Source organism: Zingiber officinale, chromosome 4A (assembly GCF_018446385.1).
Source record: "Zingiber officinale cultivar Zhangliang chromosome 4A, Zo_v1.1, whole genome shotgun sequence".
Taxonomy (NCBI): Eukaryota; Viridiplantae; Streptophyta; class Magnoliopsida; order Zingiberales; family Zingiberaceae; genus Zingiber; species Zingiber officinale.
In genome coordinates, this window is record NC_055992.1 from 135,088,830 (window position 1) to 135,233,008 (window position 144,179).

Consider the following 144,179-nt stretch of genomic DNA (forward strand, 5'->3'; position numbering starts at 1 on the left):
AGCATTGACCATATTAGCACTAGTCCCCATATTCTCAAATTTCTTTGTAAGAGCATCTAATTTTGCAGACAAAAGAGTGACTGCATCTACATCAAACTTCCCTGATGCTTTAATTGTTGGGTTTACAGAGGAATAGCCTCCACTTCTTTCATTTGCCCATTGATGATGATTTTGTGCTACACTTTCAATGATTTCTTCGGCTTCATCTAAGCTTTTGTTCATAAGTGCCCCTCCAGCAGCTGAATCAAGGGACACTTTGGTATGATAATTGATACCATTATAAAAAGTATGCAACACTAACCATCTTTCCAACCCATGATGTGGGCATTGTCTGAGCATACTATTATATCTATCTCATGCTTCAAAAAGAGATTCTGAGTCAGTTTGCTTGAAGCTTGCAATTAAATTCCTCATATGAGCTGTTTTGCTTGGTGGATAGAACTTATCAAGAAACTGTTGCTCACACTGCTCCCAAGTGGTGATGCTATTAGGGGCCAAAGAATTCAGCCATTGCTTTGCCCTATCTCTTAGAGAAAACCCAAATAACAATAATCTAACTGCATCTGAAGGAACTCCATTCATTTTCATGGTACCACATATTTCATAAAAGACCTCTAAGTGTTGATTAGGGTCCTCATGAGGTCCTCCACCGAATTGGTTCTGCTACACCATAGATATGATTGCGGGTTTGATCTCAAAGTTATTAGCTTCCACTGAAGGTCTTGAAATACTAGATCGAAAACCTCTCGCATAGGGTGCTGCATAATCCTTAAGTGGTCTATTCGCCATGTTCAAATGTTCCTGTTCTTCAATTTGCCTTTGCAGAATTCTTCTTTTATGGAAAGTTCTATCAATCTCAGGGTCAAAAGGAAAGAATTCCCCTGCAAAGTTAGATCTTCGCATACACAAGAACAGGATAGCAGATGGCAATTCGACACAAAAAGAAAAATAGAAGGATCAAAAATGCAGAATTGAATTTGTACAAAAAGAATTAACAAGAAGTGAAAGTTATACAAGAAAGTAAAAACAGAAATCTACTGATTAGTTACAACTATGCAATATGAAAGGAAAACAAATGTTATGTTTAGTCTAACTCAATTGATAATTCCTAATGTTATAGCCAACGGCGCCAAAAACTTGTTACGCTCCGCAAGTGTACGGAAATGTCGCAAGTAATATAAAAGATTATCGTATCCACAGGGACTGGAATAAGCACTAGAAATGTCTCAATGCGAATTAGCTAAACAACAATCCAATCGTTTCAAAAGCAAAGTAAAGGTAAACAAATCTAATCTTAAAGATCAACAAACAAGAGTCTAGTGTTTTGGGTTGTGATAAAGGGAGATTCTAGGAGTTTCGGTTTCTTTGTAAGATTTCTTGAATGTAAATGGTTCACCAATTCTTATCCCTCAATTGCCAAACATGTAGAAAGTTGCCGGTTCTCTCTTGCAATAGACAACCAGCTAAGGACTGAGAAATGTATCTAAATAGGATTAATTAGACATGAACCTACGTTGTCCTTACACAGAAGCGCACCTATTACTATGCCTTCCTCGGATATCAACATAGAAGCCCACAACCTATTAATCTATTAAGATACAAGAAACTAATCACAAGATCCATCCTACTCTCTTGAATATTCCCATTTCCTCTTCAAGATTATCTCTCAAACGTCCTTACAAGGGCTGTCACGTGGATCCCACGGATGATCGAGTGAGAGTTTATCTTTACAAAGTCCACAAGAAATCCAAACAATCAATCAAGAATGAGAATTAAGCACAAATCACCATTAATCATTCAAGATCTAATTGATACAAGCAAGACAATGTCATTGAAACAAGAAAATGGCAAATCCATAAGAGATTACATCAATCCACCATACAAATACTCCCTTAATCCTAGAATACAAGATCTACTCCATGAATCGAGGAAGAAAACCCGAAGAAATAGAGATTACAAGCATTTCTTAAATCCCCAATCCAAGAAATCAAGAAGAGGGGGAAAGAGAAAACTTATCTACGAAGAAGCCTCGTCTTCGGATCCAATCCTCGCTCCGGAGTCGAAATCGTCGAGATCTCCCTTAGAATCGCCCAGAAATCCTCCCAAGAATGGGAGGAAACCACCAAATCTTGCCTTCTCCCAAAGGGGGAGAGATCCCCTTTCAATTCATGAAGAAGGGTTTAAATAGAGGAGGAATCGGGCGCCACACGGCCCTGACACGGCCGTGTGAGATTCACACGCCATGTCCGCCCCTCTCTACCAGCACACTGCAGTGACTCCACACGCCGAACCCTCTACTCTGAATGCTACACGGCCAGTGGTGCACACTGCACCGCTTGGTCTCGAAATCTCACACTGCTGTAGATCCACACGCCATGTAAGGCTTCGCCTGGTTGGCTTCAAATCTTGACACGGTCATGCGAGGTTCACACGGCCATGTCATCTTCCTCTTCTGTTGGTGCCAAACTCCACATACCAGTGCAGGGCCGTGTGAGGTACACGACCCGGTGCTTTCTCCCTTTGTTTCCTCCAATGCATGCCCAAAGATGTAGATTCTTCACCAAATCGACTCCTGCGTACAGAAAATGCACAAAAAGCAGATCTCCGAACCAAAAGAGTAAATATGCTAAAAGGAAAGCTGGAAGTATAAAGATGCATAGATCAAGCATGCTCAAAATATGTAAATGTGCGTAAAAACATGCATAAAAGAGTATATAATCTACGCACATCAATCAAGATCAAGAGGAAGAGGACTCTGATGTTGAGAGATTCTCAACTTTCGAAGAAGAAGTCCAAGAAGCTTCATCTTCAAAGGAATGCAACGAAAAGGGCAAAGAGGGGAGCATACTCTTTGTTCCATGTACAAGATGAAGATGATGAAGCCTCCACCTCTAGGATTGAGGGGGAGCGATCTTCGTTGACACCAGATCAAGAAGAAAAAGAAGCCTCCACATCCGGGTCAAGAGGAGAAGAGGATGAAGAAGCTTCCACCTCCACAAGTCAAGTCAAATCTATTGAAGGAGCATCATTGTCGGATCAAGAGAAAGCCTCTACCTCCAGATCAAAAGGAGAATATGCCATCCCTACATGTGAAGGTATAAATATTTCAATTAAAAATAAAAATCACATTATATGTTTTGAGTGTAGGGAGAATGGGCACTACAAGAGTAAGTGCCCTAAATTGGCCAAGAAGAAGGGGCAAGTGGCATCAAAGGGCAAGGAGAAGCCTAAGAAGACCACCCCCACAACAAAGAAGAGCAAGGAGCACATTGTGTGCTTCTTGTGTCATCAAAAAGGACATTATCGGAGCCAATGTCCAAAGGGGAAGAAAGCGGTCAAAGTCAAGGGGGGAAGCACAAGTCAAGGGGGAGATTTCAAGGCAAAACCCAATGTATCATTTATTGAACATATTCCCTTGACTAATGGTAAAAAACATGTTAGTTCAAGGTTATATCATTTTAATGCTATTTACCATAAAAATAGAAGGCACGATAGACTTAATGAAAATCATGTAGCTCTTCATGCTAAAACTGCCTCATATAAGGTTAGGAAGGTAGATAACCACTTAGGCAATAATTCTAAGGACCATAGCTATAAGCCTAAAAATAAAAATGCTCAAGGACAAAATGAAAAATAAAATCTAGGGATTTATTTTGAGGTCAAAGCTTGATAATATGGAAAAGACTTTAAAGAGAATTGAGAATTTTCTTAAGTGCCAAAATGAGCAAAACCTAGGCCTAGGAGTACAAAAGTCATCCAATGGCCGTAGATGTTTGGGATATAAACCTAAGGCTAAGAAGTATGTAACTTCTTACCATAGGGTTCCATATAACTATGAGACCAACTCTAGGTCTAGGAGTCAAGTCAAGGGTACAAGGGAAGTTATCCCTAGGAGTATCTTTGCAACAATAAATGTGACTAAGACTTCTAAGGAGTTTAACAAAGTCACTAAGAAGGTCACAAGGGAAGCAATCCCTATAATTGACCTAGAAAAAGTGACCAATGCTTCTAAGAAGCCTAACAAGGTCACTAGGAAGGTATCTAGGGAAATTATCCCTAGTGAGTACGTAGAGCATCCAAGGAGCACAAATAGATTTTGGGTTCCTAGGAGCATTTTCTCTACCCCTTAGATGGGTTAGAGAGTGTCAACTCAAATTGGAAGGGTAGTTAACCCAACTTTGATAAAGTTGACACTTGGAGGACCAACTTTGATAAATTGTGTCAATTGGGAAAAGCATAAGAAATACCTAGTTGAGACTTGGGTATTTTCTTAGGACAGTAAGGGTCAATCTAGGCCTTAATTTAAATTTATTCACTATTTATAAGAGTAAAGTGTGCCCAATCTTGAGGAATTATGCTTAATTTAAATTGACACAATTTAATCATGGGACAAAGAAATGCCAAGTTGGGTTTTGGCATTTTCTAGAGAAAGTGAGGGCAATCTAGGATGTAATTTTTAATTAGCTAAGGTATAAGGATACTTAGGTAGGTAATCTAGGTATATTTTATTTATGCTAACTTGCCATGATTATTTGCTCATCATATGCCATGACATCATGTTTTGCATTCAAGCTTTATTATGAAAAATATAAAAATGTCATATCATGTCATACATACATCATGTAGTTATAGTTTTTTTTTTACAATCATTTATATTGATGTATGCCATCACACTTCATGCATTAATTTTAATCTCTTACAATTAAGGATAATGACATTTACTAGCAAGTAACATCTTAGGTGGATGCTCATAATCCCAAATTGCCTAGGTAGATATGCATGGTCCCTAGTTTAGGGCAAAAATAAACTTTATATCTCATAAAGACCTATAAGGTGGCTTGTATGTGTTTTAGTACATATTAAACACAAGTGATATGTTAGGATGACGAACAAAACTCAAGATGTTGACTTAGTGCATTCCTTTGAGTTTTAGGTTCATCAAAACACATAGTTATGTGTGTTCCAATCATTGGGAAAGCTAATGTACAAGTTATGTGCATTGATCCCAAAGAACATTGTTGGCTATTGGTTTTGAAAATCATTTTAAAATACTTTTGGAAAACCTTAATGAAGCATATCTTTTGATAGTAATCATCATTTAAAAGTTAGATACAAACTAGAAGAAAACATTGAAATTTTTATAAGTTTTCAAGTTTACGTCAATCTTTGAAAATATGAAGTATTTTCATAGAAAACTATTTTTCAATGATAGTATATACCCTAAATAATGTCTATACCAATTTTCATGATTTTTAGATTTTTGTAGAATATTTAGGGAGTTTCTGAAATTGACTGAAATAGAATTTCAGAAACTCAGTGCTCCAATCGATCAACCGATCGATTGGAGTGCCTCAATCGATCGGGTGATCGATTGAGAGGGGTTTTCTCGTGAGCAGAAGCTCGCTGGATCGAGCCTTTGATCGATTCAAACACCCTGACTCGATCCATGGATCGATTGAGCAGGGTTCAATCGATAGGGAACCAACCTCAATCGATTAGGAATGCTGATTTTGGCTAGGAAACCTTAATTTCAGCATTTTAAATCATTTTTAGTCTAAGTAGCCATTTCTCACCCCTTGAAATGCATTTGTATACACTTAGGGGGAGTTTTCATGATGAAAATTGTTAGTTAGAGCCCTAGAGCCAATCATTTGATGATTGTTGTATGGACTCATTATATCATATTCTTGTATATTAATAAAGATATTTGTTTTGGTTATTATACTTACTTGTATTGGCGCCAAATAACTAAGTATAATAGCGTCCTTGAGTAGAAGGTTCTTACCTATATAAATCGATTAGTTAAATCGATAGTGAGATGATATAGGGAACACTACTCTTAATCATTCCTAGTCGAGTATTAACATTCAGGGACAATGTTAATGCATTAAGACTAGCATGTAGGTCAACTCGATGACTTGATCTCACAAGTCATGGATATAGAGATATCAAGTTGACACATGGGTATGCATTGGAGAATGTATACTGAATGACCCGCCATGAGAAAATATCATGGATCGTTATATGAGTGTCATATACTTTCTCATGTGGCTATTAGTATGACTATTGGTCCTTGGACCTGAAGTCACCATGGTTCCCTACATAAGGAGTTATGTACTTTGGCTTCGTCAAACGTTACCCGTAACTGGGTGGACTATAAAGGCGATTACTGAGTTTGTAACAAATTATGCAGAGGGATGTGAGTGATGTAGATGGGATCTATCCCTCCTATATGACGGGAGTGACATCGATAATCTTGATATAGTGAGACCACTAAGTGCATGACCATGCCCAAATGAGTCAATATGAGATGTTGAGCTCATTTGATCGAGTGAGTCTACTTGGAGTTCAAGATTTAGATTGATTAGAGTATGACACGGTCTATGCCTCACATTGATCAATCTAGATATCTAAGATAGAAGGACAATGTCACATATTGTGAGGAGTCACAATTAGTAGTCACAAGGTGATGTTGGATCTCAACATTCTTGTAACTTGGGTAGTAATGAAGTGTTGCTAGATACCGCTCATTACTTATGCTTCTAAATGAGTTTAAGAGCATTGGCAACGTTACAAGAACCTATAGGGTCACACACAAAGGACAATTAGATGAAGATTAGGTTCATATGATGAACCAAGAGGATTAGATTCATGTGATGAATCAAATTGGATTAAGAGTAATCCAAATTGGGCTAATTAAGTTGGACTCAAGTTGATTCATGTGTTCAATGAGTCTAATTTAGATTATGACTCATTGAATCAATTTAATTAAATGAATTAGATTCATTATATTAAGTTGGCTTGAATCAAATGGTTGGATTAGATCAACCATGGGAGAGAATTGGTCAAGTTTGACTTGACTTGAGAGGAAGTTGAAGAGTCAAGTTTGACTTAACTATTTGCCACCTCATTTGTGAGTAGGCATTAGGAGGACTAATGATGATGTGCCACATCATCAAGGCTAGCACATGTGTGTGCCACCTCATGGAGGTTACAAATCTCCTCTTTAATGGCCTCCACATTAAATGTGAAGGGAGTTACAAGCCACTAATGTGGCCGGGCACTTATTGAGGTGAGGATGAAGTTTTCATTCAAGAGAATTCATTCTTTCTTCCTCCTTGCTAGATCTCATCTTCTTGCTCTCCCTCTCCTCCTCCTTGGCCGAACCATCTAAGGTGCTAGCACACCTTTGTTTGGTCTTCTCCACCTAGTTTGTTCGTGTGGATACTTCTAGAGGATCGTACACTTGACGATCTCGAGATCCGGCGAACCGTTGGAAGAGCGGGATTGCGAAGGGCATCGCATCGAGGGTAAATTCCTTCTCCTTGTAGATCTAGTTTAGAACTAGCGAAAGAAACTCATACTCGTAATGTTTTTCAAAAATTTTATCTTCGCACCGGATCCCGGTGGCTTGGGGTTCGGGGTTTCCGCGACGCGAAAAAGCGGTTTTTGCGGCTCGAAATTCCCAACAGTGGTATCAGAACCACGTGTGAAGCGAGTACAAGTTTTAATTTGTATTTTTATGAAAATTACAGATTTGTAACATTTTGTAAATTCATGATTTTTATAGTTTTAATGGGTATTTTTCTCGTAGAAGCGAAGCACAATTGTTTATACACTTGTAGGCTTCGACTATCAAGAAAATCTTTCCGAAATGGCAAGGTTTAGCCCCAAATCATTTTGGGACAGCGGCCTAAGGCGCTGTAGGATCACTTAGGAACAACTTGTGATGGTTATATCGTGAGTAGGGGTACTTCCCCTAACCTCGCAAGGGGCTTTGTTCCGCGATTGCGCCCGAAAATGCTAAACGGGACCGCTGAGAATTTTTATTCATAAAAATTATAAAAATTGTAGAAAAAATTACAGAAAATTATGGAAATTATATAATTTTGAATTATGTATTATTTTTGTGATGGTCATGGCCCAAAGACCCAATTTGATTGGGCTGATTGTGTTGTAATTCATAATATGGCCTGCATGTCATTTTCTGTGTTATGTGTGCTGTATTTGATACGCGACCTGCGTGTCGTACCTTTCTCTTTATTTATTCTTGTTGTAAATTAGTTTAGACTAGAATGTAACTCGAGTTTCACCATTGTAATGTACAAAATTGGAGCGATGGAAGGTCCAATCGAGACGGAGTTACGAGGAGGGCGCTAGCAACACAAGGTGGTCAAAGGGAGGAGCTTGAGAAGCTGTTGACCTTAGGTTGACCACCCGATCTTCTCATTAGCTTGAGAAGATCGTAGTAGGGCCATGACTAATCACAAAATATTTAATTAATTGCTTGTGTGTGTATGTGATGCATGCTAGTAATATAGTAATTAATTAGCGCCTTAACGATTAGATTAGATCTAAATCGTGTACAAGATGCACCCTATCGATTAGATTAGATCCCAATCGCGTTAACTCAAATGCCTACCATGCCGTGATACCTATCACTACCTTGATCACATGTGTTGTTGAATCTGCCAAAGCAAAGTAACACATATTATCTTGGTAGGGTACGGAGAGACAATCTTGGTCTCGTCTATCAACGCATGGGTGAGTACAACTCAATTAGATTGAGTAACTAGTTGACTCGGTTGGATCGAGTACAACTATAGGCATTCTTCCAACTGTTGGAAAGATAAGACATAAATCACATTTATATTAATTCTTGAGCGTATTAGCCAAAGCTAACTCAAGTATTAATATAATTGCGGATAATGATCCTATAAACAAGAGTTGCATAGAGATGTAATTGGTAATCATTACCTACCGATCATACTAAGTCTTGGGCGATTTAGCCAAAGCTAACTCAAGGCATAGTATGATGTGGATCTTGTCCCACTTGAATTATAGAATTTAGTGGGAGCATCATTTAGTTAAAGGCCTAATTAAATGATTAAAAAGAATATGATATTTACTTTCTGCTTTCAATTCTGTTGTAGATTACCATGACGTCGAATACGAACTCTTTCTCCCTGCGTTCTGTCCTTGAGAAGGACAAGCTCAATGGAGCAAATTTCCTGGATTGGTACAGGAATCTGAGAATAGTTCTCACTCAGGAACGTAAACTGTACATTTTGGAGTAGCCCATTCCCGAGGCTCCTCCTACCACTGCCACGCGAGCTGATCGAGATGCTTACAAGAAGCATCAAGATGACGCATTAGATGTGTCATGTCTCATGCTCGCGACCATGAACTCAAAGCTTCAGAAGTAACACGAGTTAATGGGCGTTTATGATATGGTTGAACATCTTCGTCAACTATATCAAGGACAAGCGAGGCATGAGAGATTCGAGATCTCCAAGGCATTGTTTCAGTGCAAGATGTCAGATGGGGCTCCCGTAGGCCCATATGTACTCAAGATGATTGGGTACATAGAGAACCTACAAAGGTTGGGATTCCCACTTGGCCAAGAGCTGGCCACTGACCTGATCTTGCAGTCTTTGCTAGAGAGCTATGGTCAATTTGTCATGAACTACAACATGAACGAAATTGACAAGCCACTGCCTGAGCTACTTAGCACGTTGAGAACTGCTGAGCTCAACCTTAAGAAAATTAAGCCCAACTCTGTTCTGATGGTTCAGAAACATAAGGGCAAGGGCAAGGGCAAGGGCAAGGCTAAAGGCAAGGGAAAGTCCCAAGCCAAAGGCAAAGGCAAGGCACTGAAGCCTAAAGGAGGGCTTGCCAAGGATGCTACCTGCTTCCACTACGGTCAGACCGGGTATTGGAAGAGGAACTGCAAGGTATACTTGGAAGATCTGAAGAAGAAGAGAAGTGAGACTTCCACTTCAGGTATATATGTTATAGAAGTCAATCTATCTATTTCTTCATCATGGGTATTAGATACCGGATGTGCTTCTTACATTTGTACTAATGTGTAGGCACTGAGAAATAGCAGGGCATTGACAAAGGGCGAGGTGGACCTACGCGTAGGCAATGGAGCACGGGTTGATGCTGTTGCTGTAGGGACTTATTTTCTATCTCTGCCCTCTGGGCTTGTACTAGAGTTGGATGATCGTTGTTATGTGTTGGTTCCTTTGGAGGCCGGCAAGAGGGGAGGGGTGAATTGCCCTACAAAATAAAACTCGAACCTTTCTCGGATTTCAACTATATCATTAACACTTGTAATAAATAAATAAATGAGACTAAGTAAAGAAAAGCAGACACCAGAGTTTTACTTGGTTTGCAATCAGGGGATTGCTAATCCTATGAATGTAAGCGCACTATCTGATTCTCCTCTGGGCGGAGTAGCCTCTTTACAACGTTGACAGCACAAATGAAAAGAACAGAATTGGAAGCACAGAAAGAATTGATTACAAGTTCGTTCGTTTTCAATGTACGGATCAGTACTTTATTTATAGTACTGGTCCGGGCGCCTGGAAGTGGTTCCGGGCGCCCCCGGGGGGATAAATTTTATCCCCCAATGATCAAATTGCGAAAATCGCGATCCTGGTCAAAATCATGTTCCGGGCGCCCGGAAGCATTCCGGGCGCCCCGGACAGCTCCGGGCGCCCGGAATGGTTCCGGGTGCCCCGGAGCAAAAAGTCAACTGCGGTTGACTTTTTGTCCGGGATCACTTCTCCGTTGAGTCCCAGTCTCGGTCCGGGTCTGTTCGCTCCGGCTCCGCTAGCTTGGGTGATCTCGGCCTTCCGGAACATGTTCCGGTCTTCTCCTCGAGCAGCCTTCCTTCCCGGTTTCTCGTCCCTTGAGCACCGCGCACGCTCTTCTCGTCCACCGGTGTACTCTTCCGCAGACACCTCGTCCCTCGGACGCACCGAGCCCGTCGGCTCTCTCCCGTGTCGTCCTTCTCGCTAGCCGCGTCTTCTGCTCGACTTCCTGTTTTCCTAAGCTCCTGCACACTTAGACACAAGGGTTAAACAAACGTAGGACCTAACTTAGCTTGTTTGATCACATCAAAACACCTTGGGGTTCCAACAATCTCCCCCTTTTTGATGTGAGCAACCCAAGTTAAGTTAGGGAAAACATATGAAATAAAAACAATTTATATTCAAATAAGTCCAAGTATTTTTCAAATGAAAAATTATATTACCTCCCCCTAGACTTAACATACTTCTCCCCCTTTGATCACATAAAAATTGGGGTTATAAACAAGTCTAAGGTAAATTTAAAAAAGCTTAAAGTGTAACATATTAAAAAAAATGTCTAAGTAAAGACACTCTTCAGAATTTTTCTTTCGAGAAAAGTAAAACATTTTTCAAAAAAAAAACAGTCATAAGTGTTAAAAAAAAATTTTAAGTTTGAAACTTATTTCAACATTCCCAAAAAAATTTATAATTTAATATTCATAAGAAACAATTCTAAGTCAATTTTAAGCAAAATTATAAGGCAAAAAAAAATTTCTAAGTTAAGTTAAAAAAAATTTTCTATATTTTCTAACACAAATTGAATAACTCTTTTTAAAGCATTAAATAATTTAAATTAATGCTTTTTCAGTTTAATCAATTAAACTTTTCATTTCGATACTTGGCTTCCAGGTCGTGGCGAGGCACTAGGCCTTCTTGGTTATTGGAGCAACAACCACTTCCTTAGACAAAGCCTCATAAAGAAATTAGTTGTTTAATTTCCTTGCTGAAAATGCTAAGTCTGACTTTAATTTTAAGTTAAACAGGTTTTTGGAACCCAGTAGAGGTTCCTACCTACAAAATTAACCAAGTATTTCCTAGGTATATAGATTTTTGATATATTTCTAATTTGACTTTGATGAAATCTATAATACCAATTTAAACCTCTATAATTTCTAAAAGTAGAAATATTTGAACCATTTGATTTTTTCAATCTTTCTATTTCTTCTTTTAGTTTTTCATTTTCAATTTTCAATTTTTCAAAATCCTCTATAAGACATGATTTTGCTAAAATTCTCTTTGTTTCTAAAATTTCATTTTCTAATTTGGCATTTTTATTTTCTAATTTATACATGGATTTAGTCATAGCTTTGATACCGGAGTAAAGCTGATCAGGGGGTAAGAGGCATACCTCACTTACCATGTCGGACTTGAAGCCTGAATCTCCCCCTGCTTCACTGCTTTCATCCGAGGTCGCTCCCCCTTCATCGATGCTAGGTTCTGATATACTTTGTCTATCATAGCTTGCCATTAGTGCTATCCCGACATATTCTTGAGCTTCTGATTCGGATGAAGAAGTGTCGTCCCAAGTTGCTTTTAGGTTGTGTTTCTTGGGAGACTTCCTTTTGACCTTTTTGAGTTCTGGGCAGTCTTCTCTTAGGTGTCCCTCCTTCTGACACTGATAGCACCGCACCTTTCTTCCACCTTTTTGATTCTTTTTATTCTGCATTTTAAATTTATTAGATTTAAAAAACTTTTTAAAATTTCTTACCATGTATGCTTCTTGATCGTCTTCGGAGTCTGACTCGAGTTCATCCTTCTGGGTTGCGTTCAGCGCCATAGTCTGGGTTGTATCCTTTGTCATTCCTACACACCTGGTTTCATGCAATTCAAGAGTAGAAAACAACTCTTCTAAAATACTTACCTCCAGGTCTTTTGAGATGTAGTAGGCGTCGACGATTGATGTCCACTCCGGAGTTCTTGGAAACGCGTTGAGCGCGTAGCGTATAGTGTCCCGGTTTGTTACCGTTTCACCAAGGTTTTCGAGACCAGTAACTAGTTCTTTTACCTTCGCATGTAGACCAGCTACTTTCTCACCTTTCTCTAGACGGATGTTCATCAGTTTGTTGCGGAGGATGTCCCTTCTAGCGAGCTTCGCTTCGGACGTGCCTTCGTGGAGTTCCAAGAACTTCTCCCAAAGTTCTTTAGCAGATAAATAGTTTCCGATGCGGTTGACCTCTTGAGGCGGTAACACGCTCAGCAGGTGATGTTCCGCACGACTGTTTGCTACTGACTCATTCTGCTCCTTCTTTGTCCAATCGCTCTCTTCTTTTTCTTTTCCATCTTTATCTATTGGAGCTACAAAACCATATTTCATAATAAACCGAATTTCAAAATCTGTTTTTAGGAATACCTCCATACGACGCTTCCAGTCTGCGAAGTTCCCCTCGAATTTTGGTGGAACAATGCTTGGTCCGGCCATCTTGTTGCTTCGATCGGCGGTTAGTCCTCTACCACTTGTTGGTCCCTTTGGAGGCCGGCAAGAGGGGAGGGGTGAATTGCCCTACAAAATAAAACTCGAACCTTTCTCGGATTTCAACTATATAATTAACACTTGTAATAAATAAATAAAAGAGACTAAGTAAAGAAAAGCAGACACCAGAGTTTTACTTGGTTTGCAATCAGGGGATTGCTAATCCAAGGAATGTAAGCGCACTATCTGATTCTCCTCAGGGCGGAGTAGCCTCTTTACAATGTTGACAGCACAAATGAAAAGAACAGAATTGGAAGCACAGAAAGAATTGATTACAAGTTCGTTCGTTTTCAATGTACGGATCAGTACTTTATTTATAGTACTGGTCCGGGCGCCTGGAAGTGGTTCCGGGTGCCCCCGGGGGGATAAATTTTATCCCCCACCGATCAGATTGCAAAAATCGCGATCCTGGTCAAAATCATGTTCCGGGCGCCCCGGAGAAAAAAGTCAACTGCGATTGACTTTTTGTCCGGGATCACTTCTCCGTTAAGTCCCAGTCTCGGTCCGGGTTTGTTCGCTCCGGCTCCGCTAGCTTGGGTGATCTCGGCCTTCCAGAATAGGGCTCACCCGAACCCATGTTCCGGCCTTCTCCTCGAGCAGCCTTCCTTCCCGGTTTCTCGTCCCTCGAGCGCTGCGCACGCTCTTCTCGTCCACCGGTGTACTCTTCCGCAGACACCTCGTCCCTCGGACGCACCGAGCCCGTCGGCTCCCTCCCGTGCCGTCCTTCTCGCTAGCCGCGTCTTCCGCTCGACTTCATGTGTTCCTAAGCTCCTGCACACTTAGACACAAGGGTTAAACAAACGCATGACCTAACTTAGCTTGTTTGATCACATCAAAACACCTTGGGGTTCCAACATTATGTGCCTGTTTTGACTAAGAACATTATATTAGTTTCTTGTTTAGACAAGAAAGGCTTTTCATTTATAATAAAGAACAAATGTTGTTCAGTTTATTTAAATGATATGTTCTATTGTAGTGTACCTCTAATGAACGAACTCTATATTCTAGACCTTGAGAGCCCTATCTATAACATAAGTACCAAGAGGTTCAAGTCAAATGACATGAACCAATCCTATCTCTGGCACTGTCGCTTAGGTCATATAAATGACAAGCGATTATCCCAGCTCCATAAGGATGGTTTGCTAGACTCATTTGATTTTGAATCATATGAGACATGCGAGTCATGCCTTCTAGGCAAGATGACCAAGACTCCCTTTAGTGGACACAGAGAGAGAGCGACTGACTTGTTAGGTCTTATACATAGTGATGTATGTGGCCCTTTCAATGTCGCTGCCAGAGGCAGTTATAGGTACTTCATTACATTTACTGATGACTTCAGTAGATATGATTATGTGTACTTGATGACACATAAGTCAGAATCCTTTGAAAAGTTCAAAAAATTCAAGAATGAAGTACAAAACCAGCTTGGCAAGAGTATCAAGATACTTCGATCAGATCGAGGTGGTGAATACCTTAGCCATGAGGTTCGTGACTATCTAGCTGAGTGTGGGATTCTATCCCAACTCACTCCTCCTGGAACACCACAGTGGAATGGTATATTCGAAAGGAGGAATCGTACCTTATTAGATATGGTGCGATCTATGATGAGTCACACAGATCTTCCTACATCACTTTGGGGCTATGCTCTAAACACGGCAGCCTTTATACTCAACCGAGTTCCATCCAAGGCTGTGATAAAGACACCATATAGGATATGGACTGGGAGAGATGCCCAAGTGTCTTTTATGAGGATTTGGGGTTGTGAGGCTTACGTTCGACGCCAAGTCTCGGACAAACTGGGATCCAAATCCGATAAGTGCTATTTCATTGGATATCCCAAGGAAACTAAGGGATATTACTTCTACATTCCTAGTCAGCACAAGGTAGTTGTAGAAAAAACTGGGATCTTTCTAGAAAGGGATTTTGTTTCTAGAAAGGCTAGTGGGAGTACGTTCGATCTTGAAGAAGTTCAAGATGCGGACCATAGCATTGAAGCCTCGATGGAAGTTGAACTGGAACCACAAAGTGTTGTGGATGATGTTATTCCACAAAGAGTTGAGGAACAACAATCAGTTCAAGTAGACATACCTCTTCGCAAGTCTGATATGGTACGTCGTCAGCCTGAGAGATACTCATAGAGGATGAGCCTACCTCCTATCAGGAAGTTGTGATGAGCCCAGATTCTGAGAAATGGTTAGAGGCCATGAGTTCTGAGATGGAATCCATGTACACCAACCAAGTATGGACTTTGGTTGATCCACCTGAAGGGGTTAAACCCATTGGGTGTAAGTGGGTCTTTAAGAGAAAGACTGACATGGATGAACTTATCTATAAGGGTCGCTTGGTAGCTAAAGGTTTCAAGCAGATTCATGGTATTGACAATGATGAAACCTTTTCTCCAGTAGGGATGTTTAAGTCCATTCGGATCATACTCGCTATTGCAGCATACCATTACTATGAGATATGACAGATGGATGTCAAAACCACATTTCTGAATGGAAACCTGCTCGAGGATGTGTACATGACACAACCTGAGGGTTTTGTAGATCAATAGCATACTGGTAGAGTATGCAAGTGTTGGGTTTTTCGGGCCGCGAAAACCACTTTTTCGTGTCGCAGAAACCCCGAAACCCCAGTCACCGGATCTGTGCGAAGAATAAAATTTAGAAAAATATGAGTACGAGTTTACTAACTTAGATTTACACTAAATCTATAGAGAAGAAGAAATATACCCTCGATGCGATGCCCTTCGCAATCCCACTCGTCCAACAGTTCGCCGGATCTCAAGATCGTCAAGCGTACGATCATCTAGACGTATCCACACGGACAAATCAATGGAGAGAGAACCTTAGAGTGTTCTAGCACTCCTAGAGGGTCTCGGCAATGGGAGGAGAGGGAGAGGAGAATTGGAGCAAGGAAGAAGATGATGGAGTTACCAAATGGCTTGAATGAAAAAAATCAATTTTCATCCACACTAAAGTGGCCGGCCACACATGGAGTTGTAACCTCCATTCTCATTTAATGTGGCCGGCCACATTAAATGGAAAGGAGGCTTGTAACCTCCATGAGGTGGCACACCATGATGATGTGGAGCATCATCATTGGTCCACATCTTGCCAACTCACTAATGATATGTCAAATAGTCAAGTCAAACTTGACTCTTCTTCTTCCTTCTCAAGTCAAGTCAAACTTGACCAAATCTCTCCCATGGTTGATCTAATCCAACCATTTGATTCAAGCCAACTTAATATAATGAATCTAATTCATTTAATTAAATTGATTCAATGAGTCATAATCTAAATTAGACTCATTGAACACATGAATCAACTTGAGTCCAACTCAATTAGCCCAATTTGGATTACTATTAATCCAATTTGGTTCATCACATGAACCTAATCCTCTTGGTTCATCATATGAACCTAATCTCCATCTAATTATCCTTTGTGTGTGACCCTATAGGCTCTTGTAACGTTGGCAATGCCCCTAAACCCATTTAGGAGGATAAGTAATGAGCGGTATCTAGCAACACATCATTACTAACCAAGTTACAAGAATGTTGAGATCCAACATCACCTTGTGACTACTAATTGTGACTCCTCACAATATATGACAAGTGTCCTTCTATCCTAGACATCTAGATTGATCAATGTGAGGCATAGACCGTGTCATCCTCTAATCAATATAAATCTTGAACTCCAAGTAGACTCACTCAATCAAATGAGCTCAATATCTCATATTGACTCATTTGGGCATGGCCATGCACTTCGTGGTCCCACTCTATCAAGAATATCGATGTCACTCCCGTCATATAGGAGGGATTGATCTCATCTACATCACTCACATCCCTCTGCATAATTTGTTACATACCCAGTAATCGCCTTTATAGTCCACCCAGTTACGGGTGACGTTTTACGAAACCAAAGTACATAACTCCTTATGTAGGGAACCATGGTGACTTCAGGTCTAAGGACTAATAGTCATACTAATAGCCACATGAGAAAGTATATGACACTCATATAATGATCCATGATACTTTCTCATGGCGGGTCATTCAGTATACATTCTCCAATGCATACCCATGTATCAACTTGATATCTCTATATCCATGACTTGTGAGATCAAGTCATCGAGTTGACCTACATGCTAGTCTCGTTGCATTAACATTGTCCCTGAATGTTAATACTCGATTAGGAATGATTAAGAGTAGTGTTCCCTATATCATCTCATTATCGATTCAACCAATTGATTGATATAGGTAAGAACCTTCTACTCAAGGACGCTATTATACTTAGTTTATTTGGCACCAATACAAGTAAGTATAATAACCAAAACAAATGCCTTTATTTATATAAGAATATGATACAACAAGTCCATAATACAATCATCAAATGATTGGCTCTAGGGCTCTAACTAACAGCAAGCTGCATAGGTCTATTTATGGACTAAAGCAAGCTTCTCAGAGCTGGAAGCTTTGATTCGATGATGCAATCAAATAGTTTGGTTTCATCAAAAATGAAGATGAGCCTTGTGTCTACAAGAAGGCTGTAGGGAACTTAGTTGTTTTCCTCATATTGTATGTAGATGACATACTACTCATTGGGAATGACATCCCTTTGCTACAGTCTGTAAAGACTTGGCTAGGGACTTGTTTCTCAATGAAGGACTTAGGTGATGCCACTCACATTCTAGGCATACAGATCTATAGAGATAGATCTAAGAGATTGCTTGGCCTAAGTTAGAGTACATATATTGACAAGGTACTCCTATGGTTTGTCATGCAGAACTCCAAGAAAGGATTTCTGCCGATGTAACATGGCGTGAGTCTTCCGAAGACTCAAAGTCCCTCTTCTAGAGAGGAGAGAGACCGCATGGATCAGATCCCTTATGCCTCTACCATAAGATCTATCATGTACGTCATGCTATGTACTCGTCCTGATGTCTCGTATGCTTTGAGCATGACGAGCAGATACTAGTCAGATCCAGGTGAAAGTCATTGGATAGCGGTCAAGAATATTCTTAAGTACTTAAGAAAGACAAAAGAATATTTCTTGATATATGGAGGCAATGACAGGCTAACTGTAAAGGGTTACAGTGATACCAGCTTCCAGACCGATCAGGATGATTATCGATCGCAGTTAGGGTTCGTGTTTTGCATAAATGGTGGTGCTGTGAGCTGGAAGAGTTCAAAGCAGGACACAGTCACTGATTCTACAACAGAGGTCGAGTATATTGCTGCTTCATAAGCAGCAAAGGAGGCAGTTTGAATTCGCAAGTTCATCACTGAACTTGGGGTGGTTCCTAGCATCGCTAACCCTATTGAGGCTAACGTCGCAGGCTAAGGAACCTTGCTCACACCAGCGGACCAAACACATACTACGGCGCTTCCATCTCATTCGAGAGATTATCGATAGAGGAGATGTGAAGATTTACAGAGTACCTACAGAGGCTAACGTCGTAGATCCCTTGACCAAGGCTTTGGCACAGAGAAAGCATGATGGTCACACTAGGGCATTGGGGCTTAGAGCCTACACTGATTGACACTAGTGCTAGTGGGAGATTGTTAGTTAGAGCCCTAGAGCCAATCATTTGATGATTGTTGTATGGACTCATTGTATCATATTCTTATATGTTAATAAAGATATTTTTTTTGGTTATTATACTTACTTATATTGGTGCCAAATAACTAAGTATAATATCATCCTTGAGTAGAAGGTTCTCACCTATATCAATCGATTAGTTGAATCGATAGTGAGATGATATAGGGAACACTACTCTTAATCATTCCTAGTTGAGTATTAACATTCAGGGACAATGTTAATGCAATAAGACTAGCATGTAGGTCAACTCGATGACTTGATCTCACAAGTCATGGATATAGAGATATCAAGTTGACACATGGGTATGCATTGGAGAATGTATACTGAATGACCTTCCATGAGAAAGTATCATGGATCGTTATATGAGTGTCATATACTTTCTCATGTGACTATTAGTATGACTATTGGTCCTTGGACCTGAAGTCACCATGGTTCCCTACATAAGGAGTTATGTACTTTGGCTTCGTCAAACGTCACCCGTAACTAGGTGGACTATAAAGGCGATTACTGGGTATGTAACAAATTATGCAGAGGGATGTGAGTGATATAGATGGGATCTATCCCTCCTATATGACGGGAGTGACATCGTTATTCTTGATAGAGTGAGACCACGAAGTGCATGACGATGTGCAAATGAGTCAATATGAGATATTGAGCTCATTTGATTAAAGTGAGTCTACTTGGAGTTCAAGATTTAGATTGAATAGAGGATGACACGATCTATGCCTCAAGTTGATCAATCTATATGTCAAGGATAGAAGGATAATGTCATATATTGTGAAGAGTCACAATTAGTACTCACAAGGTGATGTTGGATCTCAACATTCTTGTAACTTGGGTAGTAATGATGTGTTGCTAGATATCGCTCATTACTTATGCTTCTAAATGGATTTAGGAGCATTGCCAACGTTACGAGAACCTATAGGGTCACACATAAAAGGCAATTAGATGGAGATTAGGTTCATATGATGAACCAAGAGGATTAGGTTCATGTGATGAACCAAATTGGATTAAAAGTAATCCAAATTAAACTAATTGAGTTGGACTCAATTTGGTTCATGTGTTAAATGAGTCTAATTTGGACTTAGACTCATTGAGTCAATTTAATTCAATGAATAAAGATTCATTACATTAAAATTGACTTGAACCAATGGTTAGATTTGATCAACCATGAGAGAGAAGTGGTCAAGTTTGACTTGACTTGAGAGGAAGATGAAGGGTCAAGTTTGACTTGACCATTTGCCATCTCATTTGTGAGTTGGTATTAAGTGGGCTAATGATGATGTGCCACATCATCAAGGCTAGCACATGTGTGTGCCACCTCATGAGGGAGATCAAGAGTTTTTGACTCTTGATATCCCATGGAGATAAAACTCTCTCTTTGAAGTGGCCGACCACATAACTCATTGTGTGAGTTTCATTTTGGTTTTGTAACTCCATCTTTTTCCTCCTCTCATCTCTTTTCTCCCTCTCCTCCACCTTGGTCGAATCCTTCAAGAGTGCTAGCACACTCTAAGATTTCTTCTCCACCTAATCGTTCGTGTGGATACACATAGAGGGGTGTTCACTTGACACCCTTGAGATCCGGTATCTTCTTGGATGAGTGGGATAAGCGAAGAGCTTTGCATCAAAGGTACAACTCTTAACATGTAGATTTAGTGTAGAACTAGGTTAGAAAACATGTACACGTAAAATTTTAGAACTTCACATGGATCGGTGGCATAGGATTTCGGGGTTTTCGCAACGCAAAAAGTGGTTTTTGCGGCTCGAAAATCCCAACAGAACATCCACTCCAAGACCCGTCCAGACTTCCACCTGCTCCACGATCACTAGGATTTTCACCTAGAGTCCCCGACTCTAGGATTTCGCCTAAAGTGCTCGACCCACCAAGAGTTCGCCTTGCCTAACCGCAGTGTTAGGACTTTCCACCACCTAGGGTTACCTCCCCTAAGACCTAGAGTTATTTGCCCCTAGGGTTTTTCACCTGCCTAGCATCCACTAGGACTTTTACCTAAGAACACTTAGGACTTTCCTACAAGCTCATTTAGCCTTGTTAGACAACAAGTAACCCTAACTTTGGACCCTTTGCCATAATCAAAACTTAGGTTCGATCATCTGGTGCTCCATACTACCAACATAAGTGAGGATACGTTCCCCGTTGAGGGAACAATAGGCGTCAGTTAGACCTAGGGTTTCTGGAAAATCTAAAAGTTAGAACTTGACAGTTCGGAGATTGTCAAATAATTTATCATTTATATTTTATTGTGCTAATTTTGTTTTGTATGATATGTTTGATATTTTGGACTAACATAATTTGCAGGGAGAGAAAAGCATATAAAAGGCTCGGATGGACAGTGTTTAAGGTGCCTCCGGGGCTGTTGGAGGGGCCTTAGGAGGCTTGGTTGAAGCCCACGCGGAGAGGCTCGAAGGCGCCCTCCAAGAGTCTGAAAGCGACTTGGAGCTGGGATGGAAGGCGCCTTAGAATAGATGAAGTTTGCAGAAAGCGAGGCTTATCGATACTGTGAATTTGAGGATAGAAATCCAAGCTAGAGGCGCCATCAATGGGGTTGGAGGTGCCTTCAACAGTCCATAAATGGAGACCACGAGCAGATGCTTCGATACAACTCATTTTCACAATCTTTCTCTTGCGTGTTGCTTTAAAGATGATCCAATGAAACACTATCTCGAGATGATACACTATCTCCATGATTATAATATTTTTTAGTGATGATGACACACTATCTTTATTATCGCTATGAGGAGGCTGACGATGAAGGATACTAGGATGAACGGAGAATCATCTTTTACTTTATAAATAATAATTATTTATTATATTTGAATAACTATCCACGCTATTCCAATTAGAGATGGTCTCGAAAATTTTAATTAAATCTTCTCGTCCAAAATCACAAATATTAGCCAATAATATTGTTTCATATTAATTAATTAATTAGATTCCATGCCTTGTATTAATTTTATTTTTTCAATTGATATGTGTTATTGCCTATTAGATTTCTTTAATTAATTGTTTTTCTTTCGTTTTTTTTTCAACGCAATTTAACTTTTAAAAATACTAATAAAAGAGCAGAGCAAGTAGATACTTAATTAATTAAGCTGATCGATGACGGAAACCAACTTAACAGTAGGTACGTACAACATAAAAACATAAAAACGAGGCGACGTACCATGCATGCATGCATATCGCTAATTATTTATGCCTCGCTACCTTTTATTCTGTTTTATTTAATTAATAGCTAGCGATCCATGCATGGTTAACTTACGACAGTGGTGAAGCCAACTAATTTTTAGTCACCATGGCGATCTTCCTGTTCGTGGGTTCATCCTCAGGGATAATAAATACAGGGGTGCTGTAGATGACGACGTGGCCGTCGCGCTGCAGGACGAGGATGGAGCCGGGGATGGTGTTGAACTCGTTATCCATGTTACCGTTTTCGTTGTAGATGCGGAAGTTGCCGTCGGTATCGAAGAAGGCGTAGCAGACTCGGCCGTTGCCTTGGAAGGACCACACTTCATTGCCGTTGTCTTTGAGGACGAGCCTGCAGTGGTCCTGCATGATGAATTCATAGGTCCCTTCGGTGAGGGATTCGCCGGGGAACAGCTTGTCGCCGCGATAGAGAACGTTGTTGTTGGCCATGGCGGAAGGCAGGAGGAGTCCGAGGAGGACAGCAGCAGCAGAGAGCGTGACAAGGGCAGCCATGGTTAAGCTAGCTACGGATATATCACTCACTAATTCACTCAAGTGATCGCTTGTTTAGAGTATCATGCCACTCCCATCTATTTATAGATATATGAGGATATATAGGAGGAGGTAAATTTAAAATACAGTTTCAAGAATCATTAATTGCTTACAAATTCATAGTATACGATAGCATTCAGTTTCCTTTACTACAATCAAATTATTCATATCGAGTGGTTGTCAAAGTAAATAATTTATCATTGATTTATAGCTAGAGTAGTATGACAAAACTAGCTAGCTAGCCAATAAATGCCCCTCCGGTTTAGGTTCTATTGGAAATGAAACTCATATATGTTTCTAACCGTTCATGTTACGTTCATATATATCGATAAGATATACAGAAAAAGTTATTAACAAAAGACCAAAAAAAATTATATATTTAAAATTGATGATTGTGATATATGTAGTAATTATAAATTGGAGACCAGCTAAAGTGCATGTTTTTTAAATGTCAGTATAATAACACATATATGAGAATATCAAATAAATCAATCGTGCTAGATATTGACACTAAAGAATATCAAATAAATGGATGCACAAAAAATAGAAGAGGACCCTCAGCTGAGATTGATGAATACTTATCTATCTTATTAAAAGCATTAAAATCTAGCCCATCGATTGATCGACATACTAAAAATCTCAATAGTCGCATGCCCCTTTAACCAATGGGACATGAACATTATAGGACCATTCCTAATGGCACCCGGTCAGAGACTATTCCAGCTTGTGACGATGGATTACTTTTTTAAATAGGTGGAGGCAGAAACTCTTTGAAAATATTTTTAAAAAACTTAGATAAGTACATGAAAGCCTAATTAAAAGAACCTTTTCAAACACTGATTTTTTTAGATTGGAATATTTAAATTTTCTATTTCAAATATTTAAAATTGTTTTTTTTCAAAAATAGTTAGGTTTTCTTTTCAAAAATAATTAAACCAAAAGAAACTAAAAAAATTAACAAAAAATACTTTAACTTGAAAGAATATTTAATTTTGAGAGTAATTATAAAACTTTAACTTTGAGAAAATATTTAACCAAACATATTTAATTGAACCTAAGTCCTTTCACTCCCCCTTGATTAATAACAAAAAAAAATATAAAAATTATTTAAGTTTTGAGGGTCCTAGAGTAGAAGCAAATAAAATAAGGTAAAAGTAATTATTTTTTTTCTAATTTTCTATCTCACCCTTTCTAAATTATCAAACATATTAAGCTTATGAGTTTATGTGAGATTGAGAATTCTGAAAGATATTTAAGTCAAAGAAGATTAATTTAATTAAAATAGATTAATTTTTTTTAAGTTTAAATTTTAATTTGAAGAATAACTAAATTTTAATTTTGAAATTTATGTATTGAATAATATTATATTAATTATATTTTTGAAATTATTAGGATTAATTACTCTTTTGAAATTGATTAAGAATTTGAAATTTATTATACTTAAGAATTTGAAATTAATTATACTTAAGAATTTACAATTATTAGGATTAATTATTCTTTTGAAATTATTAAGAGTTTGAAATTAATTATACTTAAAATTTAAAATTAATTATACTTTTAAAATTAATTAATAATTTGTAATTAATTATATTTTTGAATTAATTAATAATTTAAAATTAATTATACTTTTAAAATTAATTAATAATTTGAAAAATTTTGAAATTAATTAAGCTTTTGAAATTAATTAAGATGACTTCGTTAATTGAATTAATTTTAGTTAACTTAATTGAATTGAGTTTAATTAATTTGAGTTAACTACTTTTTTATTTTAAACCTAGGTTATCTCACCCTTTTCTAGAGTTTTAATCAGGGAAGTTTATAAGTTTTATGAGATGGTTAATTTTAATCTTTAATTAAAATTTAAATCTAAGATTTATTTATATTTGAGTTAAACTAAGGTTTAATAGTTAGTCAATTAAATATTTATTTTAATAATTGGCTTCCAGGCTTTAGCGAGCACTACAATACAACAACAATAACAACAACAACCAAGCCTTTTCCCACTAGGTGGGGTCGGCTGTATGAATCCTTTTACGCCATCGAGCTCTATATCATATTATATCATCATCTATATTTAAATAAATTTTATCTTGTTTTATTGTTGCTAACCAAGTCTTTTTTGGTCTTCCTCTTCCTCGTTTTATATGCATGTTTATCATAGTTTCACATCGCCTAACTGGAGCATTTATTGGTCGTCTAAGTACATGTCCATACCATCTTAAACGTGTCTCTCTGAGTTTTTCCTCAATAGATGCAACTCCTACTTTCTCTCTAATACTCTCATTTCTTATTTTGTCCATCCTTGTATGTCCACACATCCACCTTAACATCCTCATCTCTGCAACTCTCATCTTCTGCTCATGTGCTCGAGTCATAGCCCAACATTCAGCTCCATATAACATAGCAGGTCTAACTGCGGTTTTATAAAACTTACCTTTAAGTTTAAGAGATACTTTACGGTCACATAAAACACTCGACGCTCCCCTCCATTTCACCCATCCTGCTTGTATTCTATGTAAGACATCTCTCTCAATCCCTCCATCATTTTGTAAAAATGATCCTAAATATTTAAATCTCTCGGTTCCGGGCAACTCGTCCTCTCCTATCTTAACAATTATTTCATTACTTCTAATATTGCTAAATCTAAATTCCATATATTCTGTCTTTAATCTACTAAGCTTAAAACCTTTCCCTTCTAGTGTTTTCCTCCAAGATTCTAGCTTAGCATTTACTCCTTCACGTGTCTCATCTACCAAAATAATATCATCTGCAAACAACATGCACCACGGTACTGTGTCTTGAATGTGTGCAGTGAGTTCATCCATAATTAGTGTAAAAAGATAGGGACTTAGGGCTGATCCTTGATGTAACCCTATCTTTATTGGAAATGCTTCAGTTACTCCACCTAAAGTCTTTACTCTGGTCGTTACATCCTCATACATATCCTTAATTAGTTCAATATATGTTACGCTAATACCTCTCTTTTCTAAAATTCTCCATATAATTTCTCTTGGGACTCTATCATAAGCTTTTTCTAAGTCAATGAATACCATGTGTAGATCTTGTTTTTGCTCCCGATATTTTTCAATTAATTGTCTAAGAAGATGTATAGCTTCTATTGTCGACCTTCCAGGCATGAACCCAAATTGATTTTCTGTCACTATGGTCTCCTTCCTTAATCTTTTTTCTATTACTTTTTCCCAAAGTTTCATAGTATGACTCATTAGTTTAATACCCCTATAGTTTGTACAATTTTGTACGTCTCCCTTATTCTTATATAAGGGAACTAGAGTACTTATCCTCCATTGATCAGACATTTTTTTCGTTTTCAATATCATGTTAAATAATTTTGTAAGTCATTCAATACCTTGTTTCCCTAAGCACTTCCATACCTCTATCGGAATATCATCTGGTCCAACGGCTTTTCCATTGTGCATCTCATTTAAAGCTTGTTTTACTTCTGAAGTTTGAATTCTACGATAAAAATTAAAATTTCGATGCTCATTTGACCTAATTAAATTACCTAAGTTAAGTTGGTCTCCTAAACATTCATTAAAAAGTTGATGAAAATACCTCTTCCACCGCTCTTTTATTTCTCCATCGCTTACTAATACCCTATTACATTCATCTTTAATACATTTTATTTGGCTAAGATCTCTTGTTTTTCTTTCTCTCCCTTTAGCTATTCTATAGATGTCTTTTTCCCCTTCTTTTGTATCCAATTTTTGATATAACCGTTCAAAAGTTTCATTTTTTGCTTCACTCACTACTTTCTTAGCTTCTTTCTTGGCTATTGTATATTTTTTTAAATTTTCCTCATTCTTACAAATATATATTTCCTTATAAGCTATTCGTTTTTCCTTCACTTTCTCTTGTACTTTCTCATTCCACCACCAAGATTCTTTACTTAGTGGTGCATGCCCCTTTGACTCACCGAGGATACTCTTAGCTACTATTTTCAACTTTGATACCATCTTATCCCATGTTGTATTAGAGTCATCGTATATTTCACCTAATGCTTGTACTTCTACCTTCTCTTTAAATATATGTTGTTTCCCATCCTTTAACTTCCACCACTTAATTCTATGAATTGTATATATTTTCTTTCTATTGATACTATGTTTGAGGCGTATATCCAACACTACTACCCTATGTTGGGTAGTTAAGCTTTCTCCAGGGATGACTTTGCACTACAATAAAAATATTAAAAGACAACGGTTAAAAACTGTTGTCGTAGACCCTTTAAAATCGTTGTAATTGGCAGTGTTGTTAAAAGTAGGGGGCTACGACAACGATTTTAAACGGTTGTATTTGAATGAAAAGACAACAGTTTTACAACGGTTTGAAACCATTGTCTTTGAATGAATAGACAACGGTTTAAAACTGTTGTTATTTAGAGCATTTTTAATAACACTGCCCGTTATAATCATTTTTGGGGCTACGACAACGGTTTTTAACCGTTGTCTTTGAGGGTGATAGACAACAATAACGGTTTTAAATCGTTGTCTTTTAAATTATTATCTTTTAATACCAATATATCATATTTCAATTTAAATATATAATAAAGAATCATAATCAAGAAAGAATATTTCCCATATCAATATCATTCAAAATGTTAGTTATACAAGAATTACAATCACAAAAGAAGAAACATATCTCATGTTCAAAAAAAATTTATCCCAATAGTATGAAAAGACAACGGTTACTTCCTCGAGCTGACTTGGTCCTGTGCTTGTTGTAAACCTTGCGTTGAAGGACTCAGTCTTATAGTTGGTCAGGCTCCTATTTGCAGTTCTTCAATCATTGTTACTTCCTTGAGTTGACTTGGTCCTGTGCTTGTTGTAATAATTTTTCCTTGCTTTGGGAAGTCGAGGGTGATTCTTCTTCATAGTGTGTAATAGTAAGGTGCATGGTGGATCATAGACATCAGGAGCCCATTTCACATGTAACTTGAAGTTCAATTGTGAACCATGCTGTGCGCGACTTCCCTTCATGGCAGAAATAAGCTTTGGAAGCATCTGGAGTAGCAGTCCAATAAATACATTAAGGAGAAGTATGAAATTTGCAAACATGAACGTGCATCACATATGGCCAATCCCACTAAAGAAATTATAATCCAATGAAAGTAGAATCAATTCTTGCGAGTTGCAACTAACATGGTCCTATTTTCTATAAATAGGAGCAAATCATTTTTGTAGACATGAATCTGCTGCATTTATGCAGAGAATGCAAATATATCTTTTTTGGAGTAATACTAATTAAGGAAGTTCAATCCGTATGAAAAATTATAACAAGCTTATTTTCATACTAAAATTTTACAGCAAGTGCGTGTATAAACCTTATACAGCAAGTGCGTCTACCTTTGAGGATGATACTATTCCATGTAGTCTTGATTGCCAGTTGTCACACTATTTTGCAATTTTAGTGCTTGACAACACTAGTAACAAGGATCAACAAGCACATAAGAATTTCTGCTTCAAATAAAAGTGCCATTCATACGGGAACATAGACCACCATGTTCCATATAAGTCTATTTTAATTGTTATGTTCAACTAATGCATTTAATTAATTATGAAAAAACTAGATAAGGAAATATAAATTGTTGAGTGAATATTACTTGTAATTGTCAAATCACTACAACAAAAACCCTCATAGACATCAGTGGAACAACAACGGTTTTAAGCAAAAACCGATGTCTTTGAGTATTTTACACCGGTTTTTTCAAAACCGGTGTCTATGAGCACATATTTTAGCTCATAGACATCGGTTTTTTAGGCGATGTCTATGAGCGCCTTTTTTTTCGTTAATAGATACTGATTTTAACTGCGGTTTTTAAAATCCGGTGTTAATGAACCAAAATAAAATATTTTAATATTCCCACAGCCAAAATTTGCAACACTGTGAAGTTCCCTCCAAACCTAAATCTATATCGCGCCCCTTCCTCACGCGACCATCTCTCTCATCTAAACCTAAACCTAAACCTAAACCTCCGACCATCTCTCTCAATCTCATCTGCCTCTTCTCCTTCCTAGATCGACGCCCTTGCTTCTCCGTCTGCGTTGTGAAGCCTCGGCCACGTTGCTCGCAGTCTCGCTTGTTTTTTTTTTGTTGGTCCAGTCTGCGGAAGAAGAAAAAAAAAAGCCGCGTCGCATCAAAAAAAAGCACCGCCCGCGAGCGAGCTCCTCTCCGCGAGCCCTAGCCACCTTCCTCTCCGCGAGCGAGCTCCTCTCCGCGAGCCACCGCCCTCTCCACGAGCGAGCTCCTCTTCGCGACCAGCCACCTTCCTCGCCGCGAGCCACCGCACCTTCCTCACCGCAAGCATCCGCGAGCTGGAGCTCTCCGCAAACCCTATTCCTCTCCGTGAGCCACCTTCCTCTCCGCGAGCAGTCTCCTCACCGCAAGCCCAAGCAGCAGCGGCCAGACACCTTCATCGCCGCGAGCCACGACCCTCTCCGCGAGCCCTAGCAGAAGCGCCGCGGTCCAAATCCTGGTTGGGAAAAAATAGTACCACCATTACCATCCAGCAGCAAGCCATCCTGGTCCTGCGTTGAATCTTCATCGTCGCTCTGGCAATTTCCCCTCTTTTCTTTATTGGATTCTTGCCTAATTGTCTTCTGTTTCCTTAGGGAATCACTAATGGTTAGGTTTTGTTTGGATTCATGTGCTGGAACAAAGTTATTTGTTTGATTATTTTATTTTTATTTTTTTGGCAAGAAACAAAATGGCCAAATTAATCTGGGTAGATTTATGGTTTGGCTGGTTCTTCGTGTTTGTGCCTCATATGGAATCAAAAAAATTATTTCTTTTTAAACCCATGGATTAATTCTCTTTCATCCGTGGATAATTCTAAAAGGCGTGAACTTTCTTGCTGAATTGGTCTTGTAATCCTTCAGTTGAAGCTCGTTTAATCTATTAGCATTATGGCTTCCTATACTTAACTTTTAATTGTGATTGTGTTCTAGTACTTAACCAATTCAGTTAAGTTAAGTCAAGTGTGATTGTGTTCTTGGTTATTATCATAAACTCCTTTTAGTCTATGAAAACCATTTGTTGTCGTTGTCTCTCCACATTTGCTCATTTTCTCTCAATATTAAGTCTTAGATGTTGGAATCCTGATTTATTTATTTCATTTGGCAACATCTCACAAGTTATGATTTCATCCTCAACAACAACAACAACAACCAAACCTTATCCCACTAGGGCTATTATCATTTCATCCTCACAAATTTCAAAATCCACAATTCATTAAATTTGAAGGGAAGTAAAAGGAAGAAGATCGCCATAAACCTCAACCAATCATCAATGCAAGGTTTACAGGTTAATAGCTTGGCATGGTTTTGGACTTTTTTTTCCCTTAAGGATCTAAAGTTCTCTAGGCTTTTGACTGGAAGTCCCACATTGGGCTTTAGATATTATCAGTGAAGTAATGTGCCAAGCTACATGGTATAAATTCTGGATTTAACCTGGAAACGTGCTATGTAGAATTTTTAGTTTTAGACTTATTACAAAGTCTTGCATACCTATATCTATGTTATGAGTACTTGTGGTTCAAATGCTAAACCACTCATGGGGAAATCTGAATGAAATAGAACAAACCTTGCCCTTAATTAAAATGGAAGGTTCTCTTAGAAAAATGTGAATAACCTGTCAAACACTTAAATAGGATCTTTTAATTTGCCCACTGATGTTGAAACAAGGAAGCGTCTATTTTGGTGGAGTCAACTACTTTATATATGCAGCAAAGAGTGTTCTGCTAACAAATTCATTAAGCATGAAAAGTTGATCTCCTTTCAAAATGGTTGACATTTAATAAGCAAACTATGGTTGGAAAATAACAACACCAAGAATGACGACAGGATTAATCACTCTTCCTTTTTGCATCTTTAAATTCAAGTGTTCCAATAATATTACTTAACAGGACAACTTTAATAAGCTATCAATGAAAATAAATATTTTGAACCCTTCAAACTTGATTGTAGGGTTCTTCATGCTCAACTTCATTAATTTGTGTAAACTTTTTTGAAGGATGTATCAGAAGAGAATTCAAGTACATTAAATGATTTTGAACTTGCATGTTTGACCCAAATTATTATTATTTTTATTTTTTGTCCTTCAGTTATCTGTTCATTTTCAGCTATGTTTTGGTCATTATTCCTATTTCAGATTTTTAGATGTTCGTTTGCATTTGTGTCAAATTCAGCTTCAGTGCAAAATAAATCAGAAGAATGTTCTATCAACCAGTATGACCAAAGTTAGATTTAATTCCCCCATTTAAATGTGGTATATGGTCTTGCTTATGGTGAAGGAGGCCTTTGTCAATCATCATGGTTTATTTTAATTATTCTGAATAGATGCTAAATTAATTCGTGTTTGAATGAAATTAGTTAGCTTCCTCACATGCAAAAAATGCAACGTTTTAGGCTTCTCAATTTCTATGTTCAACCCTTAAAAGCAAGTTTTGTGGTCTCATGACCTGTTACAGCCCATAGCTCTGGTTCAAAAGGATGTTGAGACTGATATGAAATACCCAGTTTTGTGTGCCACCAGAGGTTGTCGTCGGCTGTTGAATTTTATTTGTTAGTAAAGGATTTGATTTGGTACTAAGAATCTTTATGCTGAAGCTTATTATCATTGCTAGTAAAAGATAACTTATACCATTCGATAAACAACGTTAAAACATTCTAAAATTTTCCCAGCTAACCTGCTCTAGTTATTTTGTTCCTCAAAATTTCTATTTAGGTAAGATTGAAACATTAAACTACTTATTAAGGACAATACATAGTCACTCAACCTATTTTGTTAATTGTGAGATTTTAAAATTGCAGCATGGATCCCGAACACAAAAGGGAATCAATCGAGAAATACCAGGGGCCTTCTCAGTCCTAAGATTGACATTTTTCTGGTATTGGTGAACTTACATGTGTCCATTTACATGGAATTTCGAGATTCTTGGATCATTTCTGCTCATATCATATGCTTGCTCTCAGTGCCTGGGTAGAAAGCTAATTCACTGTAAGCGAATCCTCAAACTGAGATTCATCATGTTGCCTACATCGAACCATGATTCATATTCTTGGATGATGCAGGTTGATTCGTCGTCTAGCTAAAGAATATGCAAGCTAGAATAACTGGCCACTGCTGTACAGAACTAGGTAATCCATGTGTTCTCCATTTTTTTTTTTGTCAAAACAGTTATCCAAGCAAAGCCAGACTCTATTTATTTTGTAGTAAACAGGTATGATCTACCGGGGTCGTGTTGTGAAGTCTGGTAGAAATACCTAAATATGAAATGATGAAAATATTTGTTAGGGCTTTCCATCCAGTAATATATCCATGTACTTTTCTTCTTGAAGAGAGGAACATTTAAATGTTCAGAATATTAGGGAGTTTGTAGACACAATGTTTGCACTTTTCCTAATACGTTATTTATCTTTTATCTGATTCTTATTCTCCTTGTTGCATTTCTTTACACTCTAACAGGGAGCAGAGGTAGATGTAAAAAGGCTAACTAAGAGGCCTTCTCCTCCTCGATTTGGTTGCACCTTGACTGAAGCACAAAAGGCAAGCTAATTATTTTGCCTCAGTCTCGATGTTGTCCTGTGACTGATTTCTTTAATTTTTTTTGATTGATTGACATTTCTTTGAATTGTTTCTGATGTGTTCAAATCATACGTTGTCCAAGTTATCTAGTTTAACTTTATTGCTATTACTTAAATTCAAAATTCATCCTGTCATCCTGTCATTAAACATTAAATGTATGGGAATTTACTAGAATCTACTCCTACATGAAGCAAATGAATATAAACTACAAGTAAAGTTTACCTACCCTGTTATGACTTCAGAAGAAGCTGAATTTTCCATGTATACTGACCTTTAATATAGAGGGCTACAAGAGGATTATATCTTAGGTCAAGACACTCCAAATCCATCATAAACCAAAGGGAAAATAGTTTCTACTTACTAGAGGATTGAATGGACCCAAAAGGAAGCTCTAACTTGCTGTTTTGGGTGCTGAACTAAGGAGCTAGCTGCCTTCTTGTTGCATTCCTTGCTGCTGTGGTTGGTAGCAGAAATCACAGAAAATAAGGGGCTTAGTGCAGGATATTCAGGATACCAAGATGACATCAGAGGTAGTATAATAAATAGTATATCTCTTCATCAGAGGTAGCTTTGTTCTTCTATGCTTCCTTCACTGGATTTGTTGTGTAGTCACATTTCTTTGTTCAACCATTATCATGCCTAGTAAGTTGTTGTATGATGCTGTCAGTTCTTATCAATCTGTACACTTGAATTAGAAGGAGCAAATTATCTATATTATATTCTAAGCAGCATATACTAAGTGTCATATATGAAAGTTTTAGATTCTATGTTATATTCGTTATCTTCCACAGCAGCTTTTAAAAACTCAGTATTCTATTTTATTTGATACATGTACACATTTGTTTTAGTTATTTGACATATGGTGGATTTATGTGTTTTTACAGTTTACAAATCTCAAGTACTCCAGAGTTGAAATTGACGAAGTGCGGTTCGAGTGGGCTGAATGCATGCTAGATTACATTTGAAGTGCGGTTCTACCTTGATGTGTTAAAAGAATGTTCTACCTTGATTTTGATATCTATTAGCTAGCTTTTGATGTAAAAAGAATGTTTGGGTATTTTATGGATATTGTTGTAAGAAGATTATTTATATAATTTGTGAATATTTGTGTATTTTATGGATATTATTGAATGAAGAATATTTGTATAATTTGTGAATATTTGTGTATTTTTTTTTGTTATTGTCGGTTTTTCATTGTTTCGGAAATCAAATTTGTGCTGTAAAAAATATACATATTACATCGGTTTTCCACCGCTGCAAAATCGGTGTTATTAACTAATATTACATCGGTCATTTACCGCTGCCAAAACTGGTGTTATTAACATACAATATTACATCGGTTTTACACCGTTGATGAAACGGTGTCGTTAAGTGATACTACACCGGTTAATAACCGATTCGAAGACCGGTGTCGTTAAGTGATACTACATCGGTTTTAACTCGATGTCTAAAATGGCAGACTTTTAACATCGGCTTCATAGACATCGGTCGAAAATGAAATAGACACCGGTGGAAAACCGATGTCTATGAATGTTTTTGTTGTAGTGAATCTTGGACAACATTTGATGTTACTTGGAACGTTGGTGGCATGCTAGGAAACTTTGTCAATAGAACCTGCAAAATATAAACATATATTAGAAGATAAAAATATCCAAAACAAGGTCATTATCCCCTCAACTAGTTAGGTTTTTTATTCTACTATGAAGCATTACAATACAAATATGTCTGAACTTTAAACAATGTAAACTAACCCTCATTTAAGTAATTGTATTTGATAAAAAAGAGAAAGGATAATAAATCATGTAATTAAATTTGAATATAAAGAACAAATTTTACATTAAGCTAACAGAATTTTTATATTGATTCTAGCAATCTCTTGTCTAAATGAAATATTAATACATTACATGTGATAGTAACGATACATTAAAGAAACTATACATAGACTAAGAAATGAAGATTAACAAAATTACTTACAACTACAATAGAAGGGCTAGAATCTTCCCCAGGATGAGAATGTGTTACGTCAGCACCAAATATTATAGTTGGTTGGTCACTAATAAGAGGAATGCGCCTTGACAATGCATCGACAAGAACCATGTCCCTTCCTTCAACCTATGAATCAAGCCTTAGTAACACAAAGCAGAACAAGAAAAATAGATCCACCTTCCACGTACTCACCTTTCCATTGATCTAGAGGGCAACATTGGCAAGGTACTGTTTACTCATCCTGAAAACATGCTTTGTCAAACAACATTATGAAATTAAACCAAGGCAGTCTCACATATCTACTTTTGATCACCTGTAATAACTATGACATATAATAATAAAGTGAACGAGGAAAGGGAAAAAATTAAAGCTAAAAGGTTCAGCCAATTGATATTTGTCAACAAGCAAAAATATCAAGTTGTGCGTAACACTTTGCTGTGAGACAACAAAGAAGTAATCAAAAATTATATACGTAGACAGTTTCTCTAATTTAATCCTAGACCACTAAAAGAAGTAAATAAAATTATATACGTAGTCGAATGAACAAGTCACGTTCTTGCATTAAAGAAAATGTTATCTTTCACATAATCAAATAAAACAGATGCAATGTGTTGACGATTGCTGCTCACGAAACTTAGAAGCAAGGAAAGGCCTAGTCAAAAGAGAGAGCAAGGAGTCACGATCAGAGAGCACCAAACCAGACGAAAGCTTATTGTGCGCATTCTGAAATGCATTTGATATCTTAGGTAGTTCAACCCAGCGGACTGTTCTAGCAGCATTTTCCATTCACTCGAAAGGATCCTCTATCTGTAAAGTTGAAAGATTATCAACTAGCTATAGACTGCAAGTAATCATTCCAAGAAATTTCAGTAGAAACATCAACAATCTTACAATCAGGGGCAGCGATCTACAAAAACGATGGCTTTTTTGTCATCCTTCATATGTCGAGATGCTATAATCTGATCCAGAAGTTCTAATATCTGAAAACTGCACATACAGATTAAATCTTGATCAATATCCCAACAGCCTCTTTCTATCATAGCCTACTTTATATAAATTCAAGATAAGAAAATCGAGACTTGCTCAGTCTAAAACGCTAAATGTTGTACAATTTGGTAACTAGCCATGAATCTAAAAGATCGCACCTTGTCGAAAAAGGATAGCAAAAGTTGAGCAAGAGAGCTTTGGTTTATGATTCTGCTAGATCTGAACCTCTGTATATTTGTGGAACATACATCCTCAAAAGGACTCCTAGAGAAGTTACTCCATCCTGCAGCAACAAACAATAGAAAATACACATACACTAAGGAAAGGCCTATATCATAATTATAGACACGCAGGCATGCAAAAAAGATGTAAGATATAAAGATGTTTCAAGGCTCTAGAAGATATATACCTCGATCAGAAATTCTTTCTTCATTAATTATTGCTCGCAGTGGTGGGAAAATTGGTGGTTCACAGGTCTGCTAAAGAAAAAGTAAAACAACACGAAGGATTCTAGAAAAGAATTTGATAGTTGATATTGCATCAAGAAATGAGCAGAAAAGAATCACAAACTCACAACTTTACCTAAAAATGGAAGATAACCAACAAACAAAGGGCATAGGAACTTAAACTCCCGGACTTTGGATCATTAATATCTTGTGCTTTAGCCCACTCCTTCAGCTGAGAAAAGGAATGGAATAACATCACAAAGGAATCTAATAACACTTTAAAAAATGCTTACAACAAATGCTAACCATTAAAACCATGTCACGGAAACGGTCATCTATTTCAGATAGCCATTTAAGAACGTTGGACTTCATTACACCAAGATGAATATTATTAACGGAGACATCAAAAGAAATATTAAGCTACCTGCTAATGTATTTAAGCAGAGGAACTCTTGCATTTGGAATGTACTCAACAAAACTAGCAAGACCTGAAACAGAGATAGGAAATAGAAATCACTCACATTTTTATCATCTGTTGAAGATTCCAGATAGATACTATAGATAGTATTAAAAATTTTCTATTTGTAGATTTTGTTGTGCTTTTTTAAAATTTCAAAATAGGTCGACAATTGTTTAAAGTATACCACCATATAAATAATGATTTATTACAATTGTATAAATTATTTCTTTGTGGGAATCTAACTTTGCATGCTTTTCATTTAGTATCATATACAAGAAGAATCAACAATGTCATGTTCATTACCTTACTCGACAGATTGAAGATATTGTGACTTATTTGAAAATTAGTAGAGAGGCCATGATAAATTTCAGCAGACACCTAGATTATGAATGACAGATATTTTATTTCGTTCTCTTAAGCATTTGGGCGAACAATTGGTCTACACACAACAATCATCATCAGTCAATTAAACTGCCTGAGTTGGTTCTCCAAAAAGTTAGGAAATACTAAATATTTCATTCTTCAAAAAGCATAACCATGATTCGTTTATCCAAATTCAATAGTTTTGGAGATCATAAAAATAGATAACTGCAAACAGACAAGGAAAAAAAAAACACGGACCTGAAACAGGGATGATGTTGAAGGGTTGTTAGAGGACTTTCAGCAAGTCCTCGGTGCCGCTGAAGGTAAAGGCACCTCCATCCTCCAAGTTGAGCACTTTGACAACTCCATCTTCTACCAGCAACGCATAGCACCAAGATCGGACGCCTATGCCCATGAGCTCGTTTGACAGATCCAACTCCACCCCGAGTGCCAGGGTGAACTCCCTATTTCCGTCGGAGAGTAGCAAAACCTCGTCCTTAATGTTGAGATCCTTTTTCCAGGCATGCATCACGAAAGCGTCGTTGACCGAGATGCAGGCAATGGTGTCCACGCCTTTGGCATGCAACTCCCCAGCCTTTTCCACAAATCTAGGGAGGTGCTTCTGCGAGCACGTCGGCGTAAAGGCACCGGGACGACGAATAAGATGGCTTTCTTTCCCTTGGTGAGATCAGAAATGGTGATGGTCTAGAGCTCCCCATCGGAGTCGAAGTAGGAGAGGTTGGCGTCAGGAAGATTGTCTCTGACGGAGATAGTGGTTACGACGGCAGGGGCGGAGGCGGAAGAGGCGGGGGAAGAGGGAGGACCTATGAGTGTGCAGTCAGAGGTGTAGAGTGGTAGTGGAAATGGAGCTGTGGAAGCGGGCGGCAGAAGGGAGGAGGCGGGGCAAAGAAGGGGCGATGGGTTTAGGGCTTGGATCGAGAAGGTAAAGGGGTGGAATATGGCGGCAAAAAAATTTCGGGGAGAGGGAAAGAAAAAATGTCGCGACAAAAAATGACGAAGAGGAAAAAGCAGCGAAAGAAAAAAACAACGGCATTCAACAACACTTAATAGACAATAGTTTTTAAAAACTATTGTCATAATCCCAAAAAAAAGTGCACATAGACAACCGTTTTAAAAAACTGTTGTCGTAGCCTTTAGAAACCGTTGTCGTAACCCCATAAAAACATAAATAGACAACGATTTTTAAAAACCGTTGTCATAGGCCAAAAAAATTGTTAAAAGACAACGGTTTTTATTAAAACCGTTGTTAAAAGGCAAAAAAACAACGATTTGGTATAAAACCATTGTCGTTTGAGTGTTGTTGAATGAGGTTTTTCTTGTAGTGGAGGCACTAGGTCTTCTTAGGTATTGGATCATCAACTACTTCTAGACAAAACCTTTTAAAGAAATTGAATATTTAATTTCCTTTCTGAAAATCCTAGGTTAACTAGTCAAGTATATATCAAGCCTAAGTTCTTATCTATCCTAATCTAAGCATGCATAAGAGAAAAACAGTAAACCAAGCATCAATCAGGTTTATTTATAAAGATGGTCTTTCTATTAGCTCCACCTAAATCATAGTCTCGATAAGGTCTATCAAGGTAATAGATTGGATCCTTGGGAATCCAATATTAATCAAATCTGACTTGATTAATCAAGTTAGACTTGGGGACCCATGCTTGGACTAAGTTATTAGTTGATCGATTCACTAAAGACAAGTAAGAATTGAATCGATTTCTAGCATTGTTTTCAAGTCCTGTTCAATTGTATACGACCCTTTGTTTTTCAAGAATCAGATCAAGATTTTTGGAACCCAAGGTGAACTGTTCTAACGTGTCCTTAAGTTTCTTTACTTGACTTTTCAAATTGGAATTCTCTTATCCTCAAGTTGTTGGACTTGAGTTGAGGTTCCTTCTTAAATTTGCTCAGTTAAAGAACTCGAGTTAGTCACTTCCTTAAGGACTCTTATCTCCTTTTAGAGTGACTTGACTCGGAGATTGGATTTAGCCAATTTTCTTAATAAGTATTCAAATAAATTTTGTAATTCATCTATTTGAGTACCAGCAAACAGAGAAACTACAAAGTGGTTTGGCCCTTCAGAAACGGATACGGATTCATGGATTCTTTCAAACTCGATTTTTGATTCCACATCGGTTTTAGACTCAAACTCGGTTTCAACAATATACGCTTGTGCTAGTAGAGCAACGAAGTTTGCTCGCTCGTGTTCTTCTTCGTCCGACTCTTCTGATGACTCAGACCATGTTGCCTTCAACACCTTCCTTTTCCTTGCTTCTGATTGGACAATCAGGCTTGTAGTGCCCCTTCTTGTTGCAGCCGTAGCAGGTAACTCCAGACTTGGCTTTCGTATACAATTGAGTCACCTTCTTCTTCTTAAGTGCTTTTTGAACTAGTTTGACTAGTTTCGTGGTGATTTCATTTTCTTCTGAGTCCGATTCATTTTTGAATTCAGGTTCGGTCGGGCCTTAGGCTTTGACTTCTTGTTCACAAGTTTCCTTGCAAGTAGTGCAATACCTTTCTCGACCCGAGTACTATTAATTTGTTCATGAAGTTCAAATTTGAAAAATAACTCATCTAATTTAATTTGTGAAAGATCCTTATACAATTTGTAAGCATCTACCATGGATGCCCACAAAGTGTTCCTTGGAAATGCATTGAGTGCATACCGATGACGTTGTAATTTTTCACCTTTTGTCCAATTGCGTGGAGACCGTTGAGGAGGTCTTGGATGCGTGCATGAAGTTGGCTTGCCGATTCACCTTCCTGTATTTTTATATTATAAAGTTTATTTAATATCAAATCATGTTTGCTTACCTTTGTGTTGGAAGTTTCTTGTGCAGCTCAATCAACTTTTCCCATTAGTCTTTCGCGCTAGAAAATGAGACGACTCGGTTCAGCTCTTCTTTGGTTAGTCTACATTGTAGAGTGCATGCTGCTTTGGCATCTACTTCGATCTTCTTCATTAGATTTGTGTCCCAGTTCTCACATGATACTGGTTTTCCAGTGCCGTCGAGAGGGAGGACAAGGCCTGTTTGGATATTATCCACATCTCGACTTTTGTCTTGAGGTGGTACTCCATTCAACTCTTCCAGTAGCCGAAGTCTTCGTCGAAGAAGAGGGTAGGGCGTGCAGTGTTATACCCTTCTTCATGGGCCATTTATTGAATAAATCTAGCACACAACAAAAACAAGTAGACTTGTCCCAAGACTTGGTCTTGGATTAGCAGTGATGGAGAAAATTAAAATAGTATTTCATTAATTTCGAGAAAAGATAATAAAATAATAAAAAAAATATTATTACAAATTTTGTTAAATGCGATATTTTATCAACACTGACCAATGGTTAAAAAATAAAAATAAATTTTTTTAAAAAATTGGAGGGAAAAAATGAAAGGGGTAAAAGTAAAAAATTGCTCAAACGGTAGTTGTACCGATTTAGAACGACCCAGGTCTAATACCAATTGTAGATTCGTTGCGCTAGAGGGAGAGGGTGAATAGCGCTCATGGCTTTTATGTTCGTTTGAAAACGTTCGAATAAAACGCAATAGAATAAGAATGACAAGACAGAAAGAAATCAATCACGAACATCAAGATTTACTTGGTTCGGAGTTTGTGACGACTCCTAGTCCAAGGCTCACATGTGAGAATGCTTTCGATGGACTAATCAATCGAAAGTTACAAAGAGATTTACAATTGTAGTACAAGTAAATTTTAAATAAAACAATACCGATGACTTAGAAAATAGATCTCCAATGTAGTCGTTATCGAAGCAGCTTTTAGGTGTCAAGAGGCTTTATCGAAGCAGCGCGCAAGTGCAGAAGTCATTCTGAATGTTGTTGTTTAGCCCCTGGTCGAATGCTGCTTATATAGGCTATTCTCGGTGCCTGGAACCCCTCCTGGTGCCTGGACCACGTGTCTTGGCCAATCGACGTGCTCCATGTAGGCTTATGGATGATTTTTTGGGTCCGGGGGACTGGACCGAGTTCGGGCGCTCGGACCGCCTAGGGGCCCACCGCCCACCTTGGGCGAGGCTGGTCCGAGTGTCCAGACTAACTTTTTTAGCGATCCCTTTTTTTCTATAAAACAAAGTTAGTATAGGCAATAAACAATATATATAATATAAATTTGACAGCCTTTGACTGTTCGGTTTTGACTTTGAGTTTCACTGAAACTCTAGGTCAAACCGACGCTTACTGTTCCCTTTTCGGGGGAATGCACCCTCAGTTACTCCTCTCAATAGAGTTTACCTTTTGCCAGATCGGTCCTCCATGATCATCTGGACTTTTGTTCAGCGTCCGAGACTTCAAGTCTTCATACTGAAAGTCCACTTCACGATCCGTCCAGACTTCCACTTGATCCACGACTACTAGGATTTTCACCTAGAGTCCCCGACTCTAGGATTTCGCCTAAAATGCTTGACCTGCCAAGAGTTCGCTTTGCCTAATCACAGTTAGGACTTTACACCACCTAGGGTTACCTCTCCTAAGACCTAGGGTTATCTTCCCTTAGGGTTTTCTACCTGCCTAGGATCCACTAGGACTTTTGTCTATGAACACTTAGGACTTTCCTACAAGCTCATTCAACCTTGTTAGACAACAAGTAACCTTAAGTTTGGACCCTTTGCCATAATAAAAATTTAGGTTCGATCGTCTAGTGCTCCATGCTACCAACATAGGTGAGGATGCGTTCCCCGTTGAGGGAACAATAGGCGTCGGTTAGACTTAGGTTTTTTGAAAAATCTAAAAGTTAGAACTGGACAGTTCGAAGACTGTCAAATAATTTATCATTTATATTTTATTGTGCTAACTTTGGTTTGTATGATATGTTTGATATTTTTGACTAGCGTATTTTGCAGGGAGAGAAAAGAATATAAAAGGCTCGGATGGACAGTGTTCAAGGCATCTCCGGAGCTGTTGGAGGGGCCTCAGGAGGCTTGGTTGAAAGCCCGCGTGGAGAGGCTCGAAGGCGCCCTCCAAGAGTCTGAAAGCGACTTGGAGCTGGGATGGAAGGCGCCTTCGAATAGATGAAGTTAGCAGAAAGCGGAGCTTATCGACACTACGGATTTGAGGATAGAAATCTGAGTTAAAGGCATCTTCAATGGGGTTGAAGGTGCCTTCAACAGTCCATAAATGGAGACCACAAGCAGATGCTTCGATACAACTCATCTTCACGATCTTTCTCTTGCGTGCTGCTCTAAAGACGATCCAATGAAATCGTAATGCTGCTCCGACGACCGAAAGCTTTACTTTAAGAATTCCACATTGTCAGTATAATTTTAAATTGCTGTAATTAAGTTTTGCACTTATAATTCTACAATTTGTAATTTTTTTTTAAAATTATAGTGATTTCCCAATGAAAATGATCAAGTATGACAGACCTTGGAGTAAGAGTCGTCATACGCTCCGAACCAAGTAAAACTCGATCTTGTTAGTATTGTTTCTTTTTTCTTTCTTTCCGCTGCATTATTCTCTATTTTTTAAAAAAAAAATTAAAAAAAAACTATTATCTCGAGATGATGATACACTATATCCATGACCTTAATATTTTTTAGTGATGATGACATACTATCTTCATTATCGCTACGTGCTAGGAGGCTGACGATGAAGGATACTAGGATGAACGGAATCATCTTTTACTTTATAAATAATAATAATTTATTATATTTGAATAACTATCCACGCTATTCCAATTAGAGATGGTCTCTAAAATTTTAATTAAATCTTCTCGTCCAAAATCACAAACATTAGCCAATAATATTGTTTCATATTAATTAATTAATTAGATTCTATGCCTTGTATTAATTTTATTTTTTCAATTGATATATGTTATTGCCTATTAGATTTCTTTAATTAATTGTTTTTCTTTCGTTTTTTTTCAACGCAATTTAACTTTTAAAAATACTAATAAAAGAGCAGAGCAAGTAGATACTTAATTAAGCTGATCGATGACAAGAATCATTAATTGCTTACAAATTCATAGTATACGGTAGCATTCAGTTTCCTTTATTACAATCAAATTATTCATATCGAGTGGTTGTGCTGTCGATAATCAAAGTAAATAATTTATCATTGATTTATAGCTAGAGTAGTATGACAAAACTAGCTAGCTAGCCAATAAATGCCCCTCCGGTTTAGGTTCTATTGGAAATGAAACTCATATATGCTTCTAACCGTTCATGTTCATATCCATAAGATATACAGAAAAAGTTATTAACAAAAGACCAAAAAAAAATTATATATTTAAAATTGATGATTGTGATTTATGTAGTAATTATAAATTGGAGATAAGCTAAAGTGCATGTTTTTCAAATGTCAGTATATCATTTATCAAGTATATTGATGTAGTGATATAGGAAGCTCCATCTGGCATATGTCAGGTGTCAAGATAGAGGTTAAAGTCAAGATGATCAACGTTAAGAAGTCAAAGTCAAGATGGTCAACGTCAAAATGTCAAAGGGTCGAATGGAGGAAGACTACAATAGCCGGTTGGGACAGTCAATACCCGATCGGTGCGAGATGTGTCCAAGTGGACCACATGTACAGCGATAATATGACAAGATAATCAGATGATCAATATGGAGCAACAGGACACCAAGAAGACCGGAGAGCTTTTCCGAACATGGAGGTCACGTTACTACACAATCACCATAGAGAAGAGCAACTGAGATAGAGCGGAGGGGTCTCGGCCGAGCGGCTACCCCGCTCGACCAAGCAGCAGGATTGTTGTCGTATCACTTGATATCCTTCTGGGAGATAGTATCGCTGACACGAGACAAGGTCGACAAGCGGATTGTACGACGAAAGCTTCTACTGTCTTATCAGGGATATGCATGCCCTGTTAAGGTATGGTGTTAGAGGTACTTTTCTGACATGTCTCTTTATGGGACATATTGGAGAATGTGCCCATGCCTCGAGGAGTGTGCATATCACCCACTAGGGCTCTATATAAAGGGAGGTCCATCACCAGTGGAGGTACACGTAATTCACTGTTTGCGCCTATATTGTTGTTGCTCCGCTTTCCTTCTACACTTCGGTGACTGACTTAAGCGTCGGATGCCAACGCTAGAGATCCCTTCCCTGGCTTGGCACTGACATTACCTGTTTTGTAGAGCGGAGCGAGATCTACAGTCGGTTAGTGAAGCCGCCACATCCCCAGCTTTCCACCTTCTCGCTTTCGAACAGGATCATTTTGGCGCCGTCTGTGGGAACGTAACTTGCATCCGAACGAGAAGATGGAGGATGCTGGATGATTCACCACAGTGACACTGACGCAAGAGGAGCTCGACATGCTAATATAAGCTCGAGCGGTAAAAATAGTGGAGCAACAATAACACAGGCACTGGCCGAGCGCCAAGCGCAGGAATCCGTAGCATCAGCCGCTGGCTGACCGACTAAACAAGGAGACCAAATGGATTAAATATCCACTCAAGGGAAGAACAAAAAGTCGACCTGCTCATATGGGGAAGTGGCCAATGCGCCGATCCCCTTCTATCGAGCATTGCTTAGGATCCCATCGGAGGAACGGGGCTATTCGGACAAGGATCGAGGGTCTTCCTCAGATGATGAACCCGTACGGGATGCGAGAAAGGGGAAGGCACCAAGGGATGATGATTCACCCGAGCGGATCAATCGACAACTTCTACAAGGGATTCTGAACGACCCTCTGCCTAGACATTACACTCCGCTGACGATCGGGGAATATAACGGAAGCACCGATCCAGATGATCACTTGGCTAAGTTCGATAACGCAGCCATACTTCATCAGTACATTGACAGAGTGAAGTGTAGGATTTTTCTCTCCACTCTCTTCGGATCAACACAACGTTGATTTAAGAGGCTGTCGAACGGATCAATCCACAACTTCAAGGACTTCCGAGTGGCGTTTCTAGACCATTTCACTAGCAGCAGCTGCCACCAGAAGATGAGCGTGAATTTATTCTCGTTGAAGCAAGGGCCTAGGGAAGAATTAAGGGCCTAAATACAACGCTTCAACCAGGTGGTTATGGATATTCCAACGGTCTCCTCAAATGTATTGGTGAACGCCTTCACTCAGGGGCTCACTAAGGGAGATTTCTTTCGATCGCTCGTTCAGAAGTGGTCGAGGTACTTCGACCACTTACAAAGGAAGGCAACAGAATACATAAATATGGAGGAATCCCAAGCGGCTAGAAGAAGGGAGGTGCCGAACGAGCCCACAACAACGCATGCGCAGTGTCCGTCGAGCAGCCATCAGCCTCCAAAGGGGCCTCAATTGAGGGGAGCGCATCCACACAATGAGCCTAGGATGCATGTCGTACAGCATGTGGCGGCCGGCCAGCCAAAGGCTACAAAGGCAAAGTGTGGACTCCAATGTTTTGCTCCTTCAACTAGTCGGCGATGTATAAAACACGAGACTGCTACGACCTAATGTCAATAGTTAGCAAGCCAGCTCCGCGGGGATATCATCGTCGATTACCATCTCCTGATTGGCGACACACGCACCGATCAGCCGGGCGAAGGGAGGAAGAAAGAACGACGACCGAACCACACCCTCATCAATCTTAGAGGAGGAGCCACCATAATCCTGCTCGAGCCTCTATCGAGCGGAGTAGACCTTCGGCTCAAGAGGAGGAGAACAGGAGTAACGTTGCTGGGCGATAAATAGGAATGATCGTTGGTGGGTCGACTGACAATGATTTCAACCGAGTGAGGAAGTTGCATGCTTGGCGACTCGAGATCCATGTCGTTGGCTGTTGTAGCAAGGAGAAGGCCGAAGTACCCGAGATTAGTTTCGACCCAAAAGACTTAGAAGGAGTGGAGATCCCTCATGACAACGTGTTGATTATCTGAGCGGTAATCGCTAACTACATTAGTCACTGAACCTTTGTTGATACAGGGAGCTCAGTGAATATCATATTCAAGAAGGCGTTCGATCAGCTACAAATCGACGGGAGTGATTTGATGCCCGTGACGACTCCACTCTATGGATTAACAGGAAACAAAGTGTTGTCGATCGGCCAAGTCCACCTGGACATCTCGCTAAGGGAGGAGCCGCTAAAGAGGATAAAGACCATAAATTTCATTGTGGTGAATGCACCGTTGACTTACAATGCCATATTGGGCCGACTAGCACTCAATGAGTTTTGAGCGGTGGTGTCCACCTTCTTCCAGAAGATCAAATTCTCGATGGAAGACATGGTGGGTGAAGTCAAAGGCAACCAGCTGGCCGCTCGGCGATTCTATGTCAAGATGGTCAAAGCCAAAGCAAGGGTCACTCGAAAAACCCGAGCTTAGAGGTGAATGCTATCACGAAAAAGCCTCCTATGCTGGTCTATAAAGAAAAGGAAGAGGTTCAAATCCACCCAAGCTGATTAGAGGCAACCACCTTTGTCGCCGCCAACCTGGAGACCAAGAAGAAAGCAAAATTGGTCGCATGCCTCAGACAAAACCATGATGTGTTCTCCTGGTTGACACACGAGCTCTCGAGCATCTCGCTGAAAGTGGCTCAACACGAGCTTCATGTCTGACTGGACGCTCGATCAGTGAAGCAAAAGAAGAGGGACTTCAGCATAAAACAAAACCTAATCATCCGGGCAGAGATAGAAAAATTGCTAGAGGCTAGCCACATCCGAGAAGTTCAATTCCCGAGCTGGCTCACTAATGTCATACTAGTCTCCAAGCCGGTGCGGGTCTACATCGACTTCCATGATTTGAATAAGGTGTGCCCAAAGGAATTCTATCCGCTACCCAGGATAGATCAGATGGTGAACTCTACGTGGGTTGCGAGCTGATCTGTATGCTCGACGCATACCTAGGATACCACCAAGTGCTGCTCGCTCGGGAGGATCAAGAGAATGTCAACTTCATCACGGCCGATGGAACGTATTGCTACAATGTTATGCCATTCGGAATGAAGAACACTGGCGCCACCTACTAGAGGCTGATGAATAAAGTGTTTCATTGATAGATCGGCCGTAACATGGAAGTATATGTCGATGCCATATTAATAAAATCTCTCTGAGCTGCTGATCGTTGTGCAGATATCGAAGAAACATGCCGAACCTTAAGGGCATATGAGATAAAGCTAAACCTGAGCAAATGTTTGTTCGGCACGAAGAGTGGCTACTTCCTTGGATACATCGTCACCGAACAGGGCATCGAGGTGAATCCGAGCAAGATGAAGGCGCTACAAGACATGCTCCCACCCTATAATGACCCGCCTTCTACTGGCTAGGCTGTAAGTGTTGGTTGCTACTCGGAAAACCTATAGGTTCCACTGTACAAAAATTTTGTACAAAGGTCTGAACCTTTTCCTAGCTACCATGTGTTCTTTTAAATTAAATTTTGGATCGCCTGCGGAACTTAACACGTTTGATCCAAAACTTAATCTATTTGTTCTTTTAGGTTTTGACTTGGATCTCCTGCGGAACTTTACACGTTCAACCCAAGTCTCCTTAAGTTATTAATTCCATTAAATATTAATTTCCATAATTGGTTCCCAGTACTGACGTGGCGAGGCACATGACCTTCTTGGATATGGGAGCAACCACCACCGACTAGACAAAACCTTTTATAGAAAGCTAATATTTAATTTCCTAAAATAACTTTAGGTTAACCAAAGAGAACAATCAAATCACAAGGAAAAGAAAAAATAAAAGAACACGACATCGAAAAAACATATTCGAAATTCTAGAACGTAAGCCTCTTGTATTTGGTATTATTTCCATAAATAACTAGCATGATGCGGAAATAAAAATTACTAGTTATACCTTGTAGAAAAACCTCTTGATCTTCTACCGTATTCCTCTTCTAACCTCGGACGTTGTGTGGGTAACGATCTACCGAGATGAGAAACCACCAACCACCTTCTTCTCCTCCAAGCAAGGTTCGGCCACAAAAGGAAAACTTCACCAAGGAGAAAAACCAAAATACTAACCAAGGTCCAAGAGATGCTAGCTTTCTCTCATTCTTCTTCTTCTTCAAGTAGTATCCGGCCACCACAAGAGCTCCAAGGAAGGGAGAGAGGTTCGGCCACCACAAGAGGAAGAGAGGGAGAGGATGGCCGGCCACACCAAGGAACAAAAGAGGGAGAGAAATAATAGATGTTGTATCTCATGAAGGCACCCTCACCCCTTCTTTTATATTCCTTGGCCTAGGCAAATTAGGAAATTTAATTACAATAAAATTTCCTCAATTTCCTTGACATGATTTTATTGAGAAAAATAAAATAAAATTTCCCAAATTAAAGCCAATGGCCGGCCACATCAATGAAGGAAAAAATTAGACAAGTTTTAATCAACAATTAAAACTTCCTAATTTGTTTCCGGAAATTTTAAAAAATAAAATTTCTCTTTAAAATCTCTTCATGGTTGATAAAAGGAAATTTCTATAATTTTAATTTTATCAACATGTGAATAATTTTTAAAGAGAAAATAAAACATCTCTTTAATCTACAAATAAGGAAAGAGATCTAATCTCTTTCTTTAATCTTTTGTAGATCTTTTACAAGAGAGATATTTTAATTTTAATTCTCTTTAAATTATATCTTCCACATAATAATAAAAATTAAAATTAAATTTCTTTTTTAATTTAATTTGGCCAGCCCTACTATCTTGGGTTCAAGCTAGGGCCGACCACCCAATTTTATACCTAGGTCGGCCCTAGCTTGTTCCCAAGCTAGCTTGGCCGGCCCCTATTGGGTGGGTATAGAAGGTGGGTATAGGTGGGTATAAAACTCTATAAATAAGAGGCTACGATAGGGACCGAGAGGAGGAATTGATTTTGGTCTCCCGATAAAATTAAGCATCCCGTGTTCACCCCGAACACACAACTTAATTTTATCAATGATAATTCATTCCACTAGAGAACTATCATTGAACTACCGCACCAATCCCAAATTACATTTTTGGGCTCCTTCTTATTATGAGTGTGTTAGTCTCCCTGTGTTTAAGATATCAAATGTCCACTAATTAAGTGAGTTACTGACAACTCATTTAATTAATATCTAAGTCCAAGAGTAGTACCACTCAACCTTATTATCATGTCGGACTAAGTCCACCTGCAGGGTTTAACATGACAATCTTTATGAGCTCCTCTTGAGGACATTATCAACCTAGTATCTCTAGGACACAGTTTCCTTCTATAATCAACAACACACACTATAAGTGATACTATTTCCCAACTTATCGGGTTTATTGATTCATCGAACTAAAACTCACCCATTGATAAATTAAAGAAATAAATATAAAACATATGTGCTTGTTATTATATTAGGATTAAGAGCATACACTTCCATAATAACTGAGGTCTTTGTTCCTTTATAAAGTCAGTATAAAAGAAACGACCTCTAATGGTCCTACTCAATACACTCTGAGTGTACTAGTGTAATTATATAGTCAAGATAAACTAATACCTAATTACACTACGACCTTCTAATGGTTTGTTCCTTTCCATTTTGGTCGTGAGCTTCTGTTTATAATTTATAAGGTACTGATAACATTATCTTCTGCATATGACACCACATGCTATGTTATCTACAATATAAATTAATTGAACAACTACAAATAAATGTAGATAAATTGACCAAATGTGATTCTTTATTTAACATGAATGTTTACAAAGCTTAGGCTTTCAGTATACACTCCAACAATCTCCCACTTATACTAATGACTAAGCTGCCATATCTTCTACCATACATCTGATTCCCATTCCCTCCACATGCCGATCGAAAGCTTTCGCCGGAAGGGCCTTAGTGAAAGGATCTGCCAGGTTATCTGCTGATGCAATCTTGGCGATGACAACTTCTCCTCGCTTCACGATATCTCGTATCAGGTGGTACTTGCGCTCTATATGTTTACTTGCCTTATGAGCTCGTGGTTCCTTCGAGTTTGCAACTGCACCGCTATTATCACAATAAATTGTGATGATTTTGGGCAAACCAGGAATCACATCTAAGTCCATTAGAAAGTTCCTGAGCCATACTGCTTCTTTAGCTGCCTCAGAGGCTGCTACATACTCAGCTTCCATGGTTGAGTCCGATACGCATTTCTGCTTAACACTCCTCTATGAAATGGCTCCACCTCCTAAAGTAAACACATAGCCTGATGAAGACTTACTATTATCCCTATCTGATTGGAAATCTGAATCCGTGTAACCCATAGGGAGCAGATCGTCTGCTTGGTAAACTAGCATATAATCTCTAGTCCTTCTCAGGTACTTTAATATATGCTTTACCGCAGTCCAATGTCCTTGTCCAGGGTTACTCTGATATCTGCTGACCATGCCCACGGCAAAACAGATATCAGGTCTCGTACATAGCATTGCATACATTAGGCTTCCTACAGCCGAAGCATAAGGAACTGCTTTCATGTCTTCTATCTCTTTCGACGTCTTTGGAGACATATCTTTAGACAGAGCTACTCCATGTCTAAAAGGTAAGAAACCTTTCTTGGAATCCTGCATGCTAAAACGAGCAAGGATTGTATCTATATATGAAACTTGGGACAGACACAACATTCTTTTCTTGCGATCCCTTATCACTTTGATCCCAAGAATGTGTGCACACTCTCCTAAGTCCTTCATATCAAATTGTTTGGACAACCATACCCTTACGTCTGATAATACCTTGACATTGTTGCCAATTAACAAAATATCATCTACGTATAGTACAAGAAATACCACCACGTTTCCGTTACACTTCTTGTATACACAAGACTCATCCGGACACTGAATAAATCCATACGACTGGATTACTTCATTAAACCGGATGTTCCAAGACCTTGAAGCTTGCTTCAGTCCATAAATGGACCGATTGAGCTTGCACACTAGATGCTCTTTGCCTTTTTCAATGAACCCTTCTGGTTGCTTCATATGAATGTTCTCTTCAAGACTTCCATTAAGGAAAGCCGTCTTGACATCCATTTGCCAAATCTCATAATCCATATGAGCAATGGATAAGAGTATCCGGATAGACTTAAGCATGACTACCGGTGAAAAGGTCTCCTCATAATCGATTCCCTCTTTCTGAGTGTACCCTTTCGCAACAAGCCTAGCTTTGAAGGTCTCTACCTTCCCGTCTGTCCCTCTTTTCCTTTTGTAGATCCACTTGCATCCAACGGCTTTTACACCATCAGGTGGTTCTACAAGCTCCCAGACTTTATTAGAGTACATAGACTCTATTTCAGAATTCATTGCCTTTTGCCAAGATGCTGCATCTATATCTTGGAGTGCTTCGTCGTATGTTCGTGGATCAGGTTCATGTTTACCCGGGATCAAGTCCGAAGACTCTCCCAAAAACATGAATCTTTCAGGCTGCCTTACAACCCTCCCACTACGACGAGGCACTGTCTGTGGTTGTGTATCATGTGTGACACGTGTTGCAGTCTCTTGTGGTACTTCATCTTGTACTGTTGGTACTGAAGTAGACATGTCCTCTCTAAGTTCTTCTAAAACAACTTTGCTACTGGGCTTGTGATCCATTATATAGTCTTCTTCTAAAAACTAGGCATTGGTGCTAACAATGACCTTCTGGTCTTTAGGACTATAAAATAAATCACCTTTTGTTCCTTTGGGATATCCTACAAACACACGAACTTCTGTACGAGATTCTAACTTATCAGCATCTGGTTTCAGCACATGTGCTGGACTACCCCAAATTCGAATATGTCTTAGACTGGGCTTTCGCCCATTCCACAATTCTATGGGAGTAGAAGAAACTGATTTAGAAGGTACTAAGTTTAGAACGTATACTGCTGTTTCCAGAGCATATCCCCAAAACGAATTTGGTAATTCTGAATAACTCATCATTGATCTAACCATCTCCATAAGAGTCCTATTCCTTCGTTCTGCTACACCATTCTGTTGGGGTGTTCCAGGTGCAGACAATTGGGATTGAATCCCGACCTCTGATAAGTAATTCCTAAACTCTCCTAAGAGGTATTCGCCACCACGATCTGACCGTAGTTTCTTGATACTTTTACCTAGTCGTTTCTCTACATCAGCCTTGTATTCTTTGAACTTATCAAAGCACTCGGACTTGCGGCGCATTAGGTAAATGTATCCATATCTTGAATAATCGTCTATGAAAGAGACAAAATATTTAAAACCTCCTCTTGCCTGGACAGACATAGGACCACACAAATCAGAGTGAACCAACTCTAACACTTCTTTGGCTCTATACCCCTTGGCCTTGAACGACCTCTTGGTCATTTTACCTTCCAAGCAAGATTCACAAGTTGGAAAATTTTCCAACTCAAATGAACTCAAAAGTCCATCGGCTATAAGCCTCTGAATCCTACTTAAGTTAATATGACCAAGCCTTAGATGCCAAAGATATGCTTGGTTCATTTCCAAAGGTTCTTTTCTCTTATTAGAGTTAGAAGATGAGTTATAAATTTCCATGTTTTACTTTGTGGAAGAAATTGGATTTAAAGTATACAAATTGCCAACTAATGCACCAGAACAGATAATCACTTTATTTCTTTTAATAACTACATCGTTACTGAAAGAAACTGAATATCTATCTAAAAACAGTTTAGAAACTGAAATTAAATTCTTTCTAAAATTGGGTACATAAAGACAATTTCTTAAAATCAAATTTCTATTTCTACTAAAAGATAAGTAGACGTCTCCCACTGCAACAGCTGCCACCTTAGTAGCATTGCCTATGTAGACGGTAATTTCTCCTTCAGATAGTCGTCGGGTTTCCTGGAACCCCTGCAAGGAATTGCAGACATGATCAGTGGCTCCCGTATCTACACACCAGGTGCTGGTAGATAACACCGCTAAACATGTTTCAACAACTAGAGTATGAGATATACCTTTGTTTTGGTTCCTACGAGGACAGTCCGCCTTCCAATGTCCTGCCTGCTTACAGATGAAGCACTTGCCCTTCGGCTTCTTCATTCCAGCTTTAAATCCCGTACTCTGAGATTTATTCACTTTCTTTGCTGAACCAGCTTGTTTCTTTTTCTTCTTTTCTTTCGGTTTAGAAGTAGAACCATTTTCAGCATAGTGAATTTGAGCATTGTGACGAAATAATCCTTCTGCTGCTTGAAATTCTGTCAGTAGTTCCGCTAATGAATAAACCCTCTTATTCATATTATAGTTCAGGCGAAACTGCTCAAAACTTCTAGGTAGCGTTTGGAGGATCATATCGATCTGGGTTTCCCCATCAATTTCTCCTCCAAGGATCTGTATCTCGTTCAGATAAGCCATCATCTTTAGGATATGATCCCTTACAGGAGTACCCTCTTGCATGGTGGCTGTCATTATCTTTCTCATGGCTTCTTGCCTAGAAGCCCTATCCTGATGACCAAAGAGTTCCTTGAGATTGTTCATAATATCATAGGCTGTTGGTAAATCTTGATGCTGATGTTGCAATACATTTGACATTGAAGCCAAAATGTAACACCGCGCCATCTCATCTGCTTTTACCCATTTCCTATGATATTCAATCTCCTCTTGGGTAGATTCACCAGTAGGTGCATCAGGGCACTGCTCAGTCAGTACATATTTATAGCTTTTAGCAGTAAGAACAATGTCCAGGTTTCTTTTCCAATCTATGTAGTTTGGTCCAGTAAGTCTATTCTGTTGAAGTATGATGGACAGTGGGTTGAAAGACATCCTAAGAATCACAAATAACTTTTGGTCAGAACTCTAAATTTAGAATAATATTGATTCCTCAAACAATACTATTTTAAATTAACCAACACCTCATAACACCGTGAATTTTGTATGCCACGTTAGTGTGGACGTATACAAATTCAACATTTGTAAAAGGAGGGTTTTAACCCATTAATTTTATTATCTTGTCAACCTAACTTTTGACAAATAAAATTAATAGTTGGTATTATTTGGTCACACAAATAATAGCAGTGACTCCGTTGGGGAGGATACTATTAGATGTGTCTAAGTGTATACCATTACTTGACACTAAGTCCATTAATAAGATTATGCCCCTTCCGTTGGGGAAGATCACACGCTCTTAATTAACTTCCTATAGTCATCCAAAAATGGAAGTCTGTTCTAGTGATCCGCAAACAAGCTCATCCGTTATGGAGGAAGGCACTCAGAGCCAACGCGCAAGCTTATTTGCATCACTTACAAACCAGTAATGGAGACCATGAGATTTATTTAAAAATCCCTCTCCCACTTAGTTATTTATAAATGAGGAATTTTAACTATGCTAGCCTACTTTACTTGTAAACTAACATGCACACACAGCATAATATAAAAGCAATAGAGAAACTAATTTTCAACTATTATGGATTTTATCTCTAGTTGTCCTCCGTGTGTTGTCATCCCAAGCTGCTGCCATATTTGGCCATCGCCACCGGGTCTAGCTGTCGCATCCATCTTGCTCCTTGTTCCGCTGCGCCTCTGGTCCTTAGAAGGTTCCACGCTTTGCAAGATTCGATCCGCGACATAAATAGAATTTTACATTTTGATCCTATATTCCATAAAAGGAATGTACATGTATCTAGATCAAAAATAAAATCCTAATAAAACTAAATACAACTCCTGCTGTATTTGAATACAATCATGCACACACATTTAAATGCCCTTGACATGTCCAAGGGTCCAATCACACACATAATAACTAAAAGGCATAATAGTTGAATCCTGCATCCACAAAGTTAGTACATCCTACTATTAACCTGCCTAAATTATGTATGACATGTGCATAATTAAACTAAATACCAAATACACAGAGGCAAAACCCTAGCTCTGATACCAATTGTTGGTTGCTACTCGGAAAACCTATAGGTTCCACTGTACAAAAATTTTGTACAAAGGTCTGAACCTTTTCCTAGCTACCATGTGTTCTTTTAAATTAAATTTTGGATCGCCTGCGGAACTTAACACGTTTGATCCAAAACTTAATCTATTTGTTCTTTTAGGTTTTGACTTGGATCTCCTGCGGAACTTTACACGTTCAACCCAAGTCTCCTTAAGTTATTAATTCCATTAAATATTAATTTCCATAATTGATTCCCAATACTGACGTGGCGAGGCACATGGCCTTCTTGGATATGGGAGCAACCACCACCGACTAGACAAAACCTTTTATAGAAAGCTAATATTTAATTTCCTAAAATAACTTTAGGTTAACCAAAGAGAATAATCAAATCACAAGGAAAAGAAAAAAAATAAAAGAACACAGCATCGAAAAAATATATTCGAAATTCTAGAACGTAAGCCTCTTGTATTTGGTATTATTTCCATAAATAACTAGCATGATGCGGAAATAAAAATTACTAGTTATACCTTGTAGAAAAACCTCTTGATCTTCTACCGTATTCCTCTTCTAACCTCGGACATTGTGTGGGCAACGATCTACCGAGATGAGAAACCACCAACCACCTTCTTCTCCTCCAAGCAAGGTTCGACCACAAAAGGAAAACTTCACCAAGGAGAAAAACCAAAATACTAACCAAGCTCCAAGAGATGCTAGCTTTCTCTCCTTCTTCTTCTTCTTCTTCAAGTAGTATCCGGCCACCACAAGAGCTCCAAGGAAGGGAGAGAGGTTCGGCCACCACAAGAGGAAGAGAGGGAGAGGATGGCCGGCCACACCAAGGAATAAAAGAGGGAGAGGAATAATAGATGTTGTATCTCATGAAGGCACCCTCACCCCTTCTTTTATATTCCTTGGCCTAGGCAAATTAGGAAATTTAATTACAATAAAATTTCCTCAATTTCCTTGACATGATTTTATTGAGAAAAATAAAATAAAATTTCCCAAATTAAAACCAATGGCCGGCCACATCAATGAAGGAAAAAATTAGACAAGTTTTAATCAACAATTAAAACTTCCTAATTTGTTTCCGGAAATTTTAAAAAATAAAATTTCTCTTTAAAATCTCTTCATGGTTGATAAAAGGAAATTTCTATAATTTTAATTTTATCAACATGTGAATAATTTTTAAAGAGAAAATAAAACATCTCTCCAATCTACAAATAAGGAAAGAGATCTAATCTCTTTCTTTAATCTTTTGTAGATCTTTTACAAGAGAGATATTTTAATTTTAATTCTCTTTAAATTATATCTTCCACATAATAATAAAAATAAAATTAAATTTATTTTTTAATTTAATTTGGCCGGCCCCCACTAGCTTGGGTTCAAGCTAGGGCCGGCCACCCAAAATCATACCTAGGCCGGCCCTAGCTTGTTCCCAAGCTAGCTTGGCCGGCCCCTATTGGGTGGGTATAGAAGGTGGGTATAGGTGGGTATAAAACTCTATAAATAAGAGGCTACGATAGGGATCGAGAGGAGGAATTGGTTTTGGTCTCCCGATAAAATTAAGCATCCCGTGTTCACCCTGAACACACAACTTAATTTTATCAATGATAATTCATTCCACTAGAGAACTATCATTGAACTACCGCACCAATCCCAAATTACATTTTTGGGCTCCTTCTTATTATGAGTGTGTTAGTCTCCCTGTGTTTATGATATCGAATGTCCACTAATTAAGTGAGTTACTGACAACTCATTTAATTAATATCTAAGTCCAAGAGTAGTACCACTCAACCTTATTATCATGTCGGACTAAGTCCACCTGCAGGGTTTAACATGACAATCTTTATGAGCTCCTCTTGAGGACATTATCAACCTAGTATCTCTATGACACAGTTTCCTTCTATAATCAATAACACACACTATAAGTGATACCATTTCCCAACTTATCGGGTTTATTGATTCATCGAACTAAAACTCACCCATTGATAAATTAAAGAAATAAATATCAAACATATGTGCTTGTTATTATATTAGGATTAAGAGCACACACTTCCATAATAACCGAGGTCTTTGTTCCTTTATAAAGTCAGTATAAAAGAAACGACCTCTAATGGTCCTACTCAATACACTCTGAGTGTACTAGTGTAATTATATAGTCAAGATAAACTAATACCTAATTACACTACGACCTTCTAATGGTTTGTTCCTTTCCATTTTGGTCGTGAGCTTCTGTTTATAATTTATAAGGTACTGATAACATTATCTTCTGCATATGACACCACATGCTATGTTATCTACAATATAAATTAATTGAACAACTACAAACAAATGTAGATAAATTGACCAAATGTGATTCTTTATTTAACATGAATATTTACAAAGCTTAGGCTTTCAGTATGCACTCCAACAGTAAGGCCGGACCGTCACATTATGCTGTGCTAACTATTCCATAACCATCATTAAATCTAAGTGCGGAAGCTGTACTAATTAAAATTTTGCTAAACTATTATCCTTTCTTGGTTCTATATGTACTAAGGGGTATAATCTAAACTATTCATGACATATATTACATCCCCCAATGGTCAAGGAACTTAACTAAGACTTTCTTGCTGATATCAGGCCTCCCAATCGATCCACGGATCGATTGGAATGGCCGAATCGATCCATTAATCGATCCAGGTGGCTACTCTATACGGAACTTAGGTTGGATCGATCCAGTGATCGATTCAGCACGTTACTGTGCTCCGGGCAATATTCTGGATCGATCGGCTGATCGATCCAGACTGGCCAATCGATCCAGTGATCGATCCCAGGGCTTTCTGTTCGCGACAGAAGGCATCCGGATCGATCGGCTGATTGATCCAGGAGCTTACTGTTCGCGGTGCGAACTTCTTGATCGATCGGTTGATCGATTGAGAAGCCCCAATCGATCGGCCGATCGATTGGGGTTTCTGATTTCACACCAGAAGCCTGATTTCAGCACTGTTTCGTGCCAAAATCACTCATATCAATTCCAAACTAAATGAAATAACTCCTAACATCAATTATCTAGCATTCTACACATGTCATGGTGCATAATCCACTAATTCATAACATTTAAGTAAACTGAACGACAAAAACTAAAATAACATAGTTCTAATAGTTAAATTTGCTAAAACTCCTAAGATCTTTTTTCCAAGTTCCATCCACACACATTTTCATCACATTGCCCTCCAGCCTCCGGTAGTCCATCTTTCCTTTACCTTTATCTGCAGTATAAGGAAAAAGTATCTGTAAGCTTTCGCTTAGTAAGAAACCATCTACCTCACTAAAACATGCATACGATGCAATTCATGATTTTAAAACATGCTATTTGAAATGTGTACTGATTAAACTAAAACATGGCATGCTATCATACATTACATGGAAACCAAAAGCTAGTCATGGCATACTATCATCTAAAGCATGTGCAACAAAAGCTGAACAAAGAGCTATCCTACACAATCATAAGAGTGAGCTGAACTGAAGCATGAACTGAGCTAATTCTAGCAAATGCTAAAGCTATACTGATTTCACCTAACTATTTTATGAGAGTTTAAAACTACATATATAATAGATGAAAATACTAATCATGCTGCTGTTTGGGCCCGGCAACTGTACGTGCTGTGCGCGCATCCCTAACTAGATCCGGGTTTGCAAGTCCCGAATTCAGTAGGGTTACTAGGTTATCTGAACCTAGGGACGACTGTGGGAGTCCAACCCAATGGATATCTAATCCAGTACAGTGCCACTGAGAAAGTAAAATACTGAACATAAGCTAATAAATTCTTGTCTTGCTTTTACTAGGTTGTCTAAACCCAGAACTAGGTTATCTAAACCTAGAGGCGACTGTGGGAGCCCACCCATTGGACATCCAGTCCTGTAAAAGCTGTAGCAAGACGATATGAGTTGTGAAATGCTTCTATTGCATTTAACTAAGCTATTAAAATGCCTAAGTTGCATTTTAACTGTGCTAGTAATTTAATCGAACACTTGGTATGCGCTAATTCGCATCCTTTGTGCCGAAAAGCTATATACTACTAACTAAAACATGGAATTCACACGGAAGCTACTTATACTGCAGGTGAGGGGCTTCTTACCTCGTGCGCTAGTTTTCTTACGAATCTAGTCGCTAATTTTCCGGTGGAGACGATCCTCTCGACGATCTTCTCGCGTCTACGCATTCTTCTTGCGGAGAGGAGCGTCCTCGTATCCTTTGTGTTGCCGGGAGGTGTTCCTAGAACCCTTGGTTTGGTGTGCCGAGAGAGGGAGGGAAAAAGAGAGGTGGGCGGCGGTGGGGTTAGGGTGAAGGAAAGTTACGATCAAAATAACTCTTCACTAAATTATTTCCCTATTTATATTAAGGAATTAATTCGCCCAACTCTAACATAAATATAATTGATTCCCTTTCCTTTCAGCACGACCCTGCTGGGTTCACCTGGTTACTAAGGTTCACCATAAGTCATAGAACCCAATAGGTCTCAGGTTCAATTCCCGCGTAGGCTATTTTACGACTCCCTTTATTTTTGCTACTTCCGCTACTCTAAAAATTCCATAAAAATATCCTAAAATTCCAGAAAAATACTAGGATATTTCTAATAATTATTTTGAGAATTTTTGGGCGTTTCAATCCCCCATACCTTATAAAAAGTTCATCCCCGAACTTAGAATAACTCTGGGTACTTCTGTCTCATATTGGCTTCTGTCTCCCAAGTTGCCTCTTCTGCTGAGTGATTTTGCCAAATGACTTTTACTAATGTTACCTCCTTGTTCCGCAATTTCTTAACTGCTCGGTCTATTATCTGAATAGGCCGACTATCATAGCTGAGGTCTTTGCGGACTGGTACCGACTGGGGCTCAATCACCTGGGCATAGAGACATGAAATACATTATGGATAGCTGACATCTCCTGTGGTAGCTCTAGCTCATATGCTACCTTGCCCACTCTTCTGCTGATAAGGTATGGTCCCACATATCTGGGACTTAGTTTGCCCTTCTTCCCAAAACGCATTACTCCCTTCATGGGAGCCACTCTGAGGAACACTGAATCCCCAACTGAAAACTTTAAGGGTCTGCGCCGTGTATCAGCATAGCTTTTCTATCCTCTGGCGGATCTGCTGTATAGCTGCTGTGGTATCTACCACTAGATCTGTCTGAAGTTCTAGTTCCTTCTGTTCACCACTCTCATACCAGCAGATTGGAGATCTACACCTCCGCCCATAGAGAGACTCGTAAGGTGCCATGCCGATGGTGGTCTGATAGCTATTGTTGTATGCAAATTCTGCTAAACTCAGATATTTGCACCAACTTCCCTTGAAGTCTAGGGCACATGCTCGGAGCATATCTTCGAGTACCTGATTTACTCGCTCCGTCTGTCCATCGGTCTGAGGATGGAAGGCTGTGCTGAACTTTAGCTTCGTGCCCAAAGCTGACTGTACACACTCCCAGAAGTGTGATGTGAACCTACTGTCCCTGTCTGAAATAATGGTTCGTGGGACTCCATGTAGTCTAACGATCTCCTTGAGATACAACTGTGCTAGCTGTTCCATGGAGTAGGATATCCTGATAGCTAAGAAGTGGGCTGATTTAGTCAACCTGTCGACTATTACCCAAATAGTATCAAAACCATTCGTGGTTCTGGGTAGTCCCACTATGAAATCCATAGAAATATCTTCCCACTTCCATTCTGGAATCTGAATGGGCTGTAAAACTCCTCCTGGTCTTTGATGTTCTGTCTTAACCCTCTAACAGGTTGGGCAGGTGTTGACATATCGAGCGATGTCTCTCTTCATCCCAGGCCACCAAAAACGTTTCTTCAAGTCCTGATACATTTTGGTGGAGCCAGGATGCATCGCATAGGGAGTCTTGTGAGCCTCATCTAAAATCTTTCTTCGTAGTTCCTCCTGATCTGGAACACATAGCCTGTCACCAAAACACAACACCCCGCTAGTGGACACTCTGAATTCTCCACTTTCTGATTTTGCTAATCCTTGCTTGATTTTCTGAATTTCAGGATCCTGCTCCTGAGCTGTCTGGATGTCACCAAGCAAGGTAGACTCTAATGTCATAGTAGAGAGCTGTCCAACTATGAGTTCGAGACTAAAATCTGTGATCTCTTTCTGTAGGGGTGGTGACATGGCTGCTAGAGATAATAAGGCAGCACTGGACTTTCTGCTAAGTGCGTCTGCTATCCTATTTGCTTTTCCTGGGTGGTAGAGGATGTCTATGTCATAGTCTTTGACCAGCTCTAGTCATCTGTGCTGTCGCATATTCAGATCCTTCTGAGTGAAGAAGTACTTCAGACTCTGATGATCTGTATACACTCTGCACTGAGCTCCATACAAGTAATGTCTCCAAATCTTGAGAGCGAACACCACTGCTGCAAGCTCAAGGTCATGAGTAGGGTAATTCCTCTCATAATCCTTGAGTTGTCTAGAGGCATAGGCGATCACCTTGCCATTTTGCATCAGCACTGCTCCTAGTCCCAACTTAGAGGCATCACTATATATATCAAAGTTGTCTGTATTTTCTGGTATTGTCAGAATAGGTGCACTGGTCAATCTCCTCTTCAGCTCACTGAAACTGTTCTCACAGTCCTCTATCCACTGGAATTTTTTGTTCTTTCTGGTAAGAGCTGTCAGTGGGGAGGCTATCCTGGAGAAATCTTCTACGAACTTTCTGTAATAACCTGCTAATCCCAGAAAGCTTCTGATCTCACTGGCGTTCTTGGGTCTTTTCCAACTACCACATCTTCTATCTTACTGGGGTCTACCATGATACCATCCTTTGAGATGACGTGACCCAGGAAGGACACCTGATCTAACCAAAATTCACATTTCGAGAACTTGGCGTACAGCTGGTTCTGCTGAAGGGTCTGCAATACTATTCCCAGGTGCTCGGCGTGTTCTTCCTGAGTTCCTGAATAGATAAGGATGTCATCGATGAATACGATAACAAACTTATCTAAGTATTCTCTGAATACCCTGTTCATGAGGTCCATGAAAGTAGCTGGAGCATTTGTCACGCCAAAGGGCATGACTACGAACTCGTAGTGTCCGTATCTAGTCCTGAATGCTGTCTTGGGTATATCCCCTTCTTTAACTTTCACCTGATGATAACCTGATCTGAGGTCTATTTTCGAAAACACTGCTGCTCCCTTTAGCTGATCAAACAGGTCATCAATTCTGGGACGAGGATACCTGTTCTTGATTGTGACTTGATTCAGTGCCCGGTAATCTATACACAGGTGCATGCTCCCGTCCTTCTTCTTCACGAACAATACAGGAGCTCCCCATGGTGAGTGACTAGGACGTATGAAGCCTTTGTCAAGCAGCTCCTGTAGTTGTCCATGAAGTTCCTTCAGTTCTGCTGGAGCCATGCGGTAGGGTGCCTTGGAGATAGGATTTGTACCGAGAATGAGTTCTATCTCAAATTCAATCTCCCTGTCTGGTGCTAGACCTGGTAACTCCTCAGGGAAGACTGCTGGGTAGTCACATACGACTCGGACCTCTGCTAGCTGTTGGTCCTTGTCCTGTCTGGTATTGACTACATGTGCTAGGAATCCCGTACATCCTGAATCCATTAATTTCTGTGCTCTTAGAGCTGAGAGAAACTTCTTGGCCTTTCTCTTTGATTCTCCGATGTACTCGAACTGTACTTCTACTTCCGGTTGGAATACGACTTTTTGTTTACGGCACTCTATAGAGGCACCGTATCTGATCAGGAAGTCCATTCCAAAGATGACATCATAATCAGTCATTTCTAGCACTATCAGATCACAAAAGAGTTCTCTGTCTGCTATAATGACTGGCACTGCTCTGAGCCAGTGCGTGGATGTCATAATTTCTCCTGAAGGTAGCGTCGTCAAAAATTGGCTACTGAGTACCTCTGGAGGTATCACTAACTTCTCGGCAAATGCCCTGGATATATAAGAATGGGTTGCCCCAGTATCGAATAAGACAGTTGTACTTTGCCGTAAAATACTGATCTGACCTGTAACAACTATCGAGGCATTTGCTACGTCCTCTCTGGTGAGTGCGTAGATCCTCGCATTGGTCGTAGCTGGAGGAGCTTCTAATCTGCCCTGGCTGATGTGTGGACCATCTAAAGCGGCCTGCATCTGATGTAGCTGTGCTGGCTGGCCTCCATACTATATCGGCTATGGTTGAGGAAGACTTGTCCTGTTCAGGCATTGCTTAGCCATATGCCCTTCTTGTCCACATTCAAAGCATCCTCGTGTGCCCTTGCGACAAACTCCTGGGTGAAATTTCCCACAAGTAGCACACTTGGGATAACTAGGCTGTTTGCTGGCTGGTCATCCCTTTGGGTAACTCCCTGGTTTGCGCTTGTTGCTGGAGTTCCCTTTCCAGTTAGAGCTGTGGCCCTGTTGTTTCTGAGTACTTGAGCCTCCTTGCCCTTTGGACTCTGAGAGGACTTGCTTCTGCTTCTTAATATTGTTCTGGTAGTGCTCGGTGGTCCGAGCACTGCTGACTAGTTCTTCGGTGGTTTGCGGCCTATGAACACCGTCAGCCACGTTCATTGCTATTTCCGGCCTCAGCATCTTGAGCATCAATCGGACTCTTTCTTTTTCTGCGCTGACTAGTTCAGGGCATAGACGAGCCAATCTATTGAATTTCTTCACGGCTTCCTCAACTGATAGGTTGCCCTGACGAAACTCAGTGAACTCGTCGTAGTGGCGGTTTGTAACCCGCATGTGAAAGAATTCCTCAAAGAACTCCTTCTCGAAGTCAGTCCATGTCATCTGGTTTACTGGGCGCTTCGCTCTAATCCTCTCCCACCACATGCGTGCATCTCCTGTCAGACAGAAGGAGGCGCACTTCACCTTCTCATGTTCTGGCCAGTCCAGAAGCTTCATCGTACTCTCCAGTGTTTTGAACCAGGCTTGAGCATCCCATGGTTCACTGGTGTCTGAGAAGTTCTCGGGCTTGACTCTCTGCTACTGGATCAGATAGGCTTCTCTCTTTGCCTCTGCTGCTGGGGCTACTGGTGCTGTAGGCTGGACTAGGGGAACCTCTAAGACTACTGGCGTTGCTAGGTTTGGTTCTGGGGTGACTATGGGAGTATTCTGCTGATTAGCCTTTAAGGTGGCTATCTCCTGTTGTTGTTCAGCTAGCTGCTGCTGTAACTGAGCCACTAATGCTGTAAGGTCTGGGGGAGGCACTGAACTGCCTGCCTCGTGCTGGGGCTCAGTAGCTGGTGCCCTTCTAGCTGGGCGTCTTCGTGCCATTTCTAAAGACATAGAGGACATACATAACTAATCTTAATCATGGTTACATAAATACTGATATCTTGTTAAACATTATCATATACTAACATGCTTCAGTTAACATAAGCTATAACAAGAAAGCAGGAACATAAAAAAAAAAAGAGAGGTATTCTTACTTAGAAGCTGCAGGTTCAATGCTGATGTGTGTGAAGGAAGTATGGAACTTTGCTCTGATACCACTCTGTAACGACCCGCCTTCTACTGGCTAGGCTGTAAGGCCGGACCATCACATTATGCTGTGCTAACTATTCCATGACCATCATTAAATCTAAGTGCGGAAACTGTACTAATTAAAATTTTGCTAAACTATTATCCTTTCTTGGTTCTACATGTGCTAAGGGGTGTAATCTAAACTATTCATGACATATATTACATCCCCCAATGATCAAGGAACTTAACTAAGAGTTTCTTGCTGATATCAGGCCTCCCAATCGATCCACGAATCGATTGGAATGGCCGGATCGATCCATTGATCGATCCAGGTGGCTACTGTATACGGAACTTAGGTTGGATCGATCCAGTGATCGATTCAGCACGCTACTGTGCTCCGGGCAATATTCTGGATCGATCGGCTGATCGATCCAGACTGGCCAATCGATCCAGTGATCGATCCAAGGGCTTTCTATTCGCGACAGAAGGCATCCGGATCGATCGGCTGATAGATCCAGGAGCTTACTGTTCGCGGTGCAAACTTCTCGATCGATCGGTTGATCGATTGAGAAGCCCCAATCGATCGGTCGATCGATTGGGGTTTCTGATTTCACACCAGAAGCCTGATTTCAGCACTGTTTCGTGCCAAAATCACTCATATCAATTCCAAACTAAATGAAATGCCTCCTAACATCAATTATCTAGCATTCTTCACATGTCATGGTGCATAATCCACTAATTCATAACATTTAAGCAAACTGAACGGCAAAAACAAAAATAACATAGTTCTAATAGTTAAATTTGCTAAAACTCCTAAGATCTTTATTCCAAGTTCCATCCACACACATCTTCATCACATTGCCCTCCAGCCTCCGGTAGTCCATCTTTCCTTTACCTTTATCTGCAGTATAAGGAAAAAGTATCTGTAAGCTTTCGCTTAGTAAGAAACCATCTACCTCACTAAAACATGCATACGATGCAATTCATGATTTTAAAACATGCTATTTGAAATGTGTACTGATTAAACTAAAACATGGCATGCTATCATACATTACATGGAAACCAAAAGCTAGTCATGGCATACTATCATCTAAAGCATGTGCAACAAAAGCTGAACAAAGAGCTATCCTACACAATCATAAGAGTGAGCTGAACTGAAGCATGAACTGAGCTAATTCTAGCAAATGCTAAAGCTATACTGATTTCACCTAACTATTTTGTGAGAGTTTAAAACTACATATATAATAGATGAAAATACTAATCATGCTGCTGTTTGGGCCCGGCAACTGTACGTGCTGTGCGCGCATCCCTAACTAGATCCGGGTTTGCAAGTCCCGAATTCAGTAGGGTTACTAGGTTATCTGAACCTAGGGACGACTGTGGGAGTCCAACCCAATGGATATCTAATCCAGTACAGTGCCACTGAGAAAGTAAAATACTAAACATAAGCTAATAAATTCTTGTCTTGCTTTTACTAGGTTGTCTAAACCCAGAACTAGGTTATCTAAACCTAGAGGCGACTGTGGGAGCCCACCCATTGGACATCCAGTCCTGTAAAAGCTGTAGCAAGACTATATGAGTTGTGAAATGCTTCTATTGCATTTAACTAAGCTATTAAAATGCCTAAGTTGCATTTTAACTGTGCTAGTAATTTAATCGAACACTTGGTATGCGCTAATTCGCATCCTTTGTGCCGAAAAGCTATATACTACTAACTAAAACATGGAATTCACACGGAAGCTACTTATACTGCAGGTGAGGGGTTTCTTACCTCGTGCGCTAGTTTTCTTACGAATCTAGTCGCTAGTTTTCCGGTGGAGACGATCCTCTCGACGATCTTCTCGCGTCTACGCGTTCTTCTCGCGGAGAGGAGCGTCCTCGTATCCTTTGTGTTGCCGGGAGGTGTTCCTAGAACCCTTGGTTTGGTGCGCCGAGAGAGGGAGGGAAAAAGAGAGGTGGGCGGCGGTGGGGTTAGGGTGAAGGAAAGTTACGATCAAAATAACTCTTCACTAAATTATTTCCCTATTTATATTAAGGAATTAATTCACCCAACTCTAACATAAATATAATTGATTCCCTTTCCTTTCAGCACGGCCCTGCTGGGTTCACCTGGTTACTAAAGTTCACCATAAGTCATAGAACCCAATAGGTCTCGGGTTCAATTCCCGCGTAGGCTATTTTACGACTCCCTTTATTTTTGCTACTTCCGCTACTCTAAAAATTCCATAAAAATATCCTAAAATTCCAGAAAAATACTAGAATATTTCTAATAATTATTTTGAGAATTTTTGGGTGTTACACGCCCCACAACTTGAAGGAGGCCCAACAACGGATTGGACAGATCACCACACTGTCAAGGTTCATTTCCAAGTCATCCAATCGAAGCTATCCATTTTTCAAGGTGTTGCGCCGAGCAACAAAATTTCAATGGGATGTGGAGTGCAATATTCTTTGGAAGAGCTTAAGGAGTACCTCAACTCCTTGCCTATTTGGCCAAGCTGAGCGTTGGCGAGCCACTCTGGATCTACCTGTCATCCACCGAGTATGCGGTAGACTCAGCATTGGTAAAGTAGAACGGTCATGAACAACAACCCATCTATTTTTTGAGTCATATATTGAAAGATACAGAATCTCGATGCACCTGTCTTGAATAATTAGCATACACATTAGTTCTAGCCGCTCAGAGATTCCGCCCGTACTTCCTGGCACATCCGATCATCGTGATGACCAATAGCGCCTAGGAAGGGTCCTTCTAAACCTCAAGACGTCCGAACGACTGATCAAGTGGACGATCGAGTTCAGTGAGTTCAATATTCAATATCAACCCCGAATGGCGATTAAAGCCCAGGCTTTAGCTGATTTCGTCATAGAGGTTCAGAACACTGAGCCAGATGCAACTTGGAAAATACATGTCGACGGCTCGTCCACTCGGCAAGACAATAGGATTGGCATTTTGTTGATCTCACCGTGGGATGGCAAGATGCAGTTGTCCGTTCGTCTGGATTATCGAGCCACTAATAATGAAGCCGAATATGAAGCCTTAATAGCCAACTTACAAGCAACTTCGTATGTCATAACTACAAAAATCCTCATCCACTCGGACTCTCAGTTGGACACTCAGTAGCTATCAGGGATGTTCGAAATAAATAGCTCCTGACTCAAGTTATATGCAACAGCTTTCGAGAAGCTGAAGGCAAATTTCCAAGAAGTCATTATACAGAAGATCCCTCGAGCAGACAACCAGGCAGTAGACAAACTAGCTAAGTTAGCTAGTTCATTATCCCTGGTGGTGATAAGCTAGCCGATCGAGCAGGTCTCACTAGTGGTGCACATCAATTGGATGGAGGGGATCTCCTTTCCGAGTGACTGGAGGACACCACTGATTTAATTCCTCTGATCAAGAAGCACACCATCCGATCAAGAAGCAACTCAACTATTGAAAAAGAGGGTCAAACGATTTACACTGATCGGGGACCGGCTTTATAAGTGAGCTTTCTTAAGGCCGCTGCTCAAGTGTGTTGAATCAGAAGACATAGAGTACATCCTCCAAGAAGTATATCAAGCCTCCTGCGGAAGCCATCCGATCGGCCAATCACCAGCCCGAAAGATCCTTCTGATTGGATATTTTTAGCGCACGCTTCAAGCAAACACTACTTGGACAGTAGCCACCTATCTCTCATACCAAAAATATCACAACATCTTGCACCGACCTACCGATGAGATGAAGTCATCCGCAGTGTCTTTCCTGTTCGACCAATGGAGCATGAACTGTTGGATTGTGAGCTTCGCTAGAGGGGGGTGAATAGCGATTATAAATTTTTGAAAGAGTACGCAGCGAAAAGAACAAAAATGAAACAATGCTAACACGAAAACCTTTTACTTGGTTCGGAGCCTTTAGCGACTCCTACTCCAAGGCCCACACACAAGGGTTCTTTCGGTGGGCAATTCACTAGCAATTCGAAAGTTTAATTACAAAAGTATAAAAATGCTAATGAAAATAATGTCGACAGAAAGTGAAGAATAGAAAAAAAATAGCGCTTGGTTGGAGTGGCGTCGCAACGTCACAGGAGCACAGGAGAGCAGATCTTGAGTTCTGAGTTGTGTCTTTAGCTCCAGCCTTCACCCTCCTTATATAGGAGGTTTTGGGTGCTTGAATCCCTTCCGGACGCCTGGAATGTGACGTAGCTCAGCCAATCAGGAAGCTCCACGTGGTGACGTGCGTTGGGGATAGAATTTGCATTCCGAGCGATCGGATCCCTTCCGAGCACCCAGACTCCGGGTGTCCAGGTCCTTCCGGGCGCCTGGACCTCCGGGTGTCCGGATCCCTTCCAGGCGCCCGGACTCCATTTTTCAGCTTCTTCAATCCCTGCAAGAAAATGTTAGTCCGGAGCATAAAATACAAAATGTATATTCTGCAAAACAACGTGTTAGCACAGTTTATGATCAGAAAAAGAATAGTAATTAGATTTCGTCTCTCCAAGACCGGAATCTAGTCAAGATCTCGACTTAGAGTTCCGAAATGGTTCTAAGTCGGATCGGCGCCTAAGTTCCCTTCCCAGGAACGCGTCCTCACAGTCACTCCTCTAAGTGACTTAGCTTCACCTACCTTCTAGACATCCGGTCAGTTCTTCGACCCGTCTGGACTTCGTGCCAGATATTCGGTCAGCCCGTCAACCTAGCTGGACTTCGTGCCAAACGTCTGGTCAGTCGGTCGACCCGTTTGGACTTCGTGCCAGCTATCCGGTCGGCTCGTCGACCTAGCTAGGCTTCATGCTAGACATCCGGTCAGCTCGTTGACCTGTCTGGACTTCTCCTGCACACTTGGTCAGAGTGTTAGATCATAAACAAAACTAACTTAACTTATTTTTTCATTCATCAAAAACTGGGTTAGACCGTTAGTGATAACCGCACCAACAATCTCCCCCTTTTTGATGGAATAATAACCAGGTTAAGTTAGTATAAAATACAAGTAAAATAGGTATTAACAGGTTTTTAAGTTAGTTTTTATTTTCAATTTGTTTTAGCTAACTTAACCACCTAACCCTCCCCCTTTGACATTCATCAAATATATAGATCAAATAAATAGAATAATTGCAAGAAGGAACACAATAATTCAAATTCAAAAGTCAGATTGACTGGGGGGAGTTAAATGTCAAAACATAGACAATTAAACTTTATCTTTTAACTTTTGTCAAATTGCTAAATTTTAAAACAAAATAGCTAAGTTTTGAGAAAATAACTAATTTTATAAAATAGCTAACTTTTGAAACATACTTTTCAAACATAAGTTTTATAAAGATAATTTTATAAAAGTAAGATTTTCGAAATCAAGTTGATAGTAATTTATAAAACTCACTTTGCAAAAATTCAGATTTTCAAAACTAAGTAAAGTTAAGTCAACTTTAAGCTGGATCCAATTTTTAAAATTTTCAAAATTAAGTTTATAGTAATTTACACAACTAATTTTAGAAAATTTAGCTTTTAACTTTTCAAAGTTTAAGTAAAAATCGAATTTTCAAATTAAGTTTTGAATCTAATGATTAATTTTTAACTCTAAGTTAGATCCAATGTTCAAGATTAACTTTTAAAACCAAGTAAAAACTTTTTAAGATCCAAATATTGTAAAAACTTAGTTTTATAAAAGATAGTTTTACAACTTAGGTTTATTAACTTAGATTTTCAGAGATAATAATTCTTTGAGTTGGTAGAGTTCAACTTTCAAATTAAATTTTTAAAACTAGGTAAATTTTGATTTTCAAAAATGACTTGCAAAACTGAGTTTGTAAAATCTAGTTTACATAACTTCAGTTGTAACATTTGAAATTTAAAACCAACTTAGTTTTTAAAAGAAACAGACTTAGAATATTTTTTTTAAACAATGATTTTAAAGTAAATAATTAGATCTTCCCCCTGAACTTGACATTAGAACTAATGTCCAACCAATTAGTTACTTACTGATTATCAGAAGATAACAGTTTTCACTTGGTTAGTCAGGTTAAGTTTAATTGTTATCAATTAGTGTTTGACTAAACTGAATAACTTAACCTGATCAATGTCTGTTTAGTATTTAATGCCCAAACTTTTATCGATGCACTGAAATAAACATCTTAAGTCCAGACAATTGGCCTATGCATCTCACCCCTTTCTATGTTTGTCAATCACAAGGAATGTAAGCCTAGGGTGTTGGTGAGATGCTTAAGTACTAGTTCTATGGGTACATGATTTCTAAGGAATTTGAACTAGTCTAAGGCTAAAACTGTTTTTGAAATTTTAAAAATAGGAAAGTTTTGAAAATTAAAACAATTTTAACCTAGAATTTAAAAAATTTATTTTTGAAAATAATTTTAAAATTTTGAAAATCCTAGTTTATTAAGCACATTCCTAATTTTCTATGTAGATTGTTAAATTCACTTTCAGGGAGAGGTTTGGTGAATATGTCAACTAAATTTGACTTGGACTCAATGTACTTGAGTTCAATGTCGCCTTTAGTAACATGATCCTTGATAAAGTGGTACCTAATTTCAATGTATTTGGTTCTTGAATGATGCACAATATTTTTTGTTAAATTAATTGAACTAATATTATCAATTAAAACTTTTACATTTGTAAGGTTTAAATTAAAATCTTTTAGGGTGTGCATCATCCATAATAGTTGTGCAACGCACTCTCCTATAGCTATATATTCTGACTCAGTTGTAGATAGAGCAACACAGTGTTGCTTTTTACTAAACCAACTAACAAGTGATGGACCTAGTAGTTGACATCCACCACTTGTGCTTTTATGGTCTAACTTACATCCAGCGTAATCTGAGTCAGAATATCCTATTAAGTCAAAATTGTTAGTTCTAGGATACCAAATTCCTACATTTGTTGTTCCTTTAAGATATCTAAAGATTCCTTTGACTTGAGTCAAATGAGATTCTTTAACACAGGTTTGGTATCTAGCACACATGCTAACTGCAAATAAGATATTAGGTCAACTTGTAGTTAAGTACAGTAGACTACCTATTGCACTCCTATAGTATTTTAAGTCAACTGGTTTTCCATTGGGGTCATCATCTAGGATTGTGTTTACTGCCATAGGAGTTTTTATTTCTTTAGTATTTTCCATTCTAAATTTTTTAAGTAATTCTTTAATGTATTTTTGTTGATAAATATAGTTTCCTTCATTTGTTTGTTTGATTTGTAATCCTAAAAGGTAAGTCAATTTACCTACTAAACTCATTTCAAACTCGTGTTCCATTAAACTTGTAAATTCATCTAAAAATTCTGAATTTGTTGACCCAAAGATTATATCATCTACGTAGATTTAGGCTATAAAAATGGCCTCTTTTATTAACTTAATGAAAAGGGTTGGGTCAATTTGACCTTGGTTGAACCCTTTAGAGATTAGGTAAGAAGTTAGTCTTTCATACTATGTCCTAGGTGCTTGCTTAAGTCCATATAAATATTTTTTTAATTTAAAGACATAGTTAGGGTGTTCTAGACTTTCAAACCCAGGTGGTTGTCCTACGTAAACTTCTTCTTTTATTAGTTCATTTAGGAAGGCAGATTTAACGTCCATTTGATACAATCTGAACCCTTTATGGGTTGCATAACTAAGTAACATTCTAATGGACTCTAATCTGGCTACTGGGGCAAAAGTTTCATCATAGTCAAGTCCTTCTACTTGACTAAACCCCTTAGCAACTAGTCTGACTTTATTTCTAGTAATTTCCCCAGTTCTACTTAATTTGTTTCTAAATACTCATTTTGTTTCTATTATTTTCTTATTTTTAGGTGGTGGTACTAAGTCCCAAACCTCATTACGCTCAAATTGAGCTAGTTATTCTTGCATAGCTATGACCCAGTCTGGGTCAAGTAGGGATTTAGCTACGGTTTTGGGCTTAATTTTTGAGATTAAAGATATTTGACTTAGGTTTTTAAAGGATAACCTAGTTTGTACCCTTGGTCTGGGTCACCAATTATTTGATCAGTTGGATGATTTGGATTAACTCTCATAGTTCTAGGAGGTTGACTCTCTTGAGGTTCTTCTTCTTCATGATTTAGGAGTTGATTGGTTCCTTCTTGATTGCCTTGAATAAACTCAATTGGCTAGAGTTGGGTTTGTCCTAGGGTTTCTTTGGATTCCTCAAATTTTATGTTTGTGGTTTCCTCAATTCTTAATGTAACTTTATCATATATTCTGTAACCCCTACTATTTAGTAAATATCCTACAAAGATTCCATTTTCTACTTTAGAAGCAAATTTTCCTAAGTGTTCTCTTGTATTTAGGATGAAGGCTAAATACCCAAATACTTTAAAATATTTTATATTGGGTTGTTTATTATAATATATTTCAAAAAAGATTTTATTATGTCTTTTATTTAGTGTTGTTCTATTTTGTACATAGCAGGTTGTACTAACAGCTTCTGTCCAAAAATATTTAGGTAGATCATATTCATTTAACATAGTTCTAGATGCTTTTAGTAGAGTTCTATTCTTTTTTTCTACACTTCCATTTTGTTGAGGGGTTTTAGGACACGAAAATTCGTGATGATATCTGTTTTCAAGACAGAATTTGTTAAAGTTATGATTTTTAAATTCTTCCCCATTGTCACTCCTAATTCTTTTAATCTTAAGATCTTTGTCATTTTCAACTTGTTTACAAAAATTTGTAAAGATTTCAAAATTTTCATCTTTATTTTTTAAAAATTTTACTCAAGTGAACCTAAAATAGTCATCGATTATTACTAGATAATATATGTTGGGATCTTAGATGGCTAGAGGGGGGGGGTGAATAGCCACTTTAAAAACTTAAGCAGAGAGTTCTACACAGAAACTAGTTAGCACAGCGGAATAAGCAAACTAAAACAAAACGAAAACCAGCACACAAACACTGATACACAGATTTACGAGGTTCGGGGATAACTTGCCCCTACTCCTCGGCGTGTCCGTAAGGTGGATGACTCCTTGATCTTCGGTAGATCGCACCCCGGAAGAATTCCGGCTAAAGATCCTCCTTCTAGGTGGAGTAACCTTCCCACAAAGTCTCAAGAAATATCTAAGTTAAAGCACGATACTTATAGAAGCTCGGTGGCAAAGGAGAATAAAAATGCTTACAACCACGCGAGGATCAGTAGCAGAACAGAGATCGCAGTTCACTCGAGAGCTCAAGAACTTCGCACAACAGCACAGACTTTTCTTTCAAGCTTTCTTGTTGTTGTTCTGTTCTCTCCTCTCGCTGTTTTCTATTGCTTCTCAAACCTGATCTCTACTGTCACCGATCTGGTCCAAAACTGCGCAAATCAGCGCTGCAGCCAATCCCTCTTCCTCCTTACCTGGTTCTCTGAACTCACACCAATGATATCACAGTCATCACTGGCGTCTTCTGAGCTCGAACCAATCCGCAGGAGACAAGCAGATTGCAGCCAGATCACAGCAGTATCCGTTGATGCCTGAAATGCACCATGCGCCGCTGAAACCAGCAGAAAGACCATTTGTCGCATTCCTCTTATGAACTTAATTTGAAATTAGGCTTGGAATGATACCTGTTAACCTGCAAACTCAAAAGCTAACAGCACAGAGGATTATATCACATAAATGAATGAGGTATATCAAAAGCGTGAAGGAATCGGCGTCTGAACAAATCGAGTGTGTGGATCGGTCACGGGCCGATCACGGTCTATGGACCGATCGGCAGCGGCACGATCGGCTCGATCGATCGATCGCGAGGACCGATCAGTTAGTGTGGATCGGTCCCGCACCGATCCACCCTTCTCTTCTGCGGACTCTTCTCCCGATCGGTCTCACGACCGATCAGTTACCTCGTGTGCTGCCGAGTGTTTTCGATCGATGCGCAACCGATCGATTTCACTCGATGTGCTCTTGGTGTCATCGTCGGTCATCGCCGATCCATGGAACTCGATTTCCTGGATCGGTCGCCGCCGATCCAGCGATTCATGTGTCCTGGATCGGTCTGCAACCGATCAATGTGCCATGGAATGTCCACTTAGGACCCTCTCGACCTAATCCGGAGAACGAGCTACCGTGCCCTCTTCGAGTCCATCAGGTCCAGAGAACGAGCTACCGAACCCTCTCCGAGTCCATCAGGTCCAGAGAACGAGCTACCGAGCCCTCTCTGACTTCGCATGCCAAGTTTCCTTCTTGGACTTTTCAACACCAGATGTCCGATCACCCTTGATCCATCTGGATTTTTCCTTGCCTGGCTTCCTCACCAGGATTTGTACCTAGCTTCACTCACTAGGGTTTTCACCTGGCTTCACTCACCAGGATTTCCAATCTGCCTGGCTTCACTCACTAGGACTTTCCAACTGCCTAACATCCCAGCTAGGACTTTCTCAATCAGGTCAACCAAGTCAACCTAGATTAATAATCAATCTGAGTTAAATATTTGATACAAACTTAAATCAGTGTTAACAGCAAAACAACATCCAGGTCAGACTGTATCAACAATCTCCCCCTTTTTGTTGTTTGACAACACGATTTAAGTTTAGATCAGAAATGCTCATATACCCATATTTTTTTGGGAAATCAGGATCCTCCCCCTAAGACGGATACACCACCAAGTCAATGACGGGAATCAAGATCCTTCCCGTTATCCTCTCCCCCTAAAATCAAGCTTTCATACATTTCTAAACTTAGGTATCCTCTCCCCCTTTGTCAAACACCAAAAAGGTGCGAATAAGGTAAGATAACTTAAAGAACTCCCCCTTAACCCTTACTGTCTGTTCCTTAAAGTACTTAGAATCCCCTCTAAGTGTATTATAAGACAGTAATAAGGAAATAAAGAACAAATAAGACATGCAAGTGAACAGCATATTAATAACGGATAGAAAATGAAACATAATAAAGAGCAAGCAAATATAAAACTGAGTAGCATAAATACATGAGTAGCATCAGAAGTGCAAACAACCAGGTCAGACATAAAGACTAACAAATAACATTCAAAATACATACAGTCAATAAACAAACTGTATCAATCAATATCCTCACACTGAGGAACATCACCATCATCGGCAGGAGGGGTGAAATCCTGAGGCGGCACGCTGGAGGATGGATAGCCTGGGTAAGACTGCGGAGGCGGGTAGCGTGCCATCCATCCGAGTAGCAACTGCTGTGTCACCACCTGATGACTGCGCATATCATCGAAGCGCTGGTCAATATGCCCGCGCAGGTCATCGTAGCGCTGGTCTATCCGAATACGCAGGCCATCCAGCTCAGCAGATATCATCTCATCGTGCTGATCAAAGCGTCCCTCCAGCTCGGCGATCTGCCAGCGCAAATCAGGATCGGCCTCTCCATCGTCAGCAGCAGGAGGAGCAGCAACAGGAGCAACCTGTCGTGGAGGTCCCCGTGGTAACTCACCCAGTGCTCTCCCATCCTTCCACCGAACATCCCCATTTTGCCCTATGATGCCAGACTTGGAAAATGCCCGTTTCCCAAGTCGGCAATCCTGCCTGACCATTTTGACTATTCTACCCTTAGAGACATCAACCTGAAGGGTCTCGAGCCAATCAGTAATTATATGCCCATAAGGCATATAAATAGTGGAGCCGCTAGGCTTAGAATATGATATGATCGAGGAGTAGATGCTCGACATGATTTCAAAATCGAGACGTCGACGCAAACCATAAAGCATAAGACAATGATATGATCGGATCTCAGATAATGGTTTAGATGTGATAGGTAGAAGGCAGTTCGTGACAATCTTAAAAAGAATGTAGTCTTGAGGAGATAATCTCAAGGCTGCAAAAGTAGGGAAGTCAACATCTAGCTCATCTAGTCCATCCGGTCTAGGTTGCCTGAAGAAGTACTCATAAATATCGTCAGGTGATACATCAAGTGGAGGAGGTAGTGACTCTGGTAAATCAGGATACAAGGGAAAAGGATCTCCTGAACACATACGGCAACCTAGATACCCAAAGAATTCTCTGATGGAGAAATCGATACTTCTTTTAGCGACTCGAGTGTTATAAACACCATCATGGTTTTGATGAAGGTTGTTATAGAATTCAGATATTAGGTCAAGATTGATGTCCCTTTCTAGGTAGACTACTGAATCAAGCTTATAATAGGCTAGGGTTTCGGATACAGAGGGACAAAATTCATCCATCCACTTTCGATCCACAGATCGACATGGAAGCAGCTTGAATGTCCTCTGTTGAAATGCTTGCTCAAACTGGCGGTTTGGGAATCTACTGGAACTAGCTGGTTGGGGTCGAGAGGGTGCATGGGACTTGGATTTCTCAGCTGGGGACTTAGAAGAACCCTCACCGGCTGCTTTCTTCCTAAATAGATAAAGATTTGGACACGGTCGGGGCAAATGGGAGTCCACGGGAGCCACACAGAGAGAACCGAGACAACACACATAGAGAAACTGTGAAAAGAAGCTAAAATGCTAAGAATGAACAAATCTCGGGAAGAAGGAGAGTTACCTGGGCGCCATTTGAGGTTTTCGGAGAGGATGAAGAGAAGAGTCGGGACTGAGGAGGGGTTCGGCTAGGGTTTCGGCGTGAAATGAGAGAGTGAGGGATGGGGAGAAGTTAAAAGAGGGTCAGAAGATCAGAAGATCGGACGGCTGTCCGATCAGGAGAAATCCTGACCGATCAGGGAACGTCCTGATCGGTCAGGGAATTCCCGGATCGGTCGTTGAGACCGATCAGGGAGCCTCGCGTGCCATATCCTCCTGATCGGTCGTGGAGACCGATGATCGGACTCTGGACCGATCAGAGAGTCTCCTGATCGGTCGTGAGACCGATCAGTGTCTGATAATTCAGATTTCTGATATCTGAATTCGAGCAACTGATTTCGCATTCGTTTCTCTCGAAATTTTGAAACTTCCAAGTTCAGAACCTAGGATCCGGAGAGCCCATAGAACAGATTCAGTGATACCAATGAATATTTTCTAATGATGAGCTCTAATGGTTTGGAATTATTAGGGCTCGAACCTTTTTCAGACACATCATAACAGATGTGCTGAATAAGTTTACTTTGTTTGCTTGTTTGTTGAAACTATGATTTATAGTGAAACAAGTACCCAGGCTATCGGTTCAAAATATCTCCTTGTTATGAGTAGTTCCAAGTTTGTCAAAATATATATATTTTTTTTTTACTAACTTGTCCTAAATTCAAACAGGAAGGTATCAAGCAATGGTATCAATCAACACAACAAGGTTAGAGAATTTCTAGACATAGGTCCAACCAAGATTCCTTGGTTGGAATATATGAGTAAGATCTGGGAACCAATTACACATGAATTGTGTAAAGGTCTTCCCCATACTCAATCTATATCTCTTCAACCTAATTATTCAAGGGATGCATGATACATTTTGAATAATTTGGTTGATCCTAGCATCTCACCCCATTTCTAGCAAACAAAAATATTTTGTTAAACCTTATAATTTGTGTGAGATGTTCCCAAGTTGCCCAAAATCATTCCCAATTTCTCTTGTCATTTTAATTTGTCCTTATTGATCATTATGAAGTCCTAAGGACCTAAGGAGCCAAACACATTCCCAACTCCCTCCTTAAATGACTAAATTCATTCTCCGGAAGGGGTTTGGTGAAAATATCAGCTATATTTGACTTTGACTCAACATATGTGAGTGCAATGTCTCCCCTAGCTACGTGATCTCTTATGAAGTGATGACGCACTTCAATGTGTTTGGTCCTCGAATGATGGACTGGATTTTTAGTTAGGTTGATCATGCTAATGTTGTCACATAGCACTTGTACACCCTTATAAGAAAGTCCATAATCCTCTAGGGTGTGCATCATCCACAACAACTGTGATACACTCTCTCCCATGGCAATATATTCGGCCTCGGTCGTGGAGAGAGCAACACAATGTTGCTTCCGACTCGACCAACTAACTAAAGATGAACCTAAAAATTGGCAGCCCCCACTAGTACTTTTCCGATCCAATTTGCACCCAGTATAATCGGAGTCGGTATAACCTATCAAGTCAAAAGACTCAGTACGTGGGTACCAAAGACCTACTCTAATTGTGCCTTTAAGGTATCTCAGAATTCTCTTAACGGCAATTAAATGAGATTCCTTGGCACAGACTTGATATCTAGCGCACATGCCCACAGCAAAAAGTATGTCTGGTCGACTAGCTGTGAGATATAGAAGACTACCAATCATGCTTCTATATTGCGTTAGATCAATTGGTTTTCCACTCTCATCATTGTCAAGGCGAGTGTTTGTAGCCATTGGAGTGGACACTTCCTTAGAGTCACTCATATTGAATTTTCTAAGCATCTCTTGAGTGTATTTTGTCTGATGGACATAAATTTCATCTCGAGTTTGTTTGATTTCAAGTCCGAGGAAGAATGTCAACTCTCCTACTAGACTCATCTCAAACTCACTTTCCATGTGAGAAATGAATTCATTCAAATAGCCCTTGTTATTTGAGCCACAAATTATGTCATCGACATACACTTGGGCTACAAAAATGTTTTCACCATCTCTACGCAGAAATAGTGTTGGGTCTATTTGGCCTCTTACAAAGCCCTTTTCTAATAGGTAAGTTGACAACCTTTCGTACCATGCTCGAGGTGCTTGTTTAAGCCCATAAAGAGCTTTCTTGAGCTTGTATACGTGGTTTGGAGCTTCGGTACTCACAAACCCCGGTGGTTGCTCAACATAGACCTCTTCTTTGATGAGACCATTTAAGAAAGCCGATTTAACGTCCATTTGATAGAGCTTGAAACCTATATGTGCAGCAAAAGCTAGCATCAAACGAATGGACTCTAATCGGGCCACGGGAGCATAGGTCTCATCATAATCGAGACCTTCGACTTGACTATAGCCCTTGGCTACAAGTCTTGCCTTGTTTCTTACAACTTCTCCCTTTTGATTTAACTTATTTTTGAAGACCCATTCAGTTCCAATAATGGTGGTCTTCTTAGGTCTAGGAACTAAGTCCCACACTTGGCTCCTTTCAAATTGACCTAACTCATCTTGCATAGCTAAGATCCAATCAGGATCGTGTAATGCCTCATCAACTATTTTTGGTTCAATCTCTGAAATCAATGCGACTTCATTAGACTCATTTCTAAAGAATGACCTAGTCCTAACCCCTTGTTGGATGTCTCCCACAATTTGGTCTTGGGGATGACTAGTGGCTAACCTAGACTGCCTTGGTGTTGGCGGTGCCTCATGAGTGGTCTCACTCGGCACAGGCAAGGACTCAATATCAGGCAAAGGATTAGATTGAGTTCTTTGTTGCCTTTGCTCATCAACATCAGAGTCAACTTCGACTCGTTCTTCATTTTGATCATTCAAACTTAGATTTCTAAGTTCAAATTGAATTTCTCCTACAACCCTTGGTTGATCATTTAAGTTAGGGATTTCTTCAAAAGCTACATCAGAGGACTCTTCAATCAATTTAGTCCTATTGTTGTAGACTCGATAGGCTTTGCTGGTAAAAGAGTACCCGACCAGTATCCCTTGGTCAGCCTTAGCCGTGAACTTCCCAAGATGATCCTTGGTGTTCAAGATAAACACCTTACAACCAAACACCCTAAGATGTTTAATTGTAGGTGGTTTGCCAAACCAAAGTTCATGGGGAGTCTTTCCTAAAAACCTATGTATTAAAACTCGATTTTGCACATAGCAAGCTGTATTCACAGCCCATAAGTAGCTCGGTAGTGAGTACTCATTGAGCATGCTTCGTGCAGCCTCTTGTAGGACTCGGTTCTTTCTCTCCACAACCCCATTTTGCTGTGGGGTCCTTGGAGTAGAGAACTCATGCCTATATCCCTTTTTTTGACAAAACTCTAAAAACCTATGATTTTGAAATTCCCCACCATGATCACTTCTAATGGTTTTAATTGTTGTCGATTTTTCATTTTCAGTTCTTCTACAAAAAGAGATAAAAATATCTATAGTTTGGTCCTTATGTTTCAAGAAGAAAGTCCATGTGTATCTAGTAAAATCATCAACGATTACCAAGCAATATCTACTTCCATTCAATGATATTACACTACTGCAATCAAATAGGTCCATGTGCAATAAATCTAAAGCAGTAGATGTACTTACAGTGTTTTTACCTTTATGAACACCTTTTGTTTGCTTACCCTTTTGACATGCATCACATAGTTTGGTCTTGTGGTACTTGATGCTGGGTAAGTCTCGTACTAATCCTTGGTTGGCCAACTTCCGGATGTTCTTCATGTTTACATGTGCCAACCTTCTATGCCATAGCCAAGACTCTTCTTCTTGCGACATGAAACACTTAATCAAAGCATTAGCAGCACTTTTAAACGATACTTGATAAATATTATCAACCCTTATGCCTACTAGTACCGTGCCAAGTGTGTCAATGTGTTTAACCAAACATTGACTTGAATGAAATTCAATTGTGTAACCCGTATCACACAATTGACTGACACTTAGGAGATTAAAAGTCATCCCCTTGACTAGAAGGACATTCTTGATATGGAAACATTCGGATATATGAATGTCTCCAACTCCTACAACCTTAAGGCTACCATTATTACCAAAAGACACATTACCTCTACTTTTGTTTTGAATGGTCATAAATTTGTCCCCGGTCATGTGCTTGGAGCATCCACTATCAACAAACCAAGTTGATAGATACTCCCCCTCGACCAATGCCTACAAGACACGGAAGATAGAGGTTTTAGGTACCCAAATCTTGGGACCTAATGCTTCTACAACGAAAGACCTAGGAACCCATGCCTTGGTCATACCTCTCCTAGTTCCATGAGCCCTAGAAACATGTAATCTACTAGTTTGAGTTCTAGACATTAGAGAAATGAAACTCGACTCCTTGGGTTGATACCCTAGCCCGGCCTTGTTGTAGACTGCCCTTTGGGCATTTAGAATCATGTCTAGAGTCTTAGAGCTAGTTGAGAACTTCTCAAGCATTTTCTTGAGTTTCTCAACCTCACCCTTTAAAGCCTTGTTCTCATCCTCAAGGACTTCTAGATGTAGGTCATCGACCTCATCTTCCCTAAGGGTCCTTAAGGTTTTTACTTCTTCTTTTAACAATTTATTTTCCGTTTTTGACTTTTTAAGCAATGTAGATAAGTGAGTGATAGTCTTATAACACTTTTCTATATGAGAAGAGGTTACCTCTTCATCATCCGATGATGATGAAGCCGCGGTTGAAGCGTCGCTCGAATCTCCCTCACTTCCGGAGTCCGAAACCTCCCTTGCCATGAGTGCTAATTGTCGTGTGCTCTTTTCCATCTTCTCTTCTTCCTCCGATGAGCTTGATGAGGACTCATCCCAAGTGGCCTTGAGAGCCTTCTTCTTCTTGACTCTTTCCTCCTTCTTTTTGGCTCGTTCCTCCTTCCTCTTTAATTTCGGACACTCGCTCCGAATGTGTCCTTTCTTGCTACACTCATAACATATAACATTAGATTTATCAAAATTTTGATCATTAGTTTTACCTTTTCCTTTGTATCTTCGGCTTCTTCTCATAATCCTTCTTACGAAGTTCGCCATCTCACTTGATGATGATCCACTTTCATCATCGGATTCGGAGGAAGAGGTGGATGAGGAAATCTCCTTTTCCTTCTTCTTTTCCTTCTTCCTTCTTCCCTCCTTGCTCTTTGGTCCTGCAAATAAAGCAATACCCTTCTCTTTTTGACCTTTGTTAGCAAGCTCATGAAGTTCCATCTCACAGAAAAATTCATCTAGTTTAACAATGGAAAGATCCTTGGATACTTTGTAGGCATCTACCATAGATGACCACAAGGCATTCCTAGGAAAAGATTTAAGAGCGTACCTTACTAGATCGCGATTCTCCACTCGTTCGTCCACAGAGTGTAGACCGTTGATGATCTCCTTGAATCTCCCATGAAGTTCACTTACCGTTTCATTGTCCTTCATGGTTAGATTTTGGAGTTGATTCAAGAATAGGTCCCTCTTGGCAATCTGAGAATCTCGAGTTCCCTCTTGGAGCTCGATGAGTTTGTTCCATAGGTCTCTTGCACTCGAGAACGGACCTACCTTGACGAGTTGGTCCTTGGCGATTCCACATTGCAAGGTGACCATGGCCTTGGCATCGGCTTGTGCTTTGCGGAGTTGTTCGGTAGACCACCTTGACGAATCGAGTTCCTTACCTTCTTCATCCTTTGGTGGTGTGAAACCCTCCTTGACTGAGAACCACATGGCAATGTCGGTCTTGAGGTAATACTCCATGCGACCCTTCCAATATTGAAAATCTGCTCCTTCGAAGTAGGGTGGTCGATTTGTGCTAAAGCCTTCCTTCATAGCCATCCTTGTTTGCTCTTTTGGGTGTTAATCCGAATCAAAGAGCCCCTTGCTCTGATACCACTTGTTGGGATCTTAGATGGCTAGAGGGGGGGGTGAATAGCCACTTTAAAAACTTAAGCAGAGAGTTCTACACAGAAACTAGTTAGCGCAGCGGAATAAACAAACTAAAACAAAACGAAAACCAGCACACAAACACTGATACACAGATTTACGAGGTTCGGGGATAACTTGCCCCTACTCCTCGGCGTGTCCGTAAGGTGGACGACTCCTTGATCTTCGGTAGATCGCACCCCGGAAGAATTCCGGCTAAAGATCCTCCTTCTAGGTGGAGTAACCTTCCCACAAAGTCTCAAGAAATATCTAAGTTAAAGCACGAGACTTACAGAAGCTCGGTGACAAAGGAGAATAAAAATGCTTACAACCACGCGAGGATCAGTAGCAGAACAGAGATCGCAGTTCACTCGAGAGCTCAAGAACTTCGCACAACAGCACAGACTTTTCTTTCAAGCTTTCTTGTTGTTATTCTGTTCTCTCCTCTCGCTGTTTTCTATTGCTTCTCAAACCTGATCTCTGCTGTCACCGATCTGGTCCAAAACTGCGCAAATCAGCGCTGCAGCCAATCCCTCTTCCTCCTTACCTGGTTCTCTGAACTCACACCAATGATATCACAGTCATCACTGGCGTCTTCTGAGCTCGAACCAATCCCAGGAGTCAAGCAGATCGCAGCCAGATCACAGCAGTATCCGTTGATGCCTGAAATGCACCATGCGCCGCTGAAACCAGCAGAAAGACCATTTGTCGCATTCCTCTTATGAACTTAATTTGAAATTAGGCTTGGAATGATACCTGTTAACCTGCAAACTCAAAAGCTAACAGCACAGAGGATTATATCACATAAATGAATGAGGTATATCAAAAGCGTGAAGGAATCAATAACAAATCGAGTGTGGATCGGTCACTGCCGATCACATGCTGGACCGATCAGCAATACGGCGATCGGTCGAGTTATCGATCGATCGCGAGGACCGATCAGATTGAGTGTGGATCGGTCCACGCACCGATCCACCCCTTTTCTCTTCGCAGACTCTTCTCGATCGGTCTCACGGCCGATCAGTTACCTCGATGTGCTCGAGTGTTTTCGATCGATGCGGGACCGATCGATTTCACTCGATGTGCTCGGTGTCATCGATCGGTCATCGGACCGATCCATGGAAGGCTGGATCGATGCAGCCGATCCACGGATTCTCACCGATCGGTCTACCGACCGATCCAATGTGCCATGGAATGTTCACTTAGGACCCTCTCTGACCTAATCCGGAGAACGAGCTACCGTGCCCTCTTCGAGTCCATCAGGTCCAGAGAACGAGCTACCGAACCCTCTCCGAGTCCATCAGGTCCAGAGAACGAGCTACCGAGCCCTCTCTGACTTCGCATGCCAAGTTTCCTTCTTGGACTTTTCAACACCAGATGTCCGATCACCCTTGATCCATCTGGATTTTCCCTTGCCTGTCTTCCTCACCAGGATTTGTACCTAGCTTCACTCACTAGGGTTTTCACCTGGCTTCACTCACCAGGATTTCCAATCTGTCTGGCTTCACTCACCAGGACTTTCCAACTGCCTAACATCCCAGCTAGGACTTTCTCAATCAGGTCAACCAAGTCAACCTAGATTAGTAATCAATCTGAGTTAAATATCTGATACAAACTTAAATCAGTGTTAACAGCAAAACAACATCCAGGTCAGACTGTATCAATAATATAAACTTCCATTTATTGATTTGACCCGATGGGAGTCGAATAGGTCTAAGTGTAGGAGTTCTAATATTGAGCTAGTTTGTGATTGATTAGTTGGTTTGTGAGTGGATTTTGTTTGTTTACCTTGTTGACAAGCATTACATATGGTTGAGTTTAAGTTAGATAATTTTGGCAATCCTCTAACTAATCCATTTAATTTTCTTATATTTATGAAATTTGTGTGTGACATGCTTCTATGCCATAACCAAGTTTTTTCTTTTTGTGTTAAATAACACTTAATTGAAGAAGTGGTTAAGTTAATTTCATAGATGTTGTCTTTTCTAAAACCTTTTAGACTTATAGTAGGATTATCTAGATGTTTGATTAAGCATTCTGTAGATAAGAACTTAACCTTATACCTAGTGCCACACAATTGACTTATACTTAGGAGATTATATTTGAAATTTTCAACAAGTAAAACATTTGTAATAATAAAATTAATTTTTAATTCAATATTACCTATACCAATTACCTTGAGTTTGTCATTGTTTCCAAAGGCAACTGTTCCTAAGCTTTTGTAAGTGAGTTGAGTGAATTTGGTGTGATCTCCAGTCATATGTTTGGATCAACCATTGTCTAAAATCCACTTAGTTTTCTACAATAGGTAGAAATTAAAGTTAGTCTAAATTTTAGCCTTAGAGTCATTCTTTAAATTTTTTAAAAAAATTAAGTTAATTTAATTTATTTAAGTTTAGAAATATATATAAAAATAATTTTTTAAAGTTAATTTTAAATAAGTTTTTAAGTTTAATTTTAAAATAAATTTTAAGTTTTAAAATAAGTTTTTAAGTTAGTAATAAAATTTGTAAGTTTAAAATAAAATTTTAAGTTTAATTTTAAAATAAAATTTTAAATTAATAATAAAATTTTTAAGTTTAATTTTAAAATAAAATTTTAAGTTAAAAATAAATTTTAAGTTTTAAAATAGATTTAAGTTTAAAATAAATTTTTAAAGTTAATTTTAAAATAAAATTTTAAGTTAATAATAAAATTTTTAAGTTTAATTTTAATTTTAATCCTTAGTCATCTCACTCGATCTAAATTGTCAATCAGGGAATCCTATAATTTTGTGAGATGAATTAGATTCAATTTTAGGGTTTGGTTTAACTTTGTGTTAGATTCAGGTTTAGCTTTGAGCTCAACAAATAGACATTCTTTGAATAAACTTCTGGGCTATGGTGAGTCACCTGGACATCATTAGAGTAACCATGCCTTCGAGGTTTTCCAAATAGTCCTATCCACTGAACTTAATACAAAACCTTGGTCTAACTAGTTAAAATCCTTAAGAGGTAGCTTCGGCTAGTTTCACTTAGCCAAATGCACCAGGTCGAAGTCATATCTTCCTAGAGATGCATAGACTAAGCTTCCCTAACATACTATCATCCAAAACTTCACCAGTACAGTGGGTTAAGTTAAATTCGATCCCTTTTTAACTAATCCTAATTACCCTGCCGGGTATATTTGTTTGTGTTACCCTGTCGGGTAAGTTAGTTTTGGAGGTGCCAGCTATTCTGGAGCCTCCCCCTGCATTATTGGCCTTTAATTTAATTCTTAGTTTTAGGTTTAAGTCTATTTCTTTTATAATTAAATTTGGCTTGATGATATTCTGTGTTTTGGTTAGATTTTGAATTTCTTATTTTAGGCTTGTATTTAGGTTTTTGATTCGATTGATTTGATTTTATATAATATATTTTTTCTTTGGGTATGTAGTATTGGTTGAGTCCTACTTGCATGGTTAAGTACGCTTTCGGAACCCAAGCTTTATTTGATTGTTTGTGTTGGGTTATTAATGATTTAAATATTTTATTTGAGCTTGACTTATAGCCAAGTCTGGTTTTATTGTTAATTGCTTTTTTATTATTTAAGATTAAATCTAAATTCTTGGATCTTGTTGTAAATTTTTCTAACATTTCTTTTAATTTGTCAATTTCTAATTTTAGTGTCAAATTTTCTTCCTCAAGCGTTAAATCTTGAGTTGGATTATTATTTGTAATTTGTTCCTTGAGGTTTTGATTTTCCTCAAGGAGCAATTTGTTTTCATTTTCTAATTTAACTAACTTACTATTTAAATAAGAAATAATTTTAAAGAACTTTCTATTTAAATTTAGTTATACCTCTTTGGGACCTTCGGAAACGAGTACGGACTCGTGGCTCGATTCGGGTTCGGACCCGTCTTCCGATTCGTCCTCCAATTCTGCTTCGCGGGCCATTAGCGCGAGGTAACTCTGGTGCTTCTAATCTTCGGCCTCCGATTCTTCCGAAGACGAGTCGTCCCACGTCGCTGTGAGGGCCTTCTTCTTGGTTGTCTTTTCATTCTTCAACCTTGGGCACTCGTTCTTGTAGTGCCCCTTCTTATTGCACCCGAAGCACTTCACGTTCCTTGGTTTGGTTGGGGAGTTGATCTTCTACAGGTCCTTTTTGCTGAAGCTTTTCTTTCTCCTGGTGAACATTTTTCTTGCCAAGTTCACCAGGTGCTCTTCATCTTCAGAGTTCTGGTCAGAATCTTCTTCGAGTTTTGGTCAGAATCTTCTTCGAGTTCAAGCTTGTTCTTCTTTTCCTTGGAGGAACCTGCAAATAGAGCAATACCTTTCTCGGATCCAGCGTTAGTTTATTCATATAGTTCTAATTCGTAAAATAGTTCATCTAATTTTAACTTAGATAAATTCTTAGAAATTTTGTAAGCATCCACGATAGATGCCCACAAACTATTACGTGGAAACACGTTTAACGCATACCTGATTAGATCGTGGTTTTCCATCTGGTGGCCTATCGCGTGGAGTCCGTTGAGGATATCCTTGATCCTCGCGTGCAGCTGACTCGCTGTTTCTCCTTCCTGCATCTTTTTATTAAATACTCTATTTAATAACAAATCGTGTTTCGTTACCTTAGCGTCGCTGGTTCCTTCGTGTAGCTCGATCAACTTGTCCCATAGCTCTTTCTCGTTCTGGTGCGATCCTACCCAGTTCAGCTCTTCCCTTGTCAGTCCGCATTGTAGCATGTTGATTTCCTTGTTCTCCGTCGACGATTTCTTCTTCATGTCCGGAGTCCACTGTTCCAGGTCTAGTGGATTTCCGGAGTTGTCAACTGGTGCTTTGTAGGCTTTTGTGATGCTGAACCATTGGTCGAAGTCTGTCTTCAGGTAGACTTCCATCCTTTTTTCCAGTACGGAAAATCGTCCCCGTTGAATAGGGGAGGACGTATTGTGCTGAAGCCTTCAATCTGAGACATGATGACCCTGCACACAATAAAGCAACTACACAAGCAAAGTCCCAAGACTTGGTCTTGGATTTGGATTAGTAGAGCGGGAAAAATTAAGAATAATAAAAGGAACTAAATTGGTGTTGCACCAAATCAGAAAAACTGAAAGCCGAAAAAAAATAAAAAGGAAAGTTTCACCCCCTGTCTGATTGGTGGTTGCACCAAATCAGAGCGGTACCTGCTCTGATACCACTTGTTGGATCGTGAGTTTCGCTAGAGGGGGGTGAATAGCAATTATAAATTTTCGAAAGAGTACGTAGCAGAAAGTACGAAAATGAAACAATGCTAACACGAGAATCTTTTACTTGGTTCGGAGCCTTTGGCGACTCTTACTCTAAGGCCTGCACACAAGGGTGCATTTGGTGGGCAATTCACTAACAATTCGAAAGTTCAATTACAAATTAAGTATAAAAATGCTAATGAAAATAATATCTACAGAAAGTGAAGAATAGAAAAAAAACAACGCTTGGTCGGAGTGGCGTCGCAACGTCGTAGGAGCACAGGAGAGCAGATCTTGAGTTCTGAGTTGTGTCTTTAGCTCCAGCCTTCACCCTCCTTATATAGGAGGTTCCGGGCGCCTGGAATGTGACATACCTCAGCCAATCAGGAAGCTCCATGTGGCAACACGCGTTGGGGATAAAATTTACATTCCGGGTGCCCGGATCCCTTCCAGGCGCTCAGACTCCGAGCGCCTAGGTCCTTCCGGGCACCTGGACCTCCGGGCGCCTGGACTCCATTTTCCAGCTTCTTCAATCCCTACAAGAAAATGTTAGTCCAGAGCATAAAATACAAAATGTATATCCTACAAAACAACGTGTTAGCACAGTTTATGATCAGAAAAAGAATAGTAATTAGATTCCGTCTCTTCGAGACCGGAATCTAGTCAAGATCTCGACTTAGAGTTCCGAAACGGTTCTAAGTTGGATCGACGCCTAAGTTCCCTTCCCGAGAATGCGTCCTCACAGTCACTCCCCTCCAGTAACTTACCTTCACCTACCTGCCAGACGTCCGGTCAGTCCTTCGACCTGTCTGGACTTCGTGCCAGCTATTCGGTCAGCCCGTCGACCTAGCTGGACTTCATGACAAATGTCCGGTCCGCCCGTCGACCCGTTTGGACTTCGTGCCAGCTATCCGGTCGGCCCGTCGACCTAGCTGGGTTTCGTGCCAGACATTCGGTTAGCCCGTCGACCTGTTTGGACTTCTCCTGCATACTCGGTCAAGTGTTAGATCACAAACAAAACTAATTTAACTTATTTTGTCATTCATCAAAATCTGGGTTAGACCGTTAGTGCTAACCACACCAACATGAACATCGTTAGACTATTCCCAATGGAAACCCTTCAGCGAAGATTCCTACTCGTCGAAGTAGATTATTTTTCAAAATGGGTAGAGGCTGAGCTGCTAGCAAAGATAACCGAACAGATGGTCATCAAGTTTATTTAGCAAAACATCTTGTGCCTGTTTAGCATCCCTCGTCAGCTCGTCTCGGAAAATGGGAGGTAGTTCGCCAGATGGAGGCTCAGAGAGTGGTACGAAGGTTATGACATTCAGCAAGCCTTCATCTCAGTGGCTTACCCCCAGAGCAACGGCCAGGTAGAAGTCACCAAACAGGAGTTCCTCAGAGGCTTACGGGCTCAGCTTGACCACATAGGAGGTATCTGGGTTTATAAACTCCTAGTGTCCTGTGGGCTCTTCGCACAACACCAAAGGAGGCGACTAGCATCACACCATTCCAACTGGTATACGACGGTGAGGCGGTGGTCCCCGTCGAGGTCGGAGTCGAATTTGACCGGGTGCAACTCTACTATGAGGGGAACGACGAGTGGATACTCATGGAGCTTGACTTGGTGGATGAAGTCCGGGATAAAGCCGTCATTCGGATCACGGAGTACAGACAATGAATGAAGTAAAACTATAATCGGAGGGTGATCCCAAGATCTTTCCATGTCGGTGATCTAGTGTGGAAAAGAATAAAGCAGTCAGAGACGTCACCAAGTTCGAAGCCTCGTGGGTGGGACCTTAAAAGGTCGTGCAGAAGCTTAGCTCGGGAGCCTACTACTTGCAGGACGAGGAAGGAAGAAAGCTCGAATAACCTTGGAGTGTGAACCATCTCCAACCCTATAGGGTCGGGTGAGAGGTGCTTGAGTAAATACATATGTACTTGTGTAAATGTATGCCTTGTGGATGTAGGAAGAGAATGAATAAAAATCCCAAGTGTCCCAAACTCTTATACCGATCGACCAAGTAAAAAGTCGAGCGACGACTATAAACTTTTGTCTATGCACATCAATGGTCGAGTGACGACCTTAAACCCTAGTCTCCGTCAACGATTGAGCGACGACCTTAAACCCTAGTCTCCATCAACGATCGAGTGACGACCTTAAACCCTAGTCTTCATCAACGGTCGAGTGGCGACCTTAAACCATGGTCTACATAAGTGGTCGAGCGGTGACCTTAAACCCTTTCATCATCAACCGTTGAGCGGCGATGTTAAACCCTCATCTATGCAAATCAACGGTCGAGCGACGACCTTAAACCCTTGTCATCATCAACCGTCTAGCGGCGACATTAAACCCTTGTCTACGTAAATCAACGGTTGAGCGACGACCTTAAACCCTGGTCTTCATCAACGATTGAGCGATGACCTTAAACCCTGGTCTATATCAGCGGTCGAGTGGTGACCTTAAACCCTTGTCGTCATCAACCATAGAACGATGACGTTAAACCCTCGTCTATGCAAATCAATAGTCGAGCGGCGACCTTAAACCCTTGTCGTCATCAACCGTTGAGCGGTGACGTTAAACCCTCGTTTACGCAAATCAACGGTCGAGCGGAGACCTTAAACCATGGTCTTCATCAATGGTCGAGTGGCAATCTTAAACCCTGGTCTACATCAGCAGTCGAGCGGTGACCTTAAACTCTTGTTATCATCAACCATCGAGCAGCAACATTAAACTCTCGTCTACGTAAATCAATGGTCGAGCGACGACCTTAAACCCTTGTCGTCATCAACCGTCGAGCGGTGACATTAAACCCTCGTCTACACAAATTGATGGTTGAACGACGACCTTAAATCTTAATCTTTATCAACGATCGAGCGGTGACCTTAAACCTTGGTCTACATCAGTGGTTGAGTGGTAATCTTAAACCCTTGTTATCATCAACCATCGAGCGGTGACGTTAAACCCTCATCTACGCAAATCAATAGTCGAACGACGATCTTAAATCCTAGTCTACATCAGGGGTCGAGCAGTTCCCTTAAACCCTGGTCTTCATCAAAGGTCGAGCGACGACCTTAAACCCTGGTCTTCATCAACGATCGACTGTGACCTTAAACCTTGGTCTACATCAGCGGTCGAGTGGCGATCTTAAACCCTGGTCTTCATCAACAGTCGAGCGGTGACCTTAAACCTTGGTTTTCACCAATGGTCTAGCGACGACCTTAAACCATAGTCTTCATCGACGGTTGAGCGGCGACCTTAAATGCAAGTTGACAAATCAACAGCCGAGCGACAACTATAAACCCAAGTCTACAATGACTATGTCTGATCGGCCTATCTTAAACTAAATCTATGACAAGAGTAGCCGATCGATGAGCATCTAAGCCAAGAATAAGGCTGGCCGGGACACATGCTGCTCTGAGAAGCAATAGTTTCTCTTGAAAAGGCCACTCAGTAGCATTGAAGTGATCGCTTTGCATCTCAGGGACTATTTAAGTCACCGATCGGTAGGCTATGGAGCCGTACTTAGAATTTTCCCATAAAATAGTAAATGGCTCATAGTCTTACTCAAGCCTGAACGGTAACACATGAATAAACAAGTGCCAAATCAAACAAGTGAGGAAATGCCGAACGGCGGTGCGAGGCGATGCTTCAATAAACATACTTGGACAAATAAAGGTACGCCGAACGAGCTAACTTGCACTAACACTTAGAAAATTTATACAAGATATCAAAGGGCAGTACAAAAAAGAGGCAAACTTCGTAAGAGGCGGGTTCACTTGAGATAGTCTAACATATCGTCGGGTAGCAACTCGATCAGCTTATCCCGGCTGATGACCTTGTTGGTTAGAGTGGTAGGGATATGGCCACCGTCCTTCAGCTAGTTGAGCATCCCATCGATGGCGAGGTTGAAAAGGTGAAGCGCCCGATCGATGAGCCAGTCATCGAAAGGGTTCGAGCGGAGGTAGCCCCACTTTATAAGCTCAAACCGGCTTGATTCGATGCCTTGATAAACCTCCAAAGCCGTGTGGGAGGCCTCTAATTCGGCTTTCATGGAAGCCAGCGGGCATCCTTAGCGCCCAACATTTCTTGCGGCACTGCTTGTTTAGCCGATTGACTCTCCTACTCAGCCTGCAGTGTTGCCTCCGCCTCCTTCAGACTCTGAGCCAGGACCCGAGCTTCTTTGTTCTTGAGTTCTAAATCCTCGATGGCTCGGAGCTTCCTGGTGTTGGTCGAGTGGATCTTCGCTTTGAAGGTGCTAGCCTACTTATTGAGCAACGCCATTTGCAAAGCCTATTCGGTGCTTTTGCCCTTCTCTGCCTCCAGCAGCTCGGTGCTCTTTTGCAGATCGGCCTTTAGTTGAGCGGCCTCAGTTGATAGCTGCTCCACACGCACCTCTGAAGCTGCTGATTGACCGTTCGGAGCGTGCATCTACTGGACTTTGTGCTCCAAATAGGCGAACCTGTGACACATGGCCAGACTCTCTACCCATAACTGCAATAGCAGGGAAATTGAAAGGGCCGATCAGATAAAAAGAAGTACCGGGGCAGTGTACATATCCCAGTGGACATCTGGGTGTGACTGTTAGCAAGTTCCCCTGGAGAGATGACCATTGCACGGGCTCAGGCATCGACCCATATTTGTGCGAGTGGCCCCTGGATCTTTATCTGGTGCTCGGGGGTGTGGGATGCCACGTCATCTGTACTACGCCACTTGTCTGTCGGCAAATGGATAATCGTCATTATTTTCCTCTGGCTGCTCGTGCCAAAGGGTTCCGAGGTCGCCCTGCTCACAGATCGGGACGAGGGGATCGGTCGGATTCTTGACACTTGGGTTGCTGGTATAGATGGAGGTGGCATGAAGGCGACTGGCGGTGTACAAATGGTCCCTTGAGGTAGCCCAGACAAGGACGGTGTTCGATCGGATGAAAGTGAGGTATGAAGCGCTGCCTCTGCTTGTTCAGGAGGAGTGGGAATAGATGTCTCGCCCTGCTTGGAGGATGGTCTCAAACCACCTCATGCTGGAGTCTGTAGGGTGAAAGTGGTAGAACCGGAGGATGCTTCTGCACGACATCTCTTGCGCTGTCGCAAGGGTTTGCTAGAAGTGGCTGACTCCGAAGCCACCGCGATTGGAAGCATCAACGGTCGTTCAGGAGGAAGGTCTGCTATAGCAGCCGCTCCGCTAGCAATAGTCTGGCTGGCTCCCCCTCTGTTCTCCAGCGCTTACATTCCCTCGTTGTCACCGAGCAGATCCTCATAGGAGCCTCCCAGCTGCAAGCCACGGCTCTCCAGCTCGTCCATGGCCGCGGTGTTGATCTCCGTGTCCGCGAGCTTGCTCTTGTCGCTGACATGAGGCATGGTCGACAGGCGAATCATACGACGGAAGCTTCTACTGTCTTGTCAGGGATATGCATGTCCTGTTAAGGTATGTTGTTAAAAGTACTTTTCTGACAGGTCTTTTCATGGGACATATTAGAGAACGTGCCCACGCCTCAAGGAGCGTGCACGTCACCCACCAGAGCTCTATATAAACGGGGTCCATCACCGTTGGAGGTACGTGTAATTCATTATTTGCGCCTACATTACTATTGCTCTACTTTCCTTCTACACTTCTGGTGACTGACTTGAGTGTCGAAGAGCTAACGTTGGGGACCACTTCCCTGGCTCAGCACTGACATTACCTGTTTTACAAAGTAGAGATAGATCTATAGTCAGTAAGCGAAGCCACCACATCCCTAGTTTTCCACCTTCCCACTTTCGACACACACACATGGGGTGAATAGCTTCTAATTTTTTTTATTAGATTGCACAATGGAAATTGTTACTCTAAGACATAGAAGTAAGACTCTACCATCAATAAATCTTCTTCTTCTCAAATATCTTTTAGAGACGGAGAAACCTATTACCAGGGATGGAGAGCTAAAAATTTTATATTGAGGAGACGAAAGATATGTATTTATATTAAAGGGAGGCGATGACCGTGTCATTACTTCGCATTTACCTCTCTTTTACCGGCTCCGTACCAAACTATTAAAATCCCTATTTTTACAAAAAATACTACAATAAAACTGTCACGTCCATGATTCAATTTATAAAATCATCATTCAACTTTCTAATCGGGTTTAAAATTTTTGTTTGTCTTTTCTTTTTAGTTTCAATTTTTTATAATTAATTGTTTGTAGTTTCTGATTGAAATCAGATTAATGATATCTGATATCAATCCAGCTTTTTGTTCAATTATTTAGAGTTTAATTTCAATTATTCTCAAATTTGAGCAAAAAGATTTAACACTATGATTTGTTTTCGTGATTATATTTAGGGGTGAGTAAAGATAGGTTAAATCTAATTTATTTTTTAAAAATAGTTTTGTATTTATTTAGTTTGATTTTTCATTTTAAATTTCATAAATCCATTAAATCGATTGTAATTAGTTGATTAATATAATCTTAAATATTAAAGTATTGTCACATGAGTATTCTTTTTTATAAAAGATTTTAAGAATTTTTTATTTTTATAAATTAAACATGTAGAACAGTATTCACTTGGAATATCTAATACGTGCCTAGAATAGTTAATATATATCTTTCGTGAAAAATAAATAAATTCTATGATGTTGCAAATTTAACTTATAATTTTAAGTTTAAACATCTATTCTCAAAAGAAGAATAAATTTAAACATCTAATTAAATAAATAACTTAAAGTAACACAATAATATGAGAATTGAAAGGGACCAGGAAAAAAGAGATTAACACAATTTATTTCTTTTGTTTTCTTTTTCATTTTAACTACTAAAAATTGCTTAATTAGTTTTCTAAATCATCATATAACTAAATTTTTATTTGTGGTTTTACAAAATTTTAACTTTGTTTTAGGGTTCTAGCTAGGAGTTCTATCCTTTCAATTTTGAGGCACATCAAGCAAGTAATAATGACGATGAAATATCGATAATTAACTTTTATTCATGCGGAATCGAAAAGATCCTTAACATATTAGTTTTAAGCTACACAACAACAATTATAACAGCCTGATCGACCGCGCCGCGGTTCAGGTACGCAAAGGCCACAATGTGCAGCTTCACACTTCTGATCACACATATCTAGTGTTGGTGTACAACCGAGAGAATTGCACCCGATGTTGTCATCTAAAATCGTATATCCAGATCTTGCTTCAACTTCAGCTGCATAAAATCATCTTATTATTATCATCACTATAAAGTTTAAGAGCCATCTAAATGGAAGAATTATATGTATATAAATATATATAAACACTTACCTTCGTGCGAAAGGAGCACCAATGTGACTAAAAAGAAGACCAAAGTCGAGAGTTTAAGAGCCATGTCTTCCTCAATTGGTTTCAAAGAAGTTTTTTTTTTATATTCTCTAATTGTATATAGTGATCGATTTATATAGAGTTTAGAATCAAAAACTAAGATAATTTTTGGAAACTTTAAAATCATATATTTTCCCTTTTAAAATTTTTTAAATATCTTTTGCTTATAGAAACCAAACCTTGCCTTAATATTAAAAGATTATTAAGTTAGTGAATAATTGGTAGTATTAATATTACTATTTAGGAATATAATCAATAACCAAATCTATATTTTGAAGAACTAATTCAAGTCGATTATATATTTAGGGATTTATTTTAATTTTGGAGAATCATATGTTTAAATGGTAGCATTTCACACATGGAAGAATAAATTAATTAAGATGCCAATTTTAAATTTGTTTTTTGAATTATTAAAACATTAGTTAATTATATAAAACATTAGATTGGATTTTTTCCATTAATGGTGGGATAATTAACTATCAATTAATTAAAGAGTATAAGTTATTATAAAAAAAAGATCTGGCTAAAATTAAAAGAGCACCCTTTAGTTTCAATATTATCAAAATAGCACCTTATTTTGAAATTGAGCAAAGCATTGTATATAATATTTGATCAATTTTAATTAAATTTTAATCAATATTTGAGTAATTTTATTCAATATTAAAATAATTTTGATAATAATTACTTAGTAATTTTGAATTATGTTGAAATAATTTTTGCTAAAGGATGTTTTGTCAAGTAATTAAAGCGTATAAGTTATTATAATGAAAAGATCAGCAAAAATTAGAAGAGCATCATTTTTTTTAATATTATCAAAATTGCATCCCATTTTGAAATTGAGCAAAACAGCTTATATCGTACAAATTTTAATCATAAGTAATTTTATTTAATATTAAAATAATCATGATAAGAATTACTTAATAATTTTGAGTAAATAATTTTTACTAAAGGTTTTTTATGTAAAATAAAAGTATTTTCGTGATGTAGTGTGTCTTTTGATATTTTAAGAAAGTAGTGGACATTTCGATGATAATAAAAATAAAATGCCCTTTTAAAAAAAAATAGATTAATAATAAACACTATGTATAGATGGATACTTATTAAATTCTCAAAATTAAAATAAATCCATAAAATAGAAACTATTCATGCCAAAATTAAATTAAAAGGCCAATTTAAATTTTGCATTTGTATTATAAAAAAGAAGTTTTTATTTTTGAAATGTGGAGAACTTTCATCAATTTAGTCAATATATGTAAAACATAATTAACAAAGATAAAAATCACTGAAATAATAGATAAAATAAATTTTACTGCATAATTTATAAAAAAAACTTAAACTAATTTAAATCAGTTTAAAATGGTTTTCATTAGTGACTAAAATGGTTCTCATCGCTGATTGGTTGAAATTTGTTCATTGCTTATTTGCGATGAAACACATTTTCGTCGCTGATCTTGTGACAAAACATATTTTCGTTGTTGATTAGTGGCAAAAATGTATTTTGTTGTAAATCAACTACAAAATTTGTTCATCAGTCATTTGCGGTGAAAATCATTTTCGTCGTTGATTCCGGATGTATTTTGCGACAAAAAAATACTTTGTAAAATTTATCGTAAATAACTTTTGTGACAATTTTTTTGTAAAATTCGTCAGAAAATTAGTAGTAAATGTGTGGATTTTTTTTTTTTTTAGTGAATCTGAATTAACAGATACTTTGTCCTATTTATAGTAATTATAAATAATTCTTCAAAATGTCCCTTAGATTTTCATTAGGGTCAACGATAACGTCTTGCTGTTCATCAGTCATGGAGATTCTAAATGCAAGGATAACATCAAGTTGTTTTGTTTTTATTTTTAAAAAATTATTATAATTTTTTTACGGACTGGCACATATAGTTCATACAAGGATATTATCACATATAAACATAGGTTGATTCTTAACGGGTACAGAATATCCCATAATTAGGATTTCTTGGAAAAATCGTCAAAATGACATTTTCACTTTTTTGTTATAAATATTATATGGATTGAAATCATGAACCATTGATACATGTGTGTATATGTTTGCCTTCGCGTGAAAGGAGCACCAATGTGAAAATAAAAAGAATTTCTTTGAAACCAATCGAGTAAGACATGACTCTTAAACTCTTGACTTTCATCTTCTTTCTTCTAACCACATTGGTGCTCCTTCCACACGAACGCAAGTATATATATAATAGTTCATCATTTCAATCGGTATATCATGCCTGATTGTCTTCCTCGATCTATATAGAGTTTAGAATCGAAAACGAAGATAATTTTCCAATGAGCGCACTAGTCTCATTTTTTCTTAAACCCATAGTTTGGGAATTTTTAAATCATTTTTTTCTTTTAAAATATTTAAAATATTTTTGCATATCATCAAACCTTGCCTTACTCTATTTTTTTAGACTTATGTTTGATCATTTTGGAAATTAAAAATAACATTAAAAAATAATTCTTCAGTTTCACTTTATTCCTACTCAAAATATGTTTTTATTAAAAAGTAGAAAATAATTAAATGGTAGTTTGGATGTATCAAAAAGAATACTATGCATTTTTAATAATTTCAAAACTAGTGGCAAAAATTAAGTAATTATTTATGAGTTAAGCAAGCTTTAATTATAAAACTATAAACTTTGGGTTACATAATGATAATGATTAGTAATTACAGATGATATAAATAAATGTGTTGCTATAAGATTATCAGGTCATGGAATAGTTGGTAGTATCTGTCGGGATCGGTTCAGGAGATAGAGGAGGGATGAATAGCTCATCGCGCTTGTTTGCTTCGTAGATGATGTTGTTGTAGTGGAAAACCTCACAGTAATGTCACAATGCTATCATCAGAATTTACTTAATATCCATCTCAAAAAAGAGTAACTAATTCAAAGATCTACACATACGAGCACTCTCCACTAAGAAAGAAACTCCTTGGTAACTATTGGAGGTGGAGAAACCTCGTATAATCTCCTCACAACAAGATGCACTTAAACAAGAAGAAAATACACAAGTGTATAAACTAAAAACCTTCTCTTGCTTGATCTTGTTGATGTAGATTGCCTCTTGAACTTTGGAAGTACAGCAATACTTGTCCCCAAGAGCTTCCAAGAACTAACGGAGAGTGGCGGAAAAAATAGTATGAAGATCGGGAAGAAGACTTCGTGTAACTGCTGCTTCATTTGAACTCACTGTCACCTTTATATTCTGTGATCTAGGGCTCCCAATCGATTGAACTTTATCCCCAATCGATTACCACGTCAGCTCTAAGTAAATATAGTCATCTAAACCTCACAATGGCTCTTTTCTTCCTCTCTCAATGGATTAACCAATTGATTATGAGACTTCTTAATTGATGACCCAATCGATTCAGAAGCTTACTGCTCGCCTGTGAACTTCTTCCAATCGATCACCTGATAAATTCATGTGGCTCAATCAATCATCTGATCGATTCAAAAGTCCATTGTTTGTCATGAGCTTCTCCCAATCTATTGGACACTTTTTCAATTGATTCAGTACAGTTAGACACTATGCTTCGTAAAAAAAACCCTGCTTCAGTTGATTACCTAATCAATTGAAGAGGGCTGAATTGATTTCCATCTCATGCTAGCTCCTCATTAGACATTCGATAAACCAAGTGCAATCCTCCTTGATCTACTTAGATTTTTCTCTTGTCTAACCATAGTTATGACTTTCTTCTTACCAACGTGCGGTCCTCCTTGACCCATTTAGACTTTCCTTTGCCTAACTGCAGTTAGGACTTCCTTTTGCCAACATGCGATCGTTCTTGACCCACTTGGACTTTCCTTTTACTACAACAAATATGACTTTTTACAGCGCGCAATTATGCTATCCGCAACACACATTGCATGCTGCATAACTCTAAGCTGTTAAAAGTCATAACACTTCCGCAGCGTGCAGTCGTGTGCTGCGGATGCACTTTTCCGCAATATGCGGCTATGCACTACAGATGCACTTTTCTGTAGCGCACGGCCGCATGCTGTGGAAAAGTGCATCTGCAGTGCGCGACTGCACACTGCGGATGCATTTTGCAGCAACAATTATAATACAATTGTTATACAACCACATATACAAATCTTATACAATTATAATACAACAAAATTACAATACATATAAATATCATAAATAATTATAATTCCACATACACTCAATTATAAAATCAAAACTAAAACACCAATATCATAAATAATCATCAACACCACACTTTAACAAAATAACAATTTACTTAGTAGCAAACATTCCAAACCAGTAATATAAATTTACTTAATAGCATAAGTACATTGCTTTATTAAAAAAGTATAAAAATTAGTAACTCAATCACAAAAAACTATAAACTTAGATAACCAAGCAATTGTGCTTCCTATTGCATCTTCGAGAAAAACTATTTTATCATTTTGTCGAATTAGGTCCACCTTGTTAACAAACACTCTAACAATCCAAACTTTTCAACAAGCTCCACCAAGAGGAATGTGATACACTTTTACTTTTGGATTTGTAGATGTAATTCAACCTTTACAACAACTCTATCAACACTCCAATAAAACAGTTTACATTTAGTATTGTTAATGATAGTTCTATGACTCAAATTCTTCAATTGTGACTGTATAATTAAAAAAAATCTATAAATTACAACTACCATAAATACAAATAGAATATTGTTAAAATTATCATGATTAAAAATTAACCCAGCTATAAAGAGAAGTCATAAAGAAACACATCAGAAATATATGAAATCATGTGAAATACATCAGAAAATATATTAGTCTTGATTGAAGCACATATATTTTGTTTTGGCTTGGTCTATTTGTAAAAAATATATGAAACACATCTGAAATTTCATATAATATTTTACAACTATCACATAATCCGTCCAAATAATCAAATTAAGCAATACATCTAATGATCTAATAGTATCACAACATATCTCAATATAATTGCAAACCCTTCTAGTTTATTTAAACTTTGTTAACTAAGTTAATTTATTTTAATTAATTTTACTTATAAAAATAAAAAATCACTATCCTTTAGTCCAACAAATGACTCAACCAACAAATAGATTAAGAATAAATCTTAGGACACCAAGATAACAACCAAGTTCTTACAATGACCCAAGAGAGTAGAAACTCAAGATAAATATCAATCTTAGGATACCACAATAACAACCAAACTTCTTACAGTGACCCTTTAGTGAGTCTCAAAAGTTCACAATAAATTCACATGATAACTTGTTGCCTTTAAGAAAATTTTGGCATGCAATTAACCATATTCAAATTAACAACTAGTAGATGATCACACTACCATACAAACACAAACAAAGAGGCATTGCATAAGCAAGACAGAATCAGGATGGTTTTATCAACACATTTACTTGTAACGACCCGTCTTCTATTGACTAAGTTGTAAGGCCGGACCGTCACATTATGGTAACTATTCTTGTGCGGAAATAAACTGAATTAATCAAAACTCCATGCTGTGTGCTATAGAATTCGAACTTTGTGTTCGGGATACATTACTGGAGTTATACAGATGCTAAAGAAGGGATCTTAACTTTCTATTTGTTCAAAAGCTGAAATGAGACCCTTCCAGCTGAAATCAAACACTTCAATCGATCGGCTGATCGATTGGAGTTGTCTGATCGATCCACTTAGAGCCGTCAATTTGGGTTAGGCCCGTCGGGTTGGGCCGCCCCGCCAAACCAATTAAGCGGGTTGGGTTGGAATTTTATCAACCCAAGTCCGCCGTGGGCCGACCCGCCTAGGCTCGCGGCCCGCGCGGGTCGGCTCGCGATGGGCTTGGGTTGTCTCGCGGGTTGAGAAACACATGTAAGCAGTTTATATCAGTAGTCAATGCTGCAACTGCGAGAGTACCAGGGGTTAAATTATAGCATTTCATTATCTTCTTCGTTGAAAGGAATACTAATTAGGAAAAGCCCATACTTGTGAAGTTGAGTGTGGTAGACAAAAGTTACAGAAATATATATGCACACAAAGTCGATTAATCTTAAAAGTAGATGACCTTCTTATTTGATTCGTTTATGCGATAAATCTAAACACATACATTATGCACAATGAAGAGCTTGGTGTGTGTACCCAAACTAGATGGCCTTCTTAAAAGTAGATGACCTTCTTATTTGATTCGTTTACGCACGCACAACCAGGATACCACTGATCTAAATTGCTCGACGCACAGCCAGGAGTCCTAATTACTATTCCTCTTCGTCGCACAATTTTATGGCAGCTGATTATCTTTCTTTGTTATAATTTTAAAATAAAAATAGTACTTTTGACCCAACATAAGTACTTGTTTATGGCCATTTATATTTAAAATATTTTTTTATGAATACATTTAATTGATAAAATATTTCCGAAGTAAAATATTGAAGATATGAACTCTTTTATTTTTTTTTTAATTTGATAGGCCCGCGGGTTGGCCCGCCAAACTCGCGACCCGCCTTGGATTGGGCTGGGTTGGAAATTTCCCAACCCGCCAAGTTGATGGCCCGCCCCGCCCCGCCCCGCCAAATGGTGGGCCTGCCACAGGCCGACCCGCCCCGCCATGGGTTGGCCTGTTTGACAGCTCTAGATCCACTGATCGATTTAGCATGCTATTGTGCAGGAAAGAATTTCTGAATCGATCGGCTGATCGATCTAGGATGACCAATCGATCCCATGATCGACTTAGAAGATCTCTGTTCGTGGGAGCAAATTTTCCAATCGATCAGCTGATCGACCCATGGCCGATCGATCAGCTAATCGATTTGTCAACTTTTTGTTCGTGACAGATCGCTTCCCAATCGATCGGCTGATCGATTGAGGATTCCTCAATCGATCAGTTGATCGATCCCATAGTGTTCTGTACGCGGGGACTTCCTCCAATCGATCGGCTGATCAATTGAGGACTTATCAATCGATCAACGGATCGATTGGGTTTCTGATTTCTACAGAAATCTCACCCGAACTCGTATAGGACTCTTCAGAACGAAACTAAGAGCATAATTTCACTACTAGACATATCATTACTCACATTTACTATCTATTAGTAAGACAATTAGCAATCGAAGCATGGCATAATACTTAAGTTCACCATTTCTAATACTTATCATCCTAAAAGTGCAGAAAGGTAATAACATAAGAAAATACTAAAGTTTAACTTTGCTAAGTTCCAAAGATCTTTATTCCAAGTTCCTCTTCCACACACATCTTGATCGCATTGACCTCCAGCCTCCGCTAATCCAACTTTCCTTTGCCTTTATCTGCAGTATAAGGAAAATGAAACTATAAGCTTGGGAGCTTAGTAAGAAATCATCTACCTCACAAAAACATGCATTCAACGAAATTATGCTTTCTTTTAAAAGATGCTATGCTGATATACATGTTGAGAATAATACTAGAATATTGAAACATGGCAATCAACTACTAAACATAACTATTGGTTGTATCAACAAGCTAACTAAATTGATACATGAGCTAAACTATTTGTTATGACATTGAGCAAACTAAACTGGAGCTAAGCTGAATTCACATACCTAATTTGTGAAGTTTGAAAACTATTTTCATACATAGATAAAAATACTAAACATGTTGCTGATGGGCCCGCCAACTGTACTTGCTATGCACGCATCCCTAACTAGACTCGGGGTTGCAAATCCCGATTCTAGTAGGGTTACTAGGTTATCTAAACCTTGGGACGACTGTGGGAGCCCAACCCAAGGACAACTGAAGTCCAGTACAGTGCCACTGATAAAGTAAAATACTTTTTATAGCTAATTTATCATATCTTGCTGTTTACTAGGTTATCTGAACCTAGAGCTAGGTTATTTGAACCTAGAGGCGACTATGGGATTCCACCCATTGGACCGTAGTCCTATATCACTGAAGCAAGGCTATATTTTCTAATTAAAATGCATCTAGGCATTTAACAGAACTATTAAAACACCTACTGCAACATATGACTGTATTAGGCATTTTATCGAGCACCTGGTGTGCTCTAACCCTTCATATGGCTGCACTATGAACATAATCGTGAACTAGAGACATAAAAACATGCGATTAGCTACTTATACTGCAGGTGAGGGGTTACTTATATCCTACGCTAGTTTTCTTAAGAATCTTATCGCTAGTTTCTGGAGAAGATGATCGTTTCGACGATCTTCCTACGTCTGTGCTTTCTTCTCGCGGAGAGAAGCGTCCTCGTGCCGGAATTGTCACCGAAAGGTGCTCCTACGACCCTAGGGGTGGAACCCTAGGTCTCCTTGAGTTTGGCGCCGAGAGGTGAGGGAGAAGAGAGGGTCGGCGGGTGAGGTTGAGGAAAAAGAAGAATTGTCGTTCAAGAAAAATAATAATCCTCACTTAACTTCCCTATTTATATTAAGTGATAATTACACCCCAACTAAACCTTAAATATAATTGCTCTCCTTTCCTTTCAGCACACCCCTGCTGGGGCCACATGGTTACTGGAGTTATCTATAAGTCGTAGGGTTCGCTAGGTCTCGAGTTCAATTCCCGCTTAGACTATTTTACGTTTTTATTTATTTTTGCTACTTCGGCTATTCTAAAAATTCCCTAAAAATATTCTAAAATTTCAGAAAAATTATAGAATATTTCTAAGATTAATTTGAGAATTTTCGAGCGTTACAATCCCCCATACCTTATAAAAAGTTCGTCCTCAAACTTAGAATAACTCTGGGTACTTCTGCCTCATGCTAGCTTCTGTCTCCTAAGTTGCCTCTTCTGTTGTGTGATTTTGCCAAATGACTTTTACTAATGGTACTTCCTTGTTCCGTAATTTCTTAACTGCTCGGTCTATTATCTGAATAGGCCGACTGTCATAGCTGAGGTCTTCGCAGACTTATACCGACTAGGGCTCAATCACCTGGGTGGCATCTGGGATATGCTTCTTCAGCATAGAGACATGGAATATATTATGAATAGCTGATATCTCCTGGGGCAGCTCTAGCTCATATGCTACCTTGCCAACTCTTCTAGTAATAAGGTATGGTCCCACATATCGAGGACTCAATTTGCCCTTCTTCCCAAAACGCATTACTCCTTTCATGGGAGCTACTCTGAGGAACACTGTATCCCCAACTGTAAACTCTAAGGGTCGACGTCGTGTATCAGCATAGCTTTTCTGGCAGCTCTGAGCTGTCTCTATCCTCTGGCGGATCTGCTGTATAGCTGCTGTGGTATCTACCACTAGATCTGTCTGAAGTTCTAGCTCTTTCTGCTCACCACTCTCATACCAGCAGATTGGAGATCTACACCTCCGTCCATAGAGAGCCTCGTAGGGTGCCATGTCGATAGTGGCCTGATAGCTATTGTTATATGCAAATCTTGCTAAACCCAGAATTTGCACCAACTTTTTTTGAAGTCTAGGGCACACGCTCGGAGCATATCCTCGAGTACCTCATTTACTCGCTCCGTCTGACCATCTGTCTGAGGATGGAAAGCTGTGCTAAACTTTAATCTGGTGCCCAATGCTGACTGTACACACTCCCAGAAGTGTGATGTGAATCTACTGTCCCTGTCTGAAAAGATGGTCCGTGGGACTCCATGCAGTCTGATAATCTCCTTGAGATACAACTGAGCTAGCTGCTCCATGGAGTAGGATATCCTGATGGCTAAGAAGTGGACTGATTTAGTCAACCTGTCGACTATTACCCAGATGGCATCAAAACCATTCATGGTTCTAGGTAGTCCCACTATGAAATCCATAGAAATATCCTCCCACTTCCATTCTGGAATCTGAATAGGCTACAGAACTCCTCCTGGTCTCTGGTATTCTGCTTTGACCCTCTGACAGGTCAGACAGGTACTAACATATCTAGCGATGTCTCTTTTCATCCCAGGCCACCAAAAATATTTCTTTAGGTCTTGGTACATTTTGGTGGAACCAGGATGCATCACATAAGGAGTCCTGTGAGCCTCGTCTAGGATCTTCCTTCGTAGTTCTTCCTGATCTGGAACACATAATCTATCACCAAAATACACTACCCCTCTATCGGACACTCTGAACTCTCCACTTTCTGATTCTGCTAATCCTTGCTTGATTTTCTGAATTTCAGGGTCCTGATCCTGAGCTGTCTGGATGTCACCAAGCAGGTTAGATGCTAATGTCATAGTAGAGAGTTGCCCAACTATAAGTTTGAGATCGAAATATGCAATCTCCTTTTGTAGGGGCGGTGACATGGCTGATAGGGATAATAAGGTAGCACTGGACTTCCTGCTAAGTGCGTCTGCCACCTTATTGGCCTTTCCTGGGTGGTAGAGGATGTCTATGTCATAGTCTTTGACCAGCTAGAGCCATCTACGCTGTCGCATATTCAGATCCTTCTGAGTGAAGAAGTACTTCAGACTCTGATGATCTGTATACACTCTGCACTGAGCTCCATACAAATAGTGTCTCCAAATTTTGAGGGCGAACACAACTGCTGCAAGCTCAAGGTCATGAGTAGGGTAGTTCCTCTCATAGTCCTTGGGTTGTCTGGAGGCATAGGCTATCACCTTACCATTTTGCATCAGTACGGCTCCTAGTCCTAATTTAGAGGCGCCATTGTAAATATCAAAGCTGTTTGTGTTTTCTGGCAGAGTTAGAATGGGGGCACTGGTCAATCTTCTTTTGAGCTCCATGAAACTGTTCTCACAGTCCTCTGTCCACTGAAATTTTCTGTTCTTCCTGGTGAGAGCTGTCATTGGGGAGGCTATCCTGGAGAAATCCTCTACAAATTTTCTGTAGTAATCTGCTAGTCCCAAAAAGCTTCTGATTTCGCTGGCGTTCTTAGGTCTTTTCCAGTTACTCACAGCTTCTATCTTACTGGGGTCTACCATGATATCATCCTTGGAGATTATGTGACCCAGAAAGGATACCTGATCAAGCCAGAATTCACATTTCGTGAACTTGGCGTACAGCTGATTCTCCTGAAGGGTCTGCAATACTATCTTCAGGTGCTCTGCATGTTCTTCATGAGTTTTGGAATAAATAAGAATGTCGTCGATGAACACGATGACAAACTTATCTAAGTATTCTCTGAACACTCTGTTCATGAGATCCATGAAGGTAGCTGGAGCATTTGTCACACCAAAGGGCATGACTACGAACTCATAATGTCCGTATCTGGTCCTGAAAGCGGTCTTGGGTATATCACCTTCTTTAACTCTCACTTGGTGATATCCTGACTTGAGGTCTATTTTTGAGAACACTGCTGCTCCCTTCAGCTGATCGAACAGGTTATCTATCCTGGGAAGAGGATACCTATTCTTAATCGTGACCTGGTTTAGTGCTTGGTAGTCTATACATAGGCGCATGCTCTCGTCTTTCTTCTTCACGAACAATACAGGTGCTCCCCATGGTGAGTGACTAGAGCGTATGAAGCCCTTGTTAAGCAGCTCCTGTAGTTGCTCCTGAAGTTCCTTCAGTTCTGCTGGAGCCATGAGGTAGGGTGCTTTGGAGATGGGATTTGTACCGGGGACGAGTTCTATCTCAAATTCAATCTCCCTGTCTGGTGCTAGGCCTGGTAACTCCTCAGGGAAAACTGCTGGGTAGTCGCATACAACTCGAACCTCTTCTAGCTTTTGGTCCATGTTCTGACTGGTATTGACTACATGCGCTAAGAACCCCGTACATCCTGAATCCAATAGTTTCTGTGCTTTCAGAGCTGAGAGAAACTTCTTAGCCTTTCTCTTTGGTTCTCCGGTGTACCCAAATTGTACTCCTGCTTCAGGTTAGAATACAACTCTCTGTTTACGACACTCTATAGAGGCACCGTACTTGATCAGAAAGTCCATTCCCAAGATGATGTCGTAGTCAGTCATATCTAGCACTATCAGATCACCAAAAAGCTCTCTGTCTGCTATAATGACTGGCACTGCTCAGAGCCAGTGCGTGTATGCCATAATTTCTCTTGACGGTAGTGTTGTCAGAAATTGGCCACTGAGTACATCTGGAGGTATTGCTAACCTTTCGGCAAATGCCTTGGATATATAAGAATGAGTTGCCCCAGTATCGATTAAGATAGTTTCACTTTGCAGTAAAATACTAATCTGACCTGTAACAACTGTCGAGGCATTCGCCACGTCCTCTTTGGTGAGTGAGTAGATCCTCGCGTTCGTCGTGGCTGAGGGGGCTTATAGTCTGCCCTGACTGATGTGTGGACCATCTATAGCAGCCTACATCTGATGTAACTGTGCTGGGTTAACTCCGTACTGGATCGGCTGTGGTGGAGGGAGACTGGTCTTGTTTGGACATTGTTTAGCCATATGTCCTTCCTGGCCATATTCAAAGCATCCTCGTGTGCCCTTGCGACAAACTCCAGGGTGAAATTTCCCACAAGTAGCGCACTTGGGATAACTAGGCTGTTTGCTAGCCGGTCCTCCTTTAGGGTAACTCTCTGGCTTACGTTTGTTACTGGAGTTCCCTTTCCATTTAGAGCTGTGGCCCTGGTGTTTCTGAGTACCTGAGCCTCCTTGGCCTTTAGACTCTGAGAAGGCTTGCTTTTGCTGCTTGATGCTGTTCTGGTAATGCTCAGTGGTCAGAGCACTGCTTACTAGTTCTTCTGTAGTTTGCAGTCTATGAACGCCGCTAGCCGCATTCATCGCTATTTCCGGCCTTAACATCTTGAGCATCAACCGGACTCGTTCTCTTTCAGTGTTGACTAATTCGGGGCATAGACGAGCCAATCTGTTGAATTTCTTCATGGCCTCCTCAACTGAAAGATTGCCCTGACGAAATTCAGTGAACTCGTCATAGTGGCGGTTTGTGACCCGCATGTGAAAGAACTCCTCAAAGAATTCTCTCTCAAAGTCGGCCCATGTCATCTGGTTCACTGGGCGCTTCGCTTTAATTCGCTCCCACCACATACGAGCGTCCCCTGTCAGGCAGAAAGAGGCGCACTTCACTTTCTCATGTTCTGGCTAGTCCAGAAGCTCCATTGTACTCTCCAGTGTTTTGAACCAGGCTTGGACATCCCATGGTTCACTGATGCCTAAGAAATTCTCTGGCTTGATTTTTTGCCACTGGATCAGATAGGCTTCTCTCCTTGCCCCTGCTGCTGGGGCTACTGGTGTTGCAGGTTGGACTGGTGGAACCTCTATCACTACTGGGGTTGCTAAATTCGGTTCTGGAGTGACAGTGGGAGTGTTCTGCTAATTAGCCCTTAGGGTGGCTATCTCCTGTTGCTGTTCAGCTAGTTGTTTCTGTAACTGAGCCACTACTGCTGCAAGGTCTGGAGGAGGCACTGAACTGCCTGCCTCATGCTGGGGCTCAGTGGCTGGAGTCTTTCTAGCTGGGCGTCCTCGCACCATTTTCTAGAGAAATAGAGGACATACATAACTAATACAATCATAGGTACATAACTACTGTTATCATGTTAGATGTTACCATACAAAAACAAGCTCTAGTTATCTATAAACATGAAAACAAACAAAGCATATATAAAGTGAGAGGTATTCTTACTTGGAAGTTGTAGGTTCAATGATAATGTGTGCGTGAGGAAGTATGAAACTTGCTCTGATACCACTCTGTAACGACCCGCCTTCTATTGACTAAGCTGTAAGGCCGGACCGTCACATTATGCTAACTATTCTTGTGCGGAAATAAACTGAATTAATCAAAACTCCATGCTGTGTGCTATAGAATTCGAACTTTGTGTTCGGGATACATTACTGGAGTTATACAGATGCAAAAGAAGGGATCTTAACTTTCTATTTGTTCAAAAGCTGAAATGAGACCCTTCCAGCTGAAATCAGACACTTCAATCGATCGGCTGATCGATTGGAGTTGTCTAATCGATCCACTGATCGATTCAGCGTGCTACTGTGCACGGAAGAATTTCTGAATCTATCGGCTGATCGATCCAGGATGACCAATGGATCCCATGATCGACTCAGAAGCTCTCTGTTCGCGGGAGCAAATTTCCCGATCGATCGGTTGATCGACCCATGGCCGATCGATCAACTAACCGATTTGTCAGCTTTCTGTTCGTGACAGATCGCTTCCCAATCGATCGGCTGATCGATTGAGGATTCCTCAATCGATCAGTTAATCGATCCCATAGTGTTCTGTACGCAGGGACTTCCTCTAATCGATCGACTGATCGATTGAGGACTTCTCAATCGATCAACAGATCGATTGGGTTTCTGATTTCTACAGAAATCTCACCCGAACTCGTATAGGACTCTTCAGAACGAAACTAAGAGCATAATTTCACTATTAGACATATCATTACTCACATTTACTATCTATTAGTAAGACAATTAGCAATCGAAGCATGACATAATACTTAAGTTCACCATTTCTAATACTTATCATCCTAAAAGTGCAGAAAGGTAATAACATAAGAAAATACTAAAGTTTAACTTTGCTAAGTTCCAAAGATCTTTATTCCAAGTTCCTCTTCCACACACATCTTGATCGCATTGACCTCCAGCCTCCGCTAATCCAACTTTCCTTTGCCTTTATCTACAGTATAAGGAAAATGAAACTATAAGCTTGGGAGCTTAGTAAGAAACCATCTACCTCACAAAAACATGCATTCAACGAAATTATGCTTTCTTTTAAAAGATGCTATGCTGATATACATGTTGAGAATAATACTAGAATACTGAAACATGGCAATCAACTACTAAACATAACTATTGGTTGTATCAACAAGCTAACTAAATTGATACATGAGCTAAACTATTTGTTATGACATTGAGCAAACTAAACTGGAGCTAAGCTGAATTCACATACCTAATTTGTGAAGTTTGAAAACTATTTTCATACATAGATAAAAATACTAAACATGTTGCTGATGGGTCCGCCAACTGTACTTGCTATGCACGCATCCCTAACTAGACTCGGGGTTGCAAATCCCGATTCTAGTAGGGTTACTAGGTTATCTAAACCTTGGGACGACTGTGGGAGCCCAACCCAAGGACAACTGAAGTCCAGTACAGTGCCACTGATAAAGTAAAATACTTTTTATAGCTAATTTATCATATCTTGCTGTTTACTAGGTTATCTGAACCTAGAGCTAGGTTATCTGAACCTAGAGGCGACTATGGGATTCCACCCATTGGACTGTAGTCCTATATCACTGAAGCAAGGCTATATTTTCTAATTAAAATGCATCTAGGCATTTAACTGAACTATTAAAACACCTACTGCAACATATGACTGTATTAGGCATTTTATCGAGCACCTGGTATGCTCTAACCCTACATATGGCTGCACTATGAACATAATCGTGAACTAGAGACATAAAAACATGCGATTAGCTACTTATACTGCTGGTGAGGGGTTACTTACATCCTCCGCTAGTTTTCTTACGAATCTGATCGCTAGTTTCTGGAGAAGATGATCGTTTCGACGATCTTCCTACGTCTGTGCTTTCTTCTCGCGGAGAGGAGCGTCCTCGTGCCGGAATTATCGCCGGAAGGTGCTCCTACGACCCTAGGGGTGGAACCCTAGGTCTCCTTGAGTTTGGCGCCGAGAGGTGAGGGAGAAGAGAGGGTCGGCGGGTGAGGTTGAGGAAAAAGAAGAATTGTCGTTCAAGAAAAATAATAATCCTCACTTAACTTCCCTATTTATATTAAGTGATAATTACACCCCAACTAAACCTTAAATATAATTGCTCTCTTTTCCTTTCAGCACACCCCTGCTGGGGCCACATGATTACTAGAGCTATCTATAAGTCGTAGGGTTCGCTAGGTCTCGGGTTCAATTCCCGCTTACACTATTTTACGTTTTTATTTATTTTTGCTACTTCGGCTATTCTAAAAATTCCATAAAAATATTCTAAAATTCCAGAAAAATCATAGAATATTTCTAAGATTAATTTGAGAATTTTTGGGCGTTACATTACTAGAATGTGAAAAAGGAATTCTTCAAGATGGCTAAGTACAGTAAAAATGGATGGTTTTATCAACACATACACATAGCTAAGTGCAATATTAGTTACCTGAGTTGCAGCTTGTTGTTCTCTAACATTACAAACATTGTCACTTTTTGTTGCACCATTGACATCAATACCGCTATCAATGTCATCACTAACAATCTAATTTTACAACAAATAGATCAAGAATGTCACCATTGTTGGAGCAATTCCAATGATCCGTGTGACCATGTGTTTTGGTATTTGGGCAAAGGGTTTAAGTTAGGTTTATCCTTGTTATTTGATATATGTATGTGAGTGTGCAGGTTTGTAGGATACACATATGACTCAGCTTGATAGCTTCAGGCCCGGTGAAGGATGGAGCATCCAAGGGACCGTGTATAAGACTGCAAGGACAAGGGCCGAGGGAAGCGACTTTGAGGCATACGCGAAGGATGACATTGGGGACGAGCCACGGGCTTAGATGCATCCGATGGATGAGAGCCAAAGGAAGTAGGTTTGAAGGCTAGAGGTCAAGGCTGTAAAGAAGAGTCAAGTGAGTCATGAGGGTATGAGTGCATGAGAGACTGTACTCGAAGAAAAATCCACGCGGGGGGGGGGGGGGGTGTAGCAGTCAACAACACTGTAGCAGTTACTGTAGTAGTCGACTGGTGCACTGTAGCAGTCGACTGCTAGAGAGCCGTTGGGCTGGCACCAGTCGACTGGTACAAGGACCAGTCGACTGGTAATGGTAAAACAGCAGGGTTGTTTTCTTCCAAGCTCTATACAAAGGAGCTTGGGATGGCCGGCCAAGGTGATGAAATTAGACTTGGTTAAAGCCTAATTAGTAGTCACTAAGTGCTCAAGATTTCCCTTATGTCCAAGTGTCTTTGGTGAGTGTTGTTGTGAGGTTTCTCCACCCACAAGGAGGTTTGAGCTAGCCGGAGTTTCCGGGGACTAATCCACCGACGGATTGAGGGATCGTCCACCTTACGGACAACCGTGGAGTAGGAGCAAGTTATCTCTAAACGACGTTACATCGACGTGTATTGGTTTGCATTTCTTTCTTGTTTATGTTTGTATTCGTATTCGTATTTATTATTGTATTTTGGCTTGCGCACTAACGAATATGTAGGAAGTAATCGATTTGAGGGGCACCGTCTATCCAACCCCCTTCTAGCCGGCCACCGATCCCCTACAACCATAATATAATTTCACTAACATAAATATAAAAAAAGGTCATAATAATTAAGAGTAAATTTATGTTGTTTAATTACTAACTTATTCTTGTTCATTTTGTTGCCTCTGATTTTGTGAAAACATGCTCCTCGTTTTATTGTGATGTTATATAACAAGGTCTAACTTTTTTGTTTTTGTAACGACCACCCTTCTTACTACTGCTACTCTCTAAGAGTGGTCGTTACTTAACTACTAACTTTACTTAACCGGTATGATTAAAAACCACATGGAAACCCTACCAAAAAAATTCGGCAAAATCTCCCCTGTACCGGTGACCTTAAACTGATATACAAACACAATATACCTCAGCCACAGGCGGCTGGAACATCTATCAAGCAACTCATGCAGTAAATAATCCAAAACAAAAGAAAACTATACCAGAAATCATCACACAAGATTACAATTCATCTACTATGTCCTAATAACATCAAAATAACATATATCATCCCAAATACTAAAATGCGGAAACTTAATAATGAATTACAACTTCTTACTTCCAAATTTTATTATCATCCTAAATAAAGAATTAATCTAAACAAATTCTTAACTAACTCTCAGGGCTTCCATAGTCCTGGCATCACACATCCTTCGAGCACCTCCTTGTCGCCTTCCTTTCTATATCTTTTCCTTTTCTATATCTACAGTAAGAGGAAATGCAATCTATAAGCAAAATGCTTAGTAAGCGCTATCTAACTCACAAAATCTCGATATGCATGTGAATATACTGAAAACTAAAACTGAATGCTCAAAAAGAAATCTACTCATGCTCATCTACTAGTAAAAGAAACAAACATACTGAAATGCTAAACATGTAAAGCTACTCATGCTCTTCTAATAACAAAGAACAGTAAACTAATCTAAATAACATGCTAGTGTAAAAGAAAACTAAACTTGCTGATTTTAAACAAAGTGAAACTTAATTCATTTGTTCTAATCTTATTCTTTTATCTCACTTGTTTAAAACTTATCCTTTAATACTTTTATACTTATGTGAAACTTATTTTACTTGTTCAAAAACTTATACTTATAATACTTCAAAATAGTAATCAACTTCTCTTGAGCCCGACAATTGTACTTGCTTTTACTATTATAACGACCCGACCCATTTGGCGACCCATTTGGCAACCCTCGGGTCGTCGACCGTCGGTCGTGCTGTTACTACTAGGTTATCTAAACCTAGGGACGACTATGGGAGCCCAGCCCAAGGACAACTGAGAGTCCAGTACAGTGCCACTGATAAAAGTAAAATACTTGTTATCTTTTAATACTTCTAATATATAATGCCTCGGCATTTTAACAAGCACCTTGTGTGCCAAAAATCCCTAAAGTCTTAGCTCTGGGATCTACTTAAGGCCTTGGCCTTTTTCTTGCTTTTCTTTATCTTTCTTATAATTGTTAATACTTTTAAAAAATGCTTCTTTAAAAAGAAACTGAAATGTTTAAGCAAATTCTAACTTTAAAATGCTTAAATAAAAAATCTGCCTACTATGCTAATAAAATTGTGCATATTATACTTATGAAAATATGCATACTATACTTATAAAATCTGCATATGAAATGCTTAATAAAATCTGCTCTAAGATTGGAGTTCTGCATATTGAGGTAACAAGGAAACTCAAATCTGTATGCTTAAATGGATGGGTGAAAAGAAGCATATCTAAACCACATGCTAGAGTAAAGAACTCACATTTGCATCCTAGAATGAGTATTTCTAGAAAACATATCTAAACCTCAAATCTGTATACTTGAATGAAAGTAGCATATCTAAACCTCAAATCTGTATACTTGAATGAAAGCAGCATATCTAAACCTCAATTCTGTATACTTAAAATAAGGACTACAGCTTTAGTTGTTCCATAATTCCAAACCTCCTAAGTAGATAGGTGAAGCAACTACATTAAACCAGAATAGTGCAGTAACATTCAAATATCATAAAATCGATGGATCACGACTACACAAATTCAGCTAACATGAGGTAAACTTCAACTCTACTCATTCTACAATCTTGCTCATTTAGTCATGATAGAGAGTTATCTGAACTAACCATTACCCTATCTAGAAGAAAGGTTTTGTCATTAAACAAGTGTTGTACCAACATTTAGGGTCATCTAGAAAGAGTAGAAATCATGCTCAGAATTGATCTAACATTTACCAAAATCTGTCCATAACAAAAGAATTCGATGCCAATACAAGGAGCAACAATCCCCTTACTTTTACGTCATAGAGTACTAGATCTATCCACGATTCTAGAAACGTTGAACTACAAACCCATATCAACTTTGGAAATCCACTAACCTGTCCATAGAAAGGAAATTCTGAACCCATCAAAATGTGCAGAAGCCTCAGATGAATTCACACTTCATCCTATAGATCTAATACCAAAACTATAACCAACTCCAAATCCATTCAATGAGACATAAACAGAATCAACAAGATCTGGCATACTTAAAAGATCAAAACCTCATAGCCTAAAATCATGCTTCATTCAATCCTTGTAGAATTTAACAGAACAACTTCGAGATCATCACAACTACAACAGATTCCGAATTCTACAAAGTCCTACATGAACCGATCATGCCTACTAAGGTAACAAACAGCAAGGGTTTGAGTCAAAACCTAGGAATACTAATTACAAGGCTTTGAAGGAAATCTAATCCACCTGCTTGAACTAAACTAACCCTTCCCTTTCTTTCTTTAGGGTTCACGGCAGCAAACAAAACCCCCAAATTCTATCATCTTCATGGCGTGACTTAGAAACAAGCAGTAACAAAAAGGAAACAAGGTCCAAAGCAATTAAGCACAAGCTAAACAACAAAACCCTATTCTCTTTCTTTGAAGCACACGACAACAAATTCAAACAACAATCTCCACAGCAAAACTCAAAAACAAACGAGGAAACACCAAAACGAAATCGAAACTACTCTTACCACAGGTGAGTAGCGACTTACCCTTGAGTTTCTTGGACTTACGACCGAGAAGGAGGCTTCTAGGGTTTCGGGTGAGCTCCAAATCTCGACGATTTTGGCCCCCTCTTCGTGCTCCCGGGTTCTCCTCGATGCAAGGATCACGACGGTGAAGAAATCTTCGGAGAACGCCCTCGCCGGCTGCCGGAACGCCCCTTGCTTGCTACTGTGATTTCGCCCGATGAGAAGCGCCGACGCGAGCGTAAGAGGAGAAGAGAGGTTCGGGTGAGAAAAGTTTAGGGTTTGGGAAAAAAAAAACTTAAGCCTTTTCTTATAACTAAGATTTTTATTAATTACTATGCCTTAAATATTATTCACTCTTTCTTTTATTAACATCGGCCGCCAGCACAGCTGGTCAGGCGGGTTTTGCTCGGGTCAAAGGCCTCGACTTCGATCCCTCAGCCGCGCACTTTTTATTCCAATTTATTTCCGATTTCTTAACTACTGCTTAAATATATTTCACTTCCTAATTTACCAGCAATGACCGCCAGCACACTTGTTGGTTGTGTTCTGCCTTAAGGTTTGGGTTGCGGGTTCGAAACTCGGCTGCAACCATTTTTTCTTCCTATTTATTTCCTATTCATTAACTACTGCTTAAATAGAATATTTCTCCTTCTTTAATAAGAAACGCTCGCTGGAATAGTTGGCTAGCTAGATTCGGTTAAGGCTCGGTTCAGGTCCGAGGTCCACGGTTCGAATCTCAACTTGAATATTTTTTTTTGTCGAAACTTCCTTCGTTTAGTTAAAATACCAAACGACCTCCAAAAATTACATAAAAAAATACTCTAAAAATTTCTAAAAATCTCTAGAATATTTCTATAGTATTTAAAAATATTTTTGAATTACTTTTGGGTCTCGAAAGGAAGAAATTTGGGTTGTTACAGTTTTTCCCAAACTGTCGAGTTCTATATCCCTATCAAGCTTAATTAGAACAAACACATGGAGTGGATTGAAGAACCTTATGACATGGTAGATTAACTACTACACCTTTCAAGATTAGTAAGTGAGAAGTTGAAATAGACTATTACAAACCTTGCCGGGTTGGGCGGCGCCTCTACTATTGATAGTGGTCTAGGGATGCACCTCTGTCGTTGAAGGACATTAAAAAGGGACGTGTGTTATTCCTCTACCATTAAAGGAGCTCGAAGAGGGATGGGGTGCTATGCCTCTGCTGCTAACATATCTCAAAAAGAGGGGGTGGCACAGAGATGCTTGTAGAGGGAGTGGGTGGAGGCATAGTTGATTCACTGATTGAGCTTGAAGAGGGAGGGAAAGGGGGTGTTGTGATTCAAAAATCCTGAGAGGAGCGCCGGGGGGGGAGGTGTGGCACCAACAGAAGAGGAGAGAAAAGGGGTTCGAAGAGCTGGAAGGGGTGCTGAGAGCTCAAAGAGGGAGGGAAGGGGGGTGGCGATAAGGAGGCGACGATGGGGGGCACCCATAAGGGGTAGCGATGGGGGTGATGCTGATAGGGTTGCAGTGGGTCAGAGGTCGAGAGCAAGAAATGGCTCACACTAAGAGGAGGTGAGGCGATTAGAAGAGCCTGAGATGGGCAGGGGGTGATGCCAACAGAAGAGGAAGGGAAAGGGGTTCGAAGAGTTGAAGGGGGTGCTGAGAGTTCGAAGAGGGAGGGAAAGGGGAAGGGGGCAATAAGGAGGCGACGATGGTGGATGGTGATGGGGGCAACGTTGATAGGGATGCGGGGGCTCAAAGGCCGAGAGCACAAAATTGCTCGCGTGAAGAGGAAGGGGCGGTAGTTTGCGTGAAGAGGAAGGGGCAGTAGTTTGTGCTAAGGGGGAGTGAAATAGGGTTTTTTAAGGGAAAAATGGAGAATGAAATAAGATTTTTAACAATGCATCCGTAGCAAGCTGAGAATATTATTAATAGCATATCATGCACACTGTAGATATTTTATTATTAATAAATATTAATAGCGTGCATTAATCACTATTAAAATTATATTTAACATTAGATTATTTTTATATACTATTATTTATAAAAATATAATAGTATCCGCAGTGCACTTTATTTGGCGTGCTACGAAAACTATTATTAACAGCATGCTATAAATATGCGCTGTTGATAATGTGCTGCAGAAAGTCATATTTGTTGTAGTTTGTCTAATTGCAGTTATGACTTCCCTCTGCCAACATGTTTTTCTCCTTGACCCACTTGAATTTTCCCTTGCCTAACCCTCAAGTTAGGATTTTCTTCTTACCAGTCAAGTATTCGGTCAACCTTGACATATTTGACCTCTTTCAGTGTCACGCCCCGGGGGAGTCTCTGTCCGAAGAAATTTCGACAGCACCTCCCCTGTACGGGTGACAATCTGAAGCATTTCTACAGACATAATATACATCAGCCACAGGCGGTTGGAATATACACACAACCACACAGTTATATGTAAAGCAGCCCACTCGGCTGTACCAAAACCAAAACACAACGGAAAATGACAGAAACCAAATACAAACCAAAACACAAAACTGCTAGCCGGCTAGGCTTACACAACCAACAACATAACACTCCGGAAATAAAACTGGAACACAAAGCCAAATACACACATTCATCTACCAAAATACAAATAAACAAAAAAAATGGAGACAGGTCTTCTGATGTGACGTGGGGACCGGCAGGTAGGATACTCCAAGCGACTCCATAAACAACCTGATACCTGAAAAAGATAGTGTCCACGGGGGGTGAGTTCAACAACTCAGCAAATACCAATAGACATGCCTAGTAAGATATATCTAACAGCAATAAACATGGAATACAACTTCCTAATCATATATAGGAAAAATGCAAAACTGAAAGGTAACTGAGGAAGCTGTACTCACCAGGAACTCCTATCCAAAACAAAAAGGTCGTCAAACCGAGAGTGTCATAAATCCTGTATGCATGTCAAACAAATGCATCCAACCAAATGTAGCAAATAAATGCAGCAAGCACAAGCAATAAATGCATCAATGCGTATGATGTCAATGACATGTCCTGGTCACCCCTACTCTCCAGTCAGCCGTCTCACACATGATGGTGAGACCGAGTGGATAGGGTTGTGACAACCGTGCACTCTTCCATCACTATTCCTGATGAGTGACCGAGTGGACGGGATGCTGTCGGAGTACACCTATCCTCCTTACCCTAAATCATAAATAGGGGAGCTCAATGCTCTCATCTCCCGGTACACGATGACGGGGAGGGGTACCTTTCCTGCTACAACGCTGCGTCACACTAACCCATGAGTGGACTAACGGAGCCCTTGACAGAGCACCTGCTGCAACACACCCTGCCTGAATATACCACTAACCCATGAGTGGTCGTGTGTGCAGATACATGTAACTGGCGATGTGTTCAACAATAATAGAGCCAACAATCGCACAGCATGCAATCATGCGAATGGTGCATGACACTAAACATGGCAATATCCTGTACCAATCCATATATATATAAAATGCGTACCCTAGTACCAGTAAGTCAAATCCACAGATCTAGGGTATACAGGTTCTCTATGGTATAACAACCTAAGTCCTGAACATATCCACCTCCATAAAATATGTACCAATAATATACATGGATCAAAGCAAAAGGGTCTAGGTACACAGATCAGATATGATATAAAAATATAGATACACATGCCAGATAATAAAAATCCAGAATCTAATCCTAAACTCAGTAAAGCATGGTATGTCACTTACTCTAGGAACTAAGGTACTCATGGCAATAATCATGAGGTATAAACATGGATACATAACAAGCGACAAAACAGAACATGCTATGGGTATCAAACCATGACATACCAAAGGCAAACATGATCATTGCTTGTAGCTATAAAATACTATGCATATCCAATTGACAATATCATAAAAGATAAGTCAAGAGGTACCCGTCTCCAAAAGAAAAGTCCAATCTGGTCCAAATATAACGTCGAGATACTCGTCTCGCGTCAGAGCCCTATAGTAAATTGTACAGTTTAGCTATGTTAACTATAAACAAATAGCTAAACAAATTCCTAATCCACCGATCATCTAGGGTTAGCTTCATTAACCCTAATTACACCATTAGATCAATAATCCAAACTTAATTCCATTTACACATGATTAATCATCTACATAATCAATCACCTAATTCCATTTATACAAATCATGAAAACTACATCACACCTAATTCAAACACATAAGCAATTATATATGTACCAATCCCTACATAAATCAACATGTATCATAATCATGTTCCTTACCTAGATTCACATGATCATCTAACCAATTCCTCAAATTCAGAACATGATCTACAACAAGTATTCAAATACACCTAATCCTTACCTTAATTCAACCGCTGTTGGACGAAGGGTTGCTGCACAATTAGCGGCTGCTCGTTGCCGGACATGAGGTGAGCAGCTGCTGGAAGCAAGAGTACCTGTTGGACTCTAGATCAAGATGATCTCTTCCTCACAAACGACAGTTTCCTCTCTGGCGGAATCGGCGCTAGGGCATAGGGGAGTCTCGGCCGCGTCGGGTGTGGCGACAACAGCGGCGCTAGAGCACGAATCGGCAGTGTGCGAGCGCAGGGGTGATGGAGTTGGTTGGCTCTCTGTTCCCTGGCGTCGTCGTCGGCGGCGTCGGCAGAGGAGAGGAGGACGTGCGCGCTCGGGTGGCTAGCGGCCAGGGCACAGAATCAAGGGAAGAGGATCGGCTCGGCGCTGGCACCTAGGGCAGAATCGGTGAGGAAGAAGATGAGAAGAGGAGAAGACAGCCGTGAAGATGACTAGGGCTCGCGGTTGCCGGCGCTAGGGCTGTGGAATCGGCGTCACTGGTGTGGAGAAGGAGGCATCGATGCGAGAGGGCAAATCGTAGAAGAGTGCTTGAGCAACGCCGGCGCTTGGGCTGTGAACCAGCATCGGCTGCAGCACAAAGGGAAGAAGGAATCGTCGTGTGAGAGGAGAAGAAGGCCGCGAGGAGGTTAGGGCACGACGTCGGGTTCGGCAGGGGGAGAAAGAGGGAAGCACGCAGAAGAAAAAAAAAGGAAAAAGAAAATTAAAAGAAAAAGGAAATAAACTTTTCCTCGTTAAATCAGGGTAGCCTAAACAGGCTTTCCCAAGCCCCGTTTTTATCCCCATAAACTCGTCCATACGGTCTCCGAAAAAATCCAGAAAAAATTCTAAAAATTTCGGAAAATTCCCTCATCATTATTCGCCATTTTTCGGTATTTTACATTGAGATATTTTTCAAGCATATATCCAAACAATGAAACTTAAGCTCGAATCTACTCGAGCTTAGTTAACCTGTGAACCTTGACCCAGGGACGATTGCACCTAGAATCTCCCAATAATCTTCTTCTTTTTGATGTTTGACAATATGTTTAACTTAAGCTAACCCATATTAGCTCAATTCCCATGCAAAATGCATGAATGTGGGTTTTTAACTTAAACCCCACATTTTTTTTCCTTTAACACACATCAACAACTCTTCATCTAAAGAGTCAATTTTGTCAAAGGAACTCAATGAAAGTCTCATACCTTTCATTGTATCTTATGCTCAACCTTGAGCGTAACTCCATCACAATGAAGATTTTCAATCTTCCATTATTTATAATGCTTATCCTTAAGCATTCATAACAATGAAGGTTTCCTACCTTTCATTGTTTCTTCATTCTTATATATAAAAAAATCATACTTTTAAGGAAGACCTCCCCTTCAAAATATGCACTAAACTTCTATCATTGTACCAACAATGATTTGAAATTTCTAAACCTTTAGGAAACCCAAAATTGAAGTTTTGGGGTTCAAAATTTAACTTTAAAACTAAATCTCTTCCTAAACTCCAAGTTAGTCTGCATTAACCATTCCTTTCTTATTTTCATCAAGAAAATTTACACTTAGATACATATCAAAGCATTTTTGAGGGTTAGAAATGGTTAACTTGACTAAACATGATTTAATGGATTGAAATTAGACCATTTAAACTAAAAATAGCCTTCCTAATCGATTGGTTTCAGCTACCAATCAATTTCGGCATGTCTTAATCAATTGAAGTTGGGTTTCAATAGATTACTACCATTTTGATCGATTGGTTGATCAATTCTACGAGCTTTAATGCTCATGTAAAAACACTTTAATTGATTGACTAATCGATTAAAGCATGTCTCAATCGATCACTTGATCGATTGGAGTTTTTGATTTTTTTTTTAATTCAATTTCAGACCGAATTTCAGAAACTCACAAATAATTCTACAATCATCAAAAAAATACAAAATTTTAAGTAGGCATTATTTATATCATATACTATCAAGGAAAAATAACTTTCTATGAAAATAACTCTCATTTTTAAATATTGACATAAAATTAGAAACCATAGAAAGCTTCAATGTTTCACTCTACTTCGTGTCCAATTAATCAATGGTGATTGCTATCAAAAGATAGACTCCACCAAGATTTTTCAAAATGATTTTGAAATAATTTTCAAGACTAAATTTTCAATCACGATCTTTAGGCAAAATGTACATGACTTGTAGATTAGTTTTTCCCACAATTGGACTTCGCATAATCTATTATTTTGATGATACTAAAATTCCAAAAAGACGTACTAAATCAACATCTTGGATTTTGTTCATCCTCCTAACATCTTGATTGTATCTAATGTGTCTCAAAAGCATATACAAGTCAAGCCTTTTGGTCTTGTGAGATGTAAAATGGATTTTTTCCTAAATCTAAGGATTATGTATATCTAACTAGGCATTTAAATTTTGATCATCCAACCTAGAATATAAATTGATACCATTGCCCTTAATTTCTAGAAATTAAAACAATGCATGAAAATGGTTAGGACATACATCAAATGCATATTTCTAAAAAAAACCTCTCATATCTAAATGAGTGTGTACGAGACATGTAACATTTTTCATAATAATATGAATGCAAAAGCAATGATGTCATGACATATGATAAGGCACACGATCATGATAATTTTAGCATAAAGAAAATACCTATATTATCTATCTAAGTATAACTAACTAATCGCTAAACTAACAAAATAAGCCAAGTTTTCCCTTCTTCCCTTAAGAAATTTGTCAAAATCCCAATTTGGCATTTCTTTGACTTCTATCATATTTGTGTCAATTTGATCAAGCTCAATTGTTAATATTTTATTGGCACATTCTCACTTTTTCAAAGAGAAAAAATCAACTTTTATGCCCCAAAGTGCCAACTTCACCAAGGTTGGGTTAACTACCTTTTCAATTAGTATTAACACTCTCTAAACTCATCTAAGATGTAGAAAACACACTCTTAGGAATCTAAAATCTATTGGTGTTCCTTGAGTATTCTAGGTATTCATTAGGGATAACTTCCCTTGAAACCTTTCTAATGACCTTTTTAGATTTTTTAGAAGCATTGGTCACACTAGTCTCCTCAAGGTCAACTGTAGGGATAGCTTCCCTTGTAGTCTTGGCTTGACTCCTAAACTTGGGGTTGGCTCTATAGCTATATAGAACTCTATGATATGAGACCACCTTTTCCTTGGACTTAGGTTTGTATCCCAAACCCTTCTGCCCTTGGATGGCTCTAGCTTTTCTAAACCTAGGTTTTGTTCTTTTAACCCCTTAAGAAAATTTTCCATTCTTTTAAGGAATTTTTCTAATTTATCAAGTCTTGACCTCAAGACTTGATTTTCTATCCTTAAATCCTTAAATTTGGATTTTTCCTTATTGCCTTGGATATTCTTATTTTTAGGCACATATCTAATTTCCTTAGAATTCTTGTCTAATCCATTTTCTACCCTCCTATCCTTAGGTATGATAGTCCTAGCTTAAATAATTTATAATTTTCCCTAGGTTTTTCATGTTTTATATTTTTATGATAAATCATAAAATGATAGAATTTATTTCTAGCATGTTTTTTTATCATAATTTAAATAATTATCATTAATTAATAGTAACTTAGGCTTGCCCTTGGAAGCTCCCCTTGACTTGAGCTTCCTCCTTTGTTCTTGGTTGGACCTCTTTCCCTTGGACATTGGTTTCGGTAATATCCCTTTTGATTGCAAGAGAATCACACAATTTGCTCCTTGCCTTTTCATACCACGAGGCCGACCTCCTTTAGCTTCTCCTTACTCTTGGGTTCCACTTGACCCTTCTTCTTGGTCAACTTTGGACACTTGCTCTTTTAGTATCCATTCTCCCTACACTTAAAGCAAATGATATGATTTTTATTTTTACAAATTAAAATTTTTATACCTTTTCTTATAGGGATGACACATAACTCTTCATTTAATTCGAAAGTAGAAACTTCTTCTTGTTCTGGAATTGATGAGCTTAGCTCCCCATAAATCCTTGAGGCGGATGACTCTTCAACTTTATTATTGGATGTTGAGCATCTCTCAACCTCTGAAACCTCTTGTTCTTGATTCAAAGAGGTTCCTTCTTTGGATTTTGCTTCACTTTGCCCTGAGATTATATCTTCATGAAGTTGTGTCAACTTACTCCATAGCTCCTTGGTACCTTGATATTCTCCAATCTTATACAAGATGGTACTCGACAATAAATTAACTAATAATTTAGTTACTTTTTCATTTGCCTCACATCGCTTGATTTGATCCTCATTCCATTTCTTTTTCTTAAAAATCTTTCCCTTTGAATCTCTCAAAGCTTCAAAACCCTCCATTAGAGCAAACCACTGCTCTATGTCCATCATAAATCCTTGATTTTCAAAGGTCGAAGCTTCCAATTCCAAATGGTGGAGGTGCTCAGATATCATATCCAAATCCATTTTGGCACTCCATTTTTGAACTTGAGCTCCTTAGATGATAATTTCTTGACCTTTAAATTAGGACTTCAAGCTTCAATGTCTTCTTCTTCCTCTAACTCATTGCTCTCCTAGCGACTAGTCCAATGTAGGATCGGAAAGAACGCTAGAGAGGGGGGGGGGGGGGTGAATAGCAATCATCGAAAATTTGATTTTAAAAAAGATACGCATGCAGTGGAAGAATAAAAAGCAATGCTACACGACCAAGTTTTTACTTGGTTCGGAGCTTTCGACGACTCCTAGTCCAAGGCCCGCACTCATCTAGTACTTTCGTTCGACAATCCACTAATAGTTCAAAATGGTTACAAATTGCAAGTAAAAGAACTATATATATAAAAATTACTAATAATAAAAAACTAATTAAAGCTGAAGTCCAGTTGTCAATGGAGCGTAGCAGCGTTACGGGAGCCTTTTCGAAGCACCGAGCAGAAGAGAAAGTTGTTGCAGTTGTTGTTCTGAAGCTCCGGGTCGAAGTTCTTTAAATAGGTCCATACTGGGCACCTAGAACCCCTCTGGGCTCCTAGACCATGTGGCCTGGCTAATCGACGCGCTCCACGTCAGCTTGTGGATCAATTTTCAAGTCCGGGTGCTTGGACTGAGTCTGAGCGCCTAGACCGCCTGGGCACCCACGACCCTGCCCAGGCGAGCCTGGTCCGGGCGCACGGACAAGCTCTAGGCGGCCAAACTCCTTCCAGACGCCCGAACCCCTTTTCTTCAGCCTTTCCACCTACAAGAAAAGGTTAGCCAGGCAATCAAAAATTATATTTTATCTTGCAAAATAGAGTTATCACAACATAATATATTATGAATAGTAATTAGATTCTATCTTACCAAGATCATGATCTAGTCAAGGTCTTAGCTTAGATTTCTCAAATGAACCTAAGGTGGACCAACGCCTACAGTTCCCTCAATGGGGAATGCGTCCTCACTAGATCTCTCCTCCAGTTGTTTACATTTACTTACCACTTGCAGTCACTCGACTTGCCTCTGACCCACTAGGTTTTCTCGCCAGTTGTCAAATCTACAGATCCAACTGGATTTCGACCTGTTGTTAGGTCCCATGGACCCAACCGGACTTCCCACCAGACATCAGGTCCCGCAGATCTATCTGAACTTTGCACTAGCTATCGAACTCCGCGGACCTAGTTGGATTTCCCACTAGCTATTGGGCCCCGTGGACCTAGCTGGATTTTAGTCTAGTGTCAGGTTCTTTAGATCAATCAACTCCTTCACACTTGGTAGAAGCGTTAGACAAATAACCCATCTAACTTTAACCTATTTGTCATACATCAAAACCAGACTATTAGTGCAATCTGCACCAATAATATCCTCCTTTTTTATGTAATGACAATCTAGATTACAATTAGAAAAATATATAATAAAGTAATAAAGCATAAAATATTTTTAAAGTGTTTTAAAAGTGAGTTTAATTTTCTAACTCAACCCACTATCTGGTATCAAAGAAAGACGAGTGAGTTCAATTTTCTAACTTAACCCACTATCCTCCCCTTTTGGAATACATAAAAAAAATAAAGACATAATGCATAAAAATAAGTAAGAAAAGTAGTGCAAGTTGAGATCTTCAAGCAAGTTTCAAAGAATTATGGCAATGTAAGAAATTTTGAATACTAATTACTTTAAATAACTTTGTAACAAAACAGGAGTTCATGTTCATTTGAGGGAGGAATAAATATTTTGAGAAATTTTGCAAGTAATATTTTCAAATATTTTAAAAGTAATAACTTTTCAAAATATGGTAAAGCTGCTTTTCAAAATGACTTTTAAAAGATTTGAATGAAGTTTTTCAAACATGTCAAAGGAAATGACTTTCAAGCTATTTCTCTAAAATATTTTCCAGAATATTTTCAAGGAAACTTCCAAATAGGTTTTAAATAATTTTCAAAATGAATTTCACAATTTCTAAGTAAATTTTTATAAAAATTTCTAAGGGATCCTTTAAAAAAAATAAATATTTGTAAAGTTAAAAAAAATATTTCTAAAATTAATTTTAAGGTGCTTTTCTAAGAAACATTTTAAAAGTACTTTTAAAGACATAACATTTTGAGGTTAAATTTTAAAGTATTAAAAGAAACAAAGAAAGATTTTCAAAGTAAGAAGGATTTTGAAAGAAAATAAATTAAATTATTTTTAAATTGTTTAAATAAATCCTCCCCTTGAACCAGATATTTGTATTAAATAATTAAAAGAAAAGTTTAGTAAATATTAAAAAGAATTTTAGGTTATAAATGTTTTCAAAATACTTTTAAGAATACAAATTTAAAATAATTTTCCAAGTTTTAAAGGTGTGTTGTTCAAAGTAAAATAGTTTCAGAACAAATTATTTTTTTTTTATAAAATATTTAAATTCTTTCTTACTCTTCCCCTTAAGTTAGCACTTCCCCTTAAATTATACTAGGATTTGGACATATTAAATTATGGAACACACTTTCAAGGCCCTTGCTCCCCCTTAACCTAGTACCTTTTAGTTATCTTTGTTAGCAACAAGAATTTCTATCTTAGTATCTAGAGAATTTACTATTTGTAAATGTTCATCAAATATATTATTTACACCTTATTATGATTATTCACTTAAGTTTGATTAATCATTAATAACCTTAGATTTAGGTGTATTAAGTTAAAATTAAGTTTTAGGTTAAATGAAATAATTTGTTATTAATTCAATAATAGTTAACCATTATCAATGTTTTATTGATTAACTTTTACTTAACTCAATTCAATAATTTACTACATATTTGATTAAAACAACTTACATTTTATATTAACTTAATGAATGAAAGTATTAGTTTTAATTTTAAGTTTTAATTAAGTTTAACTTAAATAAATTTATTGATTAAAGTTAAGTTAGGATAAATTAAGTTGTAAGTTTGAATTAATTCAGATTTAAATTTGTTAAAGTTAGTAAACAAGTTAAGGTTCAATTTGAGTCAATCTTTAATTAATATAAATTATGATTTGATTAAAGTGAAGTTAAGATTTTTTATTAACATTGAAATTAAAGTTGATTAAGTTAAAGATTAATTTAAGTGACAAATTGATTCAAGTTAAATCATTTAATTACCTTTTATTAGGTGAAATTAGAAAATTAAGGTAGATGATTAAGTATTTATCTTAAGTTAAACAGTTGTAGTATTAAGTCGAATTAGAGATTAAAAAATGATTAAGTTAAAATTGTTAATTTAGTTGTTTTAATTAAGGTTAAGGATTTTAGTTGAGAATTTTAATAGATCAATTAATTTATTAAATAAGTTAAGAGATAATTAGGTTAGGTCAATTCTTTAATTTCAATTAAGAATTAAGTAGATTTATATAATTGATTAAATTAAATAAGTTGTGTAAGTTATAAGTGCAGGATCGAGATGTGCTAGAGAAAGGGTGAATAGCCCTCGTGGCTTTTTCATGCTTTTTGAAAAGCATAGAGTAACGAAGCGGAAGATAGAACTAGAGCGGAAACAAAACAACACAAGCGCTAACATTTTTCTTTTACTTAGTTCGGAGCCTGTGGTGACGCCTACTCCATGGCATGCATGTGAGAGTGCTTTCAATGGGAAATTCACTAATCAATCAGGAAATTACAAGTACAATAATTAAAGTACAATTGAAAGTATACTAACAACTAAGAGCAAAGAATTTCGGGTTTTCGGTTGTCGGAGTCGCGTTACGGCTTCTTCGGATCGTCTTTTGAGCAGCGCACAGTAGAAAAATGTGAAGATCAAGTATATTTCAACACCTTCTCGAGATGGGCTTAAATATCCTAAAGAAGGCGCCTTCAGCCTCCATGAAAGATGCCTCCAGCAGCGATACTTATCCCTTCCGTGTCAGAGTTGATAGCTTTCGTGGCTTGCGCTGTTTATCAATCTGAAGGCGCCTTCAAGCTCCATGGAAGGTGTCTTCCATCCAGCATTCAAGGTGCCTTCAATCTCCTTGAAGGCGCCTTTGTGCCTTGCTACGCGGAGCCTTTGCCTTAAGCACCTGAGGTGCCTCGAACATTGTTCATCCGAGCCTTTTAAGTCCTCAGGTTTTGAACATTGTCACGCCCCCAGAGGAGTCCTTACCAAAAAATTTCGGCAGCATCTCCCCTGTATCGGTGACAATCTGAGACATACATACATACAAAATACATCAGCCACATACGACTAGAAAATATCTACACAACCACGCAGTTATATAACCAGCCCACTCGGCTGGAACAGAAATAAATACAACCACGCAGTTATATAAATATATGAATCAGCCCACACGGCTGTACTAAATCAACACAGCGGAAAACATAAACAACGATCACAAAACATAAAGTAACTAACTGCGAGCCGGCTCGGCTTGACACCATAAAATCAAACCAAATACAAGAGAATACAAATACATAAACAAGTACAAAACCCAAAATACAAATAACGTAAGAAATACCGAACTCGTAAGGTCGTCCTTGAATGTGACGTGGAACTGGCGGACAGGATCTCCAGGCGACTCCATAACTCCTTTACCTGTTACCTGGTGAAATTACCAATATACGGGGTGGTGAGTATAAAGACTCAGCGGGTAATAGACTGATAGTGCATGAGTAATAGTAAATCAAACTAGAGATGCCAACGTATACAGTCCCAAATGGAAATAGCAGATACTACAGTGATATCATAATAAGTGTCCATACCTGAAACCATATCCTAGGCTAGTGGTAGAAGGTAAAGTGTAGAAAGTCCCTACAAGATCGCTTCATAACTATACGGTATCACGTGAGGTATATACATGTCAAAGTAGCCGTTTCAAACACATATCAGGTATAAATCTCAACCCTATGTAAGCATATAAAGATAAATAAGCAACAGCAGATAATCTAGCAACAAAGAAGATAAGCAACAACAAAGATAAGTAAACAACCACAGATATAATAACAACAACAGATGACGATGGTCACCCGCCCACCTCTCCGCACCACGACCCCTGTATGGCCGAGGCGGATCGATGACAAACTGTACCACCCAAAGGTCGCCACTACTCCGGATGGACAGTGCATAAGAATGAATAGCTACGTCATGACGGGGTCCCCGCCTGAATCCCACCGCCACTACCCACGAGTGGTTGAGTGCGGCACGACAGCAAGCACGCCCACCTACCACTACCCACGAGCGGTCGAGTGTCTGGCCAACGACCTCTCAACCACAAGGAGACATGGTCGACGGTACGACGCAACGATACGACGCGAATAACGCAATACCATCATATATATATAAATGAAACATGTACGCTATACGGCCAAGACGTCAGCAAGGTGTGTAAATAAACAGAAATCAAAGCAGGTAAACATGGTATCAGGTGTCCATATATCCAATACCTACTATCTAATGTCTGGTATCTGGTATCTAGTATCTGATACCTAGTAATATAGTATCTAGTGTCCGGTATCTGCTAAATATCATGAATAACAACGAGAGACTGTATAGATACAGAACCGAGTAGCTCAAAGATTGAGTGAAAGTATCAAGCGCAGGAAAATAAGAGTGGAGTCAAGATAAACATAGTAGCCATCTGAACATACAGCTCATGCACTAAGATCAATGTGCTAAAGAGATAAAGCAAGAAGTACCCGCCTTAAATGTAGATCGTGCAAAATACAACCCCCACTTCGAGTCGCTCGCCTCGATTCACCGTCCTGCAAATTACATGATATTTATATAGTTTAGCTAATCACATAATCAGCAACTAACCAAACCCTAAACCTAATCCTACATCGATTAGGTAACCCTGTTTAATTCCACTTAAAGATCCAATTAGATAATGAGTTCATTCTTAATTCACCAACAAATTCCTCAATTCTCACTAATCAAGCTTATCATAAATCCTTCAATTTTTTCCACTCATTATCTACAATCCATTAATCAATCCAAAATAACTTGATTTATTCCCACAATCCAATAAACCATCTACTAGGCATTATGAATCAAGCCTACAATATTCATCCACCCAAAATAATCCATCATTCAATCCATGACTTAGCACAACTAACTACACAGATTACAACTTAAATGAAATCTGATATACGATCATATTAACCCAGTATCATCATCAACAATCAAGCACTACATCACCCAAAGGCAAACCAACCTCCAAACACATAATAAATCTATACTCTGCCCTCAATTAACACCTCCAATTCCATAATGAAATCAATCCAATGCGACTAAACCACCATGAATTCCTTGTCCATAAGCTACAAGGGTGCACACACACCCATCCTTCCAAAACTATCTAAAACTAGACTGTGTACAGCAAAGAATAGTTGAACCATAAATAAACAGATCAAACCTTATCTCAACAAACCTTCCATCCTCACCCGTGGCCTCCACACTTCAGGAATTGGAGAGGGTAATGATCGACAATAGGGACCTCCACCATACTTTGATCCGATGCTTTCCTCCAATCCAAAACAGGCAGAATATCACCAAGAAGGTCAATCAATCAAGATCTTGAAACTGTATGATGCGAGATAGGCATACCTCGATTAAACTCTTCCTGGTGGTGTCACATGCTTCGATCCACCAGATGTGGAGCAACAAATCATCCGCCAGTGAGGAGATCAAGAAGAAGGATCAGAGGGGATCGAAGGGCTCTGAACAACACAAGGCAAGCTTCCTGCAATGCCCTAGTTGCCGAACCACCATCGATCCCGAGCAAGAAAACCGCCGAAGAGGCGATCGCTCCGTTGGAGATGGTCTGAACAACATCAGAACATTAAGACCTATCCGCGTTCCTCCGGAGGTGCGACGAGGACGAGATCGCTAGGGAAGCCGTCAGCGTCGGGTCGTCCAAGCCCGAGAGAGAAGGTAGAGAGCGTCGCGAGAGGGAGAGCATCAACTGCTCTCACGCAGCCGGAGTCGTTGCCCTAGCCTCACACAAAGGAGGGGCTGGCGATCACAAGCTCGGCGTCAGCAAGATCAGGAGGTGGTGCTGCAGCTTCAAGGTCGCTAGCACGTTACCGGCTGAGGACTGCACCGGCGGCGATCGAGTGAGGAGGGGCTGGTCGCGGCAGCGTGAAGATGAGAGGGGAGGAGGAGATCGGGAATGAGGAAGAGAAGGGAATCGTGCGGCGATGAGGTGAAGGGAAAGAAAAGAAATCGGGAAAAATAGAAACTTAGGGTTTCAATTAATTAAATCATAAGTTGCTTCCTCAATCAACTCCCACTAAAGGGTATTCCAAACAGGCTTCCTCTAAACCCTATAATTGATCCCCTTAAAACACGTCATACGAACTCCGATTAAATCCCAGAAAATTCCTAAAAATTCCTTAAAAATCCTATAAGGTCATCTGTCAAATAACCTTATCATTTAATTATTATTTGGGTGTCGTATTTTACATTCTCCCCCACTAATAAAAATTTGGTCCCCAAATTTACTGCTCAACTCAGGGATCCAGATCTAAGTGTAACAACCCAGCAACATACTCATATACAGCTCCATCCAAATATCATTAACAAACCTCTAACCGCAAGGGATGACTCTGTGGGTTATGAGCTCGTCCTGCTTCCGCTACTCTCACTCTGCTGTCTAACCAACTGTGGGTAAATCAATCATCTCCAAAATCCACAACACCCAGTATCAGCAAATCCTCTAACATGCACATTAAGCTCTCAGTCTGTTCATCTATCTAAGATGTAAAGCGGTTCTAAAATAGAATTTTATACTCTTGGTTTGCTGTAAAGTCTGCCACTATCGTAATGTGAATCATGAATCTCAATCCAATATAACACTTAGAGATATACCATGAGGTCCGATAATCTCTATAAAATAAAACCCTGCTACTCGATCCAAAGAATCCGTTCTACAGATCGATAGAAAGGAACACAAATCTAGTCAACCAATCAATGATTTCCCAACACATCCTATCCTCTTTGTGTCCTGATAATCCCACAATAAAGTCCATCATAACATGAGCTCAACTCCATTCCAGTATCCAAATCTGCTGAAATAATCTTACTAACCACCAATGTTCAGCCTCCACTTGCTGACATACCAGACATCAAGCTACAAAATCTGCGATGTCTTTTTCATGTCATTCCACCAGTAGAAACGCTCTAAGTCCTTATACATCGGGTGTCACCCGGATGTATCACAAATCCATATCGAGGTGTTTTCCTACAAAAACTCCTCCCGAATAAGAAATGACTCAGGATCACACCTAACCTCCTACAGATATAAAGTATCTCATAAGTGTTAAGCAACTAGCTCCACACTTTTCCATGTCAGTGGGAGTCATCTATCCAAACGTACCCTCAAGGTCATCCTACCAGGTACATACAGTTCATGGTCAAAGTCTCCATAGGATAGGATACCTCGTTCATCTACAGACTAGTCAAGCTAGCAATAGTATGCAGCTAACTCAGTTAATTCTCCGTCTGTACAAGTCGTGAACTCAAATCTGACTTTTAGGTTATCTAACCGAATACAACTAACCCAAAGGTCAGAATCTTCATGAAATAGAGTAGGTCGGTCCCCTACTGACTGAACTACTGACCAGACTAAGAACATAAAAATGGTTCAGTCCTCTACTGACCAAGTCCACAACGGTAAATCGAACCTCTATAGGCTAAAGCAACTAGGATAAGTCGATCCTCTACTAACCAAAGCAACAAGAGTAAATCGGTTCTCTACGAACCAAGGCAATACGAGTAAATTGGTTCTCCACGAACCGAAGAAATATGATATTTAGCAGATGCCGGACACTAGATACTATATTACTAGGTATCAGATACCAGATACCAGATACCAGACATTAGATAGTAGGTATTGGATATATGGACACCTGATACCATGTTTACCTGCTTTGATTTCTGTTTATTTACACACCTTGCTGAGCATGCAGGCTTCATATAGCATACCTGTTTCTGTTTATATATATATGATAACTGCGCATCATGTCATGGCATGCATGTCCGACCATGTCTCCCTTGTGGTCGAGAGGGTCGTTGGCTAGAGCCGCAGCCTCGGCCACTCGTGGGTAGTGGTAGCTGGAGCGTGCCGCTTGTCTGTCGTGCCACACTCGACCACTCATGGGTAGTGGTAGTTGGAGTTGCGGCAGTAGGACCCCCGTCGCAGACGTAGCTATTCAGCTACTATGCACCTGTCCATCCGGTCACTCGAGAGTAGTGGCGGCCTTTGGGTGGTACAGTTTGTCATCGATCCGTCCTCTCGACCATACAGGGGTCGTGGTGCAGAGAGGTGGGCGGGGTGACCATCCGTACATACGCTGTTGTTATTATATCTGCTGGTTGTTTACTTATGTTGTTGTTGCTTATCTATGCTGCTGTTACTAGATTATACTGCTGTTGCTTATTTATGCTGTTATGCTTACATAGGTTGAGATTTATACCTGTGATATGTGTTTAGACACTGGCCTACTTACTGTTGACATGTATATACCTCACATGATACCATGTAGTTATGAGCAGTACTGTAGCAGGACTTTGCTACACTTTACCTTCTACCACTAGCCTAGGATATGGTTTCAGGTATGGACACTTATTATGATATCACTGTAGTATCTGCTATTTCCATTTGGGACTGTATACGTTGGCATCTCTAGTTTGATTTACTATTACTCATGCACTATCAGTCTATTACCCGCTGAGTCTTTATACTCACCACCCCGTATATTGGTAATTTCACCAGGTAACAGGTAAAGGAGTTATGGAGTCGCCTGGAGATCCTGTCCGCCAGTTCCATGTCACATTCGAGAACGACCTTACGAGTTCGGTATTTCTTACGTTATTTGTATTTTGAGTTTTGTACTTGTTTATGTATTTGTATTCTCTTGTATTTGGTTTGATTTTATGGTGTCAAGCCGAGCCGGCTCGCAGTTAGTTACTTTATGTTTTGTGATCGTTGTTTATGTTTTCCGCTGTGTTGATTTAGTACAGCCGTGTGAGCTGATTCATATATTTATATAACTACGTGGTTGTATTTATTTCTGTTCCAGCCGAGTGGGCTGGTTTTATAACTGCGTGGTTGTGTAGATATTTTCTAGCCGTATGTGGCTGATGTATTTTGTATGTATGTATGTCTCAGATTGTCACCGATACAGGGGAGATGCTGCCGAAATTTTTTGGTAAGGACTCCTCTGGGGGCGTTACACAAGGTGCCTTCAATCTCCTTGAAGGCGCCTTTGCGCCTTGCTACGCGGAGCCTTTGCCTTAAGCACCTGAGGTGCCTCGAACATTGTTCATCCGAGCCTTTTAAGTCCTTTTCATTCCCTGCAAGATACGTTAGGCTAAAATACCAAACATACCCTGAAAAATAGAGTTAGCACAATAAAATATGAAATAATAAATTATTTTGATAGTCTTTAGATTTTCCGGTTCTGACTTTGAGTTTCACTAAAACTCTATATCGAACAGATGCCTACTCCTCTCAGGAGAGTATACCTTTTGTCAGACCAGTCCTCCAGACCGACTGGACTTTCGCTCAGTGTTCGTGTCTTTAGGACTTTTCCGTTGGACATCCAATCCCTGACCCGTCCAGTCTTCCACTTGGTTCGTGACCACCAGGATTTTCACCTAGAATCCCCGACTCTAGGATTTCACCCAAAGCGTTTAACCCGCCAAGACTTTCCACCTAGGGTTATCACCCCCTAGGACCAGGATTACCTCTCCCTAGGGTTTTCCATAACCTAGGGTTATCACTCCTAGGACCTAGGGTTACTTCCCCCTAGAGTTTTCCACCTGCTTATAATCACTAGGATTTGCTTAAGTACACTTAGGACTTTCCTGCACTCTTGGTTCAATACTTGTTAGATAACAAGACATCTTAACTTTGGACCGTTTTCCATAATCAAAACTTAGGTTCGATCATTTGGTGCTCCCTGCACCAACAATCTCCCCCTTTTTGATTATGGCAACCTGATTCAAAGTTAAGTAAAATATAATAATAATTAAAGGAATAATAATTTGAAAAAAAAAAAAGTATGCTCCCTCTTTCATAAAGATTATGTTTAACTTAACTTTAACCTCTCTCTCTCCCCCCCCCCTTTGACATATATCAAAAAGAAGAAAAAAAATACTAAGAGAGGGAAAAAAATCTTTAATTAAGAAGAAGGAAAAAGCTCAGCTAATTTTTAAGCTTTGAAAGTGACTTAGGGGTTTCCAAAAAAACTTTAGCTAAATTCTTTTTAAAAAACTTTTGTCAAGTACTTAGTGTTCAAAAGATTTTGATGAAAATTTAGCTTTTAAAAGGATTTTGATAAACTTTTAGCTTTGAAAAAGATTTTCTTATAAAAATACTTAGCTAAAATACTTTATCAAATATTTAGCTTTTTGAAAAGAGATTTTAATAAAAACTAGGGTTTAAAATAACTTTGATAAAAGCTTAGCTTTTATTTTGATAAAAACTTATTTTTCTAGATACAAAAATAGTTAAACAATAAAAATTGATCTTTTTAAGGATCTACAAAATTAACTTTGAAATCTTGAAAAACAATGCTTCAACAAAAAGAATTAATGCCTTAACCTTCCTTTCACTCCCCCTTAACTAATGTTAAAAATAAGTGCTTTTTAGGGTATCCTAGAGTCCAAGCATGTAAAATAAGAAGAACATAAAAGTTATTATTCATTTTCCTAATTTTCCATCTCACTCATTCTATATTATCAAGAATGTTAAGCTTATGAGTGTGTGTGAGACGGAGTTAAGTTAAGTTGATTTTATCTTTAACTTTGACACATATTTATGATATTGAAGTATATTTCAAAAATAATTAAGTTAAATTTGGATTTCAAAAATACAAAATTTGAGATTTTAAAATATAAGTTTGAATTTTCAATGAGTTTGAATTTTGAATTTTGGAATATAAATTTAAGTTTTGAATAAGTTTGAATTTTGAATTTTAGAATATAAGTTTAAGTTTTGAATAAGTTTGAATTTTGAATTTTAGAATTTTAAGTTTAAATTTTGAATAAGTTTGAATTTTAAATTTTAGAATATAAGTTTAAATTTTGAATAAGTTTGAATTTTTAATTTCAATTGAGTGAGTTTAATTAATTTGGGTTTGGTTAACTACTTTATATTTTAAACTTAGATCCATCTCACTCTTTTCTAGATTCTCAATCAGAGAACCTTAATAGTTTTGTGAGATAGTTAATTTAATCTTCAATTTAAATTATCATGTAAGGATTGATTTATATTTGAGTTAGACTAAGGTTTTACAGTTAGTCAATTAAATATTTATTTCAATTATTGACTTCTAGACTGTGGCGAGGCACTAGGTCTTCTTGGGTATGGGATCATCCACCACTTCTAGACAAAGCCTTTCAAAGAAATTGAATATTTAATTTCCTTTCTAAAAATCTTAGGTTTAACTAGTCAAGTGTGAATCAAGCCTAGGTCCTTATCTACCTTAGTCTAAGCATGTATAGTGAAAGCAGTAAAGCAAGCATCAAACAAATTTATTTAATAATGGAGATGACCATTCTATTGGCTCCCCTGGATCTTAGCCTCGATAGAGTCTATTAAGATAGTGGATTTGATCCTTGGGGATCCAATATTGACCAAGTCTAATTTGATTCATCAAGTTCGACTTGGGGACCCATACTTGGACTATTCTTTTATTGGTACGATTAACAAGAGATAAATATGATTTAAATTTTTGTTTAGCCTTGTATCCAAGTCCTGATCAATTGTATATGACTCTTTATTTTCCAAGAATCAGATCAAGATTCTTGGAACCCAAAGTGAACCATTCCAATTGTTGGGTTCTTCGAGCCGCGAAAACCGCTTTTCCGCGTCGCGGAAACCCCGAAGGACCCAAAGCCGTAGATCCGTGCAAAGATTCGTATAAAAATTCGAAAAACTATTTCTTGTACGAGTTCAAAAAACTGATCTACTACTTAGATCTACGAGGAAAAATGTTTACCCTTGATGCGCGCCCTACGCGTATCCCGCTCTTCCAAGGTGTTGCCGGATCTCAAGACCATCAAGCGCCGGTCCTCTAGAAGTATCCACACGGACAACTTAGGTGGAGAAAACCTCACACAAAGGTGTGCTAGCACCTTGGTAAGGTTCGGCCAAGTAAGGAGGAGAGGGAGAGGGAGAGCTTGAGAGGAAGGAGGAGGAAGATGCACACAAGTGAATGAAAAATGATTTTTTTCACCCAAAAACCAAGTGGCCGGCCACATTTCAAAATTCACATTAATTGCATTAATTGCAATTAATATGAAACCATAAAATCACATTAATTGCATTAATTGCAATTAATATGAAACCATTAAGAGAGTGGCTTTGTTACTTCCATGAGGTGGCACCCATGATGATGTGGACCATCATTATTGGTCCACCTAATGCCAACTCACCAATGAGGTGGCAAAAAGGTCAAGTCAAAATTGACCTTTGGTCTTCCTTCTCAAGTCAAGTCAAACTTGACTCCATCTCTACCATGGTGGATCTAATCCAACCATTTGATTTGAGCCAACTTAATATAATGAATCTAATTCATTAAATTAAATTGATTCAATGAGTCAAAATCTAAATTAGACTCATTTAACACATGAATCAACTTGAGTCGAACTCAAGTTAGCCCAATTAGGATTACTCTTAATCCAATTTGATTCATCAAATGAATCTAATCCTCTTGGTTCATCATATGAACCTAATCTCCACCTAATTGTCCTAAGTGTGTGACCCTATAGGTTCTTGTAACGTTGGCAATGCCCTAAACCCATTTAGGAGCATAAGTAATGAGCGGTATCTAGCAACACATCATTACTACCCAAGTTACAAGAATGTCGAGATCCGACATCACCTTGTGACTACCAATTGTGACTACTCACAAAATAATGACAAGTGTCCTTCTATCCTAGACATCTAGATTGATCAATATGAGGCATAGACCGTGTCATCCTCTAATCAATCTAAATCTTGAACTCCAAGTTAGACTCACTCGATCAAATGAGCTCAACATCTAATGTTGACTCATTTGGGCATGGCCATGCACTTAGTGGTCTCACTCTATCAAGAATACCGATGTCGCTCCCGTCATATGGGAGGGATAGATTCCATCTACATCACTCACATCCCTCTACATAATTCATTATATACCCAGTAATCGCCTTTATAGTCCACCCAGTTACGGGTGACGTTTGACGAAACTAAAGTACATAACTCCTTATGTAGGGATCCATGGTGACTTCAGGTCTAAGGACTAATAGTCATACTAATAGCCACATGAGAAAGTATATGACACTTATATAACGATCCATGATACTTTCTCATGGCGGGTCATTCAGTATACATTCTCTAATGCATACCCATGTGTCAGCTTGATATCTCTATATCCATGACTTGTGAGATCAAGTCATCGAGCTGACCTACATGCTAGTCTTATTGTATTAACATTGTCCCTGAATGCTAATACTCGATTAGGAATGATTTAGAGTAGTGTTCCCTATATCATCTCACTATCGATTCAACTAATCGATTGATATAGGTATGAACCTTCTACTCAAGGACGCTATTATACTTAGTCTATTTGGCACTAATATAAATAAGTATAATAACCAAACAAATGCCTTTATTAATATACAAGAATATGATATACATGAGTCCATACAATCATCAAATGATTGGCTTTAGGGCTCTAACTAACACCAATGTATGCATCAGTTCCTTGACTTGACTTTTCAGATTGGAATTTTCTTCCTCAAGTTTTTGGACATGAGTTGAAGTTCCAATCTGAACTGATTCTATCAAGGAGCTTGGGATAGTCACTTCCTTAAGAGCTATTATCTCCTTTTGAAGTGATTTGACCCGAACATTGGATTTGGCTAGTTTACGCATTAGATAATTTACTAAGTTATGTAATTCTTCTACTTGAGTACCAACAAATAGAGAAATTACAATGTTGTTAGGCCATTCAGAAATGGATACAGATCTGTGTCTTCTTTTGGACTCTATTTATGATTTGGCTTCAATTCTGGACTCGGACTCAATTTCAGCAACGTAAGCTTGTACTAGTAGAGCAAGGAAGCTTGTTTGCTTTCCTTCTTCATCGGAATCTTCCGAGGATTTGGACCACCTTGCTTTCAAGGCCTTCCTTCCTCTTTGTGTCTGGTTTGGACACTCCAGTTTGTAGTGTCCCTTCTTATTGCAGCCATAGCAGGTAACTCTAGATTTGGCTTTTGTGTTCGATTGAGTCACGTTTTTCTTCTTAAGTGCTTTCCGAACTAGTTTGACTAGTTTGGTAGTGATTTCATCATCATCTTCTCCTAAGTCCGATCCATTTTCGGTCTCGGGTTCTATCTGGCGCTTAACTTTTGGTTCCTTCCTTCTATTTATACTTGCAACAAAGGTAATACTTTTCTCGACCGAAGGTGTATTAGTCTATTCATGTAATTCAAATTTTGAGAATAATTCATCTAATCTAATAATTGAAAGATCCTTGGATACTTTGTAAGTATCTACCATGGATGCCCATAAAGTGTTCCTTGGAAATGCATTGAGTACATACCTAATTATTGGATAATGATGCACGTGAGAGAGGGGGGGGTGATCACATGGTTTTCAAAAACTCTTCTTTTCGGTTTTAAAAATACGAGTATGCAGCGGAAAGTAAGAAGTTAGAAGATAAGAAAATATGAGAAGAACACAAGTAGTTTTTACTTGGTTCGGAGCTTTCGGTGACTCCTACTCCAAGGCCCAGGTCTCGTGGACCTATCGACGGGCAATCCACTAAAAACCTCTTCCGGTACCTCCAGAAGAGAGAATCGAGTACAAGAAAAGTTAGGCCAAGTGCAATACCTTACACTTGTCCTTTTATAGTAATTAAGTACAAAAAGAAATTTTACCAACACTTCAATAATAGAAATGAGAGCGATTTATGTTGATGTCTATCTGCTGGGCATGATTGAAACTCCTCGGAGTAGTTGTCAGGCTCAGCATCTTCGTAGTAGAGTCGTAGCATGAACCGAGAGCATTTGGAGGCTCAAATGTGTGCAGTAGCTTATATGTAGTTGATGTCTAAGTGCCTACTCGAGACTGCCTTATAAAGGGCTTGGAGGGTGCCTCCCATAAGCATGGAAGGCGCCTCTAATAAGACAAATTCTATCCCGAGAAAATTGTTATTTATCTGCGACCGATTCCAAAAATCATCCTGTTGAGGGCGCCTTCCATAGCCATGGAAGGTGTCTTCTATGAATAGTTCTGAGGCACCTTCTATAGCCATAGAAGGCACCTTCAAGTACTATTCACCTGAAGATAGACTTGCTTTCTTGCTTGCCCTGCACAAAATGTGTTAGTCCAAATATCTTGCAAGACAAGTGTTAGCACAAATATAAATAGTAGTAATTAGTTCCTATCCTCCTAGCTAGGACCAGGAAATAGTTAAGGTCTCAGGCTAGGAATCTCAAATGGACCTAAACTGGATTGACACCTACTGTCCTTCAACTGGGACGCGTCCTCACAAAGTCACTCTCCTCCAGTAACTTACATTTACTTACCTTTTACCAGACATCCGGTCAGCTCATCGAACTGTAACGACCCGGCCCTTTGGCCTCTTGGGCGGCCCTTGTGGCGGCCCAACTGACGGCCCTTATGTCGTTGGCCCATTTGGCGACCTCTCATGTCGTCGACCGACGACCTTTGGCCGTGTCGTTACTCACTTGGTTACAATAACGGCACGGCCAAGGGGTGGAAAGTCCTAGTGAGTAACGGCACGGCCAAGGGTCGTCGGTCGACGACATGAGAGGTCGCCAAATGGGCCGACGACATAAGGGCCGCCACAAGGGCCGCCCATGAGGCCAAAGAGCCGGGTCGTTACACGACCAGTCTAGACTTCATTCCAATTATCCTGTCAACTCATCGACCTAGTTGGACTTCATGCCAACTATGCAATCGACCTGTCGACCTAGCTAGACTTCGTGCCAGCTATCCAGTCTGCCCGTCGACCTAGCTGGACTTCATGCCAGCTATTCGGTCAAACCGTCAACCTAGTTGGACTTTGTGCTAACTATCCAGTCAGTCCATTGCCTAGCTGGATTTTTCTTACACACTCAGTCAGATTGTCAGATCACAATAAACCTAACTAACTTACTTTATCATTCATCAAAACTTGAGTTAGACCGTTAGTGCTAATTGCTCCAACAATCTCTCCCTTTTGGATGCAATGATAACCTGAGTTAAATTAGTGAAAAATATGTAAAAATAAGCAATGACATGGTTTTTAAGTTAGTCTAATTTTGATGTTGTTTATGCTTGGTATTTTGTTGCTAACTTAAACGATCTAATCCTCTCCCTTTGACATTCATCAAAAATAAGCATAGATAAGTTAGGAAAAATTGACTAAGTAAAGGAAAGAAAATTTGATAACAGAAAATTTTCTAGGCTTACTTAGGAAAGTTTAACTTAGTAAAATAAGGTAATAAACTTGAAGAAAATTTTGAAGATAAAGTAATAAAAGTCAAAATTTTAAATATAAGTTTTGAAATTATTTTAAGGATATCTTATATTTTTAAATAAATTTTGAAATGGGTTTCAAAATCCACTGAGTTTTTAAAATATAAGCATTCCAAAATAATTGATAACTTTAAATATTTAGAAAATTTAAAATTGTTTTAAGAATATACTAATTTTTCATAAGGTTTTTAAAAGAAAAGGTTTTGGCAGAAATAACTTTAAGGTTAGAAAGATAATAATTTAAAATTTTTAAGGTTTTTTGTAATAAAAATTCAAAATGAAAACAAGAAATATTTTGAAAATAATTTGATAAACCAAAAATTGAAACTTTGAAAAAGATATAAGAAATGTTTTAAAAAATGAATGAAGTGGTAAAACCAAAGTTTTTAAAAATGTCTTTTTAAAGCAATATTATAAAAAAATTAAACAATTGTCAAACTGATTTTAAAAATCATCTTTTAAAACACTTTTGAAGTTTGTAAGGTTAAAACTTTTCAACGTTGAAAATGCTAAAAAGAAAATGAAGTAGTTTTCAAAAATATTTTAAATATTTAAAGTTATTAATCCTCCCCCTGAATCTGACATAAATTCAAAATAAAGAACTAAAAAGTGTCCTTAACTATCTAACCATTAGTTACTTACTAACTATCAGAAGATAGCGTGTTCACTTGGTTAGTCAGATTAAGTTAATTTATTTAGTTAGTGTTTGACTAAGCTGAAAAACTTAACATGATTTCTGTTAGTTTAATTTTTAACGCCCAGACTTGTATTGATGCACTGATGTAAGTATCTTAAGTCTAGGCAATCTGCCTATGCATCTCATGTAACAACCCAAATTTTCTCATTTCGAGTCCCAAAAATAATTTAAAAATATTCAAAAATGCCTTAGAAATATTCTAGGGATTTTTAGAAAATTTTAGAGTATTTTTATGTAATTTTTGGAGGTCGTTTGGTATTTTTACTAAATGAAAGAACTTTTGACAAAAAATGTCCAAGTCAAAATTCGAAACCGATACCTCGGATTAAGCCGAACCAATGTCTTAAGCGAGTCCGGTTGACCAACTGTTCCAGCGGACGTTGCTAATTAAAGAAGGAGCAAAATATATTTAAGCAGTAGTTAGGAACATTTAAAAGAAAAGGGGAATAAAAAGGCTCGGCTGAGGATTTGAACCCGCGATCAGGGGTTCGGCGGAAACGCAGCTAGCCAACTGTTCCGCAGATATTTCGTGAAAGAGTAAGGCAACGAATAATATTTAAGTAGTAGTTGGCTAATAAAAACCCTAGTATAAGAAAAGAAACTTAGGTTTTTGCCCGAGAACCCTAATTCCTCTCTTCTCCCTCACGCATGCACGGCGTCGACGACTTCTCTCGAGAGGAAACGAAACCGAAGCTAGGTTTCTCTCCAGCGGCCGGTCAAGGACCAAATCCGAGAGTCTTTCACATCATCGAGATCACCCCGTCGAGGAGAGCACATAGAGGTGAGGAAGTGGCCGAGATCTTCACTTCTCCGAACCCTAGAAGTCTTCTTCTCCTTCGGTTTGAATCCAAGAATTATTGTAAGTAGCTTCCTCACCTGCAGTAAGAGTTGTTTCCGTGATTTCTCCCTTATTGTTGTAAAGATTGGAGTAGCCGTAGAACCCTAGTTTTCGAATTTAAAGCTTTGGTATTTCGGCTTCAGTCTTGTTGTGTGATTCAAGCCCGAGATTTTAGGCCTTTATGTGCAATTCGGATCTTTCTTTTATGTTGTGAAAGGACACAAGTAGTTTTCCTTTGAGTTTTTTTTGGATTGTGTTGTTACATTTGGGGTTCTCGGATTTGATCAAGGATGTTTCCTTTGTAAAATTCCAGAATGTTAGACTATTTTGTTGGTGAGGATTTCAATAGATGTTGTTCTATAGTGGATGAAATTTCTTGTAGATCAGTCCCTTTCTGTGAGTTTTAAAGAAATGTTTTATACAAAGGTGCTTTTCGGATTCATTGACAGATATGGGTTCAGGTCCTTGTGTTCATGAATTCTTATGTGCATGATCAGTTTATATGGAGTTTTACAGGATTCTTTGGACAGAACTGTAGAAAATGGAGAAATGCATGTGATGAGTAGTTGTGGTCCATTGTTTTCTTAGGATAATTTCAATTTTGATGCATAGTTTGAAGTTCTAAAAAGGATACATCGCTTACTTATGATAAATTGACAGTTTAGATGAGATGTTTGATATGGTTATACTTTGGGATTTGTTTTTTTTCTTTACCGTAGCATTAAGCATGAGGAATAGATGCCTTGGTTTTGGTTTCCAGTAGCATGCTGTGGGTTGCCTTTTAGCTTTCGGATCTTGTGGTAAAGGATTTGCGATTGTTAGGGATTTTTTTTATAATAGCCCCAAGATTTTTGTTGTTACCTTTGCAATTCTCTTGAAGCATGGTTAAAAGATTTCAATTACCTTATAAAAGCTTAGCTGTGAGTAAGTCTTGCATAGGTATTGTTTTAGTTTTCCCGAAAGCTTAAATTGGTTATGTAGCCTTGCAAATCTTGGTTTGTGGTTTGAGATAGCATGGATATCTGGAGGTGTTCGGATTGTAGTTTTGAGCCATTGTTTGAGTAGTGTAGTTTCAATTCCGGAATTTGCTTGTGTTAAATATGAGCATGAGGTTTAGATATGCTACTTTCATCCAAGTATATAGATTTGAGGTTCTTTATTCTAGCATGAGGTTTAGATATGTTTCCTGGTTACATTCATTCTAGGATACAGATTTGAGTTCCTCTATCCTAACATGAGGTTTAGATATGTTTCCTTGCTACCATTTATTCCAGCAAGCTTCACACATGTTTAGAGTCAGCTAGTTTAGTACTTTTAATACGAAGCATGCAGTGTAGATTTTTATTTCAACAAGGTTTAGATTTGGTTTAAGCACTCCGATATTAGAAGTTGTTTAAACATTTTAGTTTTAAGGAAGCATTCTTTTATTAGAAGTATTAACAAGTTTAAGCAAGATAAAGAAAAGAAAGAAAAAGGCCAAGGCCTTAAGTAGATCCCAAGTCAAGATTGTAGGGATTTTGGCACGTAAGGTGCTTGTTGAAATGTCAAGACATTTAAAGAAGAAGTAAATAAGTATTTTATTTTTAAGAGGCTAGTACCCTACTTCCAAGGTTGTCGTTAAACAAATCCAGGTGTCCAATTCCAAGGTCTTGGCCCTGGTAGACCAAGGTCTGCTCTTTTAGGATTGGTGGCTCGCTACCCCAACCTATTAGGGAACGCGCATCAGATGGTACTACGCCTGAGCCTAAGAGAAGTTGATTACTATTTTGAAGTATTATAAGTATAAGCTTTTGAACAAGTAAAATAAGTTTCACATAAGTATAAAAATATTAAAATATAAGTTTTAAACAAGTGGAATAAATGAATAAGTTCAGAACAAATGAAATAAGTTTCATTTTGTTTTAAATCAGCAAGTTTAGTTTTCTTTTATACTAGCGTGTTATTTAGATTAGCTTACTGTTCTTTGCTATTAGA

At 39.1% G+C, this 144,179-nt stretch overlaps 1 protein-coding gene, 1 long non-coding RNA gene, 1 other non-coding gene and 1 pseudogene across 3 annotated transcripts; 1 reads left to right on the forward strand and 3 right to left on the reverse strand.

The window, feature by feature from the left end:
* Positions 1-310: 310 nt before the first annotated feature.
* LOC121974054 lies at positions 311-416 on the forward strand. The gene has a single exon (XR_006109925.1). It is a non-coding gene; the product is annotated as a small nucleolar RNA R71 (small nucleolar RNA).
* Positions 417-22,002: 21,586 nt separating this feature from the next.
* On the reverse strand, positions 22,003-22,422 carry LOC121972818 (mannose-specific lectin-like). The gene has a single exon (XM_042524445.1). The coding sequence runs from the start codon at positions 22,420-22,422 to the stop codon at positions 22,003-22,005; it is 420 nt and encodes a 139-aa protein (XP_042380379.1).
* Positions 22,423-36,562: 14,140 nt separating this feature from the next.
* Positions 36,563-88,745, reverse strand: LOC121972819 (annotated as a pseudogene).
* Positions 88,746-128,833: 40,088 nt separating this feature from the next.
* LOC121971353 lies at positions 128,834-130,353 on the reverse strand. Its single transcript, XR_006109118.1, has 3 exons — positions 129,738-130,353; positions 129,547-129,655; positions 128,834-128,893 (listed from the first exon to the last, which is right to left on the reverse strand). It is a non-coding gene; the product is annotated as an uncharacterized LOC121971353 (long non-coding RNA).
* Between the last annotated feature and the right edge of the window lie 13,826 nt (positions 130,354-144,179).

Coding starts and splice junctions, on each gene's coding strand:
- LOC121972818 (XM_042524445.1), bottom strand. CDS start 22,422: ATGGCTGCCCTTGTCACGCTCTCTGCTGCTGCTGTCCTCCTCGGACTC.